This window comes from Glycine max, chromosome 17, assembly GCF_000004515.6.
Source record: "Glycine max cultivar Williams 82 chromosome 17, Glycine_max_v4.0, whole genome shotgun sequence".
Lineage (NCBI taxonomy): Eukaryota > Viridiplantae > Streptophyta > Magnoliopsida > Fabales > Fabaceae > Glycine > Glycine max.
In genome coordinates this window covers 9170242-9310555 of record NC_038253.2, presented here as the reverse complement: position 1 = coordinate 9310555, position 140314 = coordinate 9170242, and the positions used below count along the sequence as shown (strand labels likewise).

Here is a 140314-nt window from a genome sequence, read left to right as displayed (position 1 = left end):
AGTGATGTCTGACAAATGACTGCCTATGGAATGTACATGTGCATGCGTTGTCACTTGGGTTTAATAAATCATAAAATTTCAAAATTTGCCCTCTTCAATTTTGTCTATACAAATTTAGCAATGTGAGTCCAATAAGGCAAAGAATGATCACACTAGAATCTTTAGACTTCGTGAGGTCGAACCTTTAACCGCTAAATCAGACTCTTGAATAATTAATTCCCCTCCCTAGCGATAGATATCTCTTCATTTGGTTTGACACGTAATTAAAACAAAGAAAAACTAAATAATTATGGCATGCAGGTCAAGCAATATCGGATTAATTTCAATGCATATTGTTTATTTACAGTGTATTATTGTAGGAAAGGAGGAGAGAGAATGATTTTTTTTAATAAAAAATACCAATAGATTTAAAATATTTAGAGGGAAAAGAGAAAATGAGAAAGCTAACGAGGTATATTAGTATATACTTTAATTTGAGAAATTATATTTTTAAATTTTATATGAATTTAAAACTATTCACAAAATACATTTGTTAGCTATAATTTGGAGACCGTTACATTGGGAAATAGAAAGTCAACTTAAGCTTAGTGTGCGTTTGAATTGACTTCCAAAATATACTAATTTCATAAAGTTATGTCCAAAGAACAATATAACACAAAAACAGCAAAGAATAGCTTTGATTAAGTTGATTTGCATTAACTATAGAGGGACGTTAATCCAAACATCCCACTATTAGCTTCCTTGTTAGGTTGGATATATCTATTACTATGGTTCTTGAGTTGGCCCGTTTAATTAGCAGTTTGTGCAAGCTTAATATGGTAATGTTTACTTATATTAAATGCAGATTTATATGAATTAAGTTGTTTACTTCGTGAGTTAAATGATTTTTTAAGACAAAATATACTTTGTAAATAATTTTAATTTTTTTTATCAATCTTTATAATGATAAAATATTTTATTATAAATAAAAATAAAAATAAAGAAAGTAATGACTAAAATGATTAATTTAGTCCCTCCACCTTTTCAAATTATAATGTTTAATCCCTCAATTTTTTTTCAACTTTTAGCCCCTCAACTATTGTGCATTTTTTATCCTCTAATTTTTTTGGCCTATTTTTAGTTTTGTTTATTTTTATTACTTAAAATTAGTTCTTGTTTTGTCAATTTAGTCCCTTTTATTTTCTATATTATAGCCCACAAACAAAGTTTATATTTTATATCTCATTTGGACAAAAATTATTACTCTTTTCATTTCATTACAATTATCATCCTAAGTTGATTTACACAAACCCAAAAAATAATAAGTATATAAAAGAAAATAATAATTTTAAAAAATTAACTTTATTTTCATTAATTCATTTTTTATTTTTTAACCCATGTTATTAATATTATAAAGAATATAAGTTAAAAAAATAATTAATATTACATTAGAATTTTAAAATGATAATTACTTCAGTAAAATTTTTTTTCTTACACCATAATTATTATGGAACAAAAAGAGTATTATTTTAGCATCCTTTTCTTGTTTCAATACTATTGAAGTTTTTACAGATTTCAAGTCTCTTTAATTGTTTTTTTAATTTCCACATATATCTTTATTTAACATTATCTGGATAATTGTGATCTATATCCACAACTACTTCTATCATATATTAAGTGGGGTATTTTAGACTAAATATGTAGTTTGCGAATAATATTAAATATTTTTTAAGTTGTGTGCATTATCCTTAAATATCAATAGTTTTAGTCCCGAGCGAGTAGTAGATACGTTAATTAGCATCTTGGATTTGATTTTTTTTTTTATGAAATTAGAAGTTGAACTAGTTGATAAATATAAAATAACATTAAAGGTTATGTTTATTTTTTTATAAAATATATTTATTTATTATATATGATTTATTTTGAAATAACTATTACTTTAAATAATTTAATTTATTTCCCATTTTTTTAAAAAAATATTTTTAGTTATATTTTAAATTTCGATTAAAATTATATAATAATATAAAAAATAATTAATTAAATGTTCATGTTGATTTTTATATAAATTTTATTTTCTAAACATATTTTTTCTACTACATTTTATCCTATATGTATAAATATAGTTAGCAAAATCAGTCATGAAATATATAATCTGTTAATTAAAATAATTTAAATTTTTATGTGGTAATTTATTTATAAAGAAATATTTATGCAATCTAAGTAAAAAATATATATTTCAAAACTGAATATTTTTTAGAATTTAATATTTAATTAATATTCACTATATTTAGTATGAGAGAAATTAAATTTTGAAAATATTAATCTTCTATAGTTTGCTTTAATGTACATATATATGATCATATTGTCGAGAAATAGAAAACTTCTTCCTTAAATATGTAGTTAAGTGTTTTATTTTTTAATTTTTTTGTATTGAAAATATTTATTAGAAGAAATCAATCTTTAAAAAAAACTTACTACTTAAAAAAATTAATCATTGGACTTGACCAAAGGTATCCTAAGTTAAAAAATAATAATTTTTTATCCATAAAAATTAAACTCAAATTCAAAAAATTTACAACAACTCATACACATTACTAACCTAATTAAGTCAAACCCCTTAATAAAAAAGTAAATTACACTAATGCTTCCCAAAGTTTTGTAAAATTAGGTGCACCTCCTACCTTTATCTACTCCTATACTAACCCCCTCAGTTATTTAAAATTATATGTTGATAACTCTTTAGTTGTTTGAGAAGTATTACATCAAATTTGTCCGAACGAATATTAGTGTAAATATTAGAAAAAAAAAAGTGAAATTTATGTAATTTTACATAACCTTAAGGAAGATTGATGTAATTTAATCTGATAAAGAAAGGTAGTTTTTAAATTTTGACTTATATAAATATAAATTAACAGAATCATGAAATGTTGACAAAAGTAAGGGTGTAATTTTTGAGAGTGAACTTCCATTAATATGTGATTTGTAAATAAAAAAAAATTGAAACTGATGACATATGTTTACCTCAATTGATTTTCTAAGGCTTTAGTATATTTTAATTCTCCTTTATGATGGTATTTATATCTAACTGTTAATAATTATCGGATAATTATTATTGATTGAAAGAGAGAGAAAGATAGAATTTGCTTTAACTTTGTGATCAAATGAAATCACTTGATAGAATGAACAAAATCACAGAGAGGTCGGTGATGAATGAATTAAGGGGGTTTCCTATTTTGTCCAATCTAGCTTAGAGACATAAATTGATTTGTGGAATGAAAGTCATGAGCCAGCGTTTGTCCACAAAGTATCATCCTCCTCTAAGCCGTTGAGTTCTGTTATAAATTTGTAGGACCCATGAGGGGCACATGGCCCCAATATGTCTTGGGTCTATTAGGACAAGATTAGGGAAGGGTTCCTTTGCGTGGGCACCCCATTGTTGGGTCAACTAGAGCATATTTCCCCACCCAATGTACAGAAGGATACCCTAAGCTAGACAGCGTTGTTCCCATGTGCACAAATTTAAGAGCAACATTCCAAAACGACAACCTCCTTTGTGCTCCCTTTTTCTTTCTCTTCCCCCTCAGATTCTAATAACATCATCTTTTGGACAACAAGGAACAAGCTAAGAACAATACCGGTGTCTTCCACACTCTATCCTTACCATTTTCATGGAACCTCAACCTAAATATCAATTACAATTAAGTTGGTTATTATCTTATCATCATTTACCTAATTTTCTTGTTACATACCAATATCATATGACATGATTGATATATAATTTTATGCCTTAGTCATGTGAAGGTTAATCTCTTAAATAAATGATTTATACCTTAAAAAATTAGTCATCTGCTCCCAACTGAAGGATACTTGTGTTAACCAAAAAAATTAAAATTTGCATATCTTTAAAGTTGAGGCATATATCTTATGTTGTTATATGAAACATTGTCGTGAATTTGATAGTGCCAACCTCTTTGGGATGATCAAAGTCACGAATTTTTGGCTTAGTATTCTTTTGTTTAAAAAAATAATATTAAACATGGTCAATTAGTGTGGAATCTCTCGTACGTACTACATGGCAACTAACTTCAATTCTTTAACATGTTTCGATGATTATTGTTGTATGCGTAATTAAGTTGAGTTTGCAATTTCACAATGCTCATTAAACAAATAAAATAATGCAGACTGCTTTTTGCAATTTTCGTTGCACAATTCTCTTGATTGTTTTTATCTTCGACAACCCTCTGCGTACCTTCAGTCCAAACAATATATTTATTTTTGGCTAATCAATGGTTTTTTTTTATTGATTTGAGAAACAGATTATTTTTCATACATTCGTGATTCATGTGCATACATTCTCGTTATGATTAGTTGTGAATCTCATGTATAATTTGAAATTAGCCATTCTTGGGAAGTCATATGGATTAGACATCATGCATGTGGAAGATAGGAATATAGAATGATCTTTTGACTTTTGTTTCAACCCAAGACAAACCATGATGCACAAGGGTATACAATTATTACTTTTAAATGAAAATTATTTACTCATTCGCATTTGTCTTAGGATTTGTTATATTCTAATTATGGCTATAGGTTCGACATATCCCCATTTGTCACTTTCTCTTCCACCTCTTTTCTCCATTTTATATGGAGTCCAAAAACAAAATTTTCACATTCACATAGAATGTTATAAACAATTTGTAGATTTTGTTGTACACAAAGTGACATATCTATAACTAAATTCCCCCTTTCTCTGTGGCAGTTTACATAAACGATGCAACTGCTGCTTACGTTGCTTGATTGGGAGGAAAAACCGTCTGGTCATAGGCAATTGTTGAAAAAATGGGACCCTTCTATTTTTATGTGCGACCATTGCCAATGATTCAATTTCATTTACCAACAGAAGTTATTATTGGATGGAAAAATTAAAAAGACCTTTCGTGTTGAACGTCGGCGTAACTTATAGTCATATACTCGATCCAGTGATATAAACGCAAATTAATATTATGATATTTTTTTATTCATCAATATTAATTTCATAAAAATATAAACAAGCTACACTTTTGTCCTCCGCCAATCGTGGTTGAATAATTTGAAAAAGTATCCAATGGCCAAAAAAATTCTAACACTAATTTCGCATTGCCCAGTGGATGCAAGGAAAGAAATACTCAATACAAAAGAATCAGCTCAATGTTTTATATAAAAACTGGATGGATTCAACCTTGACGGCAAACAATGTTGCTTGCGGCATATTATCGGTCATGGTCGTGAAAAATAGGGGACATTCTCATGCTACATTGACCTTGATTCCACCAACAAAAATTCAAGGGGTTTAATAAGGAATATGATTAGATGGAGACTTGGAGGAGTCTGAAAGGGATGGAAATTGGAGTAAATACTTTTCTCACTGATAAAAAAAATACCTCAATTTCAAATTTCCACTTAATATCGATTCATGACACATATATTAGCGCGCATGTAATGCAGAAGTAGAAACTATAGCTATAAATTAAAAATTAAAAATATAATCAAAGTTGATAGTAGAAATATTTTGCATTTTATTTATCATATTTTCTAAAGTTGTAAAAAATATCACACATCATCTCATAGAAATAAAAAAGTATAATTTTTTAAAAAAGGAGAGTACTAACAAATACCCAAGTGATTAATAAATCAAAGGGCATTTTTTTTTATTAAAATGTAATATTTAACATTAATTCCTAATTATATACCTTACTATAATTCATGTATTTAGTGTTTTTTATTTATGTTTTTGTCATTTTTTTTGTTTTATTCCTTCCCAAATGTGTTTGTTTTATTTCCCCCCCTTAAAGTATTATAGATAATTCTTTTTATTGTTTAAATCACTTTTTTTAATGTTTAAAGTTCTATAGGTAACATTTTTTATTATTCAAATTGCTATTTATAATACATTAAAGACAAAAGAAATAAACACATTTTTTAGAGATTAAAACGAAAAAAAAATTACAAGAACCAAAATAAAAAAAATATTAACTTACAAGAATGAAAGCCTAAAAAAAAATTCTATTAATCATTTAACCAATATGTTAGAAGTTAGATAAAAAGATAATATAACTTAAATATTTCTTGAAAGAGGAGGTGGAATAATTTACCTTTAAAAGAAAATGCTAAAATAACAAAATAAATATTATGGTTAAAACAAACAGTATAATATAAAAATATCCAATAATTAAAAAAAACTTATTATATTTCTTTATCAACCTCTTTTGTAATAAAAGAGTAATAATAAGAAAATCCTACCTTCTTGTAAAAGGATAAAAATAGTCAAATTCTACCGTCCAAGTGGAAGAAGAGAAACCAGAAAAATATAATAGAAAAATCTCATATTTGGTAGAAAAAGGTTAAAAAAAGCAAGTAAATATTTTAGAGATAAAAAGTTAAAAAAAATATAAAAACTAGAGATTAATGTTTTTTTAAATAGTAATTTAAACAACATTTTTTTTCGAGAGAAAATTTAAATAATATCTTAAAAAATACCATTAATAATATCAAATAAAATTTTAAATTAATAAAAATAAGTAGAAAAATGAACTAAAATAATTTGTCATCATGTTATTTTAAATAACATTTAAAAACATACTGCTAATAATGTCAAACAAATTTTCAAGTAATAAAAATAACCAGAAATGAGCTAATGATGTAGTACTGTAGATAAAGGGATGGATATATGTATATGTGAATGAGTACTACTAAAATCCAAAAGACAAGGGTAACATCGTCTTGTTATGTTTTAAATAAGGTTCACATTCGTTGACCCTTAGAATTCCAGTGGCGGCCCCTACGCCGTTGGCCTTGGTTAACTCTTCTCTCTCTCTTTGTCCATGTCCTTCTTTCTAGTATTAAAAAGCCAAGCCACTAACAACCAACATAACAAAGCAGATAAGAAGCAAAGCAAACCCAACCCAAACCCTGCTCTCTCTGCACCACTGTGTCTCTCTCTCTCTCTCTCCCTGTTGTGTCCACACCAAAGAAAAGAGATCGAAACCAAGCAAAGCAAGATTTTCCCTCTTGTCTTCTCTCTTCTTTAACTACTATATACTAAGATTTACAACTTCATATATGGAGGACATCTTCTCCTCCCTCAAGCTTCTCTCTTTCTCCTTCATGCTCCTTCTCTTCCTCCTCAAGCTCACCATCCTCCTCTGGTGGCGACCCAGAAAAATTGAAGCCCATTTCTCCAAGCAAGGAATCAGAGGCCCCCCTTATCGTTTCTTCATTGGAAACGTTAAGGAACTTGTTGGCATGATGTTGAAGGCCTCTTCTCAACCCATGCCTTTCTCCCACAACATTCTCCCCAGAGTCCTTTCCTTCTACCATCACTGGAAGAAAATTTATGGTACATACATACATTCTTCACTTCTAACTTCTAACTTCTTTTCTTAATTTCAAAACCAACAAACAAATGCATTTCATATTATTATCTATCTCTAAACGAACAGTCCTCTTCATCATCATTAAAGTTGGCGCTCTTCGGTGCCATTGATGATGATGATGATGATGATGATGATGATGATGTTTCTTTTTGCAAGCTCTGTGTTACTTCCATCAGAATTATTTAAGATCGACTTTTCAAGCCTCCGGAGTTAGGGTGCTTCTTTTTGCAACTTTTCAGGCTTTTCTTTTTCTGATCAGTTACTACTTCCCAGCTGTTTGATGCATGATGTTGAAGTTCCAAGTTTGGACGCTAGCTAGCTCAACCTCCTTTTTTTTTTCTCCCATTATTTTTCATCACTACCCTCCTTCAATTAATAACTCTTGCCTCAAAATCCAACAAGGCTTCAGCTTGATGTGTAATATTGTAATCAGACATTTGTTTCCTACTGACTGCGTGTTCTGTATGGATGTCAGTAATACAAAAGTATTGTCCATATTCTTAACTTCGTTTTACTATTAAATATAAAAATATATATCCAGCTTGGTTGATTAAGTACTCTCAATGTATATATACAGTAGTCATAATTTTTATGATGTGTAAGTGCACTTTGTTGGCATTGCAGAGTTGTCATCTCTTTTCCATTGTCCTCTTTGTTTTGTTTTTGTATATATGGGAGGAATTGAAATGTGACAATGTTGTTGTATATGTTTGGTAACCGTTTTTTTTTTTTTTTATAAAAAAAATTGACTTGTCTTCTTTCCCACCTCCTGTTATCTCTCTCAATGTGTCTCTGTGGTGTAGGGTCTACACTACACTATCCATGCTCCCTCTCTGAAACTAATGGCTGTCATGTTTCCCTGCTCCTTCCCTTTTTTGCAAACTTCACACTTACTACTTGGGGGAGCGGCACTGTGCTTGCTACTTCCAACTTTCACCTCACTCTTTCTTTTTAATACACTAATAAACTATACAATTAATTCTAATATTACTCACCAGTCACTAATTAATTATTAATTAATATTTGATCCAGGTGCAACATTCCTAGTTTGGTTTGGACCCACTGTTCGTCTCACCGTCTCTGAGCCAGAACTCATCCGGGAAATCTTCACATCCAAGTCAGAATTTTACGAGAAAAACGAAGCTCCACCACTTGTGAAGCAGCTAGAAGGTGACGGACTCCTTAGCCTCAAAGGAGAAAAATGGGCTCACCACAGAAAAATTATCTCTCCCACTTTTCACATGGAAAATCTCAAAGTAATTATTAACTCATGCCCCATTATTAAAATATACTATACTAGATCATTTTGATTATGTAGTAGAAATCTGCTACACAATCAAAATAGTATATATAAATAAGATTTGGTGTCTAAAGATATATATGTTTTTAATTAGTTGCTGATACCGGTGATGGCAACAAGCGTGGTAGAGATGTTGGAAAAGTGGTCGGCAATGGGTGTGAAGGGAGAGGTAGAAATCGAAGTTTCGGAGTGGTTTCAAACCCTAACAGAAGATGTGATTACGAGGACAGCGTTTGGAAGTAGCTACGAAGATGGAAAAGCCATTTTCAGATTACAAGCCCAACAAATGGACTTAGCCGCCGATGCCTTCCAAAAAGTATTCATCCCAGGTTACAGGTAATTAATTAAGATTTGATTTACCAGCGTGTACGAGGAACGTACTTAGTAGTGGCTAGCGGTAACATATGAGAATTAAATTTACAGATTCTTTCCCACGAGGAGGAATATAAAATCTTGGAAATTGGAGAAGGAGATTAAGAAATCGTTGGTGAAGCTGATCTGGAGACGGAGAGAGTGTGGTGGGGTGGAGGAAAAAGGGCCAAAGGATCTGTTGGGGCTAATGATTCAGGCCTCCAACATGAATTCTTCGTCCAATGTCACAGTGGATGACATCGTGGAAGAGTGCAAGAGCTTTTTCTTTGCAGGAAAACAGACCACATCCAACCTGCTGACGTGGACGACCATTCTCCTTGCTATGCACCCACACTGGCAGGTACGGGCACGTGACGAGCTTCTCAAGCTGTGCGGATCACGTGACCTTCCCACCAAAGACCATGTTGCAAAGCTAAGGACGGTAAGCAACACACAACCTTGTTAAAAGTGGCAATTATGTCTTTTCATCAATTTAAATTGGCTATGATCTGGTGCAGCTGAGCATGATTGTGAACGAGTCACTACGACTGTACCCTCCGACGATCGCGACAATCAGAAGGGCCAAAGCGGACGTTGATTTGGGGGGATACAAGATACCACGTGGGACGGAGCTGCTGATTCCAATCCTGGCCGTTCATCACGATCAGGCAATATGGGGGAACGATGTGAACGAGTTCAATCCGGGGCGTTTCAGCGATGGTGTGGCCCGCGCGGGGAAGCATCCATTGGCGTTCATACCGTTTGGTCTCGGTGTGCGCACATGCATCGGACAAAACCTCGCAGTGCTACAAACAAAACTGGCCCTGGCAATCATACTGCAGCGTTTTAGTTTCAGGTTGGCCCCTAGTTATCAGCACGCACCAACGGTCCTGATGCTACTCTACCCTCAGTACGGTGCACCAATCATTTTCCAACAATTCTCACAATCCTCTTCTTAATTCAAAGGACCTTCTGCTTAGGGACAAAATTACCCCCCCTTATGGCTTTTCCCCTTCAAATTTAAAAAAAAAAAAAAGTTATATATATATATATTGGACTAAGAGTAAGAGAGATGTCTGGTGAGCGAATTTACGGTGGTGCCCTTCCCATGGTGTTTTCCTATCCTCTCTTGAACATACTGACTTTAGCCATGTGAGATTTGATTTGGTTTCTTGGCCAAGTTTCTTTTGCCAATTAGTTCGAGTAATAGGAGTAATCCAGTTAGTAGATGGCTAACAATTAGCTAGATAGGTGCTTCTTCTTGACTTGTGTATCTCTTGTGTACATTTTTCTTTATTTTTTTTATTTTTTATTTTACAGAGATTTGTAACTTTGTAATGCATTTTTGGCCCTTTGAATTGTCTTTTGCCACAGTACCCATTGGTTTCTTATGATTTTTTTCAATCCTATTCACTCTCCACACCTTTCCCTCTATCTGTCTCTTTCTGAGTGTTTTCTTTCATCAGAATTAAATATATGCTCTGGCCATAGTTTTGAAATAAAATGTAGGTAAAATTATAGTTTATAGTTTGTAGATAATTTATCGATTATAGATAATTTAATGAATTATAAATAATTCATCATTTATAGATAATTTATTATTAATAAATAAGTATCTACCTGCAACTCGATACAAAATAATAATATTATTATTAAAATTCAAATATATAAATATTTATTAATAATCTTTCAGTCCACTAACTTGCCTACGACATCACATTCTAATATCACATTAATTTTGTGAACTCCAAACAATACAATCGACAAGAAATGATTTTTTCATGTTATAATATCTCAACCTTTACATTATGGAAATGATCATGAAAAGTACAGAATTGTGTACCCCATGAAGGACCCCTTGGGAAGGGTCACGGGTAAGCAAAAAACAAGAAAAGTTGAGTGGATAATTGACACATTTTGTTTTTCAATCCTTTATTTTTAATTCTCTGCTCTTTTGTTTTATTAGGAGGGTTTTATTATTTCAATTTTATTTTCCTTATCTCTAATTTTTCACCTCATATTCAAGTTAATACTCTGTATAACAGTATAAGTAAGGAACTGTACCTCCAAAATAGATAACTCAATGCACTAGACTGGTCATCCGAAAACTTTTCATTAGCTATATGCAAACGCAGCACAATCATGAGGCACAAGCCAAACTTTCTCTAACAAGACAGATGAATAAATCATTAAATATAATGGATAAATATAGCTATATTTTTAGCAACTTACATTTGAGACAACATAATTTATCTTTCCATTTAGTTTTAAGAAATTGGAAAGGTTTTGGGGAGGTAAGGTTCCCCTGTCACACTTAACTCCGCCATCAACATGTAAACTGCAACCTATAATGGTCTTATTCAGTGTAAGAAGCAATTTGATGCAAGATAGTATATATAATTGGTGACTATTGCTGACAAATAATACATGGTGGTCCCTATCCGATATTACACAACAAATAAAGATAATTATTTAGCACATGATATCAAAAGAGAATTTATTTTAGATTTACACATTTTATCAAAATCTTTTTTTTTGTCATGGATTTAATTTGGAGGGAGGAGAAAGTTAAAAAAACTCATAGCAGACAAGGATAAGGTATGGTTATATTTATATAACAGCTAGGAAGTAGATGAAGGAACATTGGAAACCGAATTTCTAAACCAATACTATCTGCCACTGACATCAAGACCAATAAATCTTTATCACCGGTTGACCCCAAAGAAGAAGCATTGGTTAAGATTTTATTCATAATTTCACCCTCCATGATGAAGAATCATGAGCTTTTCAATGCCCCTCTGCACTTTTGTAATCTCCATAGATGTAGTTTGCCGACTTCTAGAACAAAATTCATGAGTGGTGTTAACTAGTTAGGCACTGAACTCTACTGTCCTTCACTTTCCAAGAAAGACATGTCATAATATCCCTTTCTTATTGCATGGTAGTAGCAAATATAATAGAAGCTTTCTTGAATTAAGAGTAAATGGTATACAGGTAAGATTCCGAAATCCCATAGTTGTTGGGTTTCTAAGTTCCTTCTCATCCCATTGTTTATTCACTTTACACTTGTGATTTGTGCAACCCCCGTTTCCCAGCACCACGCAATTCGGTAGTAGTACATGTTGTTTCTAATGTGTTGGCAAATTAGTAATTAAGAAAAACCCAAATGTTGATTTTTTTTTCTTCCAAAAAAATCCAAATTATTAGATAGATTTAAAAGATGGGCAAGAAGAATAAATAAAAAAATACAAGTCACTAGCATGAAGCACATAATGAATGAAGAATTAGGATAAGGACGTATTTGGACATTCCGACTTATTTTTTGTTTGTTTATTAAATGATAATATTTAGTTTAGAAACTAGTAGCCTTGCCTCCCTAGTAGCTTCCTTGTATTTATTATTATATAGTCCTGTCTGCAGGGCCATGCAGAAGAGTAAGATTTCTGTTACCTGCAGGATTTAAAGTAAGAACTAGTACTTTCAAGACATAAAATGTTCTTTTGAAGCAAAGGGGACCATAATCCAGCATGCAGCACATTGTTTATTGGTTTTCATTTATGGGATTTGCGGCATTTGAGTTGTAATTTAGTAAGAAGTAAGATTTAGAGCAACACCTTGTGTACTGCTTTTTGGGATCTTCTCATCCCCTTCCGTGGAGTAGGGGGGAGAGAAATCTAATTTATCAGTATTTGCTGGTCCCCAAGATGCATGTGGTTAGGGGAGATCTTCTTGTCCTCTAATTTGAGTTTTTCTTTTTTAGTAGCTTTTATTAAAGCAACCTAAGCATGCCATTGCACCATTTGGCCCCACTGCATAATTACCTTGTATGTCCTTAATTTTCAATTGCAAAATTAGTACACCTACACTCCCAGAGCTCATTGCAAGTCATTTATTCCTCTCTGGTGTTAATCTTGAAAATTGTGTCAATATAATTAGCATAGCACAATTTATGATATTATTCTATTATTATTTTTCGTGATCATAATATTAGCATGAAGTTTTCGTCAAAACTAGTAATAAATTTTCATCAAGAACCCTAAGTATACATCTAGAATATTATTTAATTAAGAAATATAAGTTATTATTATTTTTGTTAACTGTTATTATTGATTTTGTTGTATTATTATTATCACTGTTACCACCGTGTTCTTGTTATATTGTTTTTGTATCATGATTTGGCATTCTATATGCTAGTACTGTGTTGCTGTGGATGATAACCCAAGTACGCTTTTGCTATGAATCAGGGGAATCGCAGATTACGCCTTGAGCATACCAATTACATAAAACAAGAACCTAATGTTTCACGTACTGATATTTTTTTATACAATATTTGTTCTATTATTTAGCATATCGCTCTCATTAATAGTCCTAGTAATCTGCGAACTAATTTTATTGGTTTTATATTGCTGGAGGCTTCTGTTCGTTTGTGCTTTGTCTGAGCATTCTTCCGCGTTAACATCTAAGCAGTGTCCCCCTATGGTTTGCTAAATGACAAAATCTACATTCCAATTAAATTTTAGCTCTGCATGGCTTGAAATTTATGTTTCTACTTTCACTTTCTAGTACTTTATATATGTATCGAAATTTGCACTTAAATCAATGCTTGTTGTCTTCAGTACCCCCAAAAAATAAAAACTCCATTATTATTCATGAGTGTTTGTTCTTAATGGGGATACTAGTACCAGGTGGCCCTCAATAATTCAATTCTTTATTTTAGTAAATGGACAGCTCATGTTATTTTGGTAAACCTAACCTGCTGTTTCATAACTATTTTGCTTCTCTGCCAAAAATTAGAGAATATTTTTAAAATCCCTAGTAAATGCTCAAGATCTATGGGCACTGGTAAGCACAGTATTTTTGCAATTATAGGAAAAACTGTACTAAATTAATCCTGAATGTCCCCTAATTAGGCACTAATGCCAAAGCAATTGAGCTGGCTAATGTCTGCCCTTGTTTAATTACACCTTGTCGGTCTGTCATGTACCAATAACCAAATTGCAATAGAAATGGTCTTCTTTAACATCATTGCCAAAACTTTATGTCTCATGAAGCAAGCCACCCTCTCTCCATTAAACCTTGCCTTAGGATAGTGCATCAATTTTGCAGACAGATTTCCATCCCATAATTAAATTACCAGAGTTACATGCCAGTACCAAGAAATGGTAATGGGAATTTATCAAGAAGTCCTTTCAGTAGTATTCATGGGTTAGGTAGATCTGCCTGCCATAACTCCAAAATAGTGAGAGAAAGACACTTGTATTTAATGAAGGAAAAAAAGACATTTCTAATTTTTTAAGGATAATAATGGGAATAAGATGCCAATTTAGTAAGACCTTTGGTAAAAAGAAAATTGAAACGGAATACAATATTTAATCCAAAAATAAGACTTTTTAAAATGTTGATATATATGTTACATGAATTAAGAGTCTTGATGTAAATTCTCAATGAAAAAACAGAACTGAAGACAATACAGCAATAGATGGATAAATATCTAATCATAAAAAAAATATGGATAAATCATAAATATGTCATTGACAAATTACGTATAATCAAACATATATGCCATTGATTCTTTAGTTTCTTTACATTTTTGTTCTTGTTTTAAGCAAGATATATACAAGGGCAAGATGGTAATAACAGTCAGAAGTTGCTCAACCTCAACAGCGCCTCATGTTTGAAATGGGGGTGTATATTGGGGCCAATATACGAAAGGACCTGTCCCATATTATTTCTAACAATTAACTTTGGTGTTCAGAAAATACATTTTCATGTGATGTATAGATGTTGAGGGTGAGAGTGACCCTAAAATGCTAACTCAAAACTTGAAGGCTTCATTCTCTTTCTCTCATAACGAGAGAGAGGCAGTATCACATGGGAATACCAATCATGAAGGAAGCAAATGAGACAATGGTAGAGGATTTGGTGGAGCCACATTAATGCACAACTCATTTGTAGGTTTCCTATCCATCAACTCTTTCTATAAGCCTCTTAGAAGAAATGTGGAACTCATTCTCTTTTTTTCTTTTCTTTTTTCTCTCTTATTTTATTTTTTTGGATAAAAATATCCAGAACTCAATCATAGAGCATTTGATAATCAACATTGTATACACATTTACTGGCTGTAAAAAACAAATCTTAAAATGGCCCTGCCTAAAGGAATGGCAGATTCACAATTCGCATTAAACTTTGTTGGCGATATTGGTGACAAGCCCACTTGTGATGTCCTGTAGTCATTTTTTCAAAACCTTTTTTTATTTTTATAATTCAAACATAATATTGATATCAAACTTGCAATGATGTATCGTTATAAACATATTTTTAAAACCACCTAACACATACATTGACATGGGATTATTAGTTTAATTAATGGTCTCAAATTTAAATATTAGATGTAAAATTGTGTTAAATACCTCATTTAAGTAGGATTATCTCTGCTCTGATGAAGAAAATTTGTGAACTTTACGAAAAAAAGATATTTTTAAATACTTACAAAAGGATTCGTAAAATAAAATATAAATAAATGTTACGTTAATGAAAAATAATATTAATGTAATCATTTCTTTTTAACCGAGTGTATCTTTTGGCTGAAAAACAATGGTTGGTCCCATGAAATATTAAAATACATTTAAAAAATGAACATCTCTCAATATATATTTTTGTACTCAAAATCTTTCGAATTAAAATTATTAAACCATTTTCGTATCTCTTCCTTTCAAAACTCAAGAACCAAAATATTATATTTTACCCAATTTTCAACATCTTTGTCATTTTAATTGTCTATGCTATAAAATCTTTTAAATTTAATAAAACTTTAAACTTTTGTATCCTTCAAATCATAAACTCTAAATTTTATTATAACGAGATGTCTAACTTATCCCAATTAAAAATAGAATTAAACGATCCCATCAAAATTAATTGGTACAATTCTCTTACGTAATTTAAGATGATTGGCTGCATTTGCATATTGTACCAATTAGCTTCAATAGGGTTGTTAAACCGCGTGTTTGGATAAAATAAAATTTTTGTAAAGAAAATTATTATAATAATTAAAAATTAAAAAAAAAACAACTGAAATCGAGTATAAAGTATCAAGAAAATAAAACTTCACATTAATCATAATAGAGATACAAAAATATAATTATGTTTTTTATTAGTAAAAATAATTTTAACGTAAATTTCATTGTACAAGAAATATTTCGGCTACCGAATCAATAAAATAAATGTATACTACAAATATTTTTTTTTTTTGTGCGACGCATACTTCAAATATTACAAATGGTCAAAATGTTGTCATCTAATCAACATGCAATTGCGTGATCCATTAAACTTATAGGAATGGTTGAAGGAGCTCCTCAATTTTATGAAAATCATGATTTTCGATTTTCTAACATTTCTAATAATCAGGTGTAAAAAAAACATTTCTAATAACCTGCCTATCTTCCATAGTTATGCTTGTTGTACCAAAAATATTGATAAGTTGGTCACTTTCTACCAAAACTTTCTAAGCCAGAAGCCCAATCATCAAATCAAGTCTCAAGTCCCCGTTAGCACCCACCAAAGATGAGCAACAAACACATTATTGCACACATCCAGATTTTAAGCATAGGTTCGGTTTCAGTCATTTAACCAAACATTTATGCCATTCTCATCAAAGCAACCCTTTTATCCCCGTCTTTTAGGCCAAATAATGTCGCATCCATTATTAGGTACAATTTAAATTGTTTTTTGAATTTAGTACAATTGAAATTATGAAACATTTTCTTAATTTTCAATAAAATGGCAATCTATATCTAAAATAAAAAGAGATTTATGAAACATTGAAATCGCTGACAATCACAAAATTACACAAACCAAACCACATAAGCTTCTCTCTCTATTCTTTAGAGATGGGCACTTTCTTAGTGGTTACTTTTGATACCCAAAACGATTTTTAGGTTTTCATCATACATTTAAACTCCAAAATAAATTTGGAGATCGGAAATTAATTTTAAGAAGCGACCGTAATATTTTGGTACTAAATGAATTGTCTAATACGTGATTCATTACTTCACCAAAACAAATACGTGATTCATTTTTGGAGTGCCTCTTTAAAACGATTGGTATAGATTGATTGGAAAAAAAATTTAGGGTAGCAGCATCAGGAAAGAGAAACAGGTCAAGCAACTATGCAATTGGACGAGTGAATATCAAGAACTCCAAATATAAAATTTCTCGATCTAAATATGTCCTCCATATATGAAGAAGTGATTTATTTGATCAATACTTAAAAAGAAAAGGACAATTTTGATTTGTTATGGATCTGATTATTTTTGGGTTCATGAGACAATTTTATTTAAAACCTAATTAATAAATGTCAGGTCCAAGACTTTGTTCCGAAGGTCCACCAGGGGTCCAGGGCCACTTGGCATGGCCAGAATCCACTGTTGCTTTTTCGTTGGATTTAGGTCCACTAATAAAAGTTACAATAACACTGTTAGGATTGGGTCGTTTTATCTTCAGATGAACTTTTAGTTTTAGGAGGAAGACCACCAAAACAGTAACAATTGAAAATAACCATACAAAGAACATGATTTTGATGAGATAATTGTAATGTAACAGATGTAGCGATTTAGCATACTCTGCCCTCGACATGGTGCCTTCTCAGTATTGATTAAAAAAAAATAATTAAAATTTGATATATTATCGGTCTAAAGATTTTATTTTAAAAAATGTTGGTTGGACATTGACAAATACAAATTCTCCAAGTATTGGGAGGAAAACTGTGGTCTTGTCCATAGAACTGGATTCAAATTCCCTAACAGTATAAAATATCGTTTAAGGAAAGAATGTGTGAAAGTGTAAGAAAAAATGAGTTATAGGAAAATGAAAATAGAAATAATAAATAATACACATGCTTAAAATGTAAAAAGTTTATTCACAAATTATCATATATATTAAATTTAATGACTTTTATAATAGTTATATTAAAAAAATGATTTATGTAAACTTTTACATTAGTGCATGCCTACTAAATTAGAAAACTAAAGCAACTTAGAGATGTTTTGATTTATCTTATTTTAAAATATAAAAAAAGAAGATATTTTAGTTCTGAAAATAGTTTTCAAAAACTAATTTTATCAAACCATTTTTTTGTTGTTTTTAGAAAGGAAAACGGTTTTAAAAAATGGGAAACAATAGGATGCAAATTGTTATATTCTTCCATGCAGCATACGTGTTACAGTATAAATTTAGAAAACTGGCAGTTTACCTCAGTCGAAGGCATACGAAGAATCTCCATCCAAAGGTATATCAAGAATTTTTTTCTTTCTTTCTTTCCTTCCTTCGCGTTTGCATTATGTAATACTATCAGTTAAAGATAGCCAACAGTAACACACACGCACACTAACAAAAAAAGCTACTGTACTGAGGCATAAAAAGTTTATAAGATCTTGATTATCAAAAGTTAAGCCAGACTAAGCTGCCACTTACACAACCTTTCACATATTGCACCGGATAATTAAGAGATTTTGTTAAAATAAGGAGAGTAAAATGAAACAGACTAGCCCGGGGTTTAGAGGTCGTAAATGTCAAACTAAACAGTACTAACAAATAAAAATGGAAGGGGAAAGAAATCATAAGTTCAGCAAGCTATTCAGCTTTTCAAAACCAGGGTTTTGACATGCGAGGAACATGCTTCAAATGAGCACCGGATTCCACATCGATTAAACATCAGATTGAAGCCAAAAAGTTTCACAGACGATGATACCTTTGCCCAACTGAAAGATATTTGGCCATCCAAAACTGTTATCCAAGGTCTCCAGCTCTAGAGACATGGTGACGTAGAGGACACCGATAACAGTTGAAATAAGGATAAATAAGATTCTCAATTAGAAAAGAAGTATAACATGCCAATAAAGTGCATAAAATCTATTTACTTGTGTATAGATCATAACTCGGAATTGGGGAATATATGCATAAAACGTATATTCCGTGGATAACCATGCCTTGTGTCATTCCGGCTTTAATGTGGCCATGTTCTTCCAAGAGCCATTTGGACCTTGTGCTATTGATCATTGCTGAGCATTGATGCACTAGCCACAAAGCAATGACAACTTTCATGTGTAAGCTTACAACCATAAAGTGAAAAAATGTTCATGTAACTTGTAAGTAGTACAAGCCCAAGTACTGGAACAGCATTGTTCAAAGCAGTCATGGCAGGTACTAGATGAACTTAAAGGTTAATCCAATCGATCAATAAATATCACAAATTGTAAACTAGCATGAGGTGTTGCTAATAATGTGGAAGAAAGTGAATACTTTCCAGTTAGGTGTCCTCATCAGAAACTAAAGTCTTTTCAGCTGCAATGTCTACTTCATTCGGTTCTAGGTTCTGTTAAATTTGTCTGAAAAACAGATGCTTCTTTAAACATTTAGACTGCTTAATTATGTTACTACTAGTTAATTAGTTAATATATGTGGTCATCAGTTGTTCAGTTATATAGAAAATGCCCAATTATATTCATGCCTAGTGCAAGCTTCTTCTACCCTCTAGTTATAATTAAATTAACATTTCAAAGTAGGACATTCAACATTTTAACCATTAGCTAGGCTTTGACAAGTAAACAACCTCTGTATGTGTGTAGTGTGCAAAGAAAATATCAGTGATCATTTCATTAGCAACACATTGATAGTGAGCGATGCATCAGCATGCAAAAAGATATCACAATTGAATAAGCTAAGGTGAAAGATATCAATCATACATTCACATATCAGGTCACCCCATTGTAGCCAAAGACTCTGAGCATGCATTCCTCCGCAAAACAGATATCTGAGGCTCACAGGTGGCCTGAAATGGAAAAATGCGAGAACTCCACAAACCTATGGAAGTGTTGGCTTATCAAGAGCCATACTAGAAAAGCCATCCCTTGTCTAGAGCAAGAGAAAATCTGTAGAAATCTGGAAGCAACACCTATATGCCTCCTTCTCAGCCCTGGAAAATGCAGGGGAAGCATTACTATTATCTGCAAATGACTATGTTTAGACTTCCAAATTATGGAGAACAGATACAAGTATTACACAAGGTATGTCTCATATATGACATTGCCTGTATCATTGTATGTACCATTTTAGAAAGCAAACAAAAGTTTCTTTCTTTGTTATAATTAAAGAGCTATAAAATTAATGCAAAACAATATTTTAAAATCAGCATAAAATATCAAGAAATTATGCAAGCACAAGTCCCATAAATCATGTTAGTCATTGAGCCTCAATATAAACCTGCATTTTAGTATACCACTTAATTTGAAATCTCAGTAATTAGACCATGTCTTACAAGTGTCTGCAAAAATCTAGAATGTAACAAAGGTTTCAGAAAGATCCTGGTGTAGTGTGTCTACCAGAACAAGCCCAATAGAAATTAAGAGGATATATCATAGATGAACAGATTAACAAGAGTTCAGAAATGATCACTTATTCATGCAGTTCAGCATATACATTCACATCAAACTATATCACTAAGTCAAAACATAAATGAAGGACCCAAATATTTCATCTTTCTTCTTACAGTTGAATGAGGCTGAGATCAAACTATTATGAAACTCTATCCTAGGGAAAAAGTACTAAATTGAAGAGGAAAAAAAATCCTGTCATCTTAAAGGAATGCTGTTTTCAGAAGAAATCAAATTTCTTAGCTCCATTAAGTGTTCATCGTTTGATATGTGGAGCGAAAGACGGAGGTTTGTCATTAATGCTTCCTGTTCCCAACTTAAGGGGCCTGATGCATGCAATGCCTCAATTGTACAACGATAGGCATGCAACTCTAACCTATGAATTTCTGCTGCCAATTCCTCTTGTGTAGGAGGGGAACAATCCCCTTCCTCATCACTCCTCTGGCAGACAGACTCAGCATCACTAAATGAACTGTCTACATCATCAAAAGGACCTGCAGATACAGGAAATTGCAGTTTACAGGAATTCCTGCTAGTGATACTACAACTACCAACTGAGCATGTAATACTATCAGCATGATTTGATTCTCTGTTTTCTCCAAATGAACAACCCACAGTGCCAGTCTCTTTCCTCCTCTCCATGTCAATCATATTAGAAATCCCAGTTTTTCTGTTGTTTACAGAAGCAGGTATACATTCTTCAGCAATCACATCTCTTGGAAAACTGACACCCTGTACCTGTTTGAGTGGTGTGGGTGGATTTCTAACTCTTGCTCTGTGACATCTGCCTTCATTTTCAAGTGCTCTAAACTTTGGGGGAGGCTCAGCATATGCCTCAACTTGTGAATTGCTTCCTCGTTTCAATGTTTTAAAATAAATGAGTTCTGATTCCAGAATACTCAGTTTTTTCTTTTCAGGACGATAGTAAGCAGAACCTGATAGTTTTGTCTTTGTAGATGTCTTCTGAAGTTGGGTGCTAGAACGTTTTCTGTTCTCACAGCTGGAAGAACCCTGAAGATGAGAGAAGGATAAATAATTATTCAACCATAAAACAGCCGAGGATCCAGAAAAAAAAAATAGTACAAAGAAAAATTCGTGAAAGCTAAAAACAAAAAGAAAACAGGAAAACTGAAGAAAATATGAAAGTATAACAAGAAAAACAACCTAACCAAATTCCAAATTTTTTAAACTTCGATTAGTTAATTTTAGTAAACAGGATTTGCTGAATAAATGAAATTTCGAAAGATCAATTAAAAGTTTAAAAAGCAACTCAACAGATGATGTGTAACAATATCCACATCTACAGCCAACAGAACTAGGCAATTGCTAAAGAAGATAAAAAAAATTCATAAGGTAAAATAAAAGTACCTTTCCAACTATAATCCACTTGTCATCTTGCCAAGACTGTCTCACCCGAATGTCAAATTTGCTCACTTGAAATTCCAAAGAAGATCCAAGTAGCCTGACCAAAATGTGGTTTTTCCCCAATATCTTCAAAACTGTAGCCATCTTCCATGAGAAGTTCTGGAAGATCTCTACCACATCACCTGGACTCCAATTATCTGTGAGTTCAAGTGCAGGTGGACATGGCCTTAAGTCTTTCCTGGACACCCGCTCAACAATTGCCTCACCAGCGTCACTTTCATATCCATCATATTTCACAGTATAGTGGTGGCCATTACTGCAAATGATCTCTGCACATAGCCAGGAGCCACAAGGCACCTCAACTTTGCTTAACACTTCCACCTTATTCCCTTTCTTGAATTTCATGATTGCTAGTATATTGCTTTAAAATTTAAACCTGAACACCTGTTGTTCAATAACAACAACCAAAATAAGAAAATGACAAAAAAAATAAAAATAGCATACTTGCCAGCAGCTCAGAATCAGAAAAGAACAGGAAAAGGATTAAAATTTAAAATCATCCCATCATCAACATGTAGAAACCACCGAATGGATGGTGATAGCAATCAATAAATAGAACATAATAACGTATAAACAGACAACCGGTTACAGAATCAACCAAAAAAAAAATTCAGAAACTCTTCGTTGAATTAATTTAGATCTTGACTTTTAAAACCAGAAAAAAATAATTTTGAGCCAATCATAAAGTAGAAAATTTTGATAAAGAAAAATCAAGCTGAGGCGAAACGAAGCTAAATGCAGAACTCGTTGCAAGTTTATGTTGAATATAGACAACGATACATAACAGTAAAATTTAAAATAAAACGCGAAGATACACAAACAGAAAGAGAAACAGACCAATCAGTCACGACAAAGTCCAATTGATCAGAAGTAGAACAAATGCCGTTAAACCGATTTTTCATCTCATTCAAATGCTAAACCCGATCGAGTGTGCAGTGATTTGCTGAGTTTCAAGGTTCTTTCTTTTTGTTATTCTGTTGCCTCTCTCTCTCTTTTCTCTAAATTTTATTTATTTTCTGAGGAAAAAAAATAAAACTCAAACAATAATAATACTAAATCGGGTAATAACAGAACCACAGAGAAGAATTATGATTCTGTTTCCTTTCCCTCTGTTTCCTCAGCAACAACAAAAACAAAGAGCAACATCATCAACAACAACAACAAATCGTGCAGAAATTTGAAATTGAAAGCTCATTGACAAAAAATTAAACAACAACAATAATAATAATCCATTAATTATGCAGAGAAATTGAATTAGTACATGAAAAAGGGAGGAGGAAATTATAAGAAGGGAAGAGAAGAAAATTCACTGACCTTGTTCCGATTCAGAAGACGATCTTTTCGTCTCTGTGATTTTTCACTCTCTCTTCGTCCTTGTTATTGTGATTGCGGTTGTTGTAGAATTTTTTTTCTTTTTGTTTTTATTTGTAAAATTATCATCATATTCATTGTGTGTTTCCTATAAATTTATTTATTTAAATTAAAATCCCATTTTAATTTTATTTTTAAATAAGGAAGCTTAATGTACGAAGCTAAATTTTCATTGCCAAGCAGCCAACTGCCCAAGAATAGCTTGTTGAGGTGGGAATTAACAACTGTTACATCTTATTGTAAACATTCCTTGTGTCATGCATCTTCTTTCTTCCCTTTGTTTCTGTTGCTCAATTTCATAAATAAATATAAAAATAAAATTACATGAACATTATTCCCTTATTTGTTTTTTAATTTCAAATTTTAACTTTAAAAGAATACCAAACTGATTCTATCTCTATCTTTATCTTCTTCTTTTTTTCCACTAACATTCTCCATTTGTTTGTTTTTAAACTAAAATCCTCTATTTGGGTTTATCGATGCAGATTTTTAATGAATAAAAAACTAAAAATAATGGGTATAAAAATTTTAAACGTGATAATGGGATAAGAAAATACTACTACTTTTTACATTAATCGTGTGAGTATAGTTTGACCCAAGTGTAAAAGATTATTATTATTATCTTGCCATTTTGAAAGGAATTCAAAAATTGTAAAAAAAATGTTTAGAGAAGAAATCAGACGGTACTAACTACTAACTACTATGCCAATATCTTTATTGATATTTGATATAAATAAATATAAGTTATTTTCGTCGGCCAGAAAAAAATTCCTATCATGAAAATTTCATTCTTTCAACGCAAATTAATTACTTATTGTTCACACATAATTCTTTATTTATAATTTTATTTTTTAACGTGTTTTTGGATAAATCTAAGAGATGATCAAATAGAAATAAAAAGAGCAGGGAACTTGTGAGTGTGATTGTTCTAACTTAATCAATATTGAGTTTGAGTTTTAAGCATCATTTGTAATTTAGTTTTGATATTCACATTGGATGAAATTGTTGTTGTTTCTTAAGTCTTCTTTGTTCTTCATTTTCTATTTTGTTGTTGGTTGCATAAGATGACATTAGAGTCATTCATTGATCCGTGTTGCACATTTTTCATGTCATGCTCAGGAACAAGTGAACAACAGTGATGGTAGCTTGATAGGAACCAAGAATGGTATTGCTCACTACAACAATTTTTCAATGGTTATAGTGCACCTATATGAAACACCAATAAAAATTCTTGTTAACCCTTCGTTCAATGGAAGTAACTATTACTCATGAACCAAATCAATGAAGAGAGCTTTGATCACAAAGCACAAGTGGTTATTTCTTGACGAAAATATTTAGGAACCATATGACTTTGGCTAAGTTATGAAATGTATCATAGGTCCAACCATCTTGTTTGTTTGTGGATTGTAAATTTAGTTTCGAAATTGATAGGTATTGGCATCATGTATATAGAACACGTGTCAAAAGTGTAGAAATACCTAAAGGATCGACTCTCAAAAGGATATCAAGTGTAAATTATTGCATTGGGAAATATATGCTTTCATGTAAAATGTGATGCCAATAATTAACTACTTCTACAGAGTTGAAGACTGTATGGGTAAAGTTGGAGATATACAGATATATACCTCAGTGCACATGCTTATTAAGGTGGTGTACTTAAGATACATCAAGGAGTTCCATAAAATCCAAGGAAGAATATAATATGACAAGGTTTCTTATGGGAATTAATGAAAAATTAGGAGTTATAAGGTTATAAATTCTCATCATTAACTCATTGCATAGTCTAGCAAATGTTTTTTATTTTATTTTTATTGGTTGTTCAACAAGAAAGACATAAGGGTATGCACAATTTGGAAGAAAATCTTATAGTAATGAATATTGAATATGGGAAAAGGTTCAACATACAGGTTAAGGTAGTTCTAATGGAAAAGTATGCGCCTACTGTGGAACATTGGGACACACAATGGATACATGCTATCATAAGCTTGGTTTTCAATTTGGTTCTATATACAAGGGTAGTGATTCGTACCAAACAATGCGGGGTAATGAAGAAGAAGATTGCAGGTCAAAGATTAGAGGTGATAAAAAACAATTATCCACAAGTATTGCAACACTTACTCAAAAGGATTACAAATCCTTGACTTCATTGCTGCAAACGAGCAAGCAAAAAAGGATGGATGAAAATGTATATTAATTGTGTTGGCTGAATTTGTTGCAACAAGTAATAGGGAGATCCAATATTTCACATGCATGGAACACACCTATTCTAGAGTAGAATTCCTTATACTCCCATGCATGGATCACACCTTGATTTCAAAAAGTTAAGGGTGTTTAGCTTTTTGTGTTTAATTTGTGTGAATATGCATAAAGGAATAAATTTAGCAATAAGGCCATGAAATTTACTTGGGTCATAGGCCTAAAAGTTAAAAGTTGGGTTGCCTATGAAGAAAAGGCAACAACTTCTCATAAATGGAAATACTTGGATCAAGATTTTGGTCCTACTAATGATCTTCATCAAGTACTTTATGAAAGTGATTGCAAGATCCAAAGATAGATTCACTTTGGATTCGCAAAAGCATAAGGCATCCATCATGGTTAAGAATAAACGTTAGCACTCTACAACATGGGACATTCAATATGGTTATCTCGTTGATGAAGAAGCTACTTAGCTACATGCAACATCACATATTCAGTTTCAGATATGCGAGCTATTATAGGCTCTCACCTTCTTCACTAGTCTAATGCATTATCCATCTTCTCTAAAAAGGAACCAAACAACTACAAGGAAGCTTGTAATCATAGATGTTGTGCTGATGCAATGCAAAAGGAACTCAAGGCCCCTGAGGACAATAGTACACATTCCCTTGTTGAATTTTCAACAAGAGTGAAGCCTATAGGAGTAAGTGGATGTAAAAAAATTAAAAGAAATTCAAATGGTTAGCAATACTGAACAAGCGAGTCATCGGTTGGGGGAAAGAAAAGGAACGCCTTTAAAAAGAAAAAAAAGTGATAAGGTCCGCGTAATATTGAGAGGTACAAGTCATGAGTGGTTACTAAAGGTTACATATAGATTGAATGGTTAGATTTCTTTGAGACATTTTTCCTAGTAGCAAAGATGACCATTTTCATACTTATCTAGCCTTAGCATCAATTTATAGCCCGAGATATGATCCAAACAAGGACGCAATGTCAATATAGATTAAAATCCAAAAAAAGTACAACTCACATGATGAAGTCTTTACTTGATTCAACTAAGGACAAGTCTTCACATTGTATATGCAAATTGCAAAGAGATCTTTTTTTTTTTAATTTAAACCCATGATTAATCGATCACCAACTCAATCCTTTAGCTAGCTTGGGCTCGCCTTTTTATTCACTCCTTAATTAACTATGAAAAAATAATAAAATTATATTGATTAAAAATACATTTGCAATTTAATTAAAGTATTATTCAAAGAACATTTATTAAAAAGTATATACATAATTATAAAACATTACAATAAATTTATGTAATAAAAAATTTATAAATTTCAAAGTTTGATGTGGCAATGGTGCACCTTCAGTGTCACAATTTGTAGAGCTTGCTATATATGTAGGTTTTGTCACAACTTACTATACCATGATGTTTAATGCAATCAAAATGAGAGTTGGATTTGAGTGTGATGGAAAAAAAAAGGATAAATATTTATTAAAACTCCATAAATTTTATTTTTAATTTATGCACCCCAAACATGTACATATACATACGTGTGTGTTTATTTTTGTACACATACATATATGTAAGTGATGATATGATATAAGGTGAGTATTAAGGTACTCATACTCATACTTATCATAAACTCAACTCATTAACTCGTTGATATGCCATGCTATTAAAATTATATTATTATATATATATATTAAATTAAAAAAACAAGCATTTGTAGTTTTGTAACTAACAAAAGTATTACATAAGTTTTAAGGTATTTCAACTTTAGTTTTAGAAAAATTAAATTAAATTTAAATTTTCATGTTGTTTTTGGCTAAGTATCTCTATAGTCGACAATCATGATATCAATCTCCCATGCAATATAGATCTTGAAGTAGATTTATCTCAAAGTCATTATGCATGATTAGGAAATCAAATTCCTATTAATATATTTAAAGAATTCAATTATTTATCAATCATTTAATTGTGTGAAACCTTGTTGATATAAATTTGATTAATATATTTCTCCAATCTAATTGAAATTGAAAAAATTACACCATATATGCATCTTTTTTTTTAAGGCAACACAAAAATTTCAACTTACAATCTCTTACATTTTAAAAAAAATCCTTACAATCTTTTACAAGTTCTTTTTTTTTTTTGCTGACTACAATCTTTTACAAGTCATTCATAGTCAAATGTTCCCAGTTTTCCAACCAGTCCTGATACAGTATTTAAAAAAAAAAAACTATTCTACTACTTATACATTTCCATTAAAAACATATTTAAGGCTATAATTAATATTCCATGCATTTATGATGATACTTTCTAATTTAGATAAAATTTGAAAAATATAAATTTAAGAGTAAATATAATACAAATTGTAAACAGTTAAATTTTAAAAACTGAAAATAACCTATGTCTTTCTTTAAAGAATACAAACCGAGTTGATCAATTTGACCATTTACAAATTAAATGAGTTGACTTTGATTTAATATTTTAAAGCAATTGTTTTTCTCCGGTGCTAAAAACAGTTTTCTTATTTGTTTTCAGGATAACTGTGATTAAGTGGTATTTATCTAGTCTAGTTCAAAACATGTATTGTATTTTAAATTATTAAGAAATACTACTATGTTGTGAAGAGTAATACTGTAATAATTTAGAATGTATTTAAAAATCATATTTTACCTTTATAATAAAAAAATACTCTCCAGTCTCCATAACGAATTTTTCTTTTGTACCTTACAACGTTTATACTTAATGGACAATAAAAAGGTAAACGTTGTCTTTTCTATTAATTTCATGAAAATATGGTCAACTTAAACTTTTTTAGCAGTGAAAAAGGTTTATTGAAGACGTTCGACGAAAGGAATTTTTGTTTTTCGATTATAAATTTAATAGTATTTTAACTTGTGTAATGTATAGGATAATTATTTATTTTTATATGACTAAAATTTATAATAAATATTTTTAAATATATAATTATATTATATTTAAAATTTGTAGTAAATAAGTATTTTAAGTTGGAAATATAAGATGAGTTTAATGATTAAAAAAATAAAAGAAGAAAAAGATAACAGGTTGAATCTCTTCTACTAATAAAATTAATATTTATTAACAAAAAAATTTAAAATTTATAAATTATATTATAATCAAATTTTATAATAAATAATTATATTTGAATATATAAATTATATTTTTTAAATACTCATAAAAAATAATGGCAAACTCATTAGTTTCTTACTATTTTTCGGTTTATGATAAACAATTTATATTTTCATATAATGTCTAATTTTAAATATTGACATTTTTTTAAGAAGTTATTGAAATTAATTTTATAAAAAAATTTAAAAGAGATAAGTGATAACTATCTTCAATCTCCAAGGATAAAAAATTAAAGTCGTCTGATATTTATCTTCAATTCCTATTTTCTAAGGATAAAAGAAATATATATAATAAAAAAATACACATCTAAAACTTATTTATTTTCTTTAAGTAGACACCTTTAGCATTTATTTTGCTTATATATATATATATATATATATATATATATATATATATATATATATATATATATATATTGTTTCAATAGATCTTTTGCTTACATAAAAATTAAATCACTAAGATGAAATGATTATTTATTTATTATAGTGAAATGATCATTAATTTTAAATAAAAACAGTAAAATGATAATGACCGTTGTTTTTTTTATTAATCTAATATTTTTATTATATTTATTTTTAGATAATTTTATTCATTTCGATTTCTTAAACAACAGTTGATGAGTTGAAGTGGGAAAATTATTTTGAGATAAAAACCAGAAACTAATATTATTTAACCTAAATAAATTGCTAGACTTAGTTTAATGTTAATCTTTGAAAAAATTATTATAATTAAGATTTATAGTAAATAAATATTTTAAACATGTAAATTATATTTTAGATTTATAATAAATATTTTATATTTTATACATGATTTTTTTAACTATTGATAATTTCTTTTAAAAATATTGAAATTTATTTTATAATGAAAAATTAAAAGAAATGGATAGTTTTAAAAAATAAGTATACAAAAAAATAAGACATGTGGGTTGAATGAGTGAGATAATAGCTCCTAAAATCCTTTTCGTTTAAAAAAAAACTCTTAAAAACACTCTGGTTATTCGTTAATGAGTAATTTATAAAAACACTTTCATTTAATAGTATAAGATTGAGATTCATAATATAGAAAGTAGATTAAAATTTTAATTAAGTAATATATATATATATATATATATTAACCTTTAATATTGTTTTATAATATTTCAGTTTTAAGTAGAAAATAATATCACAAGCATTTAAAGTATTGCACCTAATTTCTATTCTTATCAAACTAATTTTTTTGAGATGACTATGCATTTTTATGAGCCTTTCGTTATATAAGCAATACAATTCTGAAAGAGAAATTTGGGTAAACATACCCGACAAATTTAAATTTGTTAGATGAAGAAAAGGTTCTTAATTGTTGCATATATATTGAGGTACTGTTTCATTCAAACCAGGGATTTCTCCTTGTGTCTAGCCCCCACCACCATCCACACTTCCCTGCCGCACATTTTGTCGCTATTCCTTCTCTGCTTTTTCTGTCCATACATTTCAGCTCCCAATCCTCTTATCCCACCTAATATTTTCTCCCCATCCTTTTAAACAATAGACACACAACAATGCCCAGTCAATAAAACTATTTTTATTTTTTCATTATCATCAAAATATTGCTGTCAAATATTTATTAATGATTAATTTTCCTAAGAAACATGAATCATCATCTTTAATATCTTTAATAGAATCTTTTAATGATTAATACTAATATATAAAATCATGTAAACTTTGGATAATAATTTTGAGTATATATATATATTGATATGAAATAATCTCATCTAGAAGTGGTAACTGATTTTCATCATGACAATAAATACACACAAATTGAATATTTTCTTTTTAACATTATTTATTTCATAAGAAGGATAAATAGTTAAGGTTTAATACTTTTTTTATTTTCAAATAAAAAATAACTCTTTTACTATGTACATGTACTATACGTTCATACACAACGTGTCATTTTAATAATTATTTTACACAATTTATTTCTCAATTTTAAAAGTACGTATGTGTGGTGTGTATAATTTGGATTTTCTTGTGCTATCGAGTAATATGCTATTAGAAAAGAAAGATATATTTTTTTATCAAATAAGAATTTATTATATATAATTAGTTGTATAATCCACTAATTATATCTAATTAAAGTGTGTTTTTATCTCTCTAATATCACTATATCATATTACTCAACCACGTAAAAACTTAAAAAAAATACTACTATAATGTATTAAACCTACCTAACACCTTTGCTTACACAAATAATTCAGTTACTATGCTCACCATCACCATGCTTATTATGTTGCGGTTGGCCTATATCACAATCAACAACCCAACTTGTAAAACAAGACAACCAAACCCGTGAAGTTGCTTATACCACTGTTTCTGTTTCAATCCATTTCCATCTCCAACGCATTTCTTCGTCCCGAATCCAACATAAGAACCCATTTCTTTTCATGGCCACATTTATAAGGAAAGAACAAAAGTTGTACATATAATAAATTTTAATGCTGATTAAACCAAACATATTACGGGTCTAGCTAGATCGAAGCACGCGTTCCTTGGAATTGGGACAAACAATGTTTGGTATGCATTTATTTCTAAGGCAATATTCAATTTTGGGTTACCATATGAAAATAGATGTTTAAATGTGTAGCATATATGTTGCTGTCTTCTTTTCTATTAAAAGTAAAGTGTACGTTAAAGATATGTGCAGTTTAAAAAAAAAAAAAAAGACCTAAAAAAGAAGAAATAGAATAAGGCACTTTTGGCACATGGAATTGAAACTAGAGCATATCCTAATTCTAATTATCTTATCTAGTACGTATATATATTAAAATTGTAATTTCAATTTTAAATACAAATTTATACAATTAGAATCTAAATCGTTTGCATTATATTTAATTATTAATTTAGGCTCTAAAAATTATAATTTTAAGTGCCAAAACCAATAAGTTAAAATTAGCATTTCACATTTTGTTATTGATAATTTCAGTTACTTATATAATGGAAAGACTACGGTCATTGTCAAACAATACACGGGACCAATTGGTTATTATATAACGCGACAAAGACTTGCATAGGTTTTGTTTGAAGCGATTATGAGTTTTTAATTTATAAATGTATATTTTATATAAAATTAGTGATTTAGTTTATAAATAGTATAAAATAACTATTCATTTTTATGTAATTAAAATCTACTATAAATAAATATTTTTGAACTAATATAATAACTATTCTCAATCAAATGAATAATTTGAATTGTGATATTAGGTTGTTTTTAATTATTAATAATTTTTTTTTAAAAAAATTGAAATTCAATTTAGATTTAGAGAAGAAAAATAATAGATTGAAAGATGTAAAAAAAAAGATCAAGTGAGAAAGAAAATTATTTGGTTAATTATTGTGGTAGTGTGTGAAATGCAGTTAAAACATCTCTAACGAAGTACTCATACTTGAATTTTTAATTCCCTTGTCGGAGTTCCTATATTTTTACATTAGATTTAAGAGTTTGAACAATAATAAACTCATTGAAAACTTAAATTGCGTCTCAAATGTAATCTCACTCTTTATATTTTTTTTAGATTTAATTTTACTTAAAAATAACTATTCATTTATAATTTAATTTTGAAATAATAAATATGCTAAAAATATATTCTTTCCATGATTTTTTATCAAAAAAATATATATTATAAAATATTGTAAATTTATTAGAACTATTTTTTATGACAATAAGTTAAAAAAAAATATGAAAAAACATAATTAAATTTAAATAGTGAAATATAAATTTATGAAAAATTCTCAACAATTTCAAACCATTGATTGATTCACTTCAATTTGCTTCAACAATCTTGCACCGTTGGTTCATTTCAATTTGCTACATCAAATTCACACAAACATAGAAAGTAGAAACTTGTTCATCCACTATTATTGTCATTCTCCCAACCCCAGTCTTCATTCAGTCTGGCATTTCTTCCTTAACTTGGCTCTCTCTTCTCTCTCAACTCCCAATCATCGTTGACCTTTAGTAAGAGATACCGATACCCCTAGTCTACCCCAGCCCCATTAATGTTTCAAAACTAAAACAATTGAATTTAATTTTAATCACGTGACTTAATTTTTAAACACACCATAACAAACCAATGACTAATCAATAAACACGACTATACATTTCGTATTAATATAATTGCCTCTATAAGAACCAAAAACAGTCATTTTGATTGCATGATTTGCATCATCACCACTTCATCGAGTCACTATAAAACTGATTGAAACTCGCATAACAAAAGCATATATTGAAATATTTCAATATATGGTAACCTTCTCGTCTTAAAAATAATTATAAATACTGCTAAGATATTATTGTCAAGAACACCATCTGTGTAAATGATCGTGAATTGGTTGAACAGGAGTACAAGCATCATATCGTACTTATAAATAATTTTATGCTGTAGTTATTTTCTTTTAATTTCGGATAAGATTGAAAAGTCATTTTATTTTATTGATCAATGTTAATTATTAGTTTTTATTAAAATATTAATGAGAAGATTCGTCATTAATGAATAATAAACGAAACTAAAATCATAAAATAAAATTTAACACGGACCAAAATCATAATTTTTTTTATCAAGACTAAAAGCATATAAAATAAATGTATTACATGAATTGTAAAAACATATTTAAGTTTATTATTTTTATCGATCTTATCATGAAACTTGAAATACACCTCCTCATGTTTTATCACTTTTTGGACATTTTTTGGTGGGTGAATGATAAATTGATGGATGACTCATTTTTATTAATCTTGAACATGAGATTTGAAATACACCCCCTTACTTCCTATTATTTTTTGGGCTATTTTTGGTGCGTGAATGACAAATTGGTGGATGACCCATTTTTATTAATCTTGAACATAAGACTTGAAATACACCCCCTCACTCCCTATCATTTCTTGAGCTTTTTTTGGTGCTTGAATAACAAATTAGTGAGTGATCCATTTTTATTAATCTTGAATATGGGACTTGAAATACACTCTCTCACGCTCTTGTTCCAAACTCAACCTCAAAAGCTAGTTTAAGAAGGGGTGAGAGTTGTTACTGGTTTATATATTCTAGTTTGACTTTATTTTTAGACAACGAGGTGAGACTTCAATATTTTCCAATAAAATTATTTATATATAAAAAAATAAGTCAAATTAAACAAACCGGATAGGGTGTTAATACGAAAAAGAAAGAGACACTTGTAAACGAGTGGATTATAGCTGTAATTGGTGCCTAATTCAGACAAAAGAGACCGTCACAAATTGTTTGTTCTCTGGCTTGTCCGTTTCAAAGGGAACCGCATGCATTCTCTACTTCTCAATCCCTAGACCTAAAATTTGCAAAGCCTCATTGTTTTTTCTATCCAGTTTCCATTGCAAGGGGGACAAGAAAATCTCACTATTATACCGTGAGGACAACAAATATGAATATCATGGATTTGATTTTCTCCCATATTTAACTTTACATTGTCATTTAATTATATGTTATTTAAAATTAATCCTGAGACTGATGTTTATATTTTCTCATTTCATTTATATATTTGAGCAGAACTAACAAACCTCGGAGCAATTTTTTTGTCCCGAGCAAAGCATCATTTATAAATTTTGGAATGCATTTTACATTCGATTACTAACAAATCCCCCTTTTTTTTTTAAAAAAAAAAAGGTTTTCCAAACAATTACTTTGTACAAAAACTTTTGATGAAAAAAAAATGAAATGAACTATAAAATTTATTTATCATATTTTTTTCCCTAAAGAAAACAAAAAACTAAAAAAGGTCAAATATAAACTACTTTATGTAAGATTTGATTGAATTGGATTTAAATCGATAAGATAACAAAATAAAAAGAATCTACAAGACCGGATCTATTTTTTCTCTTCCTCCAATCAATTTTAACACCTCTAATTCTATCTAAAATTTAATTAACACAATAAGTTTTAAGAGAGTGAAAAGGTGTTATGAGAGTTTTAATGGAACTATATTTGGGTTGGGTTGCTAAACAGGGTGCATTTGGGATTGCTAGTTATACATATCGAATGATTTTACTTTTTAAGAGTGCTAATCTAAATGAAAGACAAAATTTTGAGACAGAGCCATAAGTAAACTAACGAATTTTCTCACATGAATTGAAGCGCATATTTTACATTTTATTATCTCTCATATGGATGGGAAGTTTTTAAATAAGACAATTTGTTTTAGTGAATTCTCGTATAGATACTAGGATTTATTTAATCTCTTCCAACAAAAGGTTTTGTATGCATAGAAGCTTGGAGATTGAACTTCAAACTATATACCTAAATTATCTATGAACCATATGTCACACCATACATATATATATATATATATATATATATATATATATATATATATATATATATATATATATATATATATATATATATATAAAAACGATCATATAATCTTGATGAAAAACAAATGAAAATTTCCTTCCTTGAGTATAAAATATACGTGGCATACATGAGCGTGATCGATCTTATCCATAAACAACTTTTTGTCAATGGAAAACATAAGAATTAATTAAGAAATAAGAGCTAGAATTGAACTTGTTCACAATTCTCTTTTTCCCCCACCCTTTCAGTACATGTCGTCACTGATGAGAGAAAATCCAAAGAATAAAACCACAAAAGATGAGGACAAGAGGTATGAGATGAATGGCTTTTTGTGCAGGTGGCTTACCATGGACAAGGAGTGTCATTTCCTTCTTCGTAACATCGGACACTGCAGAGTGATGATGAATTGGCAGGTCATGTGATGAATCTGCCATCTTAAGAGGTGGGAAAGCTAAAGATGTGACTGTAACGTCAACCAGGAACTCACTGGACGCTCTTGAGATACTTGAAGACCTATGCATTTTATTTTTTCAGAGGAAGGAATTGCAAACAATTATATACTACAAACCAAATTCAAGTGTTGTTTTCTTTATATATAGGGATTGCTAAAAGTCTCCAAGATCAAGACGTTTGAGTAGTACCAACCTTTGCTTTCAGAGCTGAAAAGGTTTTGTTTTAATCGAGGTTGCAATTTAGATGCTGCTTAGCTGTGGTTACAATTTACAAATGAAATGAAATCCAATTATATGAGTATGAGAAGTAAGATGGATTTTATAAGTCAATAATCTACGTACGGTTGAAGCAATTAAAGGCATGTGCATGCACTTCACAAGTCATCCAATCTTAAATCAAAAGATTATGCCAATATTGGAGTGCCAACTGGGCTCATGAATCAAGCTGAGACCGTATTGCCTTTTTTTTTCTTAGCTTTAAACCAGATTGGGCCAACGTGGGCCCAATAATTTGGATTTTTTTGTTTGCTTCTATAAACCAAGATAGGGGCACTCCATTTTGATAAAATAGCAATAACAAAAAACATTGAAAAATAACATAAATTAAGATCAGATGAGACGTTTGTTTAATGGAGATTCCCAAAATTGTGAATATAACTACCACAAAATCATGACCGTCCGCCAAATACCTAAATAAACAATAACTTTGATATGAAAAGTAGAACAATTTGAACCATTTTCATATTTGTTACAAGTTTATTTCACAAATCTTATGAGATTCTTATATACTATTGAATTCTGTGAATGTTATAATTTTTTTTCTTATTTTTCAACATTTTTATTCCCGAGGAGAGAGTGAAATAGTGACATTCTCATGAAAAAGTGAAAATTTATTTTCTAATAGACTAATGCACATGAGATTTCCTTTTTTTTGTTAATTTAAATTATTTTAAATTTTAAAAATCATTCCTAAGAATATTAAAATGTAATCAAACATTTTTTAAAAAATACCTAAAAATGATATTTGAATGCTATATTTCTGAAAATATAAAAATATTCCGTAAAATAAATGCCTTGGTTTCGTATTTTTTCTCCAGTTGCATCGTCCTACAACCCATCAGCAAGCACCAACCCCTTGCAAAGTTCACCCACTTTCTCTAATTAATGCGACAAAGTGGTCTTACTTGTCTTAGTTGCTTCTAAAATCAGAACTATTTTTAAAAAATCTCACGTCACTTTAAGCCTATAAACATTATTGCATAAAATAGAGGGGGGAGGGATATAAAGGGGAAGTATTGAGAAGAGTCGGCAACTGGTATTATTTCTATCCTTATTCAATCATTTATAGTAATTTATTTTCTTGTTACATATGATATGACTCCGTTACCAATTATGAAATCACATATTGACAGTAATTTGTGTTTTTTAATGAATAGTTTAAGATTTGAATTTGATTGATTTTTAATTATAGAATAAATTGTATTAGAAAGAGAATATATATATATATATATATTCATGACATTCGCTAAAAATTAATTATTTCTTTCAACAAAAATTACTTCATAATTAAAAAAAAAACAAGATATCACTCTGGTGACAATGGAATTGCTTTTTAGCATGTTTCAAAGTGTCACAAAATTGTAACTAAATGCACACTCGCACACAAAGATAAGAGTGCATTCATTCATTTCAAACAACATCACCGCAAAAATAAGCATTTTCTTTTTGTTACAATTGAATTGCTTTTTTTAACTTTTAGTGAATCTATCAATATTATTTTTTCGGGCAGTTAAAGGTAACGAGTAGAATCTATCAATATGCCTCACAACCTGTCTTGTTGTCCCGTTCTGAACAGATCAATTTGCCACCCCAAATGAGAGGGAGTGAGAAAAAAAGAGTTTTTTCATTGAATTCCCACATGCCTTAAGGGCCACCGCACATGAGAGAGAAGGCTTCCTCTTTCCAGCATTCAAGTATAATCTAAGCCCTGAAAAACCGTTGAAGCATTGTTCCTAAATTTTGTGGAAGAGAGATAAACAACAAGACCAAAAAGCTTTGTCATTTAATTCCCACGCGCCTCAAGTACCCTCCGGCACTACCAGGGAACCTAATTGTTGACCAAATGAAAAGTTCAACTTATACTCATTCTTGTCACTACATATGTTGGTCATTGGATTTGGAGAACTCAATTATTGACCAAATCAAAGCCCGCCTTTCACAGAACAGAAGAATTCTGAAAAATACCATGAGCATACACTACTCTTCTCCCGTCTTTGCCCTCAAACTGAGACTTATGTTCGTGTTAATTAAATGAAAAATGTTAGACCAATATTTGATATCAAGGAAAAGAGAAAAAAAGGAAAAAAAAATATATAAATATAATAAAATTTACGATGTGATAAAAAGAAAAAATAAAAGATATCAGGTATATTTTTATAGTAATGAGATATTTATTATCTTGAATATAATCACCCAACATCTAAGCTTTTTAGCTGTTTTCAACCTGAAAAATGGTCCCCATGACTAACACTAATTAAATATTTAAACACGAATTACACATTTTTTTCCTGCAGTCAAAACTAAACTAACATCCACTACCAAAAAAAACTAAACTAACATCCTCATTCCTCAGCCCTTCTCTTGTCAGAATACCAAGCTGCAACCATAAAGAGAGACCCTTTTGGCTTTCGCTTACTCCTTCACCAAAAAAAAAAAACACCCAACCAAAACAATGAAGTAGTTACTGATGGAGGACAGAAAAGCCAACACAATCTCTGTAATATCAGTGATTGCACTGATCATCCTCATCATCGTCGCTCGTGTTTCCTTGAAGCTCTCGCGTGCCTTCTTCCTCATATGTGGCGCTTCTATTGCTGTGATCCTCGCTGTCTTTTCTTGTGCACTCATAAGGCACCGTTACAACCACAGAAGGAGGTTGTTGGAGTCACAGTTGAAGACAGAAGGGAGAGAGCTTCGAATAGAGTACAGTTTCCTAAGAAAAGTTGCTGGTGTTCCCACAAAGTATCGTTTCAAGGAGCTTGAAGAAGCAACGGATGGTTTTCAAGCACTTTTAGGAAAAGGGTCCTCTGCTTCGGTCTTCAAAGGCATTCTCAACGATGGAACTTCGGTTGCGGTGAAACGAATCGACGGCGAGGAGCGAGGGGAGAAAGAATTCAGATCAGAAGTTGCAGCCATTGCAAGTGTGCATCATGTCAACCTCGTACGTATGTTTGGTTATTGTAACGCTCCAACAGCACCTAGGTACCTTGTTTATGAGTACATCCCAAACGGGTCCTTGGATTGTTGGATTTTTCCCTTAAGGGAAAATCATACACGTAAAGGAGGGTGTTTACCGTGGAACTTGAGGCAAAAGGTAGCTATTGATGTTGCAAGAGGGTTGTCTTATCTTCACCATGATTGTAGGAGGAGGGTTTTGCATCTTGATGTGAAGCCAGAGAATATACTCTTGGATGAGAATTACAAGGCTCTTGTTGCTGATTTTGGTCTCTCAACGCTTGTTGGAAAGGATGTGAGTCAGGTTATGACAACAATGAGAGGGACAAGAGGGTACTTGGCTCCTGAGTGGCTTTTGGAAAGAGGGGTGTCAGAAAAAACTGATGTTTACAGCTATGGGATGGTTCTGTTGGAGATCATTGGAGGGAGAAGGAATGTGTCGAGGGTAGAGGATCCGAGGGACAGGACCAAGAAAAAGTGGGAGTTTTTTCCCAAGATTGTGAATGAGAAAGTGAGGGAAGGGAAATTCATGGAGATTGTGGATCGTAGGTTGGTGGAGCGTGGGAGTGTTGTTGAGGAGAGTGAGGTTACTAGGTTGGTGTATATTGCATTGTGGTGCATACAAGAGAAGCCAAGGTTGAGGCCTAGCATGGCACAAGTGGTTGACATGCTTGAAGGGCGTGTGAGGGTGGATGAACCACCTGGTTCAAGAATGATTCTTGTTGATTTGCTTGCTGTTGATGAAGATCCTGCAGATCATAGAAATTTGGCAAGGTTGTTGACATCTGTGTCCAGCCATGTGGATTGTACATCTACTTACTCTTTGGGAACCACAAACACTATTTTATCTGGTAGATAGCTAGCTAGCTACTTAATTTTTGGATTAGAGGTCCTAATGCAGTTGAATCTGCTCGAGGGTATTTTTTCCCTTGCTATTTTTGCTTCTGATTAATTAGTTTCTTCAATTGTATAAATTGGGACATAGTTCTAAAACTTCCATCGAGGATATTTTATATATAGTTTATACTCTACTTTCTTTTTATTATTATTGTTTTTTGGTCAGATTTATCCCTTCTGTTAACAAAAATTAATATTCTAACAAATGTTAACATTTGTTGATTAAAAAAAAAAACTGTTCTCTGGGTCCTTCTGCAAACATTGCCTGCTATGTGAGATGCCATGTTCATAAGTTAGACCTGACATTGTTTTTTGTAACTGATTTGGAGTTTGGAGGTTCTATTTGACCAAATTATTGCTGACGTTGTCTTAAATTTTTCACACCAATCAGTCTTTTCTTGCAAAGGTAATACAATAGAGAAATATTACAGTCAAATCAATTAAGAAAATGGGGGGTGGATATGGCAGACATTGTCAAACTTTTAAAAGAAATAGTGACAAACTGACTACCCGTTCACTTGGAATTTCAGAAGATAACTTCTGTTAGCTTGTTGCAATTAATTGATTCACCCTCCTTAAACACGGCCTTTGGTTTGAGAATTTAGTGAATGAAAGAAAATTCTAGCCGAGAAAAGTAGTCCTATGATATGAATATCTCTGGTTGAACAAGTTTACCTTAAGATGTTTGTAATTTTGAACAAAAAAAAGAAGACAATTTCCTCACAATTAATTTACGTATTATATTATATTTGAAGATTTGTAAATTATACTCGTATATGAAATTTGCATATCATTTCACTACTATTCTTGTTTTAATTCTGTAACTACCGCGTTTCCAATATTTTTTTGGTCAGTTGTTCTGCGCTTTTAGTCACGATATTGCTATAGTTAAATATCTAAATTTTTAAGTAGTCAAACGTATTTGTTAGTTTTTTTTTTCGAAGGCAAACTTATTTGATAGTTGATGACATATGATGGGATAATACTGCAAAAATATTCTACATCAATAGTACAAAATAAATCTTATAATATCTGACTTGTTCTTGATAAAGACAAATGTTAATATTCTTTGCTTCTTTATTTTTAAATTTTTTATTATTATTAAGTGAAATCTTATGTTGACTTTAATAATAAAAGGGCGAGCTTAAGGCTTTAGATATTAATCAGAATTAAAATGAAACTCCACCTAACGATAATGAACATATTAAGAAACAAAATATCAATAATTTTTTTTTTTTTGTATAGATGTATTATCTATTCGGGACAATGAGTGTTTAATGTTGGAAATTCGAGATTATAAATTGAGTTAGAGCAATTCGACGTAATTGATTTACTAGCTCGATAATATCAATAAAACTCCTTTAAAATAATATGAGCGAAAAATCATAATTTTTTTTTGTGGTAAAATAAATTGATTTTGATATCTATCAATGAAGCCTTTTTTTTTTTTAAAAAAAAAATGATGCAATCTTGAACACAAAAAAGATAGAGTATGGTTTTTAGACTCACCAGGACCAAAGGTATCTTTTTAAAACGGTGGTATAAAAATTGTAGGTAATTTCCAAGTAAAAGAAGTATAGAAAAAATCATTATTTAATTTTTCTTCCCAATTCTAAGAGATCCCAAACGATTGTATTTTCAAGCAGCCAACTGTGTAGTGTGTACTGAGTCGTGGATCCTAAAAGCCCTCCAACTCCAAGCATTATTCACCAAAAGTCTACTGAAGTTTCGGCTTAGGTATATAGGACAATAGGAGACGACGTTTTCAACAAGAGAACAAATAAGATCATTTCACACCACTAACTATGCTGTCATTTTTCTTTCCAAGGGTTAATAATTTGTCACAACGTCGGAAAAGAAATTCAGGTCCGAGGAATAGGTTTTGTTGACCCAGGGTTTAGATAAACTTTTCATAAATATTTACAAGATAATAAAAGAAGAAGATAAAATAGATTAAGCTTTTTCATAAACTAAAATTAATTTATATACCTTAACTTTCGGATATAAGTTAAATTAAAAGAATTTCTATAAAATTGAAGTATGTGAATTGACTTTAGCTAATTAGCTTGTGTGAAAAAACTCAATTTATTTTATTTTTTTTACTTGGTTTCCTATAAGTGTTTCCACAGAAAATAAGTGGTGTAAGGACTAGGCAGTATTTCTTAAGCTGTCACCGGAAACAGTGCAAAAGAAAGATCCCATCTTGATAAGGAATCAATGCTGGTGCCATATTTAATCATATTTAATATATACTCCACCTGATTATAAACAGTATCGCAGATTTGGCAACCATCTCTACCTAGTTTCATTTCAGCTCTCGGTATGATACGTGGAATAGGATCAGACTACTAATTAGTAATTACTGAAAAACAAGCCATCAATACACAAAATGTAATGTTCAATCAGGAAAAAAAGAGTAACGTGTTTCGAAAAGGAGCAAGAAATGTTACAGCAGTTTTGTGTGAAAATAATGATATTCAACTAATTGTAGTACAAATATAGTTCCTAAATATAAAATATCTCATTTAATTATATCCATAAGCTATACTAAGTATCATATTGAACATTCGCCAATTCGTATGCTGCAACCATCTTTCACCTCTTTCCACCAAAGATGGCATGGAAGGACTTTGCTATTCACTATCCTTATAACAGAAATTTCTAGAAAGAATAAAAGTTTTTTGATCCAAGCATGCTTACAGAGGTCATTTCATTCTTTTACTGTTGTGCAGGATATCAACTTCATCAAACAACATTGAACACTCATTGTCTAACGGGAAGATGTTTTTTACATCATGTCCTCAAACAAACTGGCTAATATTTCATAACTTAAAACAGTTTCAAACGTGGATGTCTGATGTCATTTACAATTTTACATGACAAATACTTGTGAGCCTCAAACCTCGCCCCACTTTCCATCCCTCAAAAAAAATAAAAATAATATTACACAAACAAATTAGCCTCATTTGAGAACCTTTTATACACAACAAAACAATGGATTCTTCAGTTTCCATGAATGAACCCAAACCCAAGAGAATGTAGAAAGCCATGGAAGAATGAGAAAACTTTGAGAAAAAAGAATCACTGCAAATCAAATGGATAAATATTCAAAGCGAAGACAGCCTGTGTTATTTCTCACCTCAAAGACACCGCTTATTTCACTTGCGTCTCTTTAACGAAATGAACATCCTCAGTTCTATCTGATGGCAAAAGAAGGTGCTTTTCTTGCTCCTCATCTATTTCTGTTGACTCACGGGGTGTGGCAGGTGAAAGAGATTCAACAAATTCATCTTCTGCAAAACAGTCCCCAAAAAAGACGACACAAAAAGGTTGCATAAATTAGCAAGATGGAAAATCAGTATGCATCATTCAGAATACATGTTGATTTGGAATAAACAAAGAACAAGAGGATTTGGAATATACACACCCGAGCATTCATGGTATTCAGGTAGCTGTTTAACACTTGTTACTTGAAGACTTTCAGGAAGTAGACAGCTGCACAAAGCACCTGCAATTTTGACCAAAAGGCTGAACTTAGGATTATGCTCATTGTATTTTTATGACAATTACGCCTGCATATTTCACACGAATAGGGAGGATATGACAAAATGTATAGAACAGAATTGGAAGCGAGCAATCAATGCATTGGATAAGATCCGTCACCCAAAATGATGTTAATCTTTCGTGATGACATTCCAAATGATGTTATCCACACAATAAAAACTGATGTTTGATATTTTCAGAGAAAGTATTTTTCTTTGCCAAGCATAACTTGAAAAAAAATGATGGAGTGAACTTTAAAGTTTAAACATTGACAAAACGTGATATCATTGTCAGCTTTTTTTTTTTTTCTTACAATACTTGAACTCAATTCAAATATTATGTGATTGAATTACATACTATGAAAGTTCTATTTTTGTGATACATAATATAATAGAGCCTATAACTTAATATTTCAAGAGTCAGTCTTTTCTCTCCTTGTCTATTTTAAATATGTTTTCAGAAAAGTTTGAGTCCTATAATGGCCCTAAACTTCATAACTGACGGGTTGGGTAGACAGAACTTGATGTTAGAAGAGTCTCACTAAAGAGATGAAAACAGAGCAGAAAGCAACTACCATCCAGTATTCTAGTTAATAATTAATATTATGAATACAGAAGAAAAATATGGAACTAAACAGATACATCAAGGTGTAAAAGATGAGCTTATAAGAGAATTTCCTTGTACGGTTTTTACCTAGCTTAGCAAGCCGATTCACCCAACCTGGGATTTGTTTCCCAGTCAATCTATAAGAGAGATCGTCTGTAAAATGATTGCAGTTCTTAGTTATAAGGTGATAGGTATCTCCATGATACTCAGAAGCCATGTTTTCAATAAATGTACGAAATTCAGAAGGATTCATATTGGTTTGACCCAAAGAGATGGAACATCTATATATGAATCCAGGGCATTTCCTTGGCTCCACTTCAAAAACTCCACTAGCTGGGAAGTCATGGGCTCCAAAACCATACTCCTTACCATGTACTATTTCAGAATAAAAGAAACAAAGAAAAAAGGACATTAGTACTACATAAGATCAAACTACATAAATGTCCAAATCATATATAAATTCATAAAAACATAAGTTACTAAAGTGAGAACATTTCATAAAGGAGTTAATTTCTTCAAATCATTTGAGCCCTAGTAAAACACCATTACTATGGGGTGAATGTGGGGCAAAAATTACATTTGCTCTGAAACTCGCGGCTTGAATCAAGAGTGTATACAAGTTTAACAACTTTACATCACTTTATCCGGAAAAGAATTTGACAGCCAGTTAACTCGTTTTCTCTATTTAAAATCATAAAAACATAAGAGTCTAAAAATTAAGTGATTATATTTTGACAACAAAAAATTTAAAACACTAAACCAACAACGCTTTGTTCTCTCTATCTCTCTCTTTCCATCACACTACATCATCAATCAAATCAATCACTTATCTCTCCTCTCTTCCTTTCTCTCTCCAGTTATAGACAACTCAAGGTTGTTCAACAAACATTTTTCCTAAAAATAAGAAGTTTGGATTTAGTTTACAATCATTGAATTGACATGACAATTTTTCCTTTATGAAGTTTGCTCTCCAATTCAATATCTGATAAGCTACTTGCTAGTAAGGTGTTGTGTGTCCTCTTTAGCAGGTTCTAAGTTTTGGAATCAGACATTACTAATCAGTAACCCATGGTTATACTTGTCTCTCCTCATTCATAAAGAAAAGTTGCATACTTTCCCTCAAAGAAAACATATTCAATATTACAGCAAAAGTCAAATCGTGAATTAAGAAGGAAAAAACAAACTCTAGAAATATCAGATCTAGCGCACACATAAAAACTAGTTGAAAAAGTTAAAGCAAGGAGAAAGAGAGAGAGAGAGACCTTCAATGCCAGAGTGAAAGATGCCAAATCCAAACCAGTAGACGTAATTATTGACAGGGGTGAGATCGTAGACATTCAAGAGCACATGCGTGTTGATTTTGTTGTTGCTTTGTTCTTCGTGGCATTGTGAGGTGGAAATGGAGTTAGGGGTGTTCTCCTCCACTCCCATATTATAAATTAGAACCTTAGAAATCACCAAAAAAGGAAAGTAGTTAACTATTCTTCCATGGACATGATGGAATACAGATCCATCTCATGCCCATGCCACATATAAAACAGAGACAGACAGTAACCTTAAGAAAACATAAAGACTTTCAGTTGATTGAAAGAAGCGGTTGGTTACTTATGAGTCAAAAGACGGATTTGGCTCTCTTCTGCTAACGCTATTGTTGCGTCTTGCCACAACGTTTGTTTCCAGTTCCACCGCTCCACTTGCTCCTTTTTATTCCATTCCCTAAACTAGCCTCTTGTTTCTGTTCACAAGACTAGTTGGTCTCAACAGAATTTACTTTTACTCTTGTAAAATTATTTGAAAGAATCATGTTATTATTTCTTACTACTATTTTGGAAAGAAAATGTAGTATTAAATGTTCTGAAAATATAAGAAGTAAGAGAATAAATAGGAGAATATTACAAGAGAAGTTAAAATTATTCTTATTTAAATTATATCGGTCAAGATTTAACTATATATAACAAAAATATATAGTCAATATAAATTATGGATAGAATATATTAATATCAAGATTTTATATATTAAATTATAAAAGTCAAAACATGTAAAACTAAAATAAATGATATATTTATAATATATTTTAAATAATTAAATATAACATTGTGTTATGAAAATATTAAATTTTTTTATTATTAATATTAACATGTATATCTATAATATAGAATACTAAATTAGATTGAAATAATTTAAAATATAATTCAAATTCGCTCCTAATGTTCAAAAAATAAATCCCTTAATGTTCATTCAATAAATAAAAATATATATGTTGCAGGATAAGTTCAGGAACAGAAATTGGCATCTCCCATCCCAACCCTATTCTACAAGTTTTTTATTCATAAAAAAATAACACTCAAACCTAACTCCAATTAAAGCTATTTTTTTTCCCGTTAAAATTAACCAATTTTTTTTCTGTTAAAATAAACTAGAAGTAAGATGAGTACTCTTTGGATTTGATTGTGATGGGTAAGTATGATTTAAACGATTTTGATTTTTTAATCATGTTATTGATAATTCATCAATTTTATTAATAATTAATCTTTATTAAAAAACCTAACTAACCCCTTTTAATAAGATTTTTTTCTTCCCAACAACCATATTATTTTCATTCACAAGATTAAACCCCAAGTTTTACTTTAGGAGACTGATTTCAGTTCGACTAAAACTAACAACTTGAAGCACTTAAAAAATTTATCATGAATTGCTTTTATAAATTCTTTACTTTAGTTTATTTAAGTTTTGTTCTTTTTCATCTTTTATCACGATTTCCCCTAAGCATTATGATTACATAACATAATAATTGAGATCCGGACGAAGCTTTTTTTCTTCTAATTTTTATATACATTAATTGCAGCTAACAGTCTATTTTTACTTATAACATCTCATTATAAATCAAGGTAGAAAAGAAAAAGCTTCTCATAGCAGACTGAAGATTCTTTTTTTTTTTTTAAAGAAAAACCTTAACATTTTTCTCTTCATCTCTTCTCATTTATTTCTCATAAATAGACAGAAAACAGTTGTTGCACGAGACCTCCTAGATCTTCCACTTGACAAAGTGCAAGAAAAACATTCATTGACACAACTTCATTGGCCGCCTCCACCACTGCACAAGCCAACCAAGTCGATCAGTGTTGCGTATAACAAATCAAGAGACAAGTGACCTAGGAATTTCCTATATTCAGATGCACCATCCGTGATGCTCATATGAAGCTTTTGCTCCTCAGCAAAACTGTCCTCCATGACCAACCACCAAGATATACACTCTTCACTATCTTCTGGATCAACACTTGCAACAAGGCCAAGTGTTTCACCCTGCTTCAGCTCCAAAGATAGGCATAAGAAGTCTCGATTTACTTTTATCCCAACCATCATAGCTTCCTGATAGAGCCAATTAATAATTTGGCTAGCAACCTGCAGTAATAAGCATGCTGTATAATTACACCGAAGACTTGCATGTGAGTCAACTAAATATATGCAAATTCTCCACTTAGGAATACGGAAGTCACTGCAATGACATCAAATTTTTTCTCACTTTACCTGCTGCAGAATAATCACAGGAAGATCAGCTAAGTTGCAGTTATATTTGTTTATTGAATGGGTTTCCTCAATCTTTCCCTTGAACAAACCTGCAACATTTGGAGAACCTTCAGCTTTAACGTTGATGCAATCATCATTTACCACCACCTTAGTCCAAAACTGACGCTTGGCAGCATTTTTCTCGTAATAATCTGATGTTTTGGTTTGGCTACCACGAAGAATAGATTGGGGAACCTCCATGTAGAGTGTCCATGACGAAGCCCGAGAATTCCATGTGGGATTAGAAATTAGCTGTAGATATGGGACCTTGCATACCTGCAGGTATCAAAGACTTAACAAAATGTCCATTTTACAACCACCTAAAGTCAAATTTGAAAAGAGTCATACCACATTTTCCAGCTCTGCAAGAACTTTAGTTGAAAATATCCTGTGAGCCAAAGATTTAAAAAAATGACCAAGAAGACTGGATCCATCCCTTGCCTGTACGCCAGACAAACGATTTCCAGAGGAAATTGCCTTTTCGTCACCTTTTCCAAATATATGTTCATGAAAAATCTGTTGAATATAAATCTCATAGCAGATGGAATTAGAAAACTGCCCTTTCTTAGAGGTGTTCTGTTTGGCTTCACGCTTCATTCCATCAGATGATTCCAGAGGTAAAATTGCATTTTCTACATTATCATTGAGTTCATCTTCAACTGTAGAATGATCTTGACTATTGGACACAAGTGTTAAGTACACAGAGGTTCCTTGACCTAAGCTTAATTGTAAATAGTTTTCCCGTATTCCAGTCACACTGACACCTGCAACTGTGTTAAATGCTTCTCGATTCACCAGATCAAACACCTGGAAGCATAAGAATCCAAAGCAACAAACCACCAACAGGAAATGTTCAAGTAAGAATATAGGACAAACTAGACAAGCAAACCAACAACAACAATAATGAAAGGACAAAATTACCTGTTCATTGAAAATTGCTTCATGTACTTCACGAAGGAGTGAATTCGTTTTCTTAACACACTCTTCATCACTTAAGGACTCTTCACCCATTTCTCCCAAATTATGCTCACCTGAAAAGTGGGATTTGTTTTCATTGGATTTTCTCCAGGTATCATCTGATTGTGCACCAACAAAACCAAATTGGAGAGAATGGCATAAATCAGGAGACACATTTATTGCCAGCATTCCAGCTGCATCATGATTGACTCGAACAGTGGACATAGACAATGAGCGAATAATAGCTGCTTGGTCATATGAGTTATCTAAGAGATCAAAGGTGAAGCCTTCATTCCCTGGAACAATAGCTGCCTGTCGTTGCCGTTTAACCTTCCAATTTTGCTGCAACCTGTTCACATATCAGGTCATTTGATAGCTAGTGATGTAAGCTAGTAAACTAGCATTTTCCTAAAGTGAGTTTCTTTAAATTATTGATGAAATTAATACAGATGTGTGTTAAGTTACTTGAGAACCAGCTTTTGAAGGCAACGAAACATGGTTATTTGTGATCTAAACATGTTCTCAAATTCTTATCAGCATCAACCCAAATAAGTTAATAATAAAGGCAAAGTTAAGAATGGAAATTCACCTGATAAGGGCACCATAAAACCTAGCTTCCCGAGCAACTTGTTGTTCAAAAGCCTTGGCAGATTGCTTGAAATATTTCCCAACATGCTGCACAGAATAGAAATTTTGTTCAAAGATTTATCCCAGTAAAAGTTAAACCAATTGTGATTGTCATTGACAAGTTTTACAACACTCAAGAGGCTACAAGTTGAGTTGCATTCTTTTTATTTAGACAAATAAACTTACTACAACTTACACATTGAAAAAAGGGAGGTGATCTTGACTTACTATTATGAACATAAATAAAACTTCAAATAAACATCAGTGCAAATTTTCTTTGAAGATAAAGAACATATGAGAATGTTTACACGGTAACATTGCAGCTTGGTGGCTGCAGATACAGCCAGGTCAGACAAAGCTTCATTTGGTAATAGTTTTGGTCTTGTCATGCTAGCCACTGTTACTGCATCATTTGCTTCAACCTAAAAACAATAATATGAACAAAACATCATGTCTGTATTGTCAGACACTCAGACTGCACATAACTTGCACAGTTACAAATTTACACTATAAACAACTGCACCAAAAAACACCCAAGAAAAAACTTAGTCAAAATTCAAAACACGGTTGCCACCCATAATGCAAAGAAATTGGTTATACAAGAAAGGTTTCAATACATCAAATGGCATGATCCCTAATTATGAACCCACGATTGTTAGTTCTCTGGCATTGTAAGTTGACATTCAAAAAAGTTCTCTCAACACTGTATTACATTCCTTGATGAATGAAACTAACACAATTTCCTTTAAGCCATGTACAGGCGTTTTCTTCTAAAGAATGTTCCAAAGGAAGCCCTTACTTAAGGTCTTTCCCATGAATGACAGAGAGTAACATGCACTACTTACAGTGTTAATGAGATCTATGATGACAGAGAGCTCCTGATGAGCCAACTGCAAATTTTCTACCATGCCCTGCCATTGCCATGGAGCTGAGGTCTCCTTTGAGCTCTTCTGCTTCTTCTTCTTCTTCTCCTCATCCTTCTCAACAGCCCAAGCGAAGTCAATTCGCCTAATTAGGGAGAGCCGCTTCTCATCGTAATCCACGTCACTGCAATGACACAAAAACACGAACAAGTGCACAAATGAAGAGAGAAGTCATGGGAAACAAATGCAAACAGAAATTAGGGTTCAATGTTCTTGTTCCTATCAATACTTTTGAAATGGAATCTGCATTAGGAAACATTTAGAAGAAGAAAAGATAGAGAAACAGGAAGAGGAGAGGAAAGGAAGCATACAGTGGGAATCGTTCAATTCCATTTTCTTCAATAGAATCCAAGCGCTTGATTGGTAGCTTGTCAAGGGAGATTTGCAATTGCATGCCATCGTCCATTTTCTAGGAAATTTTTTCCCAGAAAATTCCACAAAACCCTATCACCGTCCGTGCTGTGGCGTTAAAGTGGGCTCAAGAGTTAAGAGCTCCTAAAAGTACAAGCCCAACTCAACATGAATTATGAATTTCTCATCTGTGATACAGAGCAGACTATAGCCAAGAAAACAATTGGCTCCTTGCTGACGTAATACAGAGTTAGTTTAACCATAAACAAAGTAAACCACAAGATGATCATAATAGTGTGTGCATATAAGATGGTGGTTGGTCTAAGCATTTAAATTCCAACACAACTAGAGCTGCTAGCATAAGGTGATGTTCAGCTACTATCATGTAACAAAGACCCATTTCCTCTCTCCTTTGGCATTCTGAATTTTCAATATTTTAGTAATTAGCTAAAGCCTCCACCACCAAGGGGAAAATTGAAGGAGCTAAAAGCTACATGCTGATAGCATCCACATGAGAAATTAAGCAAAACTGACTTGGGCATCAACAGAAGTTTTGGTAAAACTGAACTGATGTCAAGCACATCACACATCAATGCAAAAAATAGATCAGTACCAAGATAATCCAGGTGTAAAACATCGGAACCTAAAAGGCATTTAGCAACCAATGCTTAATCATTCAACAAAAAAAAAAATTCATTTCCAAAACATGATGTAAATATTATAAGTAGGCATAGTTATTGTTAAGATAACTCCATGTAATCCAGGTGTAAAAAATCGGAACCTAAAAGACATTTAGCATGCAATGGTTAATCATTCAACAAAAACAAATTTCATTTCCAAAACATGATGCAAATCTTATAAGTAGGCATAGTTATTGTTAAGATAACTCCATGAGAGGGCTTAGTTTATGGAAAATATATTAAGTTCAGCACACAAGACCTTCAAAATATATGCACTAAATGTTAGCATCGATGAAAGCTATTGATTGAAAACTAATGAATGATTTCATATCTAAGTATCTAACAATACCCTTCCAACTATTGTAATCTTTTATGTTATAACTATAGAAGATAGCATTTTCCAAAAAGGTTAATTGCAGGAGTAATTATTAAAATTTAACTTATTCAATTGAGACAAGACAATATAATCGACCTTAAAATACTGAAGAAAACATCTTCAATATAGTCAAATATAATAATTTTTCCCCTTCCTCCATATTTCTCCTTTATCCACTACACAATCTGTAAAATAGGCAATTTGGCATGTTGCTGGAATTTTGTAATACATTAGCACCACAATTTAGATTATTCCAAATTTCCATTGACCATATACTGAACAACCTTTCAGGGGAAAAAGTAACAAAATTCAAAGCATTTACCCAGCTGTTATTTTATATCATTGCCTGCTAAATATTTGCAGGAGTCATTCCTGCCCCCAAAAGAAGAAGAAACCTGGGTGTGCAGATAAATGTATTGGGGGAAATATATCAAATTGTGATATTATCAGCATAGAGCTTACCATCAAGCCATTGTTGGCTGGCTATTTTTTCAGTTAGGGATGTGCATGGATAATTTAGGCACAAAACCAAACCAAATCCATTTATAGATGCATTTTTTGGTTCAATTACCAAGTAGCAAGCATGGACATTAACATCTTAGCTAGAGAATAATTGAATAAAAGGGACATAAGAATGTCTGTACTATTTCTTGAAGGTTCTCCTAGGAATTTTATCCATTTTTGAGAACTCTTGTCCTATACTCTTAGGGACAGAGAGTTACAAACATCTACCACTTCTAATAGTTACGCGATGACAAATAAATGCATAGAAACTGAACTCAAATGACCTTGAGTCCTGTCATACAGTTTTAAGAACTTCAATACATCCAATGTTCAGACATCACTATATCCTAGCAGACATGTTTCATATCATGAATGGGCAATTCAGACTTAATTAGAATCCTGTCCACAAATACAAGACTATCTTCAAGAGAAACAAGAAAAAACGCATTGACACCTATAACTCTATCATGACCAAGATGCATAACACACAACCAGTGTCCCGTGAGCAACACTCAATCACACCCTAATAAGCTCCACTAATCCTAACAAACAACACATCTCATACAACATACAAGAGACAAAAAAAACCATTTAAAAGAGAGAAATTTAAACTATTTTTATGTATACCTCTTCTCTCAAGATTTGCTCCAAGTGTACCTACAACATTCAAGAGACAAATGAAAAAACAATTAATCACCTATTAATTCGTAAAAATATTTAATCAAAAGAACAATATTTCAATGTACTAATTTAATGCCTATATGTAAAATATTTTAAAAAAACAGAAAAATAAATAAATAAACTACTCATTTAATTGAGATTAATCCTAAATAGTAGTACATTATTAAATAACATCAGCATCCTTGATAAACCGGTGTTTGCATGTGGTTTTACAAGAGTTTTTGCCTTGTTTTTAATTCAATTCATGTGATTTTAGTGGCAAAATTCATGTAATTATGTTAAGTTTGATACAGCTAGGATAGGAATTGGAAAATGTGGGAATTCTGCAAAAAGAGGCTCAAAAAGGGTAAAAAAGAGTGCTCTGATGAGGAGCATGGCCGTATCAATCCTCTAATTATACAACTTTGGTAACCATATAATAAAGTTTTCTCCACTCCAAAGGGCATACACAACAGTTAACAAAATGAACATGTGAAAAAAGAAATATATATGAAAACACTGTTTTTAATCCTGGATAGTGGCGTGTAACAGTTGGCTCCCAAAAACGCTATAGTGGGATAGTGGGCAGGAGCCACTCCGCCGCAATAGTGGCGCTATAGCACGCTATTTAAAACCCTGCAATGACCAATACATAATTCCTACCAAAATTACCAATTGACACCAAATTTGTTCTTAAGTTAAACGTTATTATTATCAAGATTATTCAAGATATCCTCAAAAATCTTGTTTAGCAAGCATCTCCACACTTTTGATTAGCCTCATGAGAGACCAGATAAACAAAATCTACCTAACCACTACAAAGTAAGATGAATCTCTATTATAATCTTAGCAAATTGGTGAATTGGAACATATAGCCGTTAATTGTTAACTAAGGAATCAACCTCCTTACTGTCAGTTTTACAAATGAGTAGAACAACATTCAAGTACTGAGCAAGAACCAACTCTAATATAAAGCTATAAATACAGCATGAAGGATGCCAACAACGGGAACATTCCCATAAAACTAGATTCACCAATCACATTACGTATGACCACACCAAAACCTATTGTTTATTAAATTTAAGTTACCATCCTTACTTCGCTTATAAAACTCATTGCTAGGTTTCTACAAATTTACGAAGCCAAATAATTTAGCCCCAAACAGAGAAGGAGAAAGCGGGAACCTAAGTTCATAAAGAGAATGAATGAAGCAAGTAGATAATAAGAAGAAGAAACTCAAATTTGTTGGAATTTATAAATATGAAGCACCAGAGAGACTTCTGTACATACTTCTCCGGAAATGGGCGGCGCAGTGGGTATGGTTGTGTGGCGCGGTGGTGACCTGCTGGAATGCGCGGCGAAAAAGCGCTGTTGGCGCGACGGTTCGCGACTGAAACAGGTGGAAGATCGGGAACGGGATGCGGCGGCGGCGGGAGATCGGAGGTAGCGGGTGCGGGTGAGTGACTTTGGGGGGAGATGACGGGAAGTTTGGGCAGTATATAATATATATGCTCAGAAATACGGGGAAGAAGAGTGACTTTTTTTATTTTGTTAACAAAATCGAAAATTATATTATATAAAAATTAAAATCAGGTTATTGCATATGGTTTTACTTTACCCACTGTTACTATATATGATAATAATATTATTTTAAAATTTTATCAAATAAAATTAAAATTATATAGAAATTTTTTAAAAAATCATTGTCGTAAATTTTATCTATTGTAATTATTTTTTATGTTATAATAATATTTATATGAATTAATATATAAGACAATAATAATATTAGTATTGTCTTTTACATTTTAAAAATTAAAATGAAAATTATATAAAGAAGTAGTTCTAATGACTAATGAAGCCGTCAATAATTACAATGGATAAAACTTCCTAAAATTTTTGTCACACTTGATGTATGTTATTTTGATAGTTGACGAAATTTAATTTTCATTTGTGATTAATAACTATTTTTTTCTTTGCACTTTCCTATGTACTTCATTATAGTATAAACTTCGTCTTCATGCAAATGTTTTTCAAATAGAGTTATATAATTCTTGTTTTTAGTAACATAAATTTAGTACAATACAAAATCAATTAATAAAAATTATTTATATTCTTAATTTTCTTTTTAATTTGATTTTGTAGTGTACTAAATTAGAATCATTTAAAAATCCTAAGGCTGTTTATACATGTATCAAAAAATTATTCTTCAACCAAATTATTTATTTTTTTTAACTTTGACTAGACATTTCAGTTTTTAACTTTTTTTTTATTAACTCAAAAATTTATTTGACTAATAAATAAATAAGCTATTTTTAGTAGCGTTTTGTAACATTACTTGAAATATTACTTTTTTAAATGTTAATTTCTAAATTTTTATATTTTCTTTCATTTTATTATCGATATATTTATTCATTTTTTCTTATTACCTTTTTAAAATAAATTATAATTTTATTATTTTTTAACTATTTCAACAACTAAATTTTTTTTATCAAATACTTATAATTTAATAAATTAGTTATTCAGCTTCTAACTATCAGTTAGCTTTAATGAATATAACATTAATCTATCATTTTGAATATCTTTAATTCTAAATCAAGTTTCAATTGAAGATATATAATAAATTTAGAACGTAACTTTATTTATTTATTGCAAATTTTTAATTATAATATGATTTATATACTTTAAAGTATTTAATTAATATAAATTTTAATTATAAAAAATAAATATGAATCCTTTGCAATGCACAACTAAAATAATACTAATTATTAAATGACAAATTTTAACACATTACAATAATGATTAAGGAAAAAATACATAATATTTATGTGGAAGTTCATCTATTACATAGAAACATAAAATTTAGTTGACCTTTCATTTTAATTAATTAAATATATAACAAAATATGCTGATGTTTATTTGATTCAGTCTACTTTAAGCAATAATCACTTACTTTCAGAGAGTTTTTTAGATCTAAACAACTGTTTCTTCAAAAAAAAAAAAAACAACCCGTCAAAGTAGGCCTTAAAAACCAACATGACCCATTAAGTCTGAGTGATATTCCTTAAATAAGATTTTGAACACCTTGCTAATAAAGAAAATGTGATTGAGGGAAGACTTTAGCGAAACTAATGAATATTTATTCTTCACTAATGTCCTGTTGAAAAAAAAAAGCACTTAAAATAAAACGCTACAGGGCGGAATAGCCCCCAGCCACAACAGGGGCTGTGATAGCAGAGCAATTTCGTGGTTGTGACAGACGCTTTCGCAATGATAATCAAAACTTGGGTATCACAACAAGGGAACCGTGTGTTTCCATGACTGTGCATAGATAAAATTATTTTCTATACCGATAATGAAAATTCATGGTAATTGTGTTGGAAGGAGTTTTATGATACAAAAATGCAAAGCAAAAATGATTACATTTTAACCTTATTATTGCTGTTACTATACGCGCTGTCTTCATCTGATTCTAGGGAGAATCAATATAGACTACGACACTGGGAACCAAAACTCATTTGTGTCAAAGGTTACTTATGCAAATATTCCTGCCGCAGGTGCTGGATCAACGATAGATATAACATCATTGCAAAGAAGAGATCGGAAGCAAAATGATTCTCCTGGGTAAACTCTTTCCATGAATTGGCTAAAACTGTCGATAATTAAGCTCGGCAAGACACGAGGATAAGGCGTCTTTCACTTGCACATTATTGGAGTTCATATCAAGGGCATCTTCATATAGCCTTTTTGCTTGCTGCAGTAACTTTACCTTCTCTTTACTACTTCCCGGCCTTAAGCGAGATCGCTGCTGCAATGCCACACCCCATCTAAACAAAGCTGCAATTCAACATGTTAAAATCCAACTTAAACATAACAGGATTTTGGAAACTCTCTCATCATAAAAATGATACATGAAAGGGAAACAAAAATGCTGAGATGCCACAACAGAATAGTTTGACATCCAGGAGAAAATATTTTCTATGCAAAAATTTTCCAAGAGCATGATGCCATTAAACATAGCTAGCAACTTCCTATTCTTAATGCAATTCTTACAACAAAGACATCTTTTATAGAATTATTTTGAGCTAGGTACATGCTCTATGACCTTTAATATTCTAACGGTCCATGGAACTGATAGAAGGCTATATACTTTTATGGAGAATCTGTCAGCATAATATTCTCTAGTTGCACCTGTATATTAGAATTATAAATAACAAATTCAGGAAAATAGACATAATACCATCTGGTGCATAAACATTGCCCTTTAACAGCATAGCATCGAACTTGTCAATTGCAGCCAAGAACACTCTTTCAGCCTCAAAAGCAGCACCCTGTGGTATTTGAAGATAAATCAAACTTTGACGTAGAAACAGAATGTATAATAAAAGTCAGCATAGCAAACTGGAAGAAGAATTCATGTCAAGAAAACATTCAAGTCACAGAAGCTTTTATCAAATTACACACAAATTACTAATTTATAGAATGAACTTAGCTGCTAATGAAATTTTACATGTTATTGTGGCTAAACATAAATGAAGGAAAGCAGCATTCTAACATGTAATCTAATGAGCAAAGACAACACCCAAACAAAGCAATTGAAGAGCTGAAACAGGTAATTTAATGATGTCAAGAATAATGCATACCGGACCAATATCTGCTATCAATTGGCCTCGGAAAGAAAGAGCAAGACCCCAATTATACAGTGCTCTCACATCATTTGAATCAACTGACAATGCCAGCCTATACTTTCTTCCTGCCTCTACTAGTAGCTCTTCACACTCTTCACAAACATCAATAAGAAATGGCACAACTTCTTCTTTACAATTGACTTTATTCCTCAGTCCCTTCAATATTCTAGTATGTTTTACAGATGATGGTTGGATGCTCCCAGAAAGAAGAGTTCTCAATTCACGACTAATCTTCAACTTCAATTCTCCATGAAGAAGGTAAGTGTTTCCTAACTGGCCTACAGCCAACAAACTCATGGGCTTCAACTCCACAGCCTTGGATAGTAAGTTTGCAGACCTGTATAACATGATTTCAGCCTGCTCTTCACCCTGCCTACCTTTTATAAACTCTTTCGCTTGTTTTAGAAGGTCTGTTGCTTCAGCAAGATACCTATCAAACATCATATCATCTGAAATCTTTGTAGATGATTCATTCTCGTGTGCAGACAAATCATCTGCAAGATGGTGATTATCATCGTAATTCACCGTATCATCGTTATACTGAGACCTGTTAGATCCACCCTCCCTCTTGTAGTGAGCAGACCTGAAAGTCTCATGACCTCCATCGAGCAGCTGCTCACGCAAAAAAGAGGACTCACTTTCCATGTGTTTTGTTCTGACTTTAAAGCTCTCAGAATCAAGCAGACTGTTTTGGGATTCCCACATGTCTGTTATGCTACTGGAATCCATCTTCAAAGAGAAACTGTGATTATTTGTGAACCTCAATCCTTTGTTCCTGTCACTATACTCTTTATCATCAAAGAATTTATTAGTGCTTCTCCGAATGTCCACTAAGCCAACATTTTCTCCCTCAGGAGTAGTTCTTATTCTTCCATTTCTGTTCATATCCAAAACAGAGTTAGTAGATGAGTCTTGAGAAGTATCCAAATCCAATTTACTATTTCCCATACGATCATCAACCAAATTCAAAGCCCTGTCTTCAACTAGAGGAACATTACCACTTCCTCGAGTTTGATCCAACGTTCTATCCACTGCCTCTTGCTTAACATTTTCTCTGACTTTGGTAGAATTGGAGCTAAACAAATTTTCCCCAAACAAACTGCTAAAAGACTGTAAAATCTGGTGCCCACTTTCTCCAACTTGTTTCTTTCTTCTACCATTCTTATGGTTGTCCTCATTATCAATCAAAGCCCTAACAACATTCCTAGCATTCTTAGCTGAAATTTTAATCTTATCGGTGACTTCAACATAACCATAAAAATCACCCACTCGAATCTTATTATCCCTAATAGCACTTTGTACATCACTCTTCAAGCTATCGACCACAACATCAAGCTCGTCAAAAAATTCCACCAAACTCCTCAATTTCTCCGAAGACAGCTTCGAATTCGAATTCTCTTCCTTTTCCCTCCTCTTACTCCCACCGGCCCTCACCTCCCCGAACGTTCCAGTTCGGAAAAACCCTACCGAGAAACCAACGGCGAAAACCAACGCGGAAGCAGGAAGAATGACGATAGAAGAAACCTTAACCCTAGAAATCGCCAACGCACAAACGAGGCCCAAGAGGAACACGAAAACGTTCTTCCTATCATCGATTCCGATAGAAACCAGAAAATTGCGCAGCGCGTTGGATTCACCGGGCGCGTCTGAACTGCCGAGATCGTCCCAACCTCCGTACACAGTCGAGGACGAAGAAGCGCACGAAACTGAAACTCTCAATGAAGAAAACGAAAACCTGAGGGGATTGGAGCTACGTGGAGTCCATTTCGAGCTCGAAGGGTGAAGAAAATTGCGAGCAACAGAAGGAACACGGAAAAGAACAAGCGAACCCTGAGAGTTGAGAAGATTAATGGGATTCTTCGTAATTACGAATCTCATTTCATCGAAGAAGATGCGTTCTTCTTAGTGTACTTTCACCGCTGAAGAGTACGTGCAATTCTCCTGCTACAACAGAGGATGATGTTGAAATTCGAAACTAGCAAAACGATATGTCGTAGCAGTGCACGAAACGCAAGTCGTTTTTGTTGACATTGTACTTTTTTTTGTTCTTTTTAACGAGAAAACTAACTATCAATTAGTGATCTTAAATTAAGATAAATTATTTTTTATACATAGGGTGAAGATCTTTTAAAATTTTTTATTTTTTTAAAATAACTTTAATAATAAATTTCAAATCAAGATTTTAGATCATATTAGTTTTATAGTATCTAAATAAGATTTAAGATCTCTTTTATTTTTTCTTTAATGGATCATTTTGAAATTTTAGACAATTTATAGTTCATGGATCCCACTTTAAATTTTTTTTCTTTCTCTCACCTTCACATTCAGTTTTTTTTTTTTTCTTTCTTTACTAGGTACTTTTTTCTTTTTTTCTTTTTCTTCTCTTCCCTCTCTCATGACCTTTCTTGCTCAAGATCTGAAACTAAATACTTGTGTCTTGGTGCGCAGATGAGGTGTTTGAGAAATTGAGTGTTAGAAGAGGAATAAGCATAGACATTGGAATTTGGAAGGGATGAATCTAAGGCCATTGGGGCCATTGGTTAGGATGGCTGCAGTTATATTTGGTGGAGTAGCCACTTTGAACTTGGCTTCTGCTGCTACCATCAAAGTGCTTCGGTTTGCATCTGAGAAGAAACGGGTAAACATTAGCTAAATTTCATGGCTCTATCTTATCTTATATTTTTTAAATTCATTAAATGGGAGATGTTTTGTGTGTAGGAAAAAGTTGCGTTGCCCTGTTGGGTTTGTAGAGGGAAGGGGTTTTATATATGCAAACTGTGCAACGGGAACGCCACCATATCTTGGTCCCCAATGTTCGACCCTATTGCAGTTAACCCCTGCGTTTGTCCTACTTGCGAAGGTAACAGGTTAGGCTCCGTTTCACTCTTCTTCATGCTATGCCTGGTTTGATATTCGATGCGAATTTTGAGTATGTATGCTTGCTGATGTTGGGTTAGAGGATAACTGTACATTATTGACAACATGTATGGTTGGCTCTGTTTTGCTTCAGATACCACCCTTTGAAACTGATGTTGTAAGGGTAGGGTATCCCTTGTACCCCTATCTTCTATCTCTATGAAATATATTCTTTTTTGTCAATAAAAAAATGTATGCTTGCTGAGAAAATGTAAGACAAGGAAGATAATTTCATTTTTGGGGTTGTCTTGAAGTTGAATTGCAAGGATATTACTCTTTTATGAATTTGAAATTTACTTTCTTCGAGTTAACATCAAGCATTATGACTATTTTGGGCTATGAAATTTTCTAACACATACTCTTGGTTGTGCAGAGTTCAACGCTGTTTGAACTGTCTTGGAAAAGGCTATGATTGACCTATTATGGGATATTGAGATGGACACTGCTGCATTTGTTTTGTTCATTTAGAATCTGATATGCAAGTGACTTGCTCAAGTGTATTTTGTTGCATCTGAGAGCTTGCACATCTGTCATTTTTTTAGATTGAATTGCCTTTACAGTAATAGAATGAGAGCTAAGCAATAGTTCTGTCATAAATCATGGCTTGCCAAATCAATGGGACCAGTGTAGTAATGTCGAATCACCTATAGCTAATGAGGGGGTGTTCCATTTGGATATGCGGTTGGACTTTAAACTTTGCTGATTCAAGTGGCTAAGTTTCATCAATAACTTGAAATACAACTTCAAGTAAATTATCAATTTTTTCATGTTTTGTATTTGTTATAGCTTGCGGAAGGTGATTTTGGCCATTTTGATAAGGTACTTAGTAAACTTCTTTTCCCACTGACCCTGAGGCTTTTTTTTCTTACTTTAGTCTATTATTTAGCACATAGTCAGAGGTAACCTGGGTTGACAGCAGCAGTAATTGGGAAATCACATTATGTCAGGTTAAATTGTGTAAGAAAATAAAGTATCTGATAATCTGCAGTGGGGAATGGTATTTGGACACAAAGTTGAAGTCAATATTAGGCATTGAAGTTTTGTTAGGGACTAGATAAGTTCAAAACTGAGGTGCAGTTATGGTTCAGCTCATAAATCTTATAAGGTCGTGAGCTAATACATTTCAGGAAGGGAAAATATTAGTGTATGAGCTTTTTTTCCACCCTTCCAGATGTATTTTCCTCTATCCCATTTTCTTCCGGGAGCAGTTTCTACATGTCTCCTGAATATGTAAGGCATAGCCTTTTTTCTACAGAATCTGATGTATTTAGCTTTGGTGCCATTTTACCAGAAGCGATTGAAAGTGGTGGGAAGAATGCAGCCTTTTATTAGCAGATCGCTCACTAAACCTTGTGTTTGCTACATTGTATTATGTATATGGTTGGAATCTCCGTTCTCCAAGGCCTGGAAAGTATGGAAAGCTGAGCGACGCACAGAAAAATATGTGCATACATAATATTTTTTTTTTAAATCATAATATTTTTTTAATCTTGTATTTTATATAAATTATATGCACAATTTCTTTTCAAAAGCATTATTAAAAATTTTAGAATAATTTATAAATTTTACAAGAATAAAAGTAAGATATTGATCATTGGTCATCGCGGATGTCAATTCTGGCATGACGAACCCAATTGGGTATGCTAAATATGGCCCGACCCACAACTTACTAGTTATAAGATGACAAACTATTGATCTATGTTGAAGCCAATTTTGTAAAAAGGAAAATAAAAAAAAAAATAATTGTTACCTAAAACAGACCAATATTTTAGCATTTTTTTCGAAAAGGTAAGGCACCACTTTAGAGGTTTAGAAACGAATGTTTTAGCAATGTTATTGAGAAGTTTTTACTTAAGTTTAAGCATTAAAATCCAATCAAACCTATTCATACTCTTAGGTCCTAATTAGATTATCCACCATTTTTATATACAAGAGCAGTTTATTTCCTGTTTTATATGAGTTTGAATTGGTCAGCATGAACACCACATGGACTCCTCCTCATCAAAGGCTTCTCCAAATGCAACCCCGACGCTGCCATCTTCGTGGAAGCTAATATTTTTGGAGCAGGTTTTTGTTTGAAAGACCCTCACGGGAATTTCATCAAAGCCAAAACATTATTCGCACCAAGAATTCCAACACCAAAAGAAGAAAGGCATGGGTACTCTCCAAAGCGATAGACTGGATTCATCATCTTAATTTACACAATGTCGTTTTTGAGCTCAATTGCAAAATGGTTTATGATTCTTTCAACAAATGCTCTAAAGGAGTTTCAGATTTTGATCTCATTATCAATAGATGTAGAGCAGATTTCAAGCTTTTATGAAACTCTTGGGTGAGTTTTGTTAAGAGATAAGTCAATCTTGTAGCTCACAATCTTGTTAGGATTTCAAGATTTTATGTTAACTCTTATGAATTTCGTTATATCCCATCTTATATTGTTTCTAATGTTATGAATAAAATTATATATATCATTCATCATTCATTAAAAAAGAAAGAGCAGTTTGATGGATAATACAATTCTCGCACCAGCCAACTATTTTTTATTAAACCCTAAACCAACCAACTAGGAAAGTTATACTGTGCATAAACTTTTATAAATTTTACAAGAATAAAGTAAGATGTTTTTACAAGAATAAAGTAAGATGTTTTTATATTAACCTCAGAAAAGGTTCAGAATAATTTATAAATTTTACAAGAATAAAGTGAGATGTTTTTTCATTATGCAGTAATACTTTTATATTAACCTCAATTTAAATTTGATTTGTTTTCCATTTTTGAAAGTTAAAAAATTATGTAAATTTTTTTCTTAAGGAAAGACTAAACACATTATTTTTATTAAAAATAAGAAATATAAATAAATAAAATTGAAATAAGATTAAAAAGAGCATATTTAATTTTATACTATACTAATTTATCTTATTATGCATAATCCTCCTTTTAAGGGCATTGAATTCAAACTCACATATAAAACAGGATATCAAAATAGATAGATAGTATTACTTTGGACCCCATCAGCAGAAGCTGCCATGCCCATTATGATATGTCCCGGACTACAACAAATCAAGATCGCATAAGATTGCCACTGCTGTTTTCCCGTTATATGCCTCCGTACGTGTCCTTCTACGCTTGGTCCACTTTTCACTGAAATTTATGCTTCCCCAATATAATACTATGGTTGCAGAATTTTTAAATGCTTAATATTTAGGTGCAGATTCTCAATTTCACTTCTGCTTCTCTTCTTTATATTGTTGTATGTGATTCATTACATTACACGGTTGCCAGATTGGCCACGCTTTGTTCAGTGTATTCAGCAAATTATTAAAGAGTAGAACTCTGAATTCTCTGCTCTGAAAGATGTTAAAGTTGGTTGTTTCTGCATCCCCTCTTCGTTTGCAGTTATCCTCTCGCCATTCCATGTCGTTAAATTTGCCACATTCTGCCAATTCATTAGAGTGAGTGGCAGGTTTCCATGTAGAACTCAACAACAAAGCACACTTCAAATCTTAAATCATTAATTGTGGCATCCTCCAAAAATCTCTAGAAAACATAAAATAAAATAAACCAAATCATCTTTGGACTTTTCTGAACCTTTTCCTTTTCCTTTTATGGCATCCATAAGTTGGTTCCCTATATAATTTTATTCAATATTTTGGTACTGTCACTGTCACATGTATCTTTCACCACAGGTAATTTTATTTAAGACAGATAACATTAGTAACTTTGGCAAGATTTTTTTTGAATATTTAATATAATTACATATTCAAAATTTAAATTCAAGACAACTAATTAAGCTAAATCAGTTATTTCACTGCATGGTAGTAGTTCAATCCAAGTGACATTTATTTAGCTTTTCTTTTCTTTTCTTATCTTAATGTTTTTGCCTTTTTTTTTCCCTAGCTCCCACCAATTTCTTTGTGGGTTCTTTTCCTTGTAGCATGCAAACAAGTAGGCATCATAAAGGTGGGTCATTGAAGGGTGTAGTTGATGGCACTTTTGAAGGTCTGGGGAGAAGAATGTTATGGAGCAAGTGATGGAGCTTCGAGTCTTCCTATACGTTTGCCACTGCAATTTATGCTGGGTCTGCTACCAGAATTGTAACCAAAAGTTTAAGCGACAAGATCTAGCAGATAAAAAGGAGAGTAATGGAAAACAAAAAACAAGAAATTATTTGTGTACGGCCTGATACACACTAGAATGATTAGAATTATTAGCCTTATATGAATAGCAAGAAGCAAGAATTCAAAGTGTATCCTGTAGAATCACAAATTGAAACATCCCATCAAACGGGAAACAAGATCTGGTTTAACATGCATATCCCAACACACATCCAATTCGGTTCAAATCAACCCATGTCCTCGCATTTTTTGTATGATTAAATTGTGCTTGAATATTTATTTTCTTGTTCTTGTGAGCCATGCATGATTATTAATCTAATAGGGAAAAAGAAAACAAAAAAATGACCGTTTTTGGGTCCACAAGATCAACATAATGAAATGGGATACGTGACAGCTAGTCTACTTTGAGAAGAAAAATTAAAAAAGATGGGGGGTATGTCTTTGTTGACTGATGTATAAAGTTTGAAAAGTGAGGAGCATGATGGTGTAGTCGTGCCTTTGCAACAAAAAATGCAATGAAGTGGATCATATTATGGTTTCACTTCAAGATAATGCAATGCAAACATGAGGGTTGATAATATGGATCATACTATAGTATCACTTCAAGATAATCTTGCAGTATTAATCACAATCACAGCAACATGTCAGGTCACATTATGGAACAATTAATATAAGATTGCTATGCATGCACGTAACATTTAATCAAAACAGGTTCAATTCAAAATAAAACTCTAGTTAGAGCATTTAAGAATCATGATTAATATTACATCATTGAGTTGTACCAGTAGTGCACCACTTTTGACAAAGTATATACAGATATATTTCGTATTTGTGAGGTGGGCGCGGGTATGGGCCAAAGTAAGTGGCCAACCGAGACCCCTACAAAGGTAATTGCCTCACATGTCTTGCAAGGACACCATAAATTATAAGATGACTACGCTGTATCGTATGCATAATACGGACAACTAAGCCATAATATTAATGTTATATACTTGCTACCCTCCCATTGCGATTCAAATTGGGGTGGTGAATTCAATTTTGGGGGCACGGGTTCTTCGTGCATCCTGACTCCTTAGTACTATTTCTTAGCAGGGAATAATGGGTGACAATTAATTGCTCTGTTTTGTTCAATGATTTTTTTTTATTAGTTTTGTGTCTTTTTCTTTAATAGCATAACATGACATTACTTAATATGAAAGAATGCATATCCTTGAATAAGAGTTCAACCAACTAATCAGCTGATCAGACAAAAAGAACCATCCATGGCAGAGTTTACGATGTCGTCTGCATGCTGCTTCTGCTTTCTGCTTTGTTATTCCAAAAGAAAACTAAAAAACATAAAATGTTATTGATTTGCGGTTGCACAAGCTTTAACACAAAGACGGGGGGGTGCTTTTGAGCATCTACCTTTATGAGGTTTCTTCTATTATCACCATTATTAAACGGTGATAAAAAAGAGACCCTTTTTTCCATAAAGAAAATAAGAAAATTTTGTCTTGTATTCATCTCATAATCTATGTATAATCATCTATGTACCACAAGCTATTGTTTTACTATTTTGACTCCAAAAAATGACAGAATTTTAAGATTGAGGATTGCAAATAAATTGGCAATTACTAGTTCTGTTTTTCTGTTTCTTATACGAGAATGCTTTTTTTTTTTTTTTTTGAAAAAAAGTATGAGAAAACACCAAGTAAATACTAAAAAGCGCAAGAAAACACACTTGAGAAAACATCCATTTAAATGACATTATACAAAAACGAAGGAATAAACTCAACAATCTCTCGGCTCACATCTAGAGAATGATAAAATTTAGTCAGTTCATCAGCTACTTGATTAAATGTATGTGTGTTGTTATAATTATAAAAAGTATATATTATTTTAAAATAAAACCTTGCTATTTTGTATGGAAGAAACAAATAAGAAAAGGAAGACTTGTTTTAATCAACAATAGGTGCATTAACACACATCATGGGGATCACCAAAGGCATTAATATGTTTTTGGTTGTTATAATATTTTTTATTTTATTTTTTATAAAATATTTTTTCAAAATAGTCCTTGCATAATTTTATTTTTTAATTTTGCTCCTTGTTATTTTTTTAATCTTTATAATATATATTTGTAAAAGATGTTAACAAAAATAGTTACAAAAAGATTAAACAAATTAAAACTTAGAAATGTTTGTAGTTATGAGTAATGTTTTTAAATATAATAATACGTAAATATCTAATTTTATAAGTATTTTTAGAATAAAATGAAAATTTATGATATATCAATTAACCTTAATTCATTTAACTATTATTTATCATCATTTTTTTTCTTATGCAAAGAATATTGGCAATAACTTCATTTTTTTTTAAATCAATAATTTTATTGTTAAACTAAGGTTTGAGTTAATTTTTAAATTTTTCTTTCTCATTAAAAATATTCAGATCAAACATAAGTAAAAAAATTAAGGAATAAAAGTATTATTTTTCTAATCAACAAAAGTCTAATAAACATGATTCTTTTTATGAAAACTAATTACTAAAGTAATAACTTCTATTTATCGTAAAAAAGGGTAACTTCTACTTTGTTGTTTAAAAAGAAGTTGAAATTCAAAAAAATTCTTAACAGTTAACACATATATATTGTCAATGATTTAATTAATCATGTATTTAGCGAATTAATACATACTCATTTAGCGCCGTGCTTCATGCTGTCTTCTCATGCATTATTTCCACGTTCATAAATCCGAAAGCCGAATTTTTTTATCTATACTCAAATAATTAGTAAAAATATATTTAATTAAATAATTTTTCATAAATAGATATAAGTTATCTATATATATATAATAATAATTTTATAAATATATAATAAATAAAAATAAAAATAAGTGATATTATAAATTTATGAATAAATATATATAAGTTTGATTTGAATTTAGTTTTAAAATAAAATCCAAAATTCAATCTAATAAAAAAATTGATTTATTCTGTTTTTTTTTTGTCAACATTAAATTTGATCGATTTAAGAACTTTCCTACTATTGTCCATCAGCTCAAAATTTAAACTAAAAACATTTCTAAATTTTAAAAAATACATTTGTTTAACTTTTTCTCACTTTTCATCTAATTAAACTATACTATTCATCCAAGTGTAATATATACTTGTCCTTTTTCTCTTACTATTCATCCAAGTGTAATATATACTTGTCCTTTTTCTCTTACTATTCATCCAACTACTTCACACGGCAAACATTTCTAAGTTTTTTCATCTAATTAAATTGTACTATTCATCCAAGTGCATAAAATATTTGTTCATTTTCTCTTACTATTCATCCAACTACTTCACACATCAAACATTTCTAAGTTTTAATTTGCTTAATCTTTTTATAACTAATTTTTAAACATCTTTTACAAATATATTTCTTTAAAAGAAAAGGGTATTTAAACTTAGAAAACATATCCAGAAACTCTTTTCTTTAAACTTAACTTGAGTGACTCATGTGTGAGGGTTAATTATTAACACACACACACATAATTAACACAATACATGACATATATAAAACTTAGACAGTAGAATAGTAGAGTTTGTGAATTCCTTTTGGAAAAATTACTTTTGAGAGAACAAAACCTAGTGGGTTCGTCAGCAGAAGGCCTGGGGACTGAGCTAACATGCCTCAACATAAAGAACACCAAAAGCTTAGTTGCTACACCTTTTGGTCGTCACATTTCATACAATCCCACGGGATAAGAACGTGAGGACAATCCAAAAAATACCTTGATGCCCTCTTCCCACCACTCCTTCTCAAAGAAAATCTAAAATTTGAACAAAGCAAAAAAAAGAAAAAAAATCGAATGACCTACAAAATACTAGCTCGCATATATAAAATCTAAAGATTCATTCAAATCCTAAACATAGCCTATCGCAAAGAATATTAATATTTAAGGAATCTTCACTATTCTTCTTTTGACAATTTTTCTTCCTAGGATCAACATGTTGCCGCTCTGTAGCCTCTCATTCAGTAAAAAGGATTCCTTCTGTACATCTCCATTGCTATTTGATTATATATACAATCTGTCAATTTATAAAACCACTAAAAATAAATCGAGAATGGAAAAATTAATTAATTGTGAATATTGAAATTGAAAGTGTAGCTTGCATTCGCTGAAATATGGGCTTTAATTGGTTTCAGTACCGAATACCAAATTTAATCAAGATGATGCCATTGAATTAATTTAACAAAAGTAACTCATTGCATTGTAACTTTGTTAATTAGTTGTTATTCCACGTCACGTTTGGTCTCGCATGTGCTTGGAATCAAAGCCAACAAAAGCCACAATATAAAAACCCCACTTCATCACAAACTCAAAGAAGAAGAAGCCCACACACTTTCAAAATACTCTCACACGTACATGTTATGTTATCAGCTGCACCCAGCATGAATACTAACACCTCTGTGATCACCGCCATCACCACCACACGGGACGAACCCGACTATGACAGCAGCTCCTCCTCGATTACGGTACCGGAATCAAGCAGGAGCTGGATGACCAACCTCAGCTTCGGCAGCCGGCGCCGCCGGAGCTCGGTCTCCGTCTGCTCCTCCACCGCGGAGAGCCCGCACGCAAAGCCCCACAAGGCGAACCATGCTGCATGGGAGGCGATGCGGCGGCTCAGGCGGGACAAGGGGCAGGTGGGGCTGGACCACTTCCGGCTGTTGCGCCGGCTGGGGAGCGGCGACATCGGGAACGTGTACCTTTGCCAGATAAGGAACCCCATTGTGGGGTTGCCGCAGTGCTTCTATGCCATGAAAGTGGTTGACAGAGAGGCACTTGCTATAAGGAAGAAGCTGCAGAGAGCGGAGATGGAGAAGGAGATTCTGGCCATGCTTGATCACCCTTTCTTGCCTACTTTGTATACTGAGTTTGACGCTTCTCATTACTCTTGCTTGCTCATGGAGTTCTGCCCCGGTGGAGACTTGTATGCTGCTCGCCAACGCCAGCCCGGGAAGCGCTTTTCCATAGCATCCTCTAAGTAAGCACTTTTTTACTCTTTTCTTAACCTTTTCTTGGTATTTTCGTGACTGCGTTATTACTGGCAAATATTTACCAACTTCATCCATGACTAAAATGCCTAATAATTTGACTTATATATCACTTTTAATACATTTTTTCTATTTTTACATTTTATTTTTATTCATAAAATTTGAACTAGTAACTTGATCTTATAAATAATTTTTGGATACAAAAGTAAAGGTGATTTGCAGAGTTTTTCAAAGCTTTTTATTTATAAAAAAAACTACTCTAGAAAAACTCTAAAAAAACACTTATGACACTTGTATCTAAATATATCTTTAACAAAAAAAAAGTCACTTATTTTAAAGAAATAATTATTTATTATTGTCAACTTTTTATGATTGTATTTGAAAAAATGAGTCATTATATTTGAATAACTAATCAGAGATCATCCTTAGTATTAACTTTAAGGTAATATTCTTATAAGTCCCGTGTATGATGGTTAATGATTGAATGAGAGTGTAATTAACTTAATATTATTATGATTATATAAAGGTACTAACGTGGGGGTAAATTTTGGAAAATACTGCACAGGTTTTATGCGGCTGAGACACTATTGGCACTGGAGTATCTTCACATGATGGGAATAGTGTACAGGGATTTGAAGCCAGAGAATGTTCTTGTGAGGGAGGATGGACACATTATGCTTACAGATTTTGATCTATCGCTGAAATGTGACGTTGTTCCCAAGCTGTTAAGGAGCAAGACCAGATTAGAACGCAGCATCAAGAGTACAAAGAGATCCATGCCAGCCTGCACTGCCCCCATGCAGCCTGTGCTGTCATGTTTCTTGTCATCATCAAGGAAGAAAAAGAAAGCCACTGTGACAACAGTTATAAGGGAAAATGTTGAGGTGGAAGAAAATGATCCAGAGCTGGTGGCTGAGCCCATTGATGCCAAGTCCAAGTCATTTGTGGGGACACATGAGTACTTGGCACCAGAAGTGATTCTGGGCCAAGGACATGGGAGTGCAGTGGATTGGTGGACATTTGGGGTGTTCTTGTATGAGATGTTATATGGTAGAACACCCTTCAAAGGTGAAAACAATGAGAAAACTCTCGTCAACATTTTGAAGCAGCCCTTGGCTTTCCCTAGAATTGTAGTTGGCACCAGCAAGGAGTTTGAAGAGATGGTGAACGTTCAAGACCTTATAAGCAAGTTGTTGGTGAAGAATCCTAGTAAGAGAATTGGAAGCCTCATGGGTTCTGTTGAGATCAAAAGGCATGAGTTCTTCAAAGGTGTAAATTGGGCCTTAATTAGAGCAGTTAGGCCCCCTGAGGTCCCTAGTGAAATGAACAAACTTAGGAGTAGGGTTTTGCTGCCAAAACTAAGCAAAACAGATAGGGATCAGCCTTATCAGCTTAGAAGTCATCATTTTGAATACTTCTAACTGAAAACATGTAAATAGTTTAGAAAAAACAGGTTTTCCACGCAAATATGTGTTTGCCATTAAAAAAATTAAGGGTTCTTTCCCCCTTGTTTTCTGTTTTTCTTTCTCTTTTTTCTATGTACTGATGAAAGAAAGAATTAGATAAAGTAGTATGTGTATGACTAAGGCACTATGCATTGAACTCACGGTTTATTCCTCATTATAATAATAATATTGTTATGTCTCTACCAATAAAATTATCAGTAGTTGAGGATTTGTAGGTGTAAAAAAGTGGGATCCCATAATTGTCCTAATGTGATTCTCATGAAAGGTTATGAAGTCATGTGATGACAATAATTACACTTCTAATTGCTGGGAAGAAAAGATAAAAACCACTTTATTTTAACAATACTTTATAACATTGTATACCTTTTTCTCGTATGGCTATTTTCACATCTGTGCATCCACATGTCCTTTTCACCGAACGAAGAAAAGAAAGAAAAAAGAAATGTTATGGGGCTCTCTTTTTTTCTTATTGTTTTTTTGGTGAAAATTGTAAAATTTAAATTGCGGTGATTATCTACTACTCCTTTATAATAAATTAAGATTCTAAAAGCTCACTTGAGTTTATGATTGGGTTACATTCTTTAAGGAGAGAGAAATGAATGTAAACAGCCCTTAATTTCTCAAATCAGAGGTAATGAATGTCTGAAATTAGTTAATAATAAAAATGGAGGAGATTTGGGAATGTGTTGCTAACAGTAATGATGAAGTGAGAGGGGAATAAAGGGAGTGTAGGCAGTGTGGACCATTTTGAATGCAGTGAAAAAATGACAGCAATAATTTGATCTTAACATTTAAACCAAAGAAAACCAATCAAAATCCAAGACGAATCCTTTTCTTACCTAAACTATCTACTGTGAGTCAGTGCATTATGGATGCCAACCAAAAACTCTGGTGGTGCTCTCTTCCATGGCATCCCGAATAACAATGAACATTCATTACGTACTTGGAAATGGAATCCTTGATCTCTCTCTGCCTGCGTCGTGAAAAGAAAGGGACCATTTTCCTCTTTCGTGTAAAAAGTTGATCATTTTCACATGGTAATGACAACAGTCAACAGAACATAAAACAATAGATTTGTTTGATTTATCCGTATATGGAGAGAACAACAGATTGCAATTTTGAATCATAATGTGCATTGTGACTTAGTTGGAATATTTTATATGGTCGGATTTTATGTTACTTCCTAAAGACTAGTTTCACTATGAATTAAAGAATATTGTGAGAATAACTTGTGAAAGAATTAAAAAAGAATAATAGCATATGCATCCTGGCAACAGAAACATGATCAAAAAATAAAAATGGAATCACATACCACTTTAACTCAAACTATGGTGGTGTGGTGACTTTCTCCCTCCACAAAGGAGAGTTTCCTAAATTTGGCCGCATCCTCTGCCATTTAAGTGGTAACTTTTGCCATAAATCACAATCACTAAAAGGAAGACAGCATAAGTCACCATTTAGATTTGCATTCTAATGGAGTACAGCATTATATTGGGCAAGCATCAGCTTTTATCATCGATGTCATTGATTCAGTTCTTTAAACATGAATGAGCTGTAAGACGTATGTGTCCAAATACAGTCGAGTACTTAAATGACTTTTTCTCATTTTTCTTTTTGGCCTTTTGTTTTCTTTTTAGAGGTTAGATCTTTAGGGTGAAGTGAGTGAGGGACTGAGGAGCTCATGTCATTGGTTCAGTTGTTTTTGTGACAGACTGACAGCACATTGCTGAGGTTGAATCTCGTGGCTTTGAAGGTTGTTGATTAACGGTAGTAATGTAGAATGAAGGTTTGGCTGCCAATTTCATTTTTTCCTTATCATGAGACTTGTTATGATTTTTTTTTATAAAAAAATTATGAACATTACAATGTCCTAATCTTACTCGAATTGGATAATACAGTGATAAGTACCCTTTAACTATTTAACTTGACTGCATTTTATTCGAGAGTTGAGACCACTGTTAAATTAAAATAATTCCACAGTGAATTGGTTTACACCATAGTTTTTATGAGCTTCTTTGTTTGTGAAAATTTTATTGGATATATTAATTTTATGAATAAATATTAGAATTAATAAATATATAATTAAGATGTGAGAAACCTGTATAGAAAATGACTAAATAAACCCTGTTTTCATTGATAAAATTGTGGACTGATACACCGTACTCTCAGAGATGACATGTCTCTTAGCAGATACAGACCCCCCAAGTTACACACGCACATTGGTACCCTTCAGCACAGAACAAAAAAACTCAACTTTCACCAAAATAATAAGAGGGGGAAAAAAGTAATCATGCCATAAATGTCCATCAGATGTGTTATGTGAAAAAGCTTAACTATGTTGGAGCCATTATAGCAATCCAACCAAACTAGTATGATTTGATAGTTCTTTTTCTTCGTTGGATCTCCCTCGTTAGTTGCGATCTCTCTCCCAAGCTAGTTTCACCTTCACTTTTCTAACGTATATATATCAACGCACTGAAAATTTTCCTTGTTTTCCCCCCTGCAAAACTGAAGCATATACAATTTGGTGACGTAAGCATTGAAAAAATTTAACTTGAATTCTCAACTACAATTAAGATTAGAATGAGACTTTAGTCAGTTTCAATGGAGATTATCTAATGCTTTCTATGTTTAATTTGAGGGGTGTTCGCTTATCTTACACAAAACCAATTAAAATGCGTAATCATTAATTAAGTGTGGTACTAAAGGTAACATGCTTTTAAGAAAAAGATTAGGAGTTAATTTAAACTCTATAAAGCTAATTATTAAAATAGTCGCCCAATCCGTTGAAACACTAATTTCACAACTTGAATGCATGATTGATGACAAACAGTTAAAGTGTACAGGGGATTTTTTTATATATATAAAAAGGATAAAAACATATACAAAGGGTTTGTGCATGTGTTTGTATATAATCCACTAAAAATATGAGAAAGATGCGCAAAATAAAAACTTTTGAAGTCACATTTTCTAATATTAATCTCGTTTGAGCATAGTTACTGGCTTACTGCAAATTTCTGTGGAGATCCAAAGTAAGTAACATACTGTGCTACTATAAAAATAGCATTTTACATCGTTGGTCTACAGCGGCCATTAAACAACTAATGTAAAAAAGAAAAAAGAGGTAATGCTTTTGCAATTTTCTTAACTTCTTTCTATATGCTTACTGAATAATCGATGTATAATAACATATTTCTACAGGCATACACGATTTCTTCCGTTGTTCTAAAATCTCCAACTTTGTTTTCGGCTTTCAACGCAGAATAAAGATATGGGCAATGACGCGGACGTTGAATATTAACTAACCCAAGTATTTTTTTTTTCTATTTAATTTAATGTTAGGTTACGTACATAGGTTTCAACCTAGTGCTTCATGAATCATTGGTAGATAGAATAACGGTGGTTATTCAATTAATTTGGCCACGTGAATTTCTACGTGCCCGTTTAACGTTCCTTACCTATGACCCTAGGGAGGGAATATAGAAAAATTCTTTCGTGTTAGTAGCAGCAATTAACAAAAAACTTGTTTAATTAAACTTTCTCTTTTGTTAGAGTTCAATGAAGTTGAGATGTAGTCAATGTATGTTTGGGAAAACTTTACGATTAATGGTGGAAAGTGGAAACACAAACACAAACTACATTACAAAGAAAATGATATACAATATTATGTTTGATACTTGTCCACATTTACAAAAATGCTTCAGCAGAGTATTTGTTATCGCAACAAAAATTTTGAGAAAGCTTTTTTAAATAGAGTCGTAATATTTGTACAACATTTTGTACATAAATTTATATTATATTTTTTTCTCTCTATCTCATCATTATTTGCATCTCATATATTTTTTTATTGTAAATTTTGTTGTACAAATAGTATTTCTCTTCCAAAGTATTGTACTCTACAAATCTGAACATCTTGTTATTTAAGAGCAATCATAAACACTTAAACACTTCACAAGAAACTCTTCACTACTAAAGTGATATCTTACACTTAGATTTCTCGCTGTTTCCCTAGACTTAGATGCTCCCTTCACACAAGACTCCCGGCCTTTATAAAATGGCCGGTGTGGTGTGCTTTCCTCCAAAAAACGAATAAGTATATTAATGACTTTTCTTCTTTCAAAAGATGTTATTTGCTTTTTCAAATATGATTAAGAGCTCTTCTATAGATAAAAAAATAATCCCAATAACAATTGTGCATAAAAACCATCAATTTTAAACAATCTAACAAGTCTCCTTTCATTTTATTTTATTTGAAAACTAATTTGTTATTCTAATAATGTATAAGTTTGCTTACTAACTCACCTTACTTTATACTAATAATTAATTCCAAGTTTAATTTATTAAGGTAAGACCGTAAGACAAGATTAATTTCTAATTGCCTTGTTTTATATTATAAAGTCTCGTTGAAATTTTCAACTTGTCACAAAAGCTTTATTAGTTTAAAAAAATAAAAAAGAATTATTTTTTATTTAATAATACCATCTCACCTAAATATTTAAATTAATTCAATACATTCTAACTTTTAGTAAGGACATTTTTATAATCAAAGAAATAGTCATTTTACATTTACAATATTCTCTTAATTGAAACGACAGTTGGAGACTGGCATGGTGGTGCTAGCTACTGCTATATAGTGTTCTCTCTGGTGCTGGGAAGTTGAGACTGTGTCAGAGTCCAAGAGACAATTGATCTTTTCTTTGGTAATAGAAGTGATAATAGAAGCCCAAACAAAACTAGAACTTAAATTTCCTTCACGATTAGTTCCTAATTATGATGGGTCACACACAGCTACGGGATAGCTTCCTGTTGCAGTTGTTGGCTAAAAAAATTACTATCTTATTTGATATTATCGGTCACGTCTATTTATTGGTTCTTAGTTTAATTTGGTTTTAAGTTCTACGTTTAACATCTTTAGGTTTCTCGTTGAGCATTAAAATATTAAAAGACTGTAGAAGTGCATGTGCCTTGTACATGATTGAAGACTACATCTTCATCTCCACAAATTAGTGTTGTTGCATATATTGTCGCTTTAAATATAATACACTCGTCATTATTCAGTAACCATGTAATACCCCGAAGAGACTAAAAAAATAAAATAATCTATATATCTATTTACTATAATATATATATATATATATATAAAGTTTTACCTGGTCAAGTATCCTTCTCTTCTGTTTTTTCATCACACAATCTCATCTGTTCATAAGTTTGTTACTGGTAATTCAATGGTTGTTAAAACATTTAATCAATCTTACCATTATACATAAAGCAAAAAAATTATATGTTATTAGTATTTATAAAGTGAAAAATGTCTAACATAATAAAAAAAATCACTTATGTTAGTAAAAAGATCTAATATATTTAAAGTATAAAATTTAATTTCGTTTAAAATTTGTTTTAGATTTTACTCAGAATTAGTCCTATAAGTTAGAAGATATAAAACTAATTTAATGGTAAAAAATTAAGGAAAGAGAAAAATTTTGAATTTGAATCTTTGTCTAACAAAAAAAAATTAATAATTAATATTTATGTAGAAAAAAAAACATTAAATATAGGTTTTCTTCTTTCGTTCAAACACATTCCCCCACCTCCCTTCTCCATTTTGAAATATTTTTTCGCTCTTTGATGTGTTAGAGAATTTTATTTTTTTTGTAAATGTTGTTTTTCAATTAATTTATTAAATATATTGGTTAAATGGTATTTTAATATATAATGTCTAATATTCATGATAGGTGAAACGATTGAATGGTATTGAAATTATATATTTAACTGTGTTTTGATTATTCCCATTTTAATTGACTATATAGAATTAACCGTCCATTAAATTTTGAGTTAATATCAGTCATTGATTTAATTATTCTTTCATTTTAAATAAACGGTTGCGTAATTATTGAAATGATTTTAATTAATAATTTAATGGAGATACAAATAATAGGAAGAAGGCAATATGTAGAATTTCAAATGCGTTGATATGTTAACACATGGTAAATAGAGACTATAGAAATTAGAAAGTGATTGCTTTGTATTTTTATTTTTATTTGGTAAGAATTGAAATTAAATTCTCTGGCTCATCGGAGGAATCTTAAGATATTCCAATGAGTTTTGATCCTTTCAACAGACTATAATAAGACTGATTGATTAGAACTACACCCATTGAGCAAGATTGCTTTGTATACAATACAGATAGATAGATTCAGTATAATTTATTTTAGGTATAAACTAATTTATGATCAATTGAAAATTTGAAGGAAAAAAATGAAAATCAAACATGTATTAGTGATTTCTGTGTACAAAAGATGGCTTGGTTGTGGAATTTTTCATATGCATTTTCAGGTATATATTAGAACACTGGAAAGAGAGGATGCCATGTAGAGAGAATAATGATGTTTCTGCTTGACAGAATCAAAGTTAAATGCAGAAGAAGAGAGAGCGCTCAACTTTACCGAACATGTCACTGTTTCTTTGAGTGCGATTGCCTGCATTATAGAACGTGTTGAAATCTAATCAACGTAGCATATGGTGCTAAGTGCTAACCCACCCCCTTTAATCCATGGTATTGACACCTCTACTAATGCTTCCTTTCTATTTTCTTTAATGTTTGGTTATTGGGATCAATGCCCATGGTTTTGTTTTGGCCCCTCTTTGGGCCAAACTCTAAAAAGTCTAAACCACCAGCTTCTACTGTTCCCATTGCGGAAAAAAGATAAAGTAACTTTTCTTTCATCTTACTAAAATGAAGCAAGTAAACAAAGAGAGATTCAGAATCAGGGGAAAAAGGCCACAGAATATTATTACTGTATTTTTTTTTATTGGTTTTTTATGTCAAACGAGTGGACACATTGGCATGGCATTCCCAGGTACCAAAATCCGTCACATGCACGAATTTGGGTAAAACTAATTTCATTCCCATCACATCACATTATGAAATACTATAAAGTAGAGTAAATGAGAAACCAAAGTGAAAACAACTGTCTCAGACGGTGGATTTTAGTTGAAACCATCAAACTCTACCCTGCAAAGGGCCCACCCTTCTCTTTTTTGGGAAAATTATTTTAAGTTAATGATTTATTTTCTTCACCAAATCTCAGTATAAATACGCCAGCAACTTCAGCAACTCTTCATCCAAAGCTACTTCAGTTATTCATCTCTTTATTACTAACATTTCTTCCATTCTTAGCTTTTGTTTGTCCCATCAAATTTTTGAAGATGGCCAAGAGAAGTGTTGCTGCTAATTCTTCTTTTGAGAGTACTAGCTTGGCTTCTCTGGATCAAAAGTTGGCCATGGCCAAGCGCTGCTCTCATGGTAATGTATACTTTGAGAGTGTAAAAGCATTCTATATGGTTCAGAATTATGGTCATTAATGAGTTTGCAAATTTCTCGATATCTGAATTACATGGTTTCAATTTACATTTTTTATTTGTGTGTAAACAGAGGGTGCGATGGCAGGAGCCAAGGCAGCTGTTGCTGCTACTATTGCCACTGCCATTCCAACTGTAAGTAATCCTTCCACCTACTCAATTATTTTTTACATAAAGTTCCCATGAATCATGAATCACGATCAATTTACGATTAGATTAACCTTCCACTTCTTAATATTCAAATAGAAATTTTTATTTTTATAAATAACTAACTGGAATTATGCTTTGATCATAAGCAGCTGGCTAGTGTAAGGATGCTACCTTGGGCAAGAGCAAATCTCAATCACACTGCTCAAGCTCTCATAATTTCCACAGGTAAATATTACTCATCCAATCCATAGTGCTTCCATGATCTCCTCAAAGCCATATCATTGTTCGAATTAGTCATCTGACTATAACATTTTGTCATCAGTGGCGGGAGCAGCATATTTCATTGTAGCTGACAAGACTGTCTTGGCAACTGCAAGAAAGAACTCCTTCAACCGACCCTCCAAAGCATGAATTCCAAATAGATAACTTGGATGCTGGATTCAGCTTCACCTTGGATTATCTTGGCATAAACCCGATCATCGAACTTATCATATATGTAAATGTAATTATGTATTGATAATAATGAAGAGTTTGCATTTCAATAGTGAGATGGAACATATGTACTAATTATCAGTTAATTATATGAATGCAAATCATTCACCTTAATTTCTTCTACACAAGTGCAATTATTATATGAATGCAAATCATTCACCTTTCTTCTACGCAAGTGTAATTATCTCCCTATTCAAGATCTTGGATATTAGTTTGGATGCCAGATGGAAATTTCCACAAAGACGAAGTAGGTTCTTCACGATCATAATTAATGTAGTCACCGGCTTTGTGCTTATCAAACCAAAAGCAATAGCCAACTTATCACCGCGTTGAATCAAAGCTCCTTCCTTCCGCTCCTCAAAAGTATGAGGCACAAACACAGTCTCCTCCAAGAGATTAGCTAGTATATATCTACCTCATCCAGAATTCTATAAATATTTTCCATCTGTGGATCATGGAACTAATCATCAACAAGGAAGCCATGCACGACACACTATCAATCTTTATAGAGGTGCAACGAGTAACTTTCTCTTCATTCCTTTGTCGTTTACACAAACACACACATATTTATCCTTTTGTCCATCTTTACGTGATTCCTATACATTATTGAGAGGAACCTATCCATGGATAGTAAGGCTATGACTTGTAAGACAATATATTCTGCTGTTCTTTCTATTTCCTTTTCTCGTGTATTCATTTTATTTATTTTTCCAAATTATTTTATTTTTATGAAAATGAAAGATCGAAGGGACAATAAGACAATAAATCAGGTCAGGAATTGCTGCTGCGTGGTGAAATATGGCTTCTTCTATGCTAAGTACAGAGCAGGGGCATGCAGGGAAAGCATGAATTAAATATGCATATATAAGGAAGCACTAATTACGTGAAAACATGACCAACCAAGAAAATTAATTTCATTTACATCACATTATGAAATACTATAAAGTAGAGTAAATGAGAAACCAAAGTGAAAACAACTGTTGGAGACGGTGGATTTTAGTTGAAACCATCGAACTCCCCCCTGCGGGGCCACCCTTCTCTTTTTTGGCAATATGATTTTAAATCAATGATTTCTTTTCTTCACCAAATCTCAGTATAAATATGCCAGCAACTTCAGCAGCAACTCTTCATCCAAAGCTACTTCAGTTATTCATCTCTTTATTACTAACATTTCTTCCATTCTTAGCTTTTGTTCAATCAATTTTTTTTAAGATGGCTAAGAGAAATGTTGGTTCTAATTCTTCTTTGAAAGGACTAGCTTGGCTTCCCTGGATCTAAAGTTGGCCATGGCCAAGCGCTGCTCTCATGGTAATGTAGTATACTTTGAGAGTGTTAATGCAATATTCTGTTTTCTTTCCCTTATTTTATGCCTGGACTGATATGTTTTGGACCGTGTGTGTATATGGTTCAGCATTTTATGGGCATTGATGAGTTTGTAAACTATCTGAAAGTTACATGGTTTTAATTTACATTTTTCATTTGTATGAAAACAGAGGGTGATGGCAGGAGCCAAGGCAACTGTTGTTGCTACTATTGCCACTACCATACCAACTGTAAGTACTCCTTCCACCTATTCAATTTTCTTTGTTGCATTCAATTACTTTGGACATAAAGTTCTCATGAATCATGACCAGTTTACATTTAAAATAACCTCCTCTTAATATTCAAACAGAGATTTTTGAAAATAACTACCTTGAATTAATTGTGCTTCATATGCAGCTGGCTAGTGTAAGGATGTTACCTAGGGCAAGAGCCAATCTCAATCACACTGCTCAAGCTCTCATAATTTTCCACAGGTAAATATGACTCATCCATATATAGTGCTGCCATGCATGATCTTCTCATAATTAACCATATTACTATCATTTTTCTAATTAGTCATCTAACTACCATATTGTGTAAACAGTGGCGGGAGCAGCATATTTTATAGTAGCTCACAAGACCGTTTTGGCAACTGCAAGAAAGAACTCCTTCAACCCACCCTCCAATGCATGAATTCCAAATGGATAACTTGGATGCTGGGTTCGGCTGCACTACGTTGGGCTATGTTAGCATTAACCCAACCATGGAACTCATCACATATGTATATGTATGTATTTATAATAAAGGAGGGGTTTTCATTTCTATACTGAGAGAGAGCACATACATGTGTACCAATTATCAGCTAATTACATGAATGCAAATCGTTCATCTTTCTTCTACACAAAGTGCGTATATATCATGTATTCCATTGAACAAACAGATAAAGTTTCACCAGCAGTCATTGCATGAACAAAACCCATCTTTGAGAAATGGTGTAAAAGATTTCTATCTCTTGCGATTATCTCCCTATTGAAGATCTTGGATATTAGCTCATCCAGCATCCTATGAATATTTTCATTCTGGGTGGAAATTATCACCAACAAGGAACTCATGCACAACATCATCAATCTGCCAGCTCCTGCATTTTCTCCTCTAATAAAAAGAGGTGTTCTGCAACGTATTCACGCAACTCAAACTATCCATGAATCCTACAAACATTAAGCAGAGAACACCCCAAATAGCTTCTTTTCCATATTTCTCATCGAACATATTATTTTTATATGTTAAATGTATATTTTCAGTTTAATTTATTTTAGACAAAATAATTTATAAACAAATTGAAATTTTGACAAAAGAAATGAAAATCAAACACATAATGATTTCTATGTAAAAAAAGATGGCATGATTATTGTAACCAACAATTTCATCTTTGAAGTGTTACTCTCACTCTTAATCAGTTCCTAAAGTAAAAAATAAACTAAGTAGACTTGAAAGTAGTAGGAATGATGGCATGTAGTCCTCCACGTGTTTTTTTTTTTTATAAAAAAAACTATTTCAATTAATCTTTAAATACATCAAGAGACTAAAGTGATAATTATTCAATATTTTTAAAATTATTTAAGCAATTTCATAATTTTAAATATTAACTAAGAAAGAGAGCAATAATCTAAGAATCATCACTAGATACTTATAAAGTAAAAATGATTTCCGTTCAAGAGGAAGACTATCATGTAAAAGAAACTTATATCTAGGAGGAGATTCTTGGAGTACAAGTATAAAGTAATTTTCACATCGGATAGAAATAAAAATGTTAAACATCATATAAGTGAGAAAATGACTCATAAAGTTGAGTCTTAAAATTTTAAATTAAAATGTGATATTAAGATTCAGTATTTAATTGTTTATGATTTATTGATATAAATCTTCATAATATTTATCTTTTCAATGATTGAATTTCACAACACAAAATTAATATTATTTTGATTACTCATGCATTTTCAGGCATATAGAGATGACTTATTAAATAATATATAATCCTTACAAATGCTTTGGTATAAAACAATGCTTACTAATATTATTTCAATAAATTTTTCACATTATCATTCAATTATAGACCATTATATATATATATATATATATATATATATATATATATATAAAGTTATATTAATAGTAATTTTATACTAATTAAATGATTTTATGTTGTCCATATGTAGTCATATTTTTCTTTTAATATCTTTAAAATACATCATATATATTTCACAAGGACATATCAACATCTAGTCAAAGTGTCCAACTTAAATGCGGAAATAGCAGAAGAGAGAGCAACTGTCTCAACTCTCAAGGTTAGCCAAGAAGTGGACGATCAACTCTGCGATTGGCTAGAGTCTAGAGAGGTCACCCACTACGGCCAAAAATAATAAGTATACCAAACAATGTCGTACAGACACTCTTTCTGTGAGTGCGATTGCCAGCACTATAGCACGTGTTGAGTTGGACATGTGTTGCATTGCTCTCAGAAAGATCCAACGGGCCTAAGTGCTAACCCAACCGAAAAATTATTACTATGTTTAATTTCTATATAGCATGTAGTTTAATTTTTTAATTTATGAAAAATTAAATAAAACTTGCTTATGAATAAAATGAAAATTGATCTAAATTATGAAAAATTCTATATTGTGATAATTTAGACCAATTTTATGAAAACTAATGCTTCCTTTCTACTCTTTTATGTTTGGTTTAAATATCTGGTTGTTGGGATCAATGCAATGCCAATGGTTTTTGGTCATCTTCGGTCAAAACAACCAGCTTCTACAGTTGCCGTTGCCAAAAAAAAAACTTTTTTTTTTAAGAAAAATGTAAATTATATTAAACTCAAAATGATACAACAATAAACGGGGCATACCCCGCGGTTAGAGAAAATCAAAAGTCTTCCTAATATAATAAGGCTTATATCAAGATGTTAAAACAATTGCAGTTGCGCTTGTTTGTATATAAGAAATTTAATCTTACTAATAACCTCTATTATAAAAATTTGATAATCTTCAAAAATTAACTTGTTCTTAGAAATTCAGATGCAGTAAACTATAATTGCTGTAGTCAAGACAATCAAATTTTCCATAAACACCTAATATGGATTTACCCCTAATTAAATATTTAGTAATGCATTAAAAAAAATAAAATACCTTGCGAAAAGGAACTTTTCTTTTTTTTTGGGAAAAAATGTAAATTATATTAAACCCAAAATGATACAATAATAAACGGGGCATACCCCGCAGTTAAAGAAAATCAAAAATCTCTCTAATACAAGAAGACCTATATCAAGATGTTAAAATAAATGTAACATGTGCGTTTGTCTATACATAAGAAATTTAATCTTGCTAATAACCTCTATTACAGAAAATTGATCATCTTCAAAAATTAGCTTGTTCCTAGACAACCAAATACAATAAACTGTAATTGCTATAACTAAACAACGTAATTTTCCTTCCAAACGTAATTTTCCTTCAACACGATATGCTCCTGACGTGCAACTTTTCTTTATCGTACTAGAATGCGGCAAAGTAAACATATATACAGGATCAGGGATAAAAAGACAGAATATCAATTTATTTTATGGATTTTTTTGTCACTCGACCGGAATCAGTGGATAACGTAAGTAGTAGACTAAGTACAATGTTTACTTCCTGCATTTAATAGGATAGGGCCACGTTGGCATTTTCAGGTACCAGAATCCTTCACGTGCACGAATTTGGATAAAACTGTTTTCATTAACAATCTTATCTTATGAAAAATAAAGTAGTAGTATTTAGGGAACAGTAAAAGCATCAACCGACTGAAACAGAAACCCAAGTGAAAACAGCTGTCTGAGACGGTGGATTTCAGTTCAAACCATCAAACTCCTCCCCTGCCACAGACAGGGCCACCTAAATTAATGATTTATTTTCTTCGTCCAATCTCAGTATAAATATGCCAGCAACTTCAGCAACTCTTCATCCAAACCTACTTCAGTTGTTCATCTGTTTACTAACATTTCTTCAATTCTTAGCTGTTTTTTTTTTTTGCTCAATCATTTTTTTAAGATGGCCAAAAGAAATGTCGCTGCTAATTCTTCTTTTGAGAGGAGTACCTTGGCTTCTCTGGATCAAAAGTTGGCCATGGCCAAGCGCTGTTCCCATGGTAATGTATGCTTTTCTCCGAGTGTAAAAGCATTATGTTTTCCTTTCCTTCTTATTTCATGTCTGGACTGATAAGTTTTCGACCGTATATGTGGTTCAGAATTATGTTCATTATGAGATTTGTAAATTTCACGATATCTGAATTTCGTTTGGTTTTAATTTACATTTTTCATCTGTGTGTAAACAGAGGGTGTGATGGCAGGAGCCAAGGCTGCAGTTGTTGCTACTATTGCAACTGCCATTCCAACTGTAAGTACTCTTTCCACCTGTTCAATTTTCTTTGGTTCATTCAATTATTTTGGACATAAAGTTCTCAAGAATCAGGATCGATTTACATTTGAAATAACCACTTCTTAATATTCCAATAGAGATTTTCTGTAAAAAAACTAACTGGAATAATACTTGATCATATGCAGCTGGCTAGTGTAAGGATGCTACCTTGGGCAAAAGCCAATCTCAATCACACTGCGCAAGCTCTCATAATTTCCACAGGTAATTACTCATCCATAGTGCTGCCATTATCTCCTAATATATAATCATTACAATCATTGTTCGAATTAGTCATCTAACTACAATATTATGCTAACAGTGGCAGGAGCTGCATATTTCATAGTAGCTGACAAGACCGTTTTGGCAACTGCAAGAAAGAACTCCTTCAACCCACCCACCAATGCATGAATTCCAAATGGATAATTTGAATGTTGCATTCGGCTGCACTACATTGGGATATCTTAGCATTATGACCCAATATTGGAAGTTATCATATATGTAAATGTATTTATAATAATATAGTAGAAGGCTTTGGGTTTCAAAAGTGAGAGACCACATATATATACCAATCTATCAGTTAATTACATGAATGCAAGTTATTCACCTTTCTTTCTACAGAAGTGCATGTGTTATATACCATTGAACATATACATAAAGTTTCACCAGCAGTCATTGCATGAGCAAAACCCGTCTTTGAAATGGTGAAAACGGTTTCTATCTCTTGCAATTATTTCCCTATTGAAGATCTTGGATATTAACTTAGTAGCCGAATGGCAATTTGGACAAACACGAAGATTCTTCACGATCCTAATTGTAGTCCCCGGCTTTGTGCTTATCAAACCGAAAGCAATAGCCAACTTCTCGCTGTGTTGATTCAAAGCCCCTTCCTTCCACTCCTCATCCATATCATAGAGTACCTCAGAAGTATCAGGCACAAACCCAGTCTCCTCCAAAAGCCTATCTACCTCATCCAGCAATCTAAAAATATTTTCACTCTGCGGGTGGAACTTATCACCAACAAGGAACTCATGCACAATACCATCAATCTATATAGAGGTGCAACCAGGAACTTTCTTCATTCCTTTGTCATTTAACTTAGTTCTTATCCTTGCTACATCATCCCATCTGCCAGCTCCTGCATATATGTTTGACAAAAGCACGAAAGCCCCGGAATTTTCTGGCTCCAATTCAAAGAGACGTTCTGCAACATATTCACCGAATTCAACCTGTCCATGAACCCTACGAGCATTAAGCAGAGAACCCCAAATAGCTCCATCCGGCTCCATTTCCATATTTCCCATCAAAACCTTTGCTTCATCAAACTTTCCACTTCTAGCCAGAAGATCTATCATGCAACCATAGTGTTGCAATTTTGGTGATATCCCGTAATCCTTGTTCATTGAACTGAAATATCTGTGTCCAAGATCCACCAAACCAGCTTGAGTACAAGCAGACAATACTCCAACAAACGTGATATCGTCGGGCTGGAACCCCTCATTGATCATTTCTTTGAAAAGGCCAAGAGCCCTCTCTGCATGTCCATTCATAGCTAGCTCTGATATCATGGCATTCCAAGAAGCCAAACTTTAAGAACCAATGCTTCTAAACACTTGTTCCGCGACCTCAACACAGCCACACTTTGCATACATGTCGATGATACTAGTCCAAAGAGAAACATTATTCACATTATCCGTGCCTTTCAAGTTTTTATCTATATAAGCATGAACCCACTTGCCAAGGTCAAGAGCACCAAGGGAAGCACAAGCCGGAAGAACGCCCAAGAACGTTACATCATTGGGCTTTACGTTTTTTTCTCTAATCATGAGCTCAAACAGCACCAAGGCTTCCTCGTACAAACTCAAGTAGCAATAACCACCAATCATAGTATTCTACAAAATCATATCTTTTTCCTCAATCCCATCAAACAACTCACGCGTGGTGTCAATTTCACCACACTTGGAATACAAATCAACGAGTGCATTAACAAGCTGAAGATTCTTACCAAGCCCGCGATCTCTAACCCAAGAAAAGATCCATTTCCCCATCTCAAGCGACCCCAAATGGCCACAAGCGGAAAGAACACTCAGCATCGTGCTCTGATTCGGCGACACGTCAGCCTCCCGCATGCGTGTAAAGCAAGCCAGGGCTTCCTCAAAGCGACCACTTTGGACATACCCAGCAATCATGGCATCCATGAAACCACATCCTTGGCGGGAATTTCGTCGAAAAGGCGTCGAGCGTCATCCGCGTGGCCCTCGGAGACATACCCAGTAATAATAGCAGTGAAAGACACGGCGACTCTCAGAGTAATTTTATCAAACATCAAGCACGCATCCCGTAACTCCCCAACTTGGGAATACATGTGAACGATCAAAGTGTGGACGTGTGGATGACAGTGAAGGGCGAGCTTGAGGGCATGTGCGTGAAGCTGTTTGGCTTCATGGGCGGCTTTGGATTTGGCGCAGGACTTGAAGAGGGAAGGGAAGGTGGGGGAATTGGGGTAGAGGCCGGAGTGGGCGCGAATGAGGGTGTTCCAGATGAAGATGTTGGGGGTGTGGGTGTTGGTGTTGGATGGAGTGGAAGAGAGAGAGGACGTAGGAGAGGTCCGAGGAAGAATGGGCGCAGAATTCGATGAGCTTGCTCTGGGCGAAGAGGGTGTTGATGATGAGGGAGTGGATTTGTTTCAGGATGGGGATGTCGGGGCATTTCGCTAGGAGATTCAGATGAAAGTGGAAAGACACGACACCGCCATCGTTTTCTTTTGTTGCTAATTGCTGCTCGCCACCGATAATACTTTATTTATTTTTGGTACTACTATCACTTTAGATTTTTAGAACATGAATGTCAAACTATTTTTAGAAATAAACACACTAAGAGAGAAATAAGAGAATTATACTTTTTTAAAGATTAATTAAGTTTTAAGTGGGCTTTAAAAAAAACGAATTTTTAGTTCTCAACTTTTTCATATTCTACTATAGTGACCAACCTTCATTGGTTCTTTTCAAAGTTATTTTCATTATGCTTATGCGATGCTCGTCGAATCTCTAATTAATTAACTGTAGCATACTAGCATTGTATATCAGTACCTTTGTTAGTAGTTGACTATAGTAGCTAGATACCCAGAAACAAGTGACAATTCCACTTTTTAACTTTTAAAATCAGCGCCATGACGCCACGGCGAGAAGCATCAACGAAGGCAATGTCTGCCATTACTCTTAAGTCTTACCCTTTGATTGATAGATTACATCAGAACAAATATAGTATGCGATTTCATATTTCAGTTTTGATAAAACATATCGGCACCTTCAGTTGTAGAATCCATTTTAAGTTCTTAATTCACTTTTTGTGGATCCATTGTTATCACTAAGATTTTAGAACTCTTTATTCACTTAATACTGATATAAATTATTTTGTTTTTTTTTTCAAAAAAGATATAGATTTTTATAGATTTGATTTAAATTATACTTTCTTAAGCCAAAAAGACTTGTATCATTTCATTTGTGTGTGTGTAAAAACTAGTGGAAGCTAACATCTATAAAAAGAAAATAGTGGTAGTGAAAGCTAACAAGGGAATGTTTGGGGGTAGGGTTAAAGTAAAGTAGGTTCTAAAGCTTAATTATCTCAGTAATAAATATGGAAAGATGTTGATCCACGATTAGAAGCAATAATATCCTTATTCCTTTCAAATGAAAAAGCAATGGTATGACTATATTACAGAGGGCCTTGATCCACGATTTATCTAGAGCTTGACGTAGAGAAAGTAAGATGGAATGTTGTTTGGAGAAGAAAGATGTTGGGGGAAATGATTGACATTCCAGGCCTTCTGAAATTTCTTCTCAGTCTGCACCACCAGAAACAGAACAAATATCATTGGAATTGAGGTTAAATAGTAGTAGTATTTTTTTTATATAAAAAAAATGAACATCTAGACAATACTTTCAACAAAGAACTGTTGAAACGTCAAAAGTTAAACTTTCTCACCTAAATCCCTTGGCACTTTGCATTTGAAGCATTCTGTCCTGCTAGCATAATTATGTACTCCACAGCCGATTCTGTTACATAAGTAAAAGGAAAAATAAGGTGAAATACTTGAATCAGGAAGAAATTAATTAGGATACAAGCATTTGTATCATATTTCATATTTTTTTCTTGTGTGCAACAAAATTAACTGAATTCTTTCATGTTGGCCAACATCGGTACTGTATTTACTGGCATGGTCCTAATTCTCTCATGTTATTAGATTACGTTGCTCACATTTTATGATAGTTTGACATGTAAGTAGGTGACAAGCAGTCAGTGTTTCTAGTCTCAAATTAAATGCAGGCTCACTTCATTGGAGTGAGGCAGCTGATAATGTGATGATAAAGAACAATGATATACAATCATCTCATTATTTTAAACACATCATCAACATCTCTCATTTATCTATATCTCTCTTCCTATCGCATCATAAACCCTATCATACTTACATTTTTTTTTTCTCTTTTTCTAAGTGGTACATAGGGACTTGGGCTGTCCATTAAACTTTTTCCAATGATAAATAATTTAGGGTAAGAAAGAGATACTATTTTGAGTACTGAAAATGTGATGATAATGTGAAAAGGACCTTGGGCAAAGCCAGTCTCCATTCTTCCATCCAGGGGGGAAAGTGTCAGATCCATATTCTCCAGAAGAGTAATAGTCTTTGATTGCACCACATCTATAGCAGCTTGATCTACTGGCATAGTTGTGAGCTCCACAGTTGCAGAACCAGTCCCCTGCTAATGCTTCAGTCTTGTTGTATCTGTAGGTTGAAGGGTCATGGCCACCATACTTGGGGTATCCACAACTCTGGCATGCTTCCCTCTTCTTGAAATTTATGTGTTCACAAACACCACACATCCAATCTCCTCCAGACCAGCTCATTTTCCTGATCAATATCCACACTTGAAGTTATAAGTTATAGGAATTTTTGGTTCTATCAATTCTCAGTGCAACCAAATAAGGACTATATGTGCATCAGTGCATGTAGCCTATTATTAATCCTTGTTTTATGCATTATGAGTTATGACCCTACTAAAGGCATGCAATTGTTTATCCATAGATAGCCTATTTGCATAAGGAGCTACTGTCTTAGGTGATTGAATACTCTGTCATGATAGCATAGCAAATTAGCAATCTTGTCAATTTTTCTACTATACTTGCTACTATCATGAGGTTCCAACACACAGCATTAACAAAGATTACACATAACATTCACGTACAAGAAATTATTTAAGATGCGAATGACAAGCATAAAAACAGGAAATTTACCTTTTAAGAATTATGAAACAGTAGAAGTATCACGCCAGTAATGATTTGTTGTTGCTATAATAGTAGTAGTTTTAGAATAGCTAGCTTGCTAATCAAGATGGTGAGTCGGTTGCTTGTGTTGTGTGACTTTATATATACTATTTGTAAGACCCATTGTGGGGGCACGAATGTCTCTTCGTTCCCCGGTGATCTCTAAAAGTAGAAATTAATGGAAGGGGTATATAAAAGTCTGTACTGCTTCTATTGTAATATATTTTTACAAAGGGTTGGAAAGGTAAGTAACCTTTTTCAATGGCATGAGTAGAGAGAGGCACTTTTACTTCCTTTGTATAAGAACAAAGGAGATATTCAAAGCTGTGTAAACTGCACAGAGATAAAATTTATGACCCACATTATAAATTATTGAAAAAATATAATTAAGCATAAGAGAATAGATTAGGATTATGGAGACTCAGCAAAAAAAAGAAAAAAGATTAGGATTATGGAGAATCAATTTGAATTATGTTAAGAAGGTTTACAACTAAAGTTATTTATCTTTTATTGGATCGAGTAGATGGAAAAGGTACAAAAGATAATCATCAAATGATACAATTCTAGTTGAGGAATCAAGGAAATAGGTTATCTCTAAACTTGGAGACAAACATTGGAATCAAAGGGTTTTCACTTGAGTTGTAGTAAGATCAAACAAGTGCATTGCAATTTTAGAAATAAGATAAAAAAACTCAATGGTAAAAATGAAAGAAAATGTCATACCATATATTTCTATGTTTAAGTATTTAGGATTAATAAAAAAAATATGGAGAAATATTTAATGAACACAAGATACAAGTTCAGTGATTGAAGTAAAAGAAACACATCAATGGTCATTTGTAATTAGTAAGTACACCATGCTGAACAAAAATATAATACATTATGATTATACATAAAAAGATATTGTTATGACATCTATCAAAGCAAATATGATAAAACAAATCAATTAAAGTGATTTGAACTAGTATAGAGAAGAGAACTAGAGGCATTGATGAGGAGAATAAAATACATAGTTTTTAACCTTGTAAAAAGAGTAAGATGGAAAACACTAAAAGAATATTAAAAAATTCTCATGATAAACAACATTTATGAAATATTGGTTGCTAAATCCAATAACATTGTATCATGTATGTGTAATCAATCTTGAGACTATTGTTATTAGTGAAAAGTGGAGAAAAAGGGTAATAATAGTGCATGGATACACGTTTTGTCTATCTAGTCTTTTGCCTATCTTTACGTGATTCCTATGCATTATTGAGAGGAGCATATCCTAGCGAGGCAATGTTGCGAGGGGTAGTTGTTATGTGATAGATATTTGTTCAACATTTTCTTTATCCACATTCATCTTTATTCTATTCTAGTGTTCATTTTACATCCTTTTTCTAGTTTATTTATTTTTGCCAAATTAAAAGAAAAATGAAAGAAGGGACAAAAAGACAAAAAAACTGGTCATGAATTGCTGCTCCCTTGGTCAAATATGGCATCTTCTATGTTAAGTGCAGGGGCATGCAGGGGAAGCATGAATTAATCATAAGGAAGCATTAATCACGTGAAAACAAGGGAATCAAACAAAAAAATCCAGCAAAACAAGCAGGAAGAAGGGACAAAAAAATAAATTAAGCTAAAAAGATTAGCACTAAAAAGGTAGAGGCTTGCTGCTGAATGAAACAGGCATGGAGAAAGACGAAACATTGAAACAGGCATGGAGAAGGGTGGAAAAAATGCAGAAGAGGGGTGCTGCTGGTTCCTATTAGGTACACAAGATGAGAGTATAACACAGAGAGATAAAAATGAGGGAACAATGAAGAGTTGGCTTTCGTTTGTGTTGGTTACATGCTGAAAAGCCTGGGATTAAGGTAACCTTGGCCTTCGCGTTACTTTTTGAATATCAATTATATTGTATATATCACCCCATTTTACGTATGCACTACTCTCATAACTCGGGTACACACAACAGTTTTAGCATTTTAATCAGTCCATGTAATTTTATTTTTTTTACTACTGGTCCATGTAATTTGAAGGAAAAAAAATGTTGTTTTGGTCCTTATTTCCAAATGTCGTTTTCCCAAACACCATCAAAACGAGTATTTTAAAAGAAGATCACACATGTGATAAGTGTGTATGATAATAAGAAATTAAGAATGCATAATAAAGTGAATTATCATGTGACCTGTAAATCTGTAATTTGTTAGTCAGGTAAGGGGAATCTCTATCGACATTTGGGTGAAGGGACTAAAATCACTATTATCCTCTATGGTACAAATTAGATTTTTATTAGACCAATGCGCTAATATATAGAAAAAAAAAATTATGAGGTTTAGAATCATTATTCCTACTTATTTGTAGATGATACATAATTAAGTATTACTTTTACAGTTATTTTTATAAGAAATAAATTTTAGTGTAAATTACAATAAAACTTGTTTCTTAAATAATGGACTGGAAGGAGTATTATTGATTCTTTTTAGTAAATTGAAAACATTAGTATACCTCCTTCAAATTGGTTGGGAGACCATGGCCATGTAATGGACTCAGACTACATAATGTTGTCTCATCAAAAAAGCCTTGATTTCTATAGTATTAGTTCAATTCGCTCATAATAATAGAAGAGATTATTTAGTGATTTATGATCACTGTTATCCTTACTAATTTGTACATGATACATATAATTAATTAAGTATTTTTAATTCTTTTCGATAAATTGAAAAACATAAATATTTATTATCTTAAAATTTATTGGAACTATAATTACTTAGTGGTCACAAACTACCTAATATTTTATCATAAAAAGCCCTTTGTAGTCCATGATAACTACTCATCTCATAACTAATTGCAAGAGCTTTCAAGAAATTTTTTAAAAATGAATTTCACGGTTTAAAAAAAATACTCTTGAAACTTGCTTTAATGACTTGGGCCTCCTTTTGACTAACTTTAGGTTAATGTATCAATTAAAAAAAAAATTATTGCATGACATTCCATCTAAAGATAAGGTCCTTGATTCAATTCGGAATGGGTCTCATGTCCAATAAATTAAGAGATATAGCATATTTAAACATATGATCATATTTTAATTTTGTATAAGATGATCCATGTTGATATGTAGGAACGGAAGTAATCAAATGCGTGGTCGCTTTTTGAGTTTAACTTCTATTTTAATTCCTTGATCTCTTTTTGAAAACTAAGGGATTAATTACTTTTGAAGAGCTCAAATCAAATCAAGGGATTAAATAAATAAGTCTTGAATACTTTTTGAAGATTCGATCAATCTTAATTTGAATGAAAATGGATTTAATTAAGTAGAGATTCAAAGTTTATTTTTAAATTGAATGAAATCAAGTTAATTTCTGAGGGTGTTTCAGCGCGGCATCCTTTTGCTCCAATCATCAACCTCATTCAGGAGTTTAGGGACGGGCAATGGAACTCTCCTTTCAACATACCTTGCGGGAGGGAAACCAAAATGCAGATTTTTTTAGCTAATTAGCTAGGTGCCTCTAGCAATGTATCTTTAGTTGTTTTAGATACCAGTTCTCCTGCTTTAAATTCTACTCTGTTAGATGGTGCCATAGGGGTAGTCTTTGAGAGGAGTTAGTCTCTTTTTTCCTTTTTCTATAGCTTTCTGCCTGATAAAAAAAAAATTGAATGAAATCATCAATTTTCAGCATCATTTTCTTGATTTAAACTTATGAAAGTTTAGCTGTTCATGTACTAGCTTTTATGATTTTTGTATCTTCGTATTTAAAGCAAAAATTATGAATATTCACCCACTTTCTCTTCTATCTTATTTTTAATCCATCTTTTATATTTTTCTTTCAACTTTCTCATGTCTGTTTTTTTCTTCTTCTTTCGCAATCTATTTCATTTTGGGTGGACGTTAATCAACCCCCACCCCATTAGTTTAACTTCCTCGTTTAAAAACAATATTCATATTCTTACTTTATTATTTGTATGATTTGGTATATTTATCTCTGACCGCAATATTTTGTAGGTTTTCATGAAAACGATATATTCATCCTGGTGTGACGCATATCATTTTTAATAGTCTTAGATGTGACTTGTTAAAATTTCTTTCAGTTGCCAAGTAGCCTATTATCTCCGTTTCCGTAAACATAAAGATGACTATTTTAAGGTTTAGATTGGCGTAAACACGCTGATTATGCTAAATTTGTGGCGATGCTGATATTGTTCAAAATCTAAAAAGCAACGGCTATATTTTGGATTCTCCAAGTATTATTGAATAGAGAGAGGGCATGGTATGGCCCCCTTTTGAGAAAAGTTTTCACACGTTGAGAGTGGAGTGGTGATATGAACTGTCAGTCTAAGGTTTTATTTGATGTCAAATGCATGCAGAATATTCATCTTGTCCAGAGAAAATTAGCGATTAGGATTCCTCCTTATCGAACCCAGCATTAGCATTGAGGCCACGGTGGATTCCACCATTTAAGCCATGTCAGCCAAGCCACCAGAACTGGAGAAGTAAAATCTTTTCATTGTTTCAAATATTTTATGTAATTACCTACTTAATTAAACTAAAATTTAAATTGAAATAACTTGTTAAACCCAAATCATTCGTATCATTTACTTTACGTATTCACGTAAATAATCATATGTAATGACTACTTCAGGAAAGAATTAAGAAAAAAAAAAACATTTGAGTCCTTTTACTTAGTTTTTAAATAATGGAAGGAAGACAAGGAAAATTTAATTTTTGCTTGGTTAAAATTAGAGAGTGGAAATATTTAATCACTTTTATTTTATTCAGAAATTTAGAAGAAGAAAAAAAGAGAACCAAAATATCTTCTTTAATTTACCTCTAATCTTTTTTTATTATTACTGAAATCTCTCCCCTTTTTCCACTACCTTTAACCTTTTTTTTTTATAACTACTACCTTTTACCTAAACAATCCATAAATTTAAGCCCAAGGAATTGGTAAATTAATTATCCCCGTTTATATTATATGCAAGGTAAAATAGTTTAAATGACTATTTTTAAATGCACAAATAAAAGTGTTTATATCTAAAAAAAAGTTATTGGTTTGTGTGATACTAAATTTAATTCATTTAAATAATGTATCGAATTTAAGTTTTGTGAATGAAAAAAAATTAAGAAGAGAGAATCACTAAAAGTGATTAACTAAATTTCTCAACAAAAATTAGTTATGACCAAAATTAATAAATATTTCACACCCACGTCTTGGTAATAGAAAAAGTGTTTATATCTTTCATTTCATTACAAATGCATTATTATACTTGTTTTATTTGTACACTTTAAAATAAACTCACTTCATGAAAGGTTATATGATATGCAAATATCATTTCTCCCGGCGGGAAATACATGACTCGTTGAACAAATGGTTGAGAGAAACTGAAAAAAATGAGGAAATGAAATTTAAAAAAAAAATAGAATCTGTGTGATATACAAATCTTACATATGAGTTTAATAAGTATTCATTTATTCTTGTTGAAATAGCTTTTTTCAGATATTTTGGAGGAATAAAGATAGAGACCTAGCGACATAGAGTGAAGTAACCAAAGAGATGTGTGTAAGAAAATGCAGAAAGATAGTGCGTGCATCATGTCAAATTATTAAGTGTAGAGATAAGCAAAAGTATACCAACTAATATACATGATTAACGATTTAACGTCATGAAAAATGAAGGAACTTGTAATATTTGATCTTCTAAGTTTTTTTTTTATTATTAATATTTATGCTATTTGAAAAAATATGATAATCTATTTCATTTTGGGACGAAGAGAAAAGAGAAATAGAAAGAAATAAAAAGAGAAAGTGGTATAGATTTATTTTCCTCTTTTACTTAAGTTCTCTTCATCTTCAGAAAGTGATAGATATGAAAGGAATATGATTAAAAATGATTAAAGAAATAAATGAAAAGAAAATGCAATGAAAATAAGAAAGAAAAGAAAATACATGAATAAATATAAAAAAAAATATTTCTTGGACAATTTAGAATTATTTACTACTTGAGAAAGAAATGAAAATAAAAAAATAAGTAATTTATTTGATTATGATGTAATGTGAGAAAAAAAAGAGATAGACAAAAAAATATCAATTATATATTTAAAATTTATGGTTATAAAATCTAATCACTGTGGATCCATTTCCTACCACTCGAATGTAAATTTTAGTTTAAAGGTTGAAAAGACTTTGATTCCGCTGTAGCACTTTTTTGGAACCTAGATAAGTAGGTTCACCTCACGTGTCGATTTTTTCCTGCGTCGAGCCGCCGCATACTTTTCCCCAAGTATTTCTTAGGACTTTCTTTTACAATAAAAAATTAATAGTAATATAGAAAAAGAAAAGAAATACAGCCAGATAAAAAAATAGGATGAAAGAGAATTTAGATGTAATTGCTTAGGCTTAACTAATGGGAAGAGAGTTAAGGGAGTCTATTTCAATTTAAGCAAGATACCTGAATCATTGTAAATCTCATGATTCTATCTTTAATTTATATGGATAAAAACAATAATGGTATTGAGCGCAGCACCAGTGAAAAAAATCGCTAAAGTGTATAAAAAGTCATCAGTTCATGTCTCGGTAAAATTAATACATGTGTTTTGTATAGTTGTATGTAAAGAAGGAAAACAAAGTATTAGTTGGCATTGGATATGAATCTTCGAATGGCATTTCAATTATTGTCCTAAAGGAATTGAAACAAAGGAAAGAACATGGAAATGGATGTGCATGAGGTTGGAATCAATTCCCCTTAATATTTTCACTCTCACTACTCCCCCTTTTAACTGCGCAGACACTGTCCAGCACAGCACTGCATAAGCCTACCCTGTGAAGGCTTATTCACAAATTACAAGTTGGATGTGTGCAGAGTCTTATTATGCATGGATCAGATAAATGCGACTTGGGTTGGATGAGCTCATATTGTAGGTGGGGTTAAGGGGATATAGGATTCTATAGTAGATTTGCAGCCTACCACATAACAACCTTCCCCTCATATAGCCTTTGCTTACCTTGGATATGTTCTTCTCAATAATGCATAGGAATCACGTAAAGATGGGCCAAAAGACTAGATAGAAAAAAGAAAAAAAGAAGAAAAAAAACGTGTATGCATAATGCATGCACTAATATTATCCACCATTTTCTAAGAATAACAAGAGAAGGCATTACAAATTTTAATCCACGTCTTCCAGTAAATTCTTCTTTTAGATTCCCGTATGAGGAAAACCATTTCTAGATTACCAGGGAAGAAAACAGGCATTCATGTCATGTCCCCCACAATAGGACTTAAAACCAGTATATATAGCCTCACAACACAAGCAACAACACACTCACCATCTTGACTCACAAGCTATTCTAAAACTACATACTTTTATAGCAAATCATTACTCGTGTGACACTTCTTCTAGTATTCTTAATTCTTCTTGAAAGGTAAGTTTCCTTGTTTCCGTGCTTGTCATTCGCGTCTTAAATGATTTCTTATAGGCGGATGTTATGTGCAATCTTTCTTTGTTAATGCAGTGCAGTGGAACCTCATGGTTCAACTCCTATGAATAGATTAATATTGAGTAGAGTAGAAAACTTGACAAGATTGCTATGCCATCTTGACAGAGTATTCTATCACCCAAGACAGTAGTTCTTTGTGCAAATAACCTATATATGGATAAAAAATTGCATGCCTTTAATAGAAGTTAGGGTCATAAGTCATAACTCATAATGCATAAAACAAGGACTAATAATATTTCTCATTACTGTGTAACTAGGCTACATGCACATATAGTCCTTATCTGGTTGCACCGAGAATTGATGGAACCAAAAATTCTTATAATTCAAAAATTCAAGTGTGGATATTGATCAGGAAAATGAGCTGGTCTGGAGGAGATTGGATGTGTGGTGTTTGCGAGCATATAAATTTCAAGAAGAGGGAAGCATGCCAGAGTTGTGGATACCCCAAGTATGGGGGTCCTGACCCTTCAACCTACAGATACAACAGGACTGAAGCTTTAGCAGGGGACTGGTTTTGCAACTGTGGAGCTCACAACTTCGCAAGTCGATCAAACTGCTTCAGATGTGGCTCAATGAAAGATGATTACTCTTCAGGATATGGCAACAACTCTGGAGGATATGGATCTGACACTTTCCCCCCAGGATGGAAGACTGGAGACTGGCTTTGCCCAAGGTCTTTTTCACATTATCATCATATTTTCAGTACTCATAATAGTGTCTCTATTTTATCCTACATTATCATCACATTTTCAGCTGCTTCAGTTCAATAAAGAGCCTGCATTAATTGTGTCTACAAACACCAACTACATGTCATCTACATGTCCAACTAGTCCAAGTAAAAACCAGGTTAACCCCACAGTAGATGATTGGTGCAATTGTCTTTATGTATTTGAAGATAGTTGGTACAATTTCTTAATTGCACCAATCATCTACCATGAGATTGTTTAATCTCATTTTTACTCGACTTAAGTTAGACAAACCATCTAACTATCATAAAATCTGAACAATGTAATTTAATAACATGTAACTGTTGTACACACAAAAGCTGCATTTTCATATATTGATAGTACTAACTCTTTTCTTCCTCCAGAGAAAGAGGATTATTCTCAGTCTTGCACATAGGCATGTATAGTGACACGATAAGAAAAAAAGGTGCAGAATTTTTTTAGGCCAAAGCCAATAGAAAAAGTTGAGATGGAGAATTAGGACCATGTCAATAATTAAAGTACGGATGGAAGCCAATATAAAAGAGTTCAATTTATTTTATGACACTCAACCCAAAAAAAAATGAACTAAGATACAAATACTTGTATCCAAATTAATTTCTTCCTAATTCAATGTAACAGACATGGATGTGGAGTGCATAACTATGCCAGCAGGACAGAATGCTATATATGCAAAATGCCAAGGGATTATGGTGAGAAAAGTTTAGTGTTGTTTCATCTGTTCTTTTTGAAAAATATGGTCAAGATGTTTCTAAAATATGCTATTTAATCCAATGACACATTTATTACTACTTCTGTTTCAGGTGGTGCAGACTGAAACAAGAAATTTCACAAGACCCGCAATATCACTGATTTCTCCCTTGGCGTCTTTCTTTTCCTAACATTTTCTATCTTGCTTTTCCTATGTCAAGTTCTAGATAAATCATGGATGAAGGCCTCTGTTAGAATCATAGCAATGTTTTTTTCATTAGGAAGTAATATGGATATCCGGCTGTAATTGTTTATTGCTAGATGTACTGACAAGAAGGTTATGAAATCCATATATTTTATTTTCCATATTCGTTACTGAGATAATTAAGCTTTAAGACCCTATGTAACCCTTTCCCCCCAAAATTTTCTCTTGTTAGCTTCACCAATTCTCCAATTCAAATGCAAGTGTTCATGACTACTTGCTTCTGTATTTGTCACACATGCTGTGTGAAAGAAAGTTAAAAGGCGAGAGGGAGACATTGTGTGCTGGAGGGGAACATCTATTTTATTGAGTTGCAACTGTTTGTGTGGTCCAAAGAATGTTTTTCATAATTCATAGATCAGGCAGAGAACTCAGACCAAAGTCAAGGATCACCGTGAGCAATAGACTCATCAACACTAATGAGGGAAGTTTACTTCAAAATCCAGCCTAATCTCCAATCACGATTAAGCATATAAGCTCTGAGCAAGGAAATAATTAAACATGCAAGAATCTAATGCACCATATAAAAACATAGATGTTAGTATGTTACAACAGAATTCCAAACAATTAATCAAACATAATTATTTTTTACTAATTAATTTGTTGCTGGGGCATGAGTAGTAGTGTTTTGGTTACTTATTGACCTCTAAAATTGGGAAGGAATTCTAAATTTCAAATCATGTTTGGTGCTTCATTATCTTTTTGTAATCTTCACTTACTCAATAGCAACTTTAGAACGTGGATGTTGACTTAAAAAGCATATATATGTTCTTTCCTTCTCACTTGTGCCCTATTATAAAATATTCTTGGGTTTCTTTAAGCTAGCTTTTCGTTTATATGCTTTGAAGATGTTAAGAAAGGACCCCACTTCTAATGAACTAGTTCCCCCAGCATATTGCAAGTATCCAAAGTGTTGGACCATCTATCTGAACACAGTGAATGCTTTTCCTTTCTGGTATCCACATCTAGGAAAAAGACGCACCACATTAAGGAAGTAATACTATTTGCATCACAGGATTTATAAACAATGACCTTCTCAAGGTTTCTCTATCTTGTTAGAGAACATTAGATGATGCAAAATAATGAAGGAATTAAAATATTTTTTTAACTTAAAAAGAGAAATTAAAAATCACTTTCAAGAGGCATCTAAAATCTGCAAATTTACATTCCTTAACTATGTTTCGTACTTTGCAAAAAAAGTTAACATAAAGGTGGGAAAATGAAAAAGATCGAACAGAGTAAGAATTTAACAATTAACATATTACATATTTCATATTTGACATGCCATTTATATTAAACATGTTAATCAAGAATAAATATTTCCTTTGCGGCTAAAATGAAAATAGAGGGAGGGATTGGATAGAAGAGAAAAGGAAAACTAAGTTAATACCTTAGTTTCTGATGATAAAAAATGAATATTATTCTACTAACAGTTAAACCTTTTCATTTCCTCAGTCACTTGGTTTGGTTATCTTTGTGGTGAGGTCAAACCAAAATATTCAAACTAGACATCTACCCTAGTTAATCTCCCACAATGAAGTGACCCAGTAACCACTGATTATGTGTAAAAAAAAAGTAACTACTGATTCTATTTTGTTGTTTGTATTTTCTTTATAACAAATTATTCATTGGTAATTCATATTCGTTTGTTTGCTTATTTTAAAGCTGTCACGATTTGCTTCAACCTAATGATAATGCGTGTCAAAAAACTGATAAAGGCTCTCTTTTTTCTTATTTACTTTACAATTTCTATCTTTCTTCCTCCTGTAGCTTCATTGAATTTTCTTTTCTATTTGGTTCATGGATGATTTTTCATCCATCATATTAATCTCTCCCAAATAATCCTTAGAGAATTTACACACGGTGAAACGAAACAACACAACAATCAATTTAAGGGAAAAGAACAGTATTTACCATTTACTAAGAGGGGAGTTTGAAATAATTTATAAATTTTTAATTTAGACTTATTAACTTATTTTTAAAAGTTTATTGGTGAAATTTATCAAAAGTTCTTTTTAACTTATTTTTTGGTTAAGATATCATAAATAAGTTATCTTTAATTCATTTCTATAAGTTTTATACTCAAATTTATGACTTAAGCTTTCACCTAATAGGAACTTATTAAATTGCTACTGTTTACTTAAACAAACCCTTACTAGCCATAAAACTCCGTAAAGGCTAGAACAACTACTATTTGCAGTCACTAATTATTGAAAAATGCATGGACATGTGCAGTAAATGCTTAATCATATAGACATGTAGTTTCTCTGGCTTTTCTAGTCGTAATGAATTCTAGAATCACCCAAAAACGGCATGCTCTTCAGACAATTCATCCTGGTATGCATAAAAATGCTTACAAGACAATGAGTTATCTTCGAAATTAAACATGGGAAGAGCATACCTCGTGGCTCATGCAAAATGCAAGCATCAATCTTCCCTCAATCTGTTTTGTCCACCTTTAAAAACATAGTAGTGCAATAACAATTCTCTGACTCCTTAATTTGTAAACTTAACAACAACTTTAAGAGAACACTCTGAAAGCAAGGTTGGGCACATGATAGCAAACTCATATTTACACAATATATTGTTATGTGTCTCTTGGAAATTGGAAAGGGAAACAGAAGAAAAGCAAAGAAGAGGAAACACACCTTGTTCGATAATGACTTTCCGATCTAAGTTATTGGATATGCTAGCTTCTTTTTTTACTGAATATGCTAGCTTTATATAGTTTATGATTGCATGTATATTATATAGTAAAAAAGTGGGCCTGTTCTGTTCGGGCTACTCACTCAGTCTTATTTTCTGGTACAAACAACTTACACAAGAGAGAGTTGTTATTGGCTTGAACACATTGCTAATGGCCCTTGTCAAGTGGCTGAAACTTTTTTTTTTTTTTGAAAATGTTTTATCCATGGAAACATGGCTCCCTTGTATAATTGTGTACAAAGAAAACCTGTTTTTGTTATAGATTTTGTACACAAAAATAAGTTTTATTGTTAATTTTATATGCAGTCCTGTATTACAATGCTAATAAGTCTTCTTCCTGTTGTGAATGAATATGTATTTTCATTATTATATAGGAAGTTTGTACCAAATGTAAAAACAGAAACATGTTTTCATGTACAAAATCTACAAGGAAATTACACTGTATATATCCTGCATGCTATAACGATAATGTATTTTCATTGTTATTTCATAAAATGTTTGTACAAAATGTAAAACAAAAACATTTTTCTGCTACAAAATCAATACCTACCAGAGACGTGTTTCTGTATACAATATCTTTAAAACATAAGTATATTTTTGTTGTAAATTTTGTAGACACTCTTTATATTACACGGACTCACAATTTCATGTGTCTTTGACAATAGAATCATGATTCCATCCATTACAACTCAGTAGAAAAATTTATATGGACCAACTACAACTCTCCTAAAATTAGGCAAAATATTTAGAAATATTTATAACAAATCAAGGAAATGGTAGATGGATAGTGTGTGAGATTAAGTAACCCTGTATTTTTATTTGATTTTTTTATCTTATATTAAAAGGTATATTTTAATTCTATTAAATAACTAATATTTTTTATACAATACCAAATATATATTATATATTAGATAATAAGTTAAATAACATCAATATATTATATAAAAAAATATTATTGCTTTTCTTAAAATTATGATATATATATATATATATATATATATATATATATATATATATATATATATATATATATATATATATATACTTGTCTGAGAGAGAATGTTTGATAGGGGAAGCTTTTTTATGTTTAAGATAGAATTATGATTTTTAAAAATGAATAAAATTTGTTTGATTGGTTATAATATATTTTTTTAAAATATATATTTAAAGTAATTAATGTAAGTATTACATAATTTTATTAAATATTAAATATAAATTATTTTTTTTTATTAAATTCCAACTTTACACATGTACAGAAATTGGAAAAGAAACAATGCATAGTCTTTCAAATAATGCATGTAATTATTATACATAAGTTTTTTTTATTGAATGTCATTTAATTTTTAACGACAAAATCACATAATTATGTTATTTATGACTAATTATGGTAATTAATGTAACTACTAATTATATATAATTAAGACAACTATCTTAATTATATATAATTGCTGTCCAATATAATTCATGTAAGGTACTTTTGGAATATGTTTTTGGAGTATATATTTTTTAAAATAAAAGCAATATTAATTTAAGTTATGATAAATATGTCATTTTAAAATATACATTTAAAGTAATTAAAGTTAATTAATGTAATTATTAATTAAAATAATTAAGGTGATTAGTTATGATTATTAAATATAATTTATAATTTTAGTAATGTGATTATTAAATAATTAAATAATATACTTTTAATAAAATAAGATTTAATGCTCACTGATAATGTAAAAAATATAAAATATTATTTGAGTCCTATTCACCCATGGATGTTCCCCAATCCATAGGGATATGACTCAATCTCATTTGCATTGTGTGATTGTTGTTGACCCAAGGAAATTGTGCACGCTAAGCAAATCGGATGAGGAGGATTATTTCCTTAAATAAATTATCCATCCACATGTGTCAATCCTTTGAGTTGGTATGATTTTTAAATTAGTTATTGTAAAAATTAAAAAACTTATCACACATGTAATATAAAAAATATTATATATATTTATCTATTACATAATATAAAAAAATTCATTTGTGAATCTTCAACTTTTTCTTGATCTATCTTTTAATTTGGATTATAAATACTGTAATTAGAGAAGACAAAAAATATTTACTAAACTTTATTATGAATTAAAAATATATAGTTTAATGGGTATTTACATCTAAGGGTAAAATAAATCAATTTTTACACTTTACAAGTTGCATAATTTGAAATTTCTTAAATACCTTTAATTATATATAAGTTAAGTTGATTTAATATAATTTTAGAATAAATATAAAAATTCAAAATTATTTATTTTTAGTATAAATAAATATTTTAAAAGTATTTGTTTTTAGTATAATAATATGTTTTAAATTTATTTGTTTTTAAGTTAATTTTTTAAGGGATACATGTGAATATACTTACAAGTATATGCACACACATGCACACATACATGTATAGACATAGACATAAAAATTGTAGATTTAAAATAAAAAACAATACAAATATATTAAAAATTATAATAATATAAAAATTTATAAATTATATAAACCTATGATTCATGTAGGAGACACATTATTACACTAATTATATAAATACATATTTGAATTACATTTTACTAATTTCTATAGTCAACATATGTTAGATAATTTACTTTGTTTTATATAATTTTTTTATAAAATTGGATAAAAGTATTCATTTTTAATCATTAATTAAAAGGTAATAATTGATTTTTAATTTAATTAGGTGAGTTTAAGTTTTTAGGTAATTGTTTTTTGTTTGATGATCAATCAAGGTGTGATAGGCGGCTAGGGTTTTGACTTTCTTATGCCTACAAAAGGCTTAAACCTCGCACCTCTCCTGCATTACATTCCTTCCTTCTTCTTTTTTCTTTTTTTTTTATAAATACTAGTGATCAATCACAGAAAAAGATTCAAACTCTGATTACCCATCTGATTTCTCTCCCAACATTCTCTTTCTTCCTCTCACAAACTGGTCTCAATCCAGAGAGTTTTTCCTTTTCCCCTTTTCAGCATTGATCATTTGATTACACATTGCATTCAATTGAATATCAGTGTTTTCAATTTGATAAAAGATATTGATTCATTGATTCTTTAAGTCCATCATTCGCCAAGAATCAAATCAAGAAAAAGAATCTAAATTTGATAGAATTGAATCAAAATTTCGCCATGAGTTTCTCTGACCATATTCCATCCTTCATGATGTCACCGCCGTCATTTTCCACAGACACGGATGCCATTGAAGTGAGGCTTCAATTTCCAATGAACAACGAATCGTTGGAGCCACATTCACCACAGGATCGACCCCCTTCGTTCAAGAGGGCAAGGACCTGTGATAACAGCCTCTCCAATGCAATGGCATGCCCTCCAAGGATGATTCAGCACCCTGCAGTTAACAAAGGAACGAGCCACATTTTCTTCAAGACCCGCATCTGTGCAAAGTTCAGAGTTGGTGCTTGTAGAAACGGCGAGAACTGCAATTTTGCACATGGGCTTGAGGACATGAGGCAGCCGCCACCAAATTGGCAAGAGCTTGTTGGGTTGCGCGGTGAGGAGCGGCCACCGATGGCGGGGGATTGGGATGATGACCAGAAAATCATACACAAGATGAAGCTGTGCAAGAAGTATTACAATGGGGAGGAATGCCCCTATGGTGATAAGTGTAGTTTTCTTCATGAAGACCCTGCCAGGTTCAGGGATGATTCGGTGAGGTACAGGGAGAGCACATCTATAAGCATTGGAACTAATGGATCCCCCAAGTCCTATGGTGATGCCTCTAATAATTTAGAAAGCAATAGGGCTGTGAATACTGGCTTAAATGTTTTCCGGGGGAATGTTAAATCTACCTATTGGAAGACTAAACTGTGCATCAAGTTTGAGACAACAGGCCACTGCCCCTTTGGGGATGACTGTCACTTTGCTCATGGGCAAGCAGGTAATAGAAACTCCCCCTTTTGATTGATTATTGGTTTTGGTACTACGTTGTTTTGATTTGTTCTGTTCAGTCATATGAATTCAGTTTTGTGATTTATCTAGGTTATGTGTAGAACTAGAATGTCAATTTCTGTAATGTTGTTGTACTGGTTAGTGATCTGATCTGCAAAGAGATTATTTCCCTAATAAGATCCAAATTATGTACTTGAATGTGTGTAATTTTTGTTGTTGTGTATGACCATTTGGTACTTTTTTATGCAACAGATGTTACTTCAGTTTAAAGGTATTTAATCACTTAATTAGTGATTACTCTGTGTCTTTGTCTAAGGATATGTCTTGGATTTCTTATAAACCCCGCTGCTAGGAATTTTTCTCTGATAGAGATGTCTTAGATTTTCCAAGACATCTCCCTTTTGTAATGGAATACAATACTATGACTAAAGTGTGATGTTAAAACAACTTTCACTTTGCAAAGTACACGTTTGTTGCTTGACTGAAGTTTATAGTAGTTTGGTGTAATTTGTGAAATAAATCCCGAGTGTTACCAGCAATTCCCTCACCCAAGTGATTGGACAATTTAACAGGGCATCATGGCCTACTAGATTGCTTCTGTCTTTCGAAATATATCAAATGATGTGGACATTGCCTCTATGCATGATTCTGAATGATCAATTTGCGAGCATCCTTCCTAGATTTCTGCTAATGGCTTAGAAATTTGATGCCTGGCTCATAAAAAAATTGGATGTGCTTTCATTAACATGTAACAACTTGTATCTACTTATTGTCAACAAAAGTACAATAGAGAAGTAGGGTGATTTCAACAATTAAAATTGTTTGGTTCTCCCGTCTTTCTACTCAGACTCCTATCTATTTTTGTCTTGCAAATCAGAGTTACAAGTTCCTGGTGGTCGCACTGAGGCAGAAACTGCAGGTGTCAATCCAATCTCAACTAAAGCTACCATTCCAACCTTACCAAGAGCTACATCAGTTTCTTCTAATGATGCACCTCCTAGCCACAGAGCAAGTGTACCTCCAGCAAACGAAAAGGAACGAGATAAGAAGTATTTACTGAAGTGGAAAGGACACAAGAAGATCAACCGAATTTATGGTGACTGGCTTGACGATTTGCCGCTCGTTCACAACTTGCCAGGTAGAGTGGGGACCTGACTTGAAGTCTGTGGTCTTGAAAAGTCTCATCAATTGGATTAGGAAATTGCATTCTTCCCTGCAGACAAAATTTTGAAAAATGGGGTCACTGATTGATGGTGATCAGTTCATAGGTTTATTTGTTCTTATTTTTTCTGTTAATTGTTATAGTTTTTTTTTTTTCTTATTAGAGATGTGCAATTGTCATTGTACATCGGGATTTTGATGGATTCAAGAATTAAGCCACATTGGTGACAAAGAACCAAATTCTGAATTGTGTGGGATCCTGATTCGGGTTCAACAATTTTCAAAATTTCTGGACCCAAATCCAGGCCTTAAATAGGTTAAACTATATTATTCTATTTCTACTCATACATGAAATATGATTATCTGGTATTTGTTATACTTTCTTCTTGCATGATCCATATTAATGCATCGAAAAAAATGTTGAGGAGACACTTTAATACATTTTTTATTTTATTTTTCTAAATAAAAAATGATGAAAGTGTGTCAAAATATGTTATCAGTATTATGTTTTGCAAGTTCTTTAGGTTATATGCATTTCTTGGATCAATTTCAATATATAAATTTTATGAATATAACTATTTATCATTAAAAACATATTCATATTAGTTAAAATAAATGTTTAAATATGTTTTTAATCCCGTAAAATTAGCGAGTTTTGATTTTAATTTTTACAATTTTTTTAGTTTTTATCCTTAAAAAAGTTTTAATTTTGTGATACTATCGTGTAATACTCATTAACTAATGTGTGCAGGAGAAAATCAAGTGATCATTTAAGTAACACCCAATATTTTTATGATACAGTTTAAATATGTGATGTCTCAAAAAAAAAAAATTAAATCCCAAAACTTCAGATGAGTGCTAGGCAGAGAGCAAAAATAGGAATATCATAATTCACTCACTTTATACTGACTAAAAAGAAATTACAAAAAATATATTCACCAAAATTTAAATACACTCATTTAACTTAAAATATATTTAAACCTAAAGTAAATATATATCTACATATAGATAATTGTTAACATAATAAATAAATTCAATTGTTTTATCATCAATTTGAAGATTATGAAATGCATTAAAACTAAATTATATAAAAGATACAGGAACTTAAATTACTGTGCAAGCTAAAAAAATAAGAATAATTAAAAGATAAAAGGATAATTTATTCCCTAGAAATCGGGAAAAAATATAATGAAATTGAAGACGGGAGAGATAAATTAATTTAATTAGGAAAAAAGATGACATAGGGAAGAGATGCAGGAATGTAAACGAGGAAATAGGTGAGGAAAAATAGAAATTTTACTTTCATCGAAAAGAAAGAGAAATTTTAAAAGAAATTTTTTTGTATAGTGTAGAGTATAATTTACCTTTATTTTTAGATAAGAGAGTTTTTTTATTCATGGTTTGTAGTGTAGCGAAGTCATAAGTGGGACCGGAAATTGAACATGTGAAACGTGTCATCACCAGCGACACTCCTGAATGACCAATCCCCACCTACCTTTTTTGGTCTCTCCTTTGACCCTTCTTCTTCATCTTTCAAACACCCACCCACCCACCATGGAAGGAAGCATATGTTCATCTTTCAGTTTCTCCTCCTCCTTCCTCCTACTCTCCGTTGCTTTTCAAAATTCCCCTTCCCCCAAACGGCGTCGTCTCTAACAAGAGCTTTCTCACAAAGCACCTCCATGTCCATAAACCTTCACTCTCACGCCTTCTCCGGCAACCCTCTGCTCTCCAAATTCCCACTCCCCGGCAACCCCCTTTCGCCCTCTGCAGCTCTCGAAGCTCTCAACGCGCGAATTAGCCTAAACAACACTCACTCTTCTCCCTCCCCGAGCTTCAAGGTGCTGCCTTTCAGAAATGGGAGGCCCTTGGCTTCTTCATCGGCCGGTACCGGCGACTCGCCGCCGATTTGGGATCTGGGTTGGCTCGGCTTGGACGATCTCAGGGGTATTTTCGAGAATTCAGGTGCCCAGTTGAGCGTGGACTTGTTGGTGTATCTGAATTCGAGTTCAGAGGACGACGCCGTTTACTGGGCAATCGATGTTTCTGATAAAGTACCTGAATTGGGTAGCAACAACGCGGCGGGGTTGTGTTTTGTGGAGCTTCGAACGCTCATGGTGGCTACAGACTGGTCGGATTTGCAACTGATGGGAAACTTGGCTATTGCTGGTCATGTAAGTTCATTTTCTAACATGATCAATCCTACTAGTTTTTGTTATGTGTGCGTCTGTTGCTTGTGAATAATTGAAATAAAAAACTATAAATGTAGACTATTAGTTAGCTTATAATTGAAGGATCAAGATTTTCACTTTGATCAGTGACTATCACTCTGTAAAATGCATAATGATCTTATTCAGTGACTTCACTCCCCATTTTACACTGTAAAATGCATAATTATCATTAAGGAGTCAAATTTATGGTTATCACCGTTTGTTTGCCCGTTATCAAATTATTGTAATAGTGAATTAGTGCATGATACTGGTGGCCAGGCTAAGGCACTGCTGGAATGGCATAATTTTTCACGATTTTGTGGCCATTGTGGAGAGAAAACAGTCCCAATGGAAGCTGGGAGACGGAAGAAATGTTCAAATGATTCATGCAAGAAGAGGATATATCCACGTGTTGACCCAGTTAGTTGTCCTCTGTTCTAAGTTTTGATTTGATAAATGGATGATCAAGTGTTTGCTTACATGATCTTATGTAGGTGGTCATTATGCTCGTTATTGATAGAGAGAATGACCGTGCTCTATTGGCTAAACGACCGATGCGTATAGCTCGATTGTATACCTGCTTATCAGGTTTCACAGAGGTACTTGTCTTGATAATTTTAAGACCTTTTAATTTTGTAGCTAGGAGACAAAAGGTTTTCTGGTATAGCATGAAACAGGATAGCTTATTCCTGTTAGCTACCATAAACTGACTGAATAGAGAAGAAAAAATTTTGAATTGATGTTCAATAATAGATAATGGCCATAAGATGTTTTCATAAAATGACACTTTTCTGTTTGTGTTCCTAAAAGCCTCCCATTTATGTGATCTGGAATTCTTGAACTTCCTTTAGTTCTGTTAATTGGTAGTATTTTGGCTGCTTACAGACAAAAACTCTGTAGCTTTTGATCTGTGAAAAGTTCAACCTTCTCCTACGAAGGAAAAGTGATGCCTATAAGGCCAGGTTTCATTAGAGCTTAAGAATTCATTTTTTGGCTGGGATTATTTTGTAGTTGTTGTTTTAGGTTTGACCCTTTCTCCATCTATATAAAAATTTAATTAGTTTGTATCCTCTTGTTGCATTTTAGCCAGGAGAAAGCTTGGAGGAAGCTGTAAGAAGAGAAACATGGGAAGAGACTGGTATTGAAGTGGGAGAAGTTGTTTACCACAGTTCTCAGCCATGGCCTGGTATAACTTATGCTACATTACCTAATGTTGATTTAATTCTATGCTTTTATAATTTTATTATTTCTCTGTTGTTTGCATGAGAAGCATTTAGGGTTTTGAGTTTATAACTGCGTGATTTAAAATTTTATTGGCAATTTGTGCTATTTGAATTTATTTTTACTTGTAAACAAATTAAGTCAAGTTAAGAATTTGAAGCTCAAGCTTCGCTTGTCAAAAACCAACTATCTCAAAAGTTTAAGGCTACGTTTGGATAAAAGTTGGAAATATGTTTTTGGGAATTCTAATACACATTACCTAATTCCAAAACTCAAAATGAAGAAGGAAGAATTTGTTGCTTTAGGATTAAAAGTACTTTTGAACTCTTCCAACTGACATCCAAACATGCGCTAAGCTGTTAGGTAAAGGCTTATGATTTATGAATGGTTTAATATTATCATCTCTAAGAATATAGTTAAACAAATTAGCTTGATCAAACATCAAAATGCTCAAATAATTCACACTTAACTCATTTACACTGATAGGAATGATAGGATTAATAATAGAACTTGATTCTGTCAATGTTTTTCACCTTACTTTAATTTGCATAGTTGCATGTGGCTAATGGAGAATGTGAATGAATTCTTTTCTCCAAATTAATAGCTGGTAGTTCTGTGGTTGTTTGGACATGTTCAAAGTAAATTAAATCAGAGTTGATATCTTAAATACGTTTTTAATTTTTCTCGCACATGTAGTAGGCAGCTTTCAGAAGTTAAGTATAGGTGAACATAATCTAATTTTATGATGAATTTACATAATTGTATGTGTATTTTACTATTTTTCTTATCAAATTTATAATTATATTCCTCCCTTTATTGTCTATTAATTAAACAATTTCTATTGTTTTTGTTTCTAGTTGCACCAAATAGCATTCCATGTCAGCTGATGGTTGGGTTCTTTGCATATGCAAAATCCCTTGAAATAACTGTGGACAAGACAGAGTTAGAAGGTACAACATTGACCTCCCTCGTACTTATTTGAATTTAGCCCTGATGCTTTTTTCTTTTGCTATTCCCCCTTTATTTATATATGCATGACTTAAAATAACGAACTTATGCAGATGATTTTTATTTATCTCCATTTCTTTTGCTTTTGTATATTGAATCTGCAACAACTGATTCTGCACTTTGCTTATCTAGATGCTCAGTGGTTCAGTAGAGAAGATGTAAGAAAAGCATTGACGTTTGCTAAATACAAGCAAGCCCAAAGAACTGCAGCAGAGAAGGTTGAGCAAATGTGTAAGGGACTAGAAAAGAATCGAAGCTTGGCTTCAGATCTCAATGTGGAGAGTGCTGATGAACAACACGCTTCAATAGTTGTTCCTGGACCCTTTGCGATAGCCTATCACCTTATTTCTTCTTGGGCCTTCTCAGATCAAAATGTAGTAAATGGTGTTGAATGCAATTCAAAAAACCCATCGGATCTATGACAAATTCGTACATTTTCTTTTTCAAGGAATCTCTGGAGATAAAAATTATGTTGTTAGTGTTATATATCTCTTTCATCTCCAATAATGTGAAGGGGTTCTGTGCCAGTGATGGAATTTTCCCATCAACTTTTGATTTTGCATTATTCATTCATGTACAACTCAAATTCTTTATTAACAACAAACTTATAAATATTATGCAAGACCATCTGCTTTCTGTTATGGTTTCATGCTGTTTCTTTGATAACCTTGCAATTGATCTTAATCTTGTAGTATTACCAGAGTTCTTGAGGTTAGTATTTAGTAAATGCACTCTTCTAGTGCCTAACTTACTAGGCCTATAGTAGGTCATGTGATTTCTTTGCTCGTTCGGTAGGATTCCTTTATGCAAGGACAGTGTGGAATCTTTGTTGGATGTTCCATCTTGGAGAGGTGGTTGAACTCCGAAATTCAAAGCTTCATATGTTGTGGAGGAAGGTGGAGAATCATGCATTATATTCCAACATTTTCTAGCTTTCTCGTGATTGGAAAATGACAAATTATTTCAGAATGTGGTATCCTGCTATATATCTAAGAAACATATAAGGCATCATCCGTCACATGGAGTGATTTCATGACTAATGAAAACTCAAATAGTTGCTAAGGAGCTACCAAGACACTTTTAGTGCATCCAAAGGCACGCCAAAATCTGCTACATATTTAAACATAGGCACTGCAGATAAGCTACAACTATCAGGTTATCAAAGGTATTCTAACAAATAATGTAAAATCAATTTCCACACCAAACTAAACGGCAGTTTCTCTTTTTATTCTTCTATCTATCAAGGAAAGGTGCTGTGACAAAGGAGAAATTCTATCTACACGAAGCCATACTTTTCTATTTTTTTACAGAAATACTTCAAACCATTATGCCAGGTTTTTGGAAGAAAGGAATACTAAAGCTTCTCGTGTACCTTTACCATTGTTTCTGCCCAGTGTATAGTTGACCTGGCCAAAGCATCCATGGGGTCTATACATTTCCTTAGAAGAGGATCATTGTGAGGGAGAACCCCTAGCAAATCATCAGATGCCAGAAGCACCAAGTTCACTGCCCTAACCAAAAGAACATGGATTGCAATCCTCAATAAATTCCTTGCCCCTTCTATGTCCTTTCTGTACAATGCCTCCATTGCAGGAACCAATACATGTTCTTCGGTTGCTTTGTCTAGCAACACTACTTCGAATCCCTGCAGATGATTAAATTTTACCACCATATACACACAAAAAACAAAACAAAACTCAATCTGGTACACCAACAAAAATACTGAAAGCAACCAATAGTATTTGAATTACTTGTTACTAATAACATGAAAGAATACCTGACTTTGAAGCCTCTCCTGGTAATAACTAGCTACAAAATTTGAATCAGTTGTCAGCAGTCCAATCCTCACAATACCAGCAGCATGAATTGGCTTCAACTTGGCGTTCTTGAGTTCCATGGCCACACAATCACCAACATGAAGAAAGGGTAGTGAACTATCCTCAGAAATTTCACTGTGCCACGCATGTGAGAGATGGCAAGGCATGGCCAAACCCCGAGCTCCAGACTGCTGAAGAAAGTTCCTTTTGCACCGCAAATTCTCAATCACAAGGTCCTGATTCAATTTGATACGATCAAATCTGGTCCTTGCTGAAGGGAGGGGACCGCGTAATGAAAGCATTTTGCTCAACGCAGGATCACTGGAAACAACAAAAGGTGGACATTCTTTACCATTTCTTGAACCCCAACAAGCAAGTTTCTCCAAGAAAATCAGAGTTGATAGAAGTGATACCCCTCCTATAACACCAATAGTGTTTGGTTGGCTTAGAAGGGAAGTACATGGTTCTGCATAGTTTCCACTCTCATCAGAAGATAACTGCAAAGCTGTGCTTGAATTTGCTCTCCCTCTGCACCGAGTCTGAGTCCTCTTTCTAAAGGCATCACCAGTAAGAAATGGAGGGTGATTCATTGTCTGCACAGACATCAATATGCCCCTTTCTAGCATCTCTAACATAACAAAAACAACAACCCAGTTTCTATAGGATTTTTTTTTCTCTCCTCTCAATTACAAACATGTATTTATCATCATCATCATCAGTAAAAAGTTGACAAGTGCCGATGAAAGTTGTCACAGTCACATCACTAAATATGGTTTCTGTGTTTTGGCGAACCTTGAGCAGATTTTAAAGCCAAATCAACGAGAGCAGAAGCTCGCACATCATTTTCAGTGCCAGATTCCACAAAACAGAATCTCTGACTAGAGGACAAAATTCAAATTACCACAATGGATCTTATATAATTAGTGTATGTTGTAAGGTTTTATTTTTATATGGTAGTAATTAATAAATGGCATGTAAAATCCAGAAAGACCCTCCAACGGCCTTGTGTAGCTTATACTAAAATTTAAGGTTCTCTAGTGAGAGTGTTTGGAGAAATCAAGATAGTTTTATCTATCTTCGGTGGTTGCATAATTGTCTACCTTTATAATTTGTCTTATAGTATTAAGTATTAATTATTAATTTTCTCCGAATTCCAAGACTAGTCCATTGTAAACCGTTCAGAAGATTAGTGAATGCGATATAATAGTCTATCCATGAAAACTACTCGAACTTGTAATCTTCTACTACATGTGATGTGTCATTGCAACTTATTTGTCGCACTGAATTATTAGATATTATTTGTTTCTTTCTACAATGGGGCGAAAGCAATGAATACTTGACGCGCGTGTTTGGTGTCCAGTGTTTGATGAAATCTGAGGCACATCAATTTCATGAGCCAATCCTCCTGGTTTGTTCCGTAGGCACTAGCCTATGAAACAGCTTATCGTTCTTTTCAACTTAAAAAAGAGAAAAATTATTTGTCTTATGCTCAATGGTTGTCCTTGCTACCCATTACCAATTATTATCTTACAATTTTATTTATTTTTCTTCTTTTTTTCAGCAAAAATATTTTATTAAGATAGAGAATATTAGGTACATGGGATACCCAATCTTTACACTAAAATTTATTTCTTATTAAAAAGATTGAAGTAGTAGAACAAATAACACCAGATAAATCTCCTCTACCCCAAAGGAATAAAATTTTGTTTAACGAATGACTATGTTTGTATACAGGTTAAACTAATCGTTGGTATCGAATTATTTGTGAATTTTCAAATAAATTCTTAAATTAAAAGAAAAATAATAATTGGGTCTTTCAATATGTAATCTTTTAAATTGAGTCCTTAAAAAATTTTAAATCAAATTTTTATCGGTTTCAAGTCATCATAAACTAACCTTAGAGATCTACGTTACATAAATATTGGCATTCCAAACGTATTATAAATCTCACTTGATCTTTAGTGAAAAGGAAGGAGAAATTATATATGAATCAGAATTAAATGTGCAATCTCATCTATTAATTTTAATCTAATAATTATAATTAAACATTCTAATGTTTCATAATAACCATTAAATAAAAGTCGGCATTTCAAATTGCATATTAAGTTATAAATCTCGCGTGATCTTTAATTAAAAAAGAAGAAAATAACGTATGCTTATAATTGAATGTGTAATCTGGATTGTTAATTTTTTATAGTTGTAATTAAATATTACCATTAACTTAATTTACCATACATGACAAATTTTGCAGCTGTATATAGTTTTATTTTGAATGGTTTTTTTAATCTTATATATGACAAACTGACAGATTTTACATGATGAAATAATTTTAGCTTCCTTCCAACGAATTAATGGCATGTGATTTTCACTTTTGTGTTGGGTGTGTGCGTCAGAGAGAAATTACCTCACCTAAGACTTGCCATGCCAACTGATTGGAGCTTGTTTATATGATTATTGTTTTGAATAATCAGAAATCTACTTGAAGCTTCTAGGAGCTAGGATGAAAGATCTACCACTCTCCTCAACGAAAGAACGTGTACAAGGATAGTCAAGGCTCAAGGGTGAGAAGATATCCAAGTCATCATTGCCGAAACACTGTCTAATGGGTCATTATTTCCCAGCTAATCAACTTAGAAAAGTGTGTATATGCAATAATAGACCAAGTAATAATTATGAACGTTCGATGAGAGAATTTAAAATTTTGAAAAATTTTAAATTTTAAGAATTTCAAATACTTCAATTAAAATTCTTTTATTTTTAAAATTTTATGTTTAGATAAAAAAAAATTAAAATTATGAGGGTGAGGAAAAATAAATGAAAAAAATGAAAATATATGATTGGTGTGCTAGTTATACGTGTTTCTCTATGCTCATGTTCGATCAATGTTCCACGAGTACAGTATTTTTTGAATAAGACTGTGAGAAGAAAATTTTAATTTCTCACCTTTTAGTTTAGAAGGAAATTGAAATTCCAAATTTTTAATTGTTTAAAATTCTAAAATTTTAAATTCTTCAAAAAAAACATCCAAACAATAAATTCTAGATTACAGAAATTTAAATTCTTTGATAAATTACTTTTCTAAGTTAAAATTTTCTATCCAAACACACTCTTAAAGTAATTTTATAGCATTTTGGTTACCCATCAATTAAAGTAATAAATGTAGAACCAAACACATATTATTAATTTAGTTGCTCATATTGATATTTAAGATTCATTGGTCAAAATAGATAAGATAAATATTTTTTTTATTCTAATAAGTTTTTTCGTGTATTAATAACATGATTTTGTACATCTTTATTTTTTTTAATCCTAACCTATTAGTATGTGAAGGAAGAATTGAGATAGAAAGTATCATAGGATACTTCTCTCCTCTTTTATCATCTCTATTGTTATGTCACTTATTATTATTATTATTATCATTATCATTATTATTATAACTATTAATCACATAATCAATCTTATGGTTTGTATTATTATTATCATCATCATTATTACATTCATATCAAATAAAAGATATGATAATAGAATAACGTTATTTGATATGCACTAAACATAATTAAAACTACTATCCTAATATGTTATTATCTTGTTTTTTTATTCTTTCGTAATCTTTAAAGTTAAGCAAAGTAATAATACTATTAGAAAAAATAAGTTTTTATAAAGTTACTACATAAGCTATTTATATAAAACAACTATAAAGAAAATTGTTTAACCATTAAAAATATTTTGCTATTCATAATGAGTGGTTTTATATAAGTGGAGAGACCCAATGCTTTTAATTTTAACACCCACTTACTCATATTTTCTGTAATTAATAATTAGAATAGCAAACATCATAGCTTTATTCATCTTCATTGTCTTTTTATACAAATGTGTTCTTATTGAATAATGCTCCACTAAACGAAACAAGTTTTTCAAGTTCGATACTCGATTTTTTACCGTTTAATTATTACTTGTACGACTCGGTACACTTGTCGATAAGATTTCGCATTCATAATAACAAGTAGTAGAGGGGCGGAACAGTAAGTTAAGAAATACAATCTGATATTTTATTCTAATTAGTCATATAAATATAATAAAATTCATGTGAGTGGATTATATTATATTACATATGATTAATCACAACTACTGTTTTAAATGTGATTTTAACACTTAATATATAAAAACCTAATCAATTAAAGATGTTGTGATTATTCTCTAATCAATTAAATTATATTAATCACTTAACATTAATTAATTCTTAATAAAGAGCTAAATATTTGCATAACATTCTCAATAATACAAAAAATTGAATAACATTGCATAAATATTATTTAACATAATTTTGCATGTTAATAATCATAAATCATACATATAAATTTCAAGAAATAAATAAAAAATTTATGCATATCATTATTCAATAAAAGAAAACACATAAGCTCTTTAATCATTACTTTAATGTGCAATTTTTTATAAGTTAATATCGCATGCTTAAATAGATATCAAAATTTAAACATACAATTAAACTAAAAAAAATAAACATGATAAAATGTACTAAATAACTCATAATCATATATGTATTAAATCATTTAATTTAATTATTTATCATTTGTATAATTATTAATAAAAACTATACATGCAAACTCATAATTAAATTAATCTCCAACACACAAGTAATAAATTAATTATGAACAACATATTAATTAAAATCATTAAAGCACTTTATAAAACTTAAAAGCAAACAATATAACTTCAGCATGTTAAAGCACATATACAAAAATGGTTATAAAAACAAAAGGTATACATGGACTTTCAAAGAAAAGGTAATGCTATTGACCTTCAGTCATGTCATTTTGACCTGGTTGTATCCCCGCGGATCCAAATGGAACTTGGTGATTGTCATTTACAAAGTTATAATTATCAGTTTAAATCACAAACAAAAAAATTAATTCCAATATGTCCATATTTCAATAAAACAAGTATGAGTGACAAAATAAAAGCAAAACATAGGCAAAGATGGTTCAAATACCAAATGTAAAATATTTAAATATATTAGTATGATTACGTTAACAATCATAAACAACACATTTAAATCAAAAATAAAAAAGAAAAATAATTTTTTGAGATACCTACTTTCAATACTGTTATTGATCTTTTTCGGAACATTCAATTCTATTTATAGAACTCTATTCATTACAAAGCTCATCATTAATAAAATGGGGGCATGATTAAGATATTGGGAAAAGATCATGAATTGTTATTGAACACGAATAAAATGTAAACAGAAAATGGCAACAAGAAAAACACCAAATGCGATTCTTCGAGGTGATAAAACGATGACAATAAGAAGCGTTTCAAGTCCTTGTGTAACATTAACAATATAGATATTACGAATTTAGAAAATTCAAATGAAATTGAAAACTAACGTGGGAACAAAGAAATTACCTTGAGGATGAGGTGAGGGAGTGACTAGAGATTTGTGGTCGGAGCTGTACTCACTTAAGGTTGATGAGGGTGTTCTTAAGTTTAAGATAAAATATACTGACGGTCTATAAACTCTCATTATATTATATTTGATTATTTTAAAATTTAAAATTATGATAGAATTAAATATTTCAAATGGAAAATACAAAAATAATCAAAACAAAATTTTGGAAAACAAAAAAATCAAAATATTTTTTTTTAAAACTTAACATATTAAAACAAAACTAAAAGTAAAATTAATGGATAAAAGTTGACATTAAACCTTAATTTTATAGAGATTAATGCCTTAATTAATAAAACAATACAAATCCTGAACTGATTTCGATATATATCCAATAATTTAAATGTGAAAAGCAAGAGTCCAATTCTTAATGTTGTATATGTATCAAAAGTCAAATTCACAAACTCAAGGATTAATAGAATGAAATAAGATAAGACAAATACTTTAACGTATCATAGGTTTAAATTTTTTTTATGACGCAGATATAATTTTTTATAAGTATATTTGAACAGGGAGTATTTTTCTGTGTTGAACTAGGCACTAATTTTTTTTTTCCCTTTTCAATTGGGTATACCAGAAAAAGTCAAATTACCAACAAAAAAAACGAAAGGGATTAAAATCTTAATTCTGTCTTAAAAAAAGGGTTTATGAAGCAACGGCAACGACTGGTCGTTTATTACTTAGACAAAGCATCTTGTAGGAGGCGTGAATGTGACTGAAGAGTGTGTTGGGGTTGAACACCTGAACACAACTTTAACCCTGCTTGTCGAATCTGTGCATTGCTTGAACGATTGAACCCTAATGGCTGCTCTCTTGAGGAGGTTTGCGAGCGCCACTCCGATCCCATCCAATTCCTCTCACACCAATCTCCGCCTTCCCTTCACCGCCATCGCCGCCATTTCCGGCGGAGTCTCCTTCCTTTTCTACCATTCCTCTCCCAACTTCGTAATTATTCACCTTTTCACACTCCACTTTTTTTATTTCATTCTTTCAATTAAAAAAAAGAAGATAATTCTAGATTTTTAAATTTGTTTTGTTATATGAACATCAACATTAGTAGCAGAATGTTTTAAATCAATTGGTACATGGTGACTGTTTGCAGGCTCATTCACAAGAAGCAGAACAAGTGGAAAGTAAAAACATCGGTGGGTATGGTTGCGCGTTTGATTTGTGATTTCCTTTCACTTCCAATTGCGTAATAATGAATAAGATTCCGAACTTTCCTTTTTCAGCACTCGTTCCGGATAAATGGGTCGAGTTTAAGTTGCAGGATACTGCTAGGGTTAGTCACAATACCCAGCTATTCAGGTACGACAACTCGTCAATTTGCACACGATTAAATTTCTTTTGTTTTCTCCTTTAATTTTTGTTTACGTTTTTTTTAATTAGTTGTTCGTTTGATATAAATGGAGTGAAATGTGAGTTTGTATTTCTTTCATTCCAACCCTGCATACAAACCTAGCTAAGAGGTGTGCCTCTTACCCTTCTTCTGTGGACTTGAACCCACTATATGCTGATTCTAATGCTGTTTCTAACAAAGTGTCGGTGCATGTTAGAGCTAAAGTGATGCTCTAGTAAAGCAAATCTTTGTAGTTCCCATCTCAACCTGGCATATCCTTAAATCGACGTTCTTGCTTTCTAGGAGAAAAGTCTGGTGTGAGTTTTCATGAGAGAATAAATTAAACTATTCTTTAATTTTGTGCAGACTGTTTCATTTTAAAGTCTAAATCATCTTATTTGACTAACAGTTAGTAAATGAATAATATTAATGGTGTTCATATTTTATCTATCAATAATGGAGTCTTGTTTCTTATCACATCCAATTATTTATAAAAAAATGCTAGTCAAGAGAATTGAAGTGCTTATCATAATATGCACTACAACTGAAGCAAAAGCTGGAAATTTAGAGATTGAGTAGGGCATTTGGAAGAGGTTCTTTGGAATTTATTTTATTTGAGCTTATCGTATAAACATTTAAGCAAGTGTTTGGTTAAGTTTATGAAAGTGGTTCGTGACCTTTCTTTAAGTTTCATGGTGAAGCTTGCCAGGATAAGCTGTAAGTTCCCAAGTTCTCATGTGATAAGGCTCTTTTAAAAAATGAAAAGTGCTTAATTTAATTCAACTGTTTGCACAAATTCAAGCCAAATCATAGAAGACACGGATTCACCATTGTTGCACATATTCATGATCAAATAGCAAAATGTACTCAATACTCTCATTACTATTTTAATAATATCATGTGTGGAAATGCAATAGGCTTTTATCTTCTATTTGTATAACTATGTCTCTCCCCCTGTGATTGATGCCAGGTTTTCATTTGATCCCACTCAGAAATTGGGTCTGGATATTGCTTCTTGCATCCTTACAAGGTGTGATAGATTGTCAATAATTAATATGGTTTTGCTATTGGTATAATATATTTCTTTTTTGTTTCACTACAATGTGGAGTCAAATCATCTGTATAACTGCAGGGCTCCATTGGGACAAGATGCTGAAGGAAAACCAAAATTTGTCATACGCCCGTAAGTTTTCCTGTTCAGACAATGGATGTACTTTATCTCCAGATCTTTCTTTATTATGGCTCCTGATCATGTAATCTTCACTCTTCAGTCTAAAACCTTCACGATTGTTCTATATTGAATATCAGTTTCTTAAATTGTAGGCTTCATTTGTTTTTTCAGTGCACTTATTTTTCTGTTTGCCACTGATAGCCTTAGTATGATTAATCAGTACAGCTTTTCAGAATGCTTGTTAAGGTCCCTCTCGACCCTACATTGTTAGTTGTGAATGTCTAAAAATCATTCATATGGTGTGCGTTCTTTTCCACTTATTTTGTTGACCTCAAATTTATTTAGCTATGAATAAATTAAGATTAGAGGACACCATCTATTTATTTTCCACCATAATAGACAATTAGTTCTTCTGTTTCTTGATTATATTTTCCTTTTCTCTATTTCTTTATCATGTTACTCTTTCTTTTTCTTTTTTTGGTTCCCTTTGAAATGTGTAGCATTTCTGACCTTGCAGGAATTCTTCATTGTAAATTTGAACACTATTTGTCTTTGAATAATGTAATGCTTATCATGTTATGTTTTGGTTCCATTAACTTTTACAAAGCATGACAAAGCAATTTTTTTTACTAGATGATGCGGTATAGTGGTATAGATAATAGAATTGCAACATGTATGCACTGTATATATTAGTACCAGGTGAAGGATTTAGTTTATGCTTTTGAGACAATATTTTACTATTTAAGATAATTACATTTGTAGGTTGCAAGAGTAGAAGAGATTCTATAACTTAAATGCTGCTAGCCCAGCCCGCTGTACTATTAGATTTCTTTAGGAGATTAGTTCATTAAATCTCAACTTCTAAAATTTTCTGATGACATTTTGTGTTTATTTGGATAAGTAGTGTAGAGTTACTTTAGATGAGAATTAATTAAAAGAAATCAAAATAATACATTTTATGTTTTGTTTTTGTTTATCTAAAGAAAATTTATGTAACAATGTGTTTTGTTTGAATGGTGTTAAATGAAGTTAGTTTTAGTATTAAAAAATAGAAATTAAAAAAATTATTGTATAGTTTTATAACAGCCTCTTTGCATGTGGCTGTAAGGCTGCACACGTCTACTCTCCCTAGCTTCAAAAAACCCATCAGTGCTATTTACATTTGGTGGAGGGAGAAGGTGTGGTCCTGGGAAGGTTATATTAGAATAAGACCCTAAAATTTTCAACTCATCGGAAAGTTCACTTTGGAGATGCTAATAATTTCTCACTTACTGTTGATATTTCATGTATGTTAATTTAAAAAGGGTGCTTGTGTCTGAATCTTCAGGTACACTCCTATTTCAGATCCAGAATCAAATGGCTATTTTGATTTGCTAATCAAGGTGTGTGACCATTATGGAGGCATTACTTTTCACATCTTGTTGATCATCTAGCCTACCATTTTAAAGAGGCAATTGGGTGATCCACTTTTCAAATTGTTGCAGGTATATCCTGAAGGGAAAATGAGCCAGCATTTTGCAAGCTTAAAACCGGGTGATGTTGTTGAAGTGAAAGGGTATGTCGTTTGCAATAACAATTTAAGATCAGAAATACTTTCCATATTTTAACTTTATATAAGAAACCCATTGCTTATTTCAGGCCCATTGAAAAGCTCAGATATACTCCTAATATGAAGAAGCATATTGGCATGGTAAGCATATTTGCACTAGTAGCCATTGACAATGCTTGGATATGGTGTTCAGTATCACCATTTTAATTGTCCATTATTCCATTAACATATAATCTTAAGATGGACAATGAGTTTACTGAATGCAGCTCCTAAAAAACGATTCTTGCCCTAAATAAGAGATACTTTCCAACTTATAAATTAAGCCTACTTTGTAACCAGTAGAGTCACCTTGCCTTTGAAAAAGGGAAAGGAAGAAATTAGTTACTCCTTTTCCTCAAAAGTTTGTTTGGTTGCCTGCATAGATCTCTCCCCAAAAGTGTACTTTGCTGCTGCCTCTCATTTTTTTTAATCACTGTATTTCATGTAAATATAATGGTATGAATACATTAAGTTAATTTGTAAAAATATCTCATTTTGATTTCCATGCTACACATGCCTGAGCTCTCTTTTTTTAAGCCTTTTTTTTATTGCATCACTCAGATTGCTGGAGGCACAGGAATTACTCCTATGCTTCAGGTAATTGAAGCTATATTGAGGAATCCTGATGACAAAACTCAGGTGGGTAATAAACCTCTGCTTTGCTTTCCCCCAAGATATAGTTTTCCTTTCTCTACTCTTCTCTTAATTATGTTATCAAACAGTGAGGTATGAATAGTTCTTGTTTTAATTTATTCAAACTGTTTGGGTTATGTACTGTCATTTTGTTTATTGTGTATACCAAGTATATTGAATTTTTTAAATGTATTTCTGACAAAGTTAACTACATAAGAATATCACTGCTTATAGTGGTCTTTTTCATGGACAGATATCTTTACTTTATGCTAATGTCTCCCCGGATGACATACTGCTTAAACAAAAGCTTGACATTCTTGCAACAAGCCACCCAAACTTAAAGGTAAAAATCTTGTTTAGCAAAGATAACATTATTAACCAATGTTATGAATAAATTAATTGGAAACTTTTTTTTGGCAAAATTTGCAGATATTCTACACTGTAGATAATCCAACGAAAAATTGGAGAGGAGGTGCAGGTTACATATCAAAGGATGTGGTTGTGAAAGGCTTACCCAGTCCTAGTGATGATACTCTAATACTTGTGAGTTTTGCTTTGTCAAGTAAAACCTACATATACTACATAGTATTAACGGAACTCCTCTAATATTGTCCTACTGATGTATTTAAGCAATTTGAACCTTTGGGGAAATTAAAAGATGATTTTTATTTTTCTTTTGAGAACAATGAGAATCCACATCAGATAGCTGAAATCATCCATATAGATTAGTAAGGCGCATCTCAAACATGTTTTGGTAACTCCTACCAAATGCTAACCACTAACCAGGATAGCTGCATTTAATCAGAAGCAACTGTGCTACTCCATATGAGTTGAATGACTTCAGTTTTTTTTTTTGGGAGGGGGGGGGGGGGCAGAGGTTGGACAAAGGAGGTTCATGTCCTGAGTTCAGGAGGATGGTAAACTAAAGTGGGAGCAACAGTAGGGGATTCAGTCAGTGCTTTGTAGTTGAAACCTCAATATATTTAGAGCTCCTTCCATGGCAAGTTATTGCACTAGACCATTATTCTTCTAGTAAGGCATGCTTGTTTTACACTAATAATCAATTTCCCATATTATGCAGTGTGTGCACATTCCAATGTAAAATTTGCAACTGAGATTAATCTGGGCACAAATCCCAATTACTTTCAACAGTTCAAAATCAATCTATTAAATTTTAAAACGATGGACACTAATATTTCTGAAGGCTAGTGCAAATAATCTTGATCTGTATCGAAAGGCTTATGCCAAAACTTTTTTCTGCCTTTCATATTTTTTGTTAATGTTTCAGTTTTTGCCATGAGGTTTATTGGAAGATGGATTTAGGTGGAGGTTGTTGCAAAGTTTCATTACTATTACAAAAGTTCTATAGTTAATTGTTAACTCCCAACCTTTATTATCACCTGCATTTCAGGTGTGTGGACCCCCGGGTATGATGAAAGCAATATCTGGAGAAAAGGCCAAGGACTGGACACAAGGAGAGGTTTGGAATTAATTTATGGTGTCTGATTTTATCTCCTGGATCCCTGTACTGATGCACCTTATCGTTGATTTGCTGCAGGTTTCTGGCATCCTAAAAGAGGCTGGATACACTGAACAAATGGTATACAAATTCTGAGAAATTTAGTTTTCTTGCATCTGAATTCCAAGCACTTGTCCGCTGCAGAAATCGTGTACTGAAATGGTTTTCTGATAACAACAGTTAGGTGCGGTTGAAAATTCCAACATGAAATAAATCTTGAATTACAGAGCATAGAGAATTATTAATGGTATCTTGTATTTTCAAAATTTTGTGGATATTTAATCATGCGGTTGTCTAGCATGGATGTCAACAATGGGCATCTGTGGGGGTAAATTTACTTCTCCCACCCTATTTTCTAACATTTTCTTTAAGAGTAAACTATAGCACCCTAAAAGGTTTGGGGCATTTTTTCGAAGGAAAAAAAAGGTGAAAATCTAAATAATAGTTATTTGTATTTTTTAGTGTTTTTTCTAAGAAAAAGTTCTAAAAGTTAATTTAAAAGGTTATAATTATAAAGTTATACCATAATTTTGAACCAACGGATAATTCAACTCTGTACGAGACCTAATAGGAAAAATCAACATTTTGTACGTTAGTGTCATCAAAGACATTTTCCATAGGGTTGTTTTAAAACTTAAAAAGAAAACCCCAATTTGTTTTATTTTCATTGCATTAAGTTTCTTGAGCCCTGACAAATTCATAAAACCTAGAAACTTTCATTTTGTAATTATATTAAATTACAATTGGGACTTTTGAACATAAAGCCTAGAAACATTTGTTTTGTGATTAATTTATAATAGGGATGGTTGAAGATATAAGATGAATTGGATGATTAAAAAAGAAGGAAAGAGAAACACTTTGATATCTTCTGTTAACAAAATTATCATTCTAACACATGTTTGTCAACAAAAAGTTTATAAACAAATTTTCTTAAACTAAATTTGATTATAAAAAGATTAATTTACATTAATTATTTACCACTCACTAACATGTCATTGGTTGGAGCATCGACTTTGAAATTTTAAAGTAAGATTTCATATTTAATTCTTATAGATGAAAAAAAAGTATGATTAAGTAAAATTTTACTAAGAGTAATTACCAAGAAAGTTAATAAATAGATATTTCATATTAATGAATTGATGATCCAAATTTTTTTTACCATTTAATCTTATTTTCATAATAACTCTTTCAAGACTTAGAATAACTCTTCTCAAACCATTTTTCATTACGTAAGAGAATTATTTATCTAAATTTTACTTTCCTCCTGTATAATTTATTTTGGGTGACTAGATAGATAGAGTATCTTCTGGCCAAGAGTCAGAATAATATCTGAATACACATATATCCATTTAATATTTCTTAGCAAAAAGCTTCATATAAACAAATGTAAGAATTAAACCTCTAACAATGTATTTAAGAAACATTGTTATAACACCATATTAATTCTTTCATATATTTATATGATTATGTAGCTTTTAAAAAATCATAAAATGCAAAATGGTAATACATCTTATTTTATTACCTAGTAGAAATCATATAGCTACATTTAATTTCATCTTCTAAAAGTATTTGCATATATTACAAACAAAATAATATTTTCTAATAAAAATAAAATTAATTGATAGTTCTGCATCTGTTCCATAACTTTCTTCACAATAATTTAATTATTTTCTACTAAATTTTTTTTTTCTGATAATTTAATTAAATAATAACTTTACGACAATAAATTAACTACGACCATGAAAAAACTGATAAAATGGGCACGTTTAAAAGATCAACCTTTTTTTAGAATGAACTAAAAGAAACAAATTCAATGAGGACATCGTTTTTTTTTCCCCACTTGAATATTCATTTTTATGTCTTGAAATAAAAAATAATAAAATCACTTCTAGCCTTAACTGCTACTATATGGCAAATAAACCCAAAGAGAGAGGGATAAAAACAGAACAAAAAATTCATACAACAACCATAGAATACTAACAGGTATATTAAAGCAAGATTACGTGCAACTGCAGCAATATTCCTAAACCCAGATAATATTTCAAGTACACCTAGATTACTTGTTATTAAGAGGTTAGCCATTTGCTTACCATTACACTGTTAAATATTAGTTTGCAATTATTGATCTGAAAAGAACCCAAGAGAGTCATCAAAAGGCACCTAAAACTAATGCAGAATCATAGCTACAAAAGCTGAGGTTGTAGATTTATAATTTGAAAATGACTTTGTTACATTGGGGAGTGTTATTGCAACAAAGGCTGCATTTTCTAATAAAACAGTCATAGGATTAAGAAGAGAAACCAGTGAGTTTTTTACATATCAGAATGGTACAACTTCGAAGGATAAGACTGAAAAAAAAGTGAAATTTTCATACACTAGATGCCAAAGTGGGAAGAGTATAGCATCTACAGAACTCATGTCTTGCTAAATGTTTCAAACATATTTTCATGGAAAATAAGATTCTATTACAACTTTACAAGAGAAAGTGAAAGAGTTAAGGAGATGTAAACAAAGAATCAATCAAGAAAAGAAAATGCAGCAAAAACCAATGCAGAAACACAATTAACAATAGCCAATAAAATCATCCAACAGAGTAATCAAACCAAGGAACTGCCAAAATTATAAACGCTGCTGTCCTGTCCAAAAATTAAATTGCAAGGTTCTGAAAGACTTACATAATTTAACATAAATTGATATAAGCAAATGCAGGTAACTTAATTTCAATATGGCAAAACCAAGCTTGGAACATAATCATAAGACGAAGCCGAAGATTTGTGGCAGTTGTTGAAATCTCCAGTACGGCTTATTCTGTTATTCCTCTGATCATAAAGAATAAACTCCGCATCTTGATGGCTTGCCAGAAAAAAGACATCTTCATCTTCAGACACGTACAAAATCGTAATATTTATATAGCCATGAATTGGATTCAATTGAAGATGTTGATAACTAACATTCAGCAACTGAGTCCAAGACGTCTCAACTCCAAACTCCCTCATTATCCAAACAACAAAATGGCTCTTTTGATTAAAAGAAGCACAAAGGCAACCCTTCAAAACCCCAAGTGAAGGCAAAGCTATAGGGATTTCAAAAGGAGCATCAGGCGCGGACAAATATCTGCATGTCTCGTTCTTTAGATCGCATGAAAAAACTAAGAATCCATTGACAGTAGACCCGCAAGTGATCCAGTTAATACTGCCACTCACAAACCGTCCAACTTGTCCCAGAATGAGAAACCAAGGACAAGTTAAAATATTTCTCCAGCAAGTGTCAGTGTCACCCATGCAGTGAACACTCACCTCCATTTCATGTGTTTTAGTATTGGAAAGGATTACCACCACCTTGTACGTGTCACTCCAATCATCGTACCCAAACCCTAAAAACCACTCCACAGAATTGGGTCCTGCGTTGTAACAGCCGGAATGGAGACGTAAGTGTGGCGAATCCTCGGACATGATCCTTGTGGCCGGGTTCCAAAATCGGACCCATTGTTCATCGGAAGAATAATCATGCAAGCAGACCAAGCCATTGCAGGAACCAACGTAAAAGTAACAGTCTTTTTTAAAGTAGTGGCAACCGTCATCAATAGTGGATGAGGGGTTCTCGAGTAAAGAGCGTATGGAGCAGAATGCGCCCCAGGGATATGCGTAATAGTTTTCGCATTTGATGTCTATGAACTTTAATAGGGTGTGGGTGTTTTTCGAGGACCTTTCAAGGTGCAATTTAACCAACATAGGATGAAAGATGAGGGAATTCCAAGTCTTGGAAACGCACTTGAATCGAATGAGAACCTTGACAGGGAGCCATGACAGAATTTCCACGCTGAGATCCTCAGCAAGTACTGGAGCAGCGCGTGGAAGACCACCAACAACCATTGCCATCTTCCAAAACCCTAACCAATAATTCCTATTTATAATACGACTTTACTGCTATTCACACATCCTATTTAATCATTTTACCTAAACTCCTTTAATAAATCTTCTATCTTTATATTTATATATAAAGTAAAATAATTATCTCGAATGAGAAATATTCTCTTCGTAAGATAAGAGAGCTTTTTTTTAACGCTTTCAAGATAAATATTTTTTAACGAATGTTTTTAAGATTTTCGTTTTATAACAAGAACGTTTTTGAGATTTCATATTTTTTTATCTCTTTTAATATAATAATTTTATTATATTTTAAATTAAATTTTCATTTCCCAGTCAAAAAGATCATTTTTATAAAAATAAAATATCAATAATTAAAAATAAACTTTATATCAGATTATAAATTATTTATTATAAATCTGAATTATAAGTTAGATTTATATGTTAAAAAATATTTATTTAATATAAATTTAATTATAATATAGTTTGTGTATTTATAAATATTTTTTTTATATGCTTTGTTGGAAGACGATGACGCAATAAAAAAAATATTTTAAAAAGTAAAAATTCAATTTTACACGCTCCTTTATTGTGTTTGTTTTGTATCATGGGTCAAATGGGAGCCCAATGCTTTGAAGCCCAACTAAGCACTTGCTGGTTTGAAATAAACGAAATCGTTTTGTTTCATTCTGCAATGCCAATGCCATCCATGGTCACATTCACATCATCTTATTAACGTGAAATTGGAACGTGGATGGAATTTTGATCCCTTCTTCTTCTTCTTCTTCTTCCAAAAATCGCTTTTCAGTCACTTTTCTCAAAATGGACGAAGATTCGCTCAAGCGCTACACCGATTGCGTTTATTTCTTGGCCTCTCCCCTCACTTGCAAGAAGGTTCTCTTTCTCCCTTTCCCCTCTCTTCATTCGCTCGTCGTTTTGTAATGCTAATGCCGTTTCGTATCTTCCCCGGTTGTCGTAAACCTAGTTTTTGTCTACGTTTCCAATTATATTCCGCTTCCGTGTTTTCCAGTGCTTCGATTAAGCAATGCTTGGTGTTTTGGACTTTACATTGTTTTTATTTTGGTAATTGCTGATGTTTTAGATTTGATTCATTTCGCGCTTTGTTTTTCAGGGGGCTGAATGTGAGTATCGGCATAATGAGATTGCGAGGCTTAACCCTAGGGATTGCTGGTACTGGCTATCTGGCCAATGCCTTAATCCAACCTGTGCATTTAGACACCCTGTGAGTTCTTCAGTTTTTTTTTTTATTTACTTGCATATGTGGGGTGGAATGCCTCTCTGATTCTCTTTTTGCTTGGATAGTGTTGTCACGTGTGGTTGAATGGTTGTTTCTGTAGTGAAATTATTTTAAGATTAGGGTTGCTGAAACCTGTTGACTATTTCTCAGAGTCAAATATATGCCGAATTTAGTATTTGCTACTGTTGTTACCTTGTAGTTGACTTTATGATTTCCTGTCTTAGGAAAATTGATTTTACTTGCTAGAATAGATTTGATGATTAAAAATATCAAACGAATGGCAGACACATTGAATTCACTGCATTATTAATATACTGCGAAAATCTGTTGTTACTGTTATCTCCTCCATACTGCCCCCTCCCTCTGTATCTGATATCCATTTTGTTTTATTTTCTCTTGTTTAACACTAATCTGTGTGTCTGCTCAGTTGTTACCTTTTGTCGCCTTCAGCTAATTCTTATCATTTTCTCAGCCATTGGATGGGCATACTGGAGCGCCAGTGCCATCTGAACCTACTCAAACTTCATTACCTGCAAACAAGACACTGGTTCCCTGTTATTTTTTCTTCAATGGATTCTGCAACAAAGGTGACAGATGCTCATTTTTGCATGGGCCTGATGATAGCATTTTTAATATAAAACCGGTGAAGAATGAGAATGGAAGCACTGATGCACTCAACCTAGAAAATAAAGCACCATCTGGAAATAGAACAGGTGTAACGTCAACACCAACTGATCGATCTGTAGCTGCACCAAAGAATTTGTCTGATCTTAAACATCAGCCTAAGGAAGATCATCAGCTGGAATTACCCAAAAATGTTAAGCAGCAAGGTGATTACCTAGAGTTATCTGCTTCAGAATATAAAGAAGCTGCTGTGAGTAGGTCAGACTCTTCAATTCCAGATGATGGCTTTGTTCATAATGTACCTCATTTATGCACTGGGCAGAGCTCAGAGGAGCAAGTAAATAGTCACATAGAGCCCGAGGAGTGGTGGGAATCATCCCCTCATTCCCCTGGATTTGATGTTCTTGTTCATGATGAAGTGGAGAACTTGGGTTATGAGGAAGATTCTGAATATTTACCAGTGGTTGATAGGGATGAGCAAGAGCTGAATGACCAGTACTTCAGGTATGAATTTATAGATCCAGTTGAGTATGATACTATTTGCCCGGAAGCTGATATTCTGTATGAACAAGAAACATATGATGGTTACAGATGTTTAGATAGAGATCTCATTCATGTTAATGGAAGAACAGTTCATGCTTATGCCACAGATGCATTCTTAGATCCTATATTGTCCAGGAAAAGGATTCGGACATCAGCTGAGATGGCTGCTTATGACAAGAATTTAGATCTTCGTGACCATCTGAGGAGACGTAGAGAAGTTAATGGTCCTCCTGTTACAGGTTTCTTAAGAAGACAAGAATCATCTCCTTTGATGGTTCAAAACCAGGAAAGGCATCTGAGGCATGGCATTGAGCAGCGGCCAAGTAGAAGACTGACATCACAACTGGGATATAGTGCTATAGATTCAACTGGAGAGGTTGAAACTCTGTCAATTGGTAACAAGCGCAGGTTATTCAGGCAGTCCCAGGCCCAGCAACATAGACCAAGGAAGAATTATATAGAAAAACTACCAAAACGGCAGTTTGTTTCATCTAAAATATCCAGGAAACCAGTTTTTAAACAAAGGGGACTTATTCACGAGTCTTCTACATTTTCAGGACCTAAGACTCTTGCAGAAATTAAAGAAGAGAAGATGAAGAAGAATGCTGAAGGAAGTTTACATTGGAAAAGCACATCAACTGATTTTCAGGATCCCAAACCTCTGAGTGAAATTCTCAAGGTCAAAAGGACCATGGATCAGTGAGATTGGCAAAACCTGCAACAATTGAATTATGAGATTAAAATGACTAATGATTTCAAGAGACTAATATTTTTACCGAAGATAAAGGATAAGTTGGCTGGAGACGGGTGCTATCTTAGCATCCTTTACCATGCTAGGATATTGCCACTGGTAGATGGTGATAAGTTTTTGTTCGAGTTAGTGGAAGGTTATGAGGGCCCGAGGCGGATAGGATAGAGATATTAGATCACCAGTGTTTGACTAGAAAAGTTATCTTCCATAGTTAGTTCAATATGTTGATTTAGACAGTGACGTCTTAATCTAGAGAGTGGTATGCTGATTTACATGAATTTTATGTGTGATTTTGGCCTACTTGTTTTTCCTGTACAGAGCTGCATTGACTCGCTACTCTGTCTTGGACAGTGTTTTTAGTATATGATAATTGTCCCCATTCTGGATTTTGACAACAATTATTGCCACGCGTATAAATATTAGGGATAAGAAAAATAAACTTACATATTACATTAGTATATAAATGTTATTTTTCTTCTGAATTTGATTATTGGTGCTTAATGTTTTTTTTAGATTCACCTGAAACAATCTAATCACTTAATGTATTAAGAACGCATAGAAATAAAAATCCACATTGGATAGGATTAGGATAATTATTTGTTCAATGGAGATGGTTTCGAGATAGGGGTGAGAATGTGTTTATGATCTAGCTTAGATTAGAATAAGTTAAGTCAAACATGTTTCGAAAATATACTAGACCAAAACTTTAATAATGAAAACTTATTTGATTAAAAAGGTTTGAAAATTCAAAAAAATGGTGTTTAATTACTCCCTCAACTATATTTTCTTATCTGCAAAACTCAAATATAATTAGAATAATTATTATTTTATTATTAATATTATATGTATATTAGATTGGATCGAGTTAATTGAATTCATAATTTATTAACTTAACACTCAATTTAATTATAACTAGCACGACATTCGTGTATTCGCATTGATGACTCAGTTATTTTTGCACGCTTTATAGGCAAGTAAATAATAGAAAGCATATTCAATTTATTAAGATTATTGTTGTTAGAGGAATCAAAGTTTATGTGATAAGCATATCGTTTATAAAGGTATAAATTAAGTTTTTTTTTTGTCAGAAATAACATAATAATAAGATGAAAACTTTGGATAAGAGCAAATACCATATGAATTTGTATATTAGAAAATAACATGATATCATGCAAAATAAGAGTAGTCATATATATGAAGCTTAAATTTAGTATAATACAAGCAACCGGAAAAAGACAAACATTTTATTTACAAACATGATAAATTGTTTTCTATATATTAATATAAAATTATATGATAAATTGATATAATAAAGATATAGGAATGTATCAAATTATATTTTTAAAATTTAGAAAAAATAAAAAATAATAATTAAAAGACTAAAAAGTTTTTAATCTTATTCAAATTTTTCATTATTTAAAATAAAATAAAAAATGTATAAGGGATGATTATAAGGCATGACAACAGCACAAGAGGATATGTTATTTCCCGTCCCTGTCTTGTTCTCGTCATGCCTATCAAAATAAACTTAAACTAACCTGACAATCCAAGTCAACCGACTAAATAGAAATATAAGTGCGTGTTTGGGTTATGCTTGAAAAAATATAACTAGTGTTTTTTTTCAAGTAACAAGGGTGTTGCTTGCTTCTGTGTTCGTCCCTAGAAAAGTATATTTTTTCATGTTGAACGGGATTACAATAGATATCCAAACGTACACCGAGTAATATGAATTGAGTTAATTAGATTCACAATCACACCTACTTACACACCTTAGTTTAACCCCTAATCTAAAACCTGTGTATGTTATCCAGCAAGCCTATAAATATAAGGGCTATGAACTGCACCAAAATTTGGGTGCTGAACTGTAAATTTGACCTTTGAACCAAGGGATAATAGATTTTGAAACTAATAAATACATTTTCAAAAGAATTAAATATCCCCCTCTTTTTTGTATATATTGTTTAAAAGTTATATTGTATAACTTCAAATATAGTCAATTTTCTTAATTCTATTAAATTATTTATAATTGTTATATCTCTTATTTATTTATTTATTACTTTTACATTTTTTATTTTCTTGTCCAACATTACCAAAAAAGAAAAAAGAGCATAATGTGAAACACAGTTTAAATTGAATGCTAGGTGGAGCGTTGAATAGTATAACTCAGGGAAATAATTCGAAGCATTGGAGAATTAAAAAAAATCCCAGTGCTATTGGTTCAGTAAAAAAAAAAAAAAACAGTGCTATAAGGGAAAAAAAAACAGTGCAATCAAGATATTAATGAACCTTTGACTTACTCTTCAATGTAGATAAGTGGTTTTACAAATATGTTGTTGACTTGACAACAAATACACTTTCAAACCCTGGTCCAAAGTTGAGGAATGTTATTATCATTTCATTTTATTTTCTCACAACAATTTCTAAAATAAGGAAGGATTTGGTAGGGGGAGAAGAAGATTTGAGTTTTCTGATAATCTTGAGTTGGGAATATTAATCTTTTTGTTGGCAAAAAATTATTATAACTAATCCAAAATATAGTAAGATGATTTCAAAAGTTAGGGATCATTAGAGAATCTTAATTTTCAATGTTTGTTATTTATTTTTAAAAAATAAGATTCTTAAAAAATAATGTTTTTCGGTAATATTTTTTTAATAAGTTTTTCACAAAAACATTTTCATGATAGAAATGAAAATGTTCCTTTCTCAAGTTTAATTTTTTATTACAATAAAAGTATTATATTTCTCATATTAATACGATAAATAATTAAAATAACAATTAAAAATATTAGATAAATTTTTAATTCCAATAAAATTTATTTAATAGTCAATTTATTCCTAGAAAATATAATTCTCATGAATCCGTAAGAATTTGAAGAAAGAAAAAATATAGTCTAATATATAATACGGAGTTTAATTATTCGTTATTATAAAAAAAATTAAGTTCCTAACTCTAAAACGTCATTTTTTAATTATACATATATTATTTTTAATCTTTACACTATTATTTTAATCTATTATAGTCTCTACACATATTATTTTTTAAGTTCCTAAAAATAATTAAAATGCTATGTTAAAGGCTAAAAAGGAATGTTTTTAGGTATAAAGACAAAAAAGGAAACTTTTATAATCATAAAAATCAAAGTAATTAAGCTACATAATGTTATAAAGAAATAGAAAAGATATTTAAAAATATAAAATAAGAATAACATTATTCTTCAATGCTTGGATAGTAAAAGTTAATTAACTTCGGTCAGCATTCGGCTGAACAAGGAATCTCCATAAAAGCCCAATTCAATTCTCAGTAAGAAATCTTTAAATGATAAGATTTGTATCATTATTACATTGACCATACATTAAAAAGTGAAAAATAACCTTATTAACAGACACAAACCTTGTCCCTACTTACCATAAAAAAATTATTATATGATCTGAAATTTCCACGCAATATATACACACACACATATATATATATATATATATATATATATATATATATATATATATATATATATATAAAAGGAATATCCTGTGTAATAATTTCATGCTACTTACATAGTTGGGTAACACCGCAAAATTGAAGTGCTGGTTGCTGCATATGTTACTCCATTTAGAGTAAAAAAAGCAGAATGTGATTAATGTTAAGATTGTCAAAAACTTTAACCGAACAGCGTTACCAAACCCAGCGAAATTAGATTCCCCAGTGATTTTCTTGTTTATTATATATATTCTTGTATTTGTCATTTTCCCCAACCTCATTATATCAATGGTCAAACATCATATAACTTACAACGATCGAGTTGGGGTCTAATTAAAATCTCCCCTCAGAGAGATGACTGAGTTGCAAAGGTCAGTAACATCATTCAGAAGACAAGGGTCTTCGGGATTGGTTTGGGATGACAAATTCATCGCTGGAATTGAGAATCAGAACAAACAAGAAAGTGGTGATGATGGATCAAGTCCCTCGTTGCAGCGAAGCAGATCAGCGGGGGCACCACCTTATCGGACGGTCAACGTTGCACCACAAGCCATGGACCCTCCTTCTCCCAAGCTAGCAACTTGTGGCTTCTGTGCTCTCTTTCGGAAACCGGTTTCTGCCAAACCCAACAAATCTAAAAGACGTACTAGGTGATGTAAACCGGTTCATCATCCTCTTTTTTCTTTCTGATTTTCTCCAACTTGTAAATTTGTGCCGCTTCTTGTTTATCCTATATTGTTTGTCTCTGTTTCGATTTTGTTGTTTGGATTCGGGCTTATTAATTATTTTGTAAATTCCTTGGACATGTATCTCGGTGTATAATAGCATACTCGAATTACATCTAAAAAGGGTTGGAGATTCTATAACACAATCCCAATGGTTAACAGCGTTTTTCTTATCCCCGTTAATTTTTATGACATGTGATGATAATCTTTTTCAACTTTCTGAAGACCTTTTACTTCAATACTGCTGCTGCTTCTTTCAAAACTGCTTTTCTATGGACTATGGTCTTGTTTTATAATACTACTAAAATATTTTAAATTAAGGGTTTTTTTATCTTTATTAATTCTATTTGATAATAATTTTTAATCTACAATATTAATTATATTGTATTTGTATTGAGACACAATTCGGGACTAGGAAGTAACAATATTTGTGTTCTATATAAAACCTATGTACTAGTCCTTTTGGGCGTAGGATTGAAGGAAAAATATATTCAAAATGGCTTAATTACATTGAGTAAACATGTAATTTTGTACTTATACCAATAAGCGGGTAAACATGTCATTTTTGTACAATAATTATAAACATGGAACTATTACGTGAGTATTTTGAACAATACATAGTTATCATTGCGGTAATCATTTTGCTTGCGATTTTTTTGGGTACAGTGTTTGGGATTGTTGGTGTTTGGCTTTTGCTGCTGAAGTCAAACAAGTGGAGAAGATGAAATAATACTTTTTTTTTTTTAAAGGACAAACTAATACGTTTGAAGACAATTGTTTATTGCTTTGTCTTAAAGTAAGCTAATTGAATTGGTTTTACCTTCTAAAAGAATTTTACCAAATAACAAAACGTACATTTGGCAATTAACAAGCGTGTCGATGACAACTAAAATCCACATGACATGAACAAAGAAAATGACGGTGTCCTCTAAATCAAGTTTTTAGACTTCTACAAATACATACACAGTTACACACATGTAATGATTTAAAATTAAGTACACGTAAAGTAAAAAGACTTTTTAAAAAAAATAGAAAATTCATAACATAACGGTTAAATAAAAAATAATCAAGTATTGAGATAACATTTTTTTTTTCTTTTTATAAATGGTGGCACGGAGATCAAAACTAAGTCTACACGCATTTACTGAGTCTCCCACCATTAAGCCAAAGCTAGTAGGTTATACTGAGAATAAATTATATAAATATTTAAAAAGAATACTATTTTTTTCTGGGTAAAATAACACATGCATTTCTTAATTTGTTAAATCAGAAACTAATTTAACTTATAATACCTAATTATCATTAATTTAAGAAAATTTTACATATAAAAACAAATCAAATACAAATTTTATCATTATATACATCATTCTTTACATATGAATCCAACAAAACAAAATATTATATGATTGGGTCAACTTTATGAGTAACGAAATATTATTTTAAATCAACAATCAGTAAATGTTTATATAATTTTTGTAAAGGGTATCTTCATTTTAAAAGAAACAAAATTTATACCTACATCAGTAAATGTTTCGTATATTGTTCAGTCATTTTTTAGCGTACGTAAGAATTACTTCGTATTTGTCTATACCATGATAAGTGGCTGTAAGCCGGTAACATCTACAAGTTGTCGCAGTGACATACAGACTACAGTACAGTCAGTGGACCGGCATTAGTGGAATTTCTTGTCGCATAGGTGCCACTAGTCCTCTAATATAATAGCTAGAGAAGGACATGTATATTGATCTTAAATGAAAATATACAGATTTAGAATTTTTTTAATCTAAAAATATGAATAATTAATTTGTTAGTTTTTTAAGCAAAAATAATTAAATCTATAATTTTTTTCTTATTATTTTTGATTTTTAATTATCCAATCAACCTTATATATCGAAACAGATTTAGATTAAAACAATCAACTATTTAGTAATAGAAATTATTTCTATACTCCGGATAAGAGAAATTTTTGTAACTCTTAAAGGAATTTACTTAGTTTGTGTTTGTTTTAATGTATTTACTTAGTTAAAAGAAATATTTTTCCTTTTATTTTTCAGCATTAAGTAATACTCAAACATGGGATTACAATATTACACGTGAAATATTTCATAAGAATTTATATATAAGCAAAAATAATTATTTTTACTTTGATTTAAAAAATTAATTAAAACTATTTAATTTTATTAATCTCCAATAAAAAATATAATTATTTTTAAAATATTATTCATTAGAATTTCATATCATGAATAAAATAATTTTTTTTAAAATATATAATATTAAATAATATTTTAATTATAACTTGAAATTTTTGTACAGCATTTTATATTATTTTTTCGTATTAATTTCCTTATTTCTTCAGTTTTTTTTTTCTTTTTATCATCCTCATATTTTATTTCTTAATTTAATATATCAAATCACATTAATATAACTAAAACCTTATAATTTGAATATTTTTAATATAAAAGCAGCTAGTGGGGTATGGGTCAGAAATGCATCCAAATGTATCCCGGCGGCCATTCACAAGAGATTTTGGATTTGTTTCTAAAATTTAGTCAAAACTTGAAAACTTAGTTAAGATCATAAATGTTAGCTAAGAGTTTATAAGTAAATTAATTAAACTAAAAAAAATAGTAAAATTCTAGCTGATAAGTATAAAATAATATAAAAAGATAAATTTATTTACCTAATCATAACTTCAAATTTAGTAATTATATACTTTTTAAATAATTGTCACTTTTTATTATATTATTTCGTTTCAAGTAATTTATTATTTAAAAATTAAGATAGTATTTTTTTTACTTCCTTCTCATTTTTAAATATTTTTAGTAAACGGAAGGAGATCATATAATTGGATTTAAATTATAATTTTATATTATAAAAAATAATATTAGATATGTGTGAGCAAAAATATAGAATGATAAGGTTGACTTGTAACATCAAATAATTTACAAATTTATAAGCTCACACACACTATACAAATTTATAAACACTAAAAAACAACGTTTTTAATAAATAACTTTATTTTAAGCACGAATTATTAAGAAAATAAATAAACGATTCGTTAAGAAAATTGATATAGTTTTTTTCCTTTTCTTTGCGTTTCCTCTATGTTAACATGAATTAGGAAATTCTGGGAGAGAAAAAACATGGATTAGGAAATGCAAATCTCACTACAAGATCCTTAATCTCAATGCAATATAGTTCAGTAATGTTTGGTATCGTATTTAGAAGAATATATAATATAATCTATGAACTATGAACATTGTTAAAAAAGTTAGAAAAGTTGAAAACTGAACGAAACAAGAATCGTTTGAACTTTGCTTATGTGTCTTATTGCAAGGACTTTATTTAAAAATACCGAATGAGCTGGGTTCACATTTCCCAGTCAATGAGAAAAGGAAACCCAGTTGTATAAGAGATTCCAAAATTTAGGCTGCCACTAATTCGTCACATTTCTAAAAAAGAAAATGCAAAACCAAAAGAGGGCATGAATATTTGTATGAATGAAACTTGATTGCATTTTGATTTTCATGTACAGACAAGACTGATCGAATAGTGAATACAAATTTTGCCAGCATAAAAAGTAGTTGCTAAATCTTATATGTATAATTAATATGTACCTTAATCCAACGCCTTCTTAACTTTGGTCTTGAACAGTAGTATATATAAATTTTCCATTGAAAAATAAAGAAAACACCCCGTTGAATGTGTCACAAATGAACCAAAATTTGAGCCTACAATGCAATGCCAGACCGGACCATACGCTTTGTCAAATTCCTGCACATGAACATACCAGGAATACATCGTAGATAAATAAATAATTTTATCAACTGTTAAACAAAGTAGAAGAAAGAAGCACTATATTTTATAGATCTAGCTGACCAAATATAAATAAATAAACCAACTCTGTTTCTGTTGTGCACATGGGTTAGGCTTTGTATAAGATGAATAACATTATTAATTGAAATGCACCTTCTTTCTGAGACAAAATTAATCCATGATTAGGTATAGTATTGGGGTACGAGGGTTAGACACATGGGCTGTTGGAGAATTTTGTAATTAAGATTTGATCTTGACAAAAGACTCAACTTAATCGTATTAACTTGTGGACGGTCCAGATCGAAAGATCCAGTCACAGGTGTAAGGTGTTTGCTAGCTAGGCCAGTGATCTCCATAGCAATGGACCAGTTTCAAATATTCTAATTCTATCCAATAAACAAAGAAAGGAGGACGGGAAGAGTTAAAAAATGCCAACACATGGTTCGTCTAGTCGGCTTTCACCATTAATTCTTTTGTGGGGTTCAATGAATTTGAACAAATCTCAATCATTCAAGAAGCATAGTTCCAAAAAGAACACCAAGAAAATAATCTCAATCACTTCTCTGGATTGTGCGCTAAAGTCTGCTGAACTAATTAACAACACTACTATCAATCATATCACACTCTATATATCATTAAGACTAAATCAATTAATGTGAAATTATTTTAATTTAATGAAACTGACGGAATACATAG

General features: G+C 31.9%; 21 protein-coding genes, 1 long non-coding RNA gene and 1 pseudogene across 34 annotated transcripts in view; 13 read left to right on the top strand and 10 right to left on the bottom strand.

Annotated features, from left to right (window-relative positions):
• Positions 1 to 6702: 6702 nt before the first annotated feature.
• On the top strand, positions 6703 to 10086 carry LOC100780027 (cytochrome P450 734A1). Its single transcript, XM_003549733.5, has 5 exons — positions 6703 to 7354; positions 8424 to 8647; positions 8786 to 9027; positions 9115 to 9484; positions 9561 to 10086. Exons 1-5 carry the CDS (start codon positions 7078 to 7080, stop codon positions 9999 to 10001), a joined length of 1554 nt encoding a protein of 517 aa, XP_003549781.1. The 5' UTR covers positions 6703 to 7077; the 3' UTR covers positions 10002 to 10086.
• A 10379-nt stretch (positions 10087 to 20465) lies between these two features.
• Positions 20466 to 23495, bottom strand: LOC100795963 (uncharacterized). Its single transcript, XM_003550785.5, has 3 exons — positions 23208 to 23495; positions 21837 to 22277; positions 20466 to 21479 (listed from the first exon to the last, which is right to left on the bottom strand). Exons 2-3 carry the CDS (start codon positions 22236 to 22238, stop codon positions 20667 to 20669), a joined length of 1215 nt encoding a protein of 404 aa, XP_003550833.1. The 5' UTR covers positions 22239 to 22277; positions 23208 to 23495; the 3' UTR covers positions 20466 to 20666.
• Positions 23496 to 35046: 11551 nt separating this feature from the next.
• LOC121173828 (uncharacterized) lies at positions 35047 to 35697 on the bottom strand. The gene is made up of 2 exons (XR_005889324.1): positions 35621 to 35697; positions 35047 to 35488 (listed from the first exon to the last, which is right to left on the bottom strand). It is a non-coding gene; the product is annotated as an uncharacterized lncRNA (long non-coding RNA).
• A 2155-nt stretch (positions 35698 to 37852) lies between these two features.
• Positions 37853 to 39703, top strand: GSRLCK (receptor-like cytoplasmic serine/threonine protein kinase GsRLCK). Its single transcript, XM_003549732.5, has one exon. It carries the CDS (start codon positions 38174 to 38176, stop codon positions 39518 to 39520), a length of 1347 nt encoding a protein of 448 aa, XP_003549780.1. The 5' UTR covers positions 37853 to 38173; the 3' UTR covers positions 39521 to 39703.
• A 2656-nt stretch (positions 39704 to 42359) lies between these two features.
• LOC100778961 (UPF0326 protein At4g17486-like) lies at positions 42360 to 45418 on the bottom strand. 3 transcript variants are annotated; one of them, XM_006600098.4, is made up of 5 exons: positions 45263 to 45418; positions 44970 to 45153; positions 43795 to 44082; positions 42986 to 43066; positions 42360 to 42851 (listed from the first exon to the last, which is right to left on the bottom strand). In XM_006600098.4, the coding sequence occupies exons 2-5, from the start codon at positions 45136 to 45138 to the stop codon at positions 42712 to 42714; spliced, it is 678 nt and encodes a 225-aa protein (XP_006600161.1). In that variant the 5' UTR covers positions 45139 to 45153; positions 45263 to 45418; the 3' UTR covers positions 42360 to 42711.
• Positions 45419 to 46664: 1246 nt separating this feature from the next.
• On the bottom strand, positions 46665 to 53869 carry LOC100778422 (mediator of RNA polymerase II transcription subunit 17). 3 transcript variants are annotated; one of them, XM_003549730.5, is made up of 10 exons: positions 53643 to 53869; positions 52320 to 52349; positions 50093 to 50276; positions 49704 to 49905; positions 49167 to 49280; positions 48821 to 48906; positions 48196 to 48580; positions 47623 to 48081; positions 47236 to 47550; positions 46665 to 47109 (listed from the first exon to the last, which is right to left on the bottom strand). In XM_003549730.5, the coding sequence occupies exons 3-10, from the start codon at positions 50185 to 50187 to the stop codon at positions 46783 to 46785; spliced, it is 1983 nt and encodes a 660-aa protein (XP_003549778.1). In that variant the 5' UTR covers positions 50188 to 50276; positions 52320 to 52349; positions 53643 to 53869; the 3' UTR covers positions 46665 to 46782. The 3 variants fall into 3 exon arrangements, with proteins under 3 accessions (XP_003549778.1, XP_006600757.1, XP_014625318.1); XM_006600694.4 differs by having other exon boundaries at positions 50093 to 50366; positions 53643 to 53868; XM_014769832.3 differs by having other exon boundaries at positions 50093 to 50362; positions 53643 to 53867.
• Positions 53870 to 55696: 1827 nt separating this feature from the next.
• Positions 55697 to 59046, bottom strand: LOC100777889 (uncharacterized). Its single transcript, XM_003549729.5, has 3 exons — positions 56993 to 59046; positions 56590 to 56680; positions 55697 to 56186 (listed from the first exon to the last, which is right to left on the bottom strand). Exons 1-3 carry the CDS (start codon positions 58913 to 58915, stop codon positions 55996 to 55998), a joined length of 2205 nt encoding a protein of 734 aa, XP_003549777.2. The 5' UTR covers positions 58916 to 59046; the 3' UTR covers positions 55697 to 55995.
• Positions 59047 to 59123: 77 nt separating this feature from the next.
• On the top strand, positions 59124 to 62374 carry LOC100776471 (uncharacterized). Of its 4 annotated transcripts, none has more exons than XM_006600693.4 (4): positions 59133 to 59391; positions 59486 to 59675; positions 59756 to 59904; positions 60327 to 60720. In XM_006600693.4, exons 2-4 carry the CDS (start codon positions 59550 to 59552, stop codon positions 60367 to 60369), a joined length of 318 nt encoding a protein of 105 aa, XP_006600756.1. In that variant the 5' UTR covers positions 59133 to 59391; positions 59486 to 59549; the 3' UTR covers positions 60370 to 60720. The 4 variants fall into 4 exon arrangements, with proteins under 4 accessions (XP_003549774.1, XP_006600756.1, XP_014625647.1 ...); XM_014770161.2 differs by lacking the exon at positions 60327 to 60720 and adding an exon at positions 61245 to 62374 and having other exon boundaries at positions 59307 to 59391; XM_014770160.2 differs by having other exon boundaries at positions 59307 to 59391; positions 59756 to 59897.
• A 5926-nt stretch (positions 62375 to 68300) lies between these two features.
• LOC100775924 (protein kinase PINOID 2) lies at positions 68301 to 70664 on the top strand. The gene is made up of 2 exons (XM_003549725.4): positions 68301 to 69087; positions 69663 to 70664. The coding sequence occupies exons 1-2, from the start codon at positions 68471 to 68473 to the stop codon at positions 70516 to 70518; spliced, it is 1473 nt and encodes a 490-aa protein (XP_003549773.1). The 5' UTR covers positions 68301 to 68470; the 3' UTR covers positions 70519 to 70664.
• A 7019-nt stretch (positions 70665 to 77683) lies between these two features.
• LOC100306683 (uncharacterized) lies at positions 77684 to 78675 on the top strand. Its single transcript, NM_001251756.2, has 4 exons — positions 77684 to 77866; positions 77996 to 78057; positions 78222 to 78297; positions 78395 to 78675. Exons 1-4 carry the CDS (start codon positions 77770 to 77772, stop codon positions 78481 to 78483), a joined length of 324 nt encoding a protein of 107 aa, NP_001238685.1. The 5' UTR covers positions 77684 to 77769; the 3' UTR covers positions 78484 to 78675.
• A 138-nt stretch (positions 78676 to 78813) lies between these two features.
• LOC100775384 (early nodulin-93) lies at positions 78814 to 80728 on the top strand. Of its 2 annotated transcripts, XM_014769423.3 has the most exons (4): positions 78814 to 79872; positions 80058 to 80117; positions 80284 to 80360; positions 80471 to 80728. In XM_014769423.3, exons 1-4 carry the CDS (start codon positions 79870 to 79872, stop codon positions 80694 to 80696), a joined length of 366 nt encoding a protein of 121 aa, XP_014624909.1. In that variant the 5' UTR covers positions 78814 to 79869; the 3' UTR covers positions 80697 to 80728. The 2 variants fall into 2 exon arrangements, with proteins under 2 accessions (XP_014624909.1, XP_040867098.1); XM_041011164.1 differs by lacking the exon at positions 78814 to 79872 and having other exon boundaries at positions 79902 to 80117.
• A 3132-nt stretch (positions 80729 to 83860) lies between these two features.
• On the top strand, positions 83861 to 84930 carry LOC100820292 (early nodulin-93-like). The gene is made up of 4 exons (NM_001253073.2): positions 83861 to 84045; positions 84232 to 84293; positions 84461 to 84536; positions 84634 to 84930. Exons 1-4 carry the CDS (start codon positions 83949 to 83951, stop codon positions 84720 to 84722), a joined length of 324 nt encoding a protein of 107 aa, NP_001240002.1. The 5' UTR covers positions 83861 to 83948; the 3' UTR covers positions 84723 to 84930.
• LOC100795437 (pentatricopeptide repeat-containing protein At1g08070, chloroplastic-like) lies at positions 84924 to 87524 on the bottom strand (annotated as a pseudogene). Its single transcript, XR_419066.4, has 2 exons — positions 87442 to 87524; positions 84924 to 87107 (listed from the first exon to the last, which is right to left on the bottom strand). The product of XR_419066.4 is annotated as a pentatricopeptide repeat-containing protein At1g08070, chloroplastic-like (transcript).
• Positions 87525 to 87807: 283 nt separating this feature from the next.
• On the bottom strand, positions 87808 to 89792 carry LOC100794904 (ranBP2-type zinc finger protein At1g67325). Its single transcript, XM_006600692.3, has 4 exons — positions 89607 to 89792; positions 88921 to 89223; positions 88296 to 88366; positions 87808 to 88155 (listed from the first exon to the last, which is right to left on the bottom strand). Exons 2-4 carry the CDS (start codon positions 89217 to 89219, stop codon positions 88151 to 88153), a joined length of 375 nt encoding a protein of 124 aa, XP_006600755.1. The 5' UTR covers positions 89220 to 89223; positions 89607 to 89792; the 3' UTR covers positions 87808 to 88150.
• Positions 89793 to 96483: 6691 nt separating this feature from the next.
• LOC100794378 (zinc finger Ran-binding domain-containing protein 2) lies at positions 96484 to 98891 on the top strand. Of its 3 annotated transcripts, none has more exons than XM_006600691.4 (4): positions 96484 to 97035; positions 97447 to 97783; positions 98457 to 98527; positions 98639 to 98891. In XM_006600691.4, the coding sequence occupies exons 2-4, from the start codon at positions 97467 to 97469 to the stop codon at positions 98650 to 98652; spliced, it is 402 nt and encodes a 133-aa protein (XP_006600754.1). In that variant the 5' UTR covers positions 96484 to 97035; positions 97447 to 97466; the 3' UTR covers positions 98653 to 98891. The 3 variants fall into 3 exon arrangements, with proteins under 3 accessions (XP_006600754.1, XP_006600753.1, XP_003550831.1); XM_006600690.4 differs by having other exon boundaries at positions 97368 to 97783; XM_003550783.5 differs by having other exon boundaries at positions 96488 to 97035; positions 97463 to 97783.
• Positions 98892 to 104272: 5381 nt separating this feature from the next.
• LOC100793865 (zinc finger CCCH domain-containing protein 39) lies at positions 104273 to 106971 on the top strand. The gene is made up of 2 exons (XM_003550782.5): positions 104273 to 105418; positions 106307 to 106971. The coding sequence occupies exons 1-2, from the start codon at positions 104653 to 104655 to the stop codon at positions 106582 to 106584; spliced, it is 1044 nt and encodes a 347-aa protein (XP_003550830.1). The 5' UTR covers positions 104273 to 104652; the 3' UTR covers positions 106585 to 106971.
• A 1078-nt stretch (positions 106972 to 108049) lies between these two features.
• On the top strand, positions 108050 to 111670 carry LOC100793335 (nudix hydrolase 19, chloroplastic). 2 transcript variants are annotated; one of them, XM_014770015.3, is made up of 6 exons: positions 108050 to 108764; positions 109080 to 109220; positions 109295 to 109399; positions 109887 to 109986; positions 110879 to 110971; positions 111162 to 111670. In XM_014770015.3, the coding sequence occupies exons 1-6, from the start codon at positions 108159 to 108161 to the stop codon at positions 111449 to 111451; spliced, it is 1335 nt and encodes a 444-aa protein (XP_014625501.1). In that variant the 5' UTR covers positions 108050 to 108158; the 3' UTR covers positions 111452 to 111670. The 2 variants fall into 2 exon arrangements, with proteins under 2 accessions (XP_014625501.1, XP_040867096.1); XM_041011162.1 differs by lacking the exon at positions 109080 to 109220 and having other exon boundaries at positions 108096 to 108764.
• Positions 111563 to 113824, bottom strand: LOC100792806 (broad specificity amino-acid racemase RacX). Its single transcript, XM_041011163.1, has 3 exons — positions 112807 to 113824; positions 112402 to 112674; positions 111563 to 112136 (listed from the first exon to the last, which is right to left on the bottom strand). Exons 1-3 carry the CDS (start codon positions 113479 to 113481, stop codon positions 112110 to 112112), a joined length of 975 nt encoding a protein of 324 aa, XP_040867097.1. The 5' UTR covers positions 113482 to 113824; the 3' UTR covers positions 111563 to 112109.
• Positions 113825 to 118988: 5164 nt separating this feature from the next.
• On the top strand, positions 118989 to 124821 carry LOC100819222 (NADH-cytochrome b5 reductase-like protein-like). The gene is given in 13 exon segments (NM_001252814.2): positions 118989 to 119255; positions 119413 to 119455; positions 119543 to 119618; positions 120620 to 120679; positions 120782 to 120832; positions 122148 to 122202; positions 122305 to 122375; positions 122459 to 122510; positions 122970 to 123047; positions 123295 to 123384; positions 123471 to 123584; positions 124453 to 124521; positions 124600 to 124821. Coding segments are annotated over 13 exon segments (960 nt in total). The 5' UTR covers positions 118989 to 119111; the 3' UTR covers positions 124657 to 124821.
• A 2459-nt stretch (positions 124822 to 127280) lies between these two features.
• Positions 127281 to 128438, bottom strand: LOC102666003 (F-box/kelch-repeat protein At3g23880). Its single transcript, XM_006601379.4, has one exon. The coding sequence runs from the start codon at positions 128436 to 128438 to the stop codon at positions 127281 to 127283; it is 1158 nt and encodes a 385-aa protein (XP_006601442.1).
• Positions 128439 to 129049: 611 nt separating this feature from the next.
• Positions 129050 to 132057, top strand: LOC100792282 (zinc finger CCCH domain-containing protein 34). Its single transcript, XM_003550780.5, has 3 exons — positions 129050 to 129320; positions 129559 to 129669; positions 130157 to 132057. The coding sequence occupies exons 1-3, from the start codon at positions 129249 to 129251 to the stop codon at positions 131552 to 131554; spliced, it is 1581 nt and encodes a 526-aa protein (XP_003550828.1). The 5' UTR covers positions 129050 to 129248; the 3' UTR covers positions 131555 to 132057.
• A 3332-nt stretch (positions 132058 to 135389) lies between these two features.
• Positions 135390 to 135946, top strand: LOC100527696 (uncharacterized). Its single transcript, NM_001249196.2, has one exon. The coding sequence runs from the start codon at positions 135432 to 135434 to the stop codon at positions 135729 to 135731; it is 300 nt and encodes a 99-aa protein (NP_001236125.1). The 5' UTR covers positions 135390 to 135431; the 3' UTR covers positions 135732 to 135946.
• Positions 135947 to 139293: 3347 nt separating this feature from the next.
• The window catches only part of LOC100791759 (uncharacterized), a 2169-nt gene continuing 1148 nt past the window's right edge, over positions 139294 to 140314 (bottom strand). Inside the window, exon 2 of the mRNA XM_003550779.5 lies at positions 139294 to 139576. Within this exon, the coding sequence (XP_003550827.2) occupies positions 139421 to 139576 (156 nt within the window). The 3' untranslated portion in view covers positions 139294 to 139420. The remainder of the gene's footprint in view (positions 139577 to 140314) is intronic.

What these genes read in the sequence shown, in the direction of transcription:
- LOC100780027 (XM_003549733.5), top strand. Translation starts at nt 7,078, where the DNA reads ATGGAGGACATCTTCTCCTCCCTCAAGCTTCTCTCTTTCTCCTTCATG. An exon ending in GTATTCATCCCAGGTTACAG is followed by an intron (nt 9,028 to 9,114) that starts GTAATTAATTAA and finishes TTAAATTTACAG; the next exon opens with ATTCTTTCCCACGAGGAGGA. An exon ending in ATGTTGCAAAGCTAAGGACG is followed by an intron (nt 9,485 to 9,560) that starts GTAAGCAACACA and finishes GATCTGGTGCAG; the next exon opens with CTGAGCATGATTGTGAACGA.
- LOC100795963 (XM_003550785.5), bottom strand. Translation starts at nt 22,238, where the DNA reads ATGAAATTCAAGAAAGGGAATAAGGTGGAAGTGTTAAGCAAAGTTGAG. An exon ending in AGTGGATTATAGTTGGAAAG is followed by an intron (nt 21,480 to 21,836) that starts GTACTTTTATTT and finishes TCTCATCTTCAG; the next exon opens with GGTTCTTCCAGCTGTGAGAA.
- GSRLCK (XM_003549732.5), top strand. Translation starts at nt 38,174, where the DNA reads ATGGAGGACAGAAAAGCCAACACAATCTCTGTAATATCAGTGATTGCA.
- LOC100778961 (XM_006600098.4), bottom strand. Translation starts at nt 45,138, where the DNA reads ATGGGAGTGGAGGAGAACACCCCTAACTCCATTTCCACCTCACAATGC. An exon ending in CTTTCACTCTGGCATTGAAG is followed by an intron (nt 44,083 to 44,969) that starts GTCTCTCTCTCT and finishes ATTCTGAAATAG; the next exon opens with TACATGGTAAGGAGTATGGT. An exon ending in TGAATACCATGAATGCTCGG is followed by an intron (nt 42,852 to 42,985) that starts GTGTGTATATTC and finishes ACTGTTTTGCAG; the next exon opens with AAGATGAATTTGTTGAATCT.
- LOC100778422 (XM_003549730.5), bottom strand. Translation starts at nt 50,187, where the DNA reads ATGGACGATGGCATGCAATTGCAAATCTCCCTTGACAAGCTACCAATC. An exon ending in TCATAGATCTCATTAACACT is followed by an intron (nt 49,281 to 49,703) that starts GTAAGTAGTGCA and finishes TATTGTTTTTAG; the next exon opens with GTTGAAGCAAATGATGCAGT. An exon ending in AAGCAATTTTCAATGAACAG is followed by an intron (nt 48,082 to 48,195) that starts GTAATTTTGTCC and finishes TTATGCTTCCAG; the next exon opens with GTGTTTGATCTGGTGAATCG.
- LOC100777889 (XM_003549729.5), bottom strand. Translation starts at nt 58,915, where the DNA reads ATGAGATTCGTAATTACGAAGAATCCCATTAATCTTCTCAACTCTCAG. An exon ending in TGATAGCAGATATTGGTCCG is followed by an intron (nt 56,681 to 56,992) that starts GTATGCATTATT and finishes CAAATACCACAG; the next exon opens with GGTGCTGCTTTTGAGGCTGA. An exon ending in CAATGTTTATGCACCAGATG is followed by an intron (nt 56,187 to 56,589) that starts GTATTATGTCTA and finishes GTTGAATTGCAG; the next exon opens with CTTTGTTTAGATGGGGTGTG.
- LOC100776471 (XM_003549726.4), top strand. Translation starts at nt 59,550, where the DNA reads ATGAATCTAAGGCCATTGGGGCCATTGGTTAGGATGGCTGCAGTTATA. An exon ending in TTGCATCTGAGAAGAAACGG is followed by an intron (nt 59,676 to 59,755) that starts GTAAACATTAGC and finishes TTTTGTGTGTAG; the next exon opens with GAAAAAGTTGCGTTGCCCTG. An exon ending in CCTACTTGCGAAGGTAACAG is followed by an intron (nt 59,905 to 60,326) that starts GTTAGGCTCCGT and finishes TTGGTTGTGCAG; the next exon opens with AGTTCAACGCTGTTTGAACT.
- LOC100775924 (XM_003549725.4), top strand. Translation starts at nt 68,471, where the DNA reads ATGTTATCAGCTGCACCCAGCATGAATACTAACACCTCTGTGATCACC. An exon ending in TTTTCCATAGCATCCTCTAA is followed by an intron (nt 69,088 to 69,662) that starts GTAAGCACTTTT and finishes AATACTGCACAG; the next exon opens with GTTTTATGCGGCTGAGACAC.
- LOC100306683 (NM_001251756.2), top strand. Translation starts at nt 77,770, where the DNA reads ATGGCCAAGAGAAGTGTTGCTGCTAATTCTTCTTTTGAGAGTACTAGC. An exon ending in TTGCCACTGCCATTCCAACT is followed by an intron (nt 78,058 to 78,221) that starts GTAAGTAATCCT and finishes GATCATAAGCAG; the next exon opens with CTGGCTAGTGTAAGGATGCT. An exon ending in AGCTCTCATAATTTCCACAG is followed by an intron (nt 78,298 to 78,394) that starts GTAAATATTACT and finishes TTTTGTCATCAG; the next exon opens with TGGCGGGAGCAGCATATTTC.
- LOC100775384 (XM_014769423.3), top strand. An exon ending in TTGCCACTACCATACCAACT is followed by an intron (nt 80,118 to 80,283) that starts GTAAGTACTCCT and finishes CTTCATATGCAG; the next exon opens with CTGGCTAGTGTAAGGATGTT. An exon ending in GCTCTCATAATTTTCCACAG is followed by an intron (nt 80,361 to 80,470) that starts GTAAATATGACT and finishes TTGTGTAAACAG; the next exon opens with TGGCGGGAGCAGCATATTTT.
- LOC100820292 (NM_001253073.2), top strand. Translation starts at nt 83,949, where the DNA reads ATGGCCAAAAGAAATGTCGCTGCTAATTCTTCTTTTGAGAGGAGTACC. An exon ending in GGCCAAGCGCTGTTCCCATG is followed by an intron (nt 84,046 to 84,231) that starts GTAATGTATGCT and finishes GTGTGTAAACAG; the next exon opens with AGGGTGTGATGGCAGGAGCC. An exon ending in AGCTCTCATAATTTCCACAG is followed by an intron (nt 84,537 to 84,633) that starts GTAATTACTCAT and finishes TTATGCTAACAG; the next exon opens with TGGCAGGAGCTGCATATTTC.
- LOC100794904 (XM_006600692.3), bottom strand. Translation starts at nt 89,219, where the DNA reads ATGAGCTGGTCTGGAGGAGATTGGATGTGTGGTGTTTGTGAACACATA. An exon ending in GGAGACTGGCTTTGCCCAAG is followed by an intron (nt 88,367 to 88,920) that starts GTCCTTTTCACA and finishes CTTATGTAACAG; the next exon opens with AATCGGCTGTGGAGTACATA.
- LOC100794378 (XM_006600691.4), top strand. Translation starts at nt 97,467, where the DNA reads ATGAGCTGGTCTGGAGGAGATTGGATGTGTGGTGTTTGCGAGCATATA. An exon ending in GGAGACTGGCTTTGCCCAAG is followed by an intron (nt 97,784 to 98,456) that starts GTCTTTTTCACA and finishes TCAATGTAACAG; the next exon opens with ACATGGATGTGGAGTGCATA.
- LOC100793865 (XM_003550782.5), top strand. Translation starts at nt 104,653, where the DNA reads ATGAGTTTCTCTGACCATATTCCATCCTTCATGATGTCACCGCCGTCA. An exon ending in CTTTGCTCATGGGCAAGCAG is followed by an intron (nt 105,419 to 106,306) that starts GTAATAGAAACT and finishes CTTGCAAATCAG; the next exon opens with AGTTACAAGTTCCTGGTGGT.
- LOC100793335 (XM_014770015.3), top strand. Translation starts at nt 108,159, where the DNA reads ATGTTCATCTTTCAGTTTCTCCTCCTCCTTCCTCCTACTCTCCGTTGC. An exon ending in ACTTGGCTATTGCTGGTCAT is followed by an intron (nt 108,765 to 109,079) that starts GTAAGTTCATTT and finishes ACTGGTGGCCAG; the next exon opens with GCTAAGGCACTGCTGGAATG. An exon ending in TATATCCACGTGTTGACCCA is followed by an intron (nt 109,221 to 109,294) that starts GTTAGTTGTCCT and finishes GATCTTATGTAG; the next exon opens with GTGGTCATTATGCTCGTTAT.
- LOC100792806 (XM_041011163.1), bottom strand. Translation starts at nt 113,481, where the DNA reads ATGTTAGAGATGCTAGAAAGGGGCATATTGATGTCTGTGCAGACAATG. An exon ending in AGGAGAGGCTTCAAAGTCAG is followed by an intron (nt 112,675 to 112,806) that starts GTATTCTTTCAT and finishes AATCATCTGCAG; the next exon opens with GGATTCGAAGTAGTGTTGCT. An exon ending in GGGCAGAAACAATGGTAAAG is followed by an intron (nt 112,137 to 112,401) that starts GTACACGAGAAG and finishes AATATGTAGCAG; the next exon opens with ATTTTGGCGTGCCTTTGGAT.
- LOC102666003 (XM_006601379.4), bottom strand. Translation starts at nt 128,438, where the DNA reads ATGGCAATGGTTGTTGGTGGTCTTCCACGCGCTGCTCCAGTACTTGCT.
- LOC100792282 (XM_003550780.5), top strand. Translation starts at nt 129,249, where the DNA reads ATGGACGAAGATTCGCTCAAGCGCTACACCGATTGCGTTTATTTCTTG. An exon ending in CTCCCCTCACTTGCAAGAAG is followed by an intron (nt 129,321 to 129,558) that starts GTTCTCTTTCTC and finishes TTTGTTTTTCAG; the next exon opens with GGGGCTGAATGTGAGTATCG. An exon ending in CCTGTGCATTTAGACACCCT is followed by an intron (nt 129,670 to 130,156) that starts GTGAGTTCTTCA and finishes TCATTTTCTCAG; the next exon opens with CCATTGGATGGGCATACTGG.
- LOC100527696 (NM_001249196.2), top strand. Translation starts at nt 135,432, where the DNA reads ATGACTGAGTTGCAAAGGTCAGTAACATCATTCAGAAGACAAGGGTCT.